This window comes from Anomalospiza imberbis, chromosome 1 (genome assembly GCF_031753505.1).
Source record: "Anomalospiza imberbis isolate Cuckoo-Finch-1a 21T00152 chromosome 1, ASM3175350v1, whole genome shotgun sequence".
In the NCBI taxonomy this organism is placed as follows: Eukaryota; Metazoa; Chordata; class Aves; order Passeriformes; family Viduidae; genus Anomalospiza; species Anomalospiza imberbis.
This window is the reverse complement of record NC_089681.1, coordinates 44,067,652-44,211,830: the sequence shown is the minus strand read 5'-3', so window position 1 is coordinate 44,211,830 and position 144,179 is coordinate 44,067,652. Positions and strand designations below refer to the sequence as shown.

Genomic DNA, 144,179 nt, shown 5'->3' with positions numbered 1-144,179 from the left:
AAGACTTCATGAGAAAGATGTAATGTAAAAAAATAAGGTTTTTATTGAGTAAGACAAAGTGAATTTCTACAATTCTATGTTTGTACATACTACTTTCTTGATATGAATGTTTGTACCAGTGTCAGGTTAATAGTTACAAGTATCAGAGTATGCTGAAGCTCTTTTCTTACAAGGAACCAGCCCTATGGTATGGAAATGAGTTTGTTATCGGTGTTTCTCATGGGCTGCAAGTCCACACACATGAAAGCTTATACACCGTCCATTTCATAATTTATACTTTTTGTATTTTATTCCATGAATATTAATGTAATTTAAATTCAAGCACACTCATGTCCTCTAGCTTTGAAAACATTTCTTCATGTGCTAAACTGAGATTACTAGTAGCTCTTATGCACATAATAAATGTTTTCAAGATTAGGACATTTTTTTGGTCAGGGAATTCAAAAAGATAATTTACATATACTTTAAAAATATCATTATATTGCATAACATCCAAAGCTGCATAAAATGTTGGCAGAACATGTGTACTGGGTGACAGTGAGAATCCATGCTGAAATATCTGCCTTTCTTATCATGACTTGAATCAAAAAATGAGTAGTGATGAAAAAATGTTGTTTGGAACACAAAACCAGAGTACCTAAATGTCACAGAGAGACTAAGAAATTTTGAAAATAATTGTATTTCTCCTTTCTGTGTCTGGTAATAGCAAAGGGAATGAGAAATATTCTGAATCGCCTTGAAATTAAACACCACTCTTGACACTTTCTCTTACTTTGTGTTTCTCTTCTCACTGTTAGAGAAATGTGATCATGTGAAGAGGTGGCTGTGATGCTATGATCACTTGCAGGCAAAAATGGATTTTCAGTTAAAAATAGACAAGTGATTACACTTTTAATAAAATATTGGAAAGAGTATTTGATCAATAGGTCAGCTGCCTTATTGGATAGGCAAGAGCAATAGTGTCACATCATCTAAGTACTGTAAATTAGGCAAACAGTTTTACTGTTAGTGTAAAGCAAGTCATTAGAGATGTTATTCACAGCACAAAACTTAAATCTTCCTTTTACTGAAGGATTAATGGGAAAATTATCTCTGACAATGCTACTAACCAACATTTGCATTGCATTTGTTTGGAAAGTTGCTATTCAGATACCAAAGTCAGATTACAGCTGTATTTTCATCTTGATAACATTTATCTCCTTATCTATTCAGTTGTAATTAAGCAGTTATAAATATACTTAAATTTGTACCTTTTTCCAAAAAGGACATTATTAAACAATGTTAAATGAATCTTAAATGTTCGATATTTAAATGTATGTCATTGTATTGTGTGTTGTCAGCTGTGTTCCAGGGTCTTACTATTGTCCATCTTGGCATGTGTACAGTAACTGTCGAAGCAATAGGACAAGAAGCAATAGGCAGAAACAGTTTTGCAGGAAATTCCATGTCTTCTTGGTGGAGAAGTGGCCTTCTTCCACCAAGTGTGAGGAAGGACTTCTTTAATATGCAAGTGACCATACACTGGAACAGATTGCACAGAGAAGGTGTGGAGTCTCCCTCACTGGAGATATTCTAGAACTGTCTGGATGCAATCTTGTGCCACATGCTCTAGGATGGTCCTGCATGAGCAGAGAGATTGGACCAGGTGAACCATTGTAGTCCCTTCCAGTCTTATCCATTCTGTGATTCTGTAGTTGGCTATGTTTAAAAAAACATCTTTGAGGAACATCTTGTAGTTGAAAATTAAAACCTTGAAGACGACAGAAATCTCCACCTGTGGCTGTCATAACAATAAGTATTTTTATTGCATATTTCCACAAAAACTGTTCGTATTGACAAGTAAATATTGTATCAGTAGGCTATACCAGTGCATTTATGTGAACACTCCATCAACATACCCACATACACTGAACTTACTGGCACATAGGCAACAGAGTGGTCAGAAATTGGTATATGAAGATATGGCTGTTATATTATACATCATCATGGATATGAGGGCATTTCAAAACACAGGTGTAGTTTGTGGCACATCTACCACAATTTCTAAATGTCCATTTTATGCAAAGTGTAAAAATACTTAAGTACAGAATGGTTTTTAATGGTTTTTCTATAGTATCAGAATCATAGAATGGCCTGGGTTGGAGAATACCTTGAATATCTTCTAGTTCCAATTGCCCTGTCATAGATGGGGACAACTTCCACTAAACCAGGTTGCTCAGAGCCCCATCCAACTTGGCTTTGAACACTTCCACAGATGGAGCATCCACAACTTTTCTGAACAACCTGTTCCAGTGCCGCAGCACCTGCACAGTAGTGAATTTTTTCCTACCATCTAATCTAAATCTATTCTTTTCCAGTCTGAAGCCATTGCCCCTAGTCCTGTCACTACATGCCCTTGTAAAAAGTTTCTCTCCATCTTTCTTGCAGGCTCCCTTCAGGTACTGGCAGGCCCCAATTAGGTCACCTTCTCTTTTCCAGGCAGAATAATTCTAATTCTCTCAGTCTTTACTCATATGAGAGGTGCTTCATACCTCTAATCACTTTTGTGGCCTTCCTCTGGACTCACTCCAATTACTGCAGATTGCCAGAAAAACAGTTTTTTTGAATTTTGAATCTTCAAAGGTTAATTAATGCTATTCTAACAAACAATTTATGCCTCTAAATTGGTGGGGAAAGGTTGATTTTCACAGTGCAGAATCTGTGGGTGATCTAGTGCTTTGCCCAGAAGATGCTCTGTGAAGGTCTCTGAGAGGCTAGTAGGGAGCCAGTCCACTATTTTTAAAAGTTTATGGATGTTCACTTTGAAATTTCAAAGAGTTTGGCCATCCTTCCAGGAGGAGTATTCAAGTGCTCCTTCTGTGTAATACCAGGTTTGATTTTGCCTTTCACTGGAAATGTGAGATGTCACTTCTGTAGATGTTCTGTCCCCAGCTACCTTCCCTAGTGCAGGACCAGGGCTGGACATCATCTGGGGGCAATTGTGCCACATTTTTTAGTGAGTCTCATTATAGCTCCATAAGCTATAGGGGGATGTTCTTGTGATATATCAGAATACAATTCTATACCATTCCCCCAAAGGAATTTTATACCAATGGTCTGGTCTAGCTATATCTGAGCTCATTAATCAAATCAGACCACATCGATACTTGTATTTTGTAAAAAGGAAGGCAGCAGCCACACCTTCCCCTGTGTAGCAGTGCTTCTGCTAAAGCCTTTATCCCAGGGAATAGGCAGCCAAGTGAAATCTTAACATGACTCACGTGCTCTTGCAACTGAATTATTCATTGTAGGTGTAGTCACTGTACAGAAGCTTGACTTGCCTCTCACTTCTGCAAGACCATATTTTGAAATGGTAATAGTAGTATGTACATGCCAGAAATATTTTATCAGATATTTCAGATTCATGAGGAAATTTTATCTGTTGTAGTATTTCCTAATTGTGTTTAGTACTTTAAAGCTTTTGATCTCTTTATTTCATATCAAGGGTCAGAAAAATTATTAGCAAGCTTCAATGCTTGCTAATGTATGATTTCAAATATTAGATCTGGAAATACTAATGGATCCGTACTAAAAGGAACAACAGACAAAGCAAGATCAGCCACTCCTGTGTTACTTTATTTCTCTCTCAGGGATCCAACTCTATTCACAGACCAGTAGGGTCTACCTAGACATATTTACAGAGAAACATCATTTTGTTTTTTCCTACTAATTAGGACCAAAAGTTTTGGACAAAATACAAACTTTTTACAAGAAAGATACCTGGTTTGGAAAACTGTCAGGAAATTCCCATTTAAGTAGCATCTTATTCCCCAGTTCCTAACTATGAAGTTGCTACACACTAATCAGTGGAAGTAAAAAACCTGGTGAACAGTCTGTACAAACAACGTCTTTGCCAGAAAACATACCTTCTGGCAACACGGGCTCTTTAAGATAGAAATCCTTTTTGAAAGTCTTGATTATATATTCTATTACTAAAGTAGGAATCTTAAACCATGTCTAAGTCATGCACATTGAAGTACAATGCAGTGTATACAGTTCTAGCCATTTTTCAGGGGAGATAAAGGAGTATTTTATAAATATTTAAATGTTGCTTTGGTTTTAAGATGTTTGGTAGCTTCTGTCTCTCATTGTCCTATTGCTTTCAATGCTGGAGATTACTATCCTAATTCCATATCTATCAGACATGGATTCACGCCTTGGTTCTTTTGCCTTTGGGAAGAAGATTCAGCTAGCTTCAGACAGAGACACAAATTAAATATATATCTCATAGGTACCCTTCAGAAGACATAATAAAACAACTGCCCTGAGAAAGACTTGTGATATATGTCATGCTACTGTCATAAGTTTCCAGGCATAGGTTGTTTTCAAATTTTACATTCACAGATACACACATCTTACTCCTAATCCTAAACCTATCTTTCCTACATTATTACAAAATGTCACAGAGAAAAAACAGTAAGAGAAATCTTGAATTTTCTTCTTGTAATGCTGCCAACAGTCCACTGTCTCTCTATCCCCATCTTCCTCCCATATTGCAGTATTTTGTGTTCACCTGCCACCTCAGCCCCCTGTGCTCCCTGCTAACTCCCCTAGAAATCCTCCTCGAGATCCCCATTTTGACTGGAATCTGTCTCCCTGCTGGTGAGCCAGAAAAGAGATGACAGGAAGTGATGCCATCTGGCTTTCTCCTATGGGATTATCCCTGTTTCCTGGATCACCGTGATGAAAATTGTACACCTCTCTCCCTGCTTATTGGGTGTTTTAAAAAAAAAGGATCATGTGGGAAAAATAAAGATCAAAACATGGACATGTGGAAAAGTCCTGGGAATGTGGGGGCTTACCATAAGCTTGTAGCTTTACTGGAGGGAGCTCAGAATTGCAGGGCTTATCCAGGTCTATAGGGATGGACCTCAGCTATGGAGATCTGGTGCATTTCCACTGTCAAATGACCAGTCCCTCTTCCAGCCCTGGGTCAGGGAGGGAAGGACCCAGAGAGGGTCTTTGCAGGTTCACATGAAGCATATGTTTTATACATAAGTATAAAGTCAGAGTTTAGACTGGGTTAGAAAGTGGCTGAGGGAAACTGAACATGCAGGCAAGTCTTTTGTTTCTGGATGTGGGACCTGAGCTCAGCTTAGAAGGTGGCACTTCCGTTGGTGGGTTTTCTTTTCATTAATTTTATACAGGGGAGGTATGAATGGGCTGGAACCCATTTAAATCTGTTTTTAAACAGTTTGAGTGGTTTAACTAAACATCGATAATGCTTTTATGGCTACTCAATGAGAGAATGACTCATTAGTTCTTTGCTCTTGCTTTTCTACTACAGACTTGCAGAAATAGCTTTGGTTCTTAGGCGACAGAGTCAGTCTGGGTTGGAGTGCAGAAAGGATGTTTAAGGCCACTTCTCAGAGCTGGGGCGTATGCTGCAGCCGTGCTTGCTCCTCCTTAGCCCTGTGTTTGAAGCGCTGTCTCTGCCAGGTCCAGAGCTTCACAAGATTGTGCTCTGGGGCTGTCTTGGCTTGTTTCAGTTTGCCCAGAGGAAGAGACTGTACTTGCTATTTGGCACTGTGGTTATTGTTCATCTTAATTTCCAGTGCCATTAGTTGAATCCTGTATTTTTCCAGCATTTCTTATTCACTTTTCATCTTTTTTTTTTCCGTTGCTTTTGTTAGTTTTGTGTGATCTGATTTGAAAAAAGAACACAATTTTTAAAAAATTTGAGAAAAATTAATAATTTATACTCTACAAGTAATTTTTTCTAAAGTCATGGTATATTGTGAAAAATGCAATAGGTTATATTTCCTTCATTTCATTGGCAGCATTGTGAATTTTACACATTTCATGTGAGTCTTTGTGTATCCTCTGATGTATAGAGACTGAGTGATGTGCTGTTGGTCAGTTTAAATTATTTCTTTGTTGTTTTGTTTTTCATATGAATACCAAACTATAACAAAGAATAAATCTATATTATTATTAGCAGAAATCTCAGCTTTCCAGCTGTGGTCTGGGTAGCACCAGAGAAGCTGGTGACAATTTACAAATGTCTTTGTAGTTTCTACTTTTTTTTTTTTTTTTCTGCTTCCATGTATAATTTTTTTTATCCTTTTAATCTGTGTTCTTTTGAAGACAGCTGTGTTCAAATGCATAATTTAACAGGTCTCTACTTGCATTCATGACACTAACTGCATTTCAGTCATGACAGCTTTCTCTAAGGGTTCAGCTTTATATTGGTGCCCAGTTATGGTTTACAGTTGCGTAATTTCATGTTGTATTTTGCTCAAAGTATCTAGAGACAGCAATAAAACACTGAAAAGCAAAAGCAAAGATTGCAAGTGTATAGTACACTGTACAGCATTGCATACCCTTCCCTTAGCTTGTAAATGTAGCTCATTGAAATGATAGGTATGTGCTTCTGCTTGCATTTGTTCTGTTTCTCATACATATCCAACAAAATATATTTCAGGTGATTGTTTATTATCATTACGTATTTCTCTTAACTGGGGGATTTCCTTCCTTCTCTGTATACCTTTAAAAATAACCTAATTGACTAAATTCATAATGTAAAATTAGTTTGCTAATAAAAAAATAAAAAGTGAAATTATACTTTGAAACTAGCAAGTTATACATTTTCTTTCTGATGTTACACAACACTTTTGGCAGAGTCTCACCTGAGTGCAAGTGCCTTGCATACTAGCTAAAAAAAAATCAAAATCAATTTCTAATGCTGAGAAGAAAGGAGATTGTAACAAGAAAAAAATCACAGGTTTAGATTATTTTTTAATTTGGTTAATCTCCAAAATACTGAAGTCATAAATTTCATGATACAAAAACAAGAAAAGTGGTCAGCATTTTATTTTGAGGTGAAAAAGTGATTTAAAGGTGCTGTCTATGATAGCAATGATTTAAACATTTAGTAACAAATTCTTTCTGCCTGAGCACATAGAGTTTTGCCGAGCCTATGTCCAAGCTGTTCTGTAGATTAGCTCTGACAAAACCCAAATGATGCCCAAATGAGCCATAAGGCCCTTGGACAGAGGCCTTGTATCATTTCCATGGGCCACCAGGAACAACCAACCCCTTCTAAGCAGGGACAGAGAAAAAATTCTCAAAGAGAGCCAAGAAAAAAGCTAGAGAATGTGCAAGCGCCAATGAATGTTTGTCGAGGAAAGAGCTGGTTTAGGACTGCCCTGCAATTCTGGTCTTTTGTTTCTAGAAAAGTGTGGGTTTCCCTGCAATCACTCTAATTTGGCCTGAAGGTTGTAAATAGAAGTGGTTAGATTACAGCAAGTTAAAACTCTAGTCATGCAGTTCTTACTAGTTTGGGGCAAGGCAAAAGCTATAAATTCAGGAACTTATTTGCCAGCCCAGTTTTGTGCAAAAAGGAATTTTTTTTTCCTTTTTGCACAAAATCATAGGATTTCCTCTATGAGGAAATCATAATTCCTAGTTACGAACAGCTTATATACACATCAGTTCTTATCTCCTGTATTTTGTGACAGTCTTCACTGTCCTTCAAAAAACATTTTGAAGAAATTTTGCATGAGAGTATTTCTTCTGGGAACACGTTTGCTCCACCTGTGAATCTAGTGAGTTTCAGATGTCCTATTAAATCCCATCTCCTTCAGGTAACCTTTTTGACCTTCTCTGTCTGTTTACACTTATTCCTTTATGCCTAATTCTTAAATTATTAGCATTGCAGTTGTACAAAATAGGCTCCGCATTTCTCGGGGGAGAAACCTTGTCTAAATTTGTATTTGCAAATCTCCATCCACACAATCTGTATCTGAGGCACTATATGGACAGTAAATGACCATGAACCTTCTTAGTGACTAACAGATATGTCTAAAAATCTCATTCAGCATACTCACTTAAAAAAAAAAGCCACCGCTTTTAAAGTTTACAACATAAGTTGTGGTTGGAACGTAAACATGATTAATACTAAAGATGTTTTAATGTCATTTCTAGATAGCTAGAAACAATTTAATTTCAAATGTAGTAACTGCTAGCAGATTTCAAAGTAATTATCATTTATTTTTCAAAAGTATTTATTTTATACTTTATTTAATAATTTTTTTTGAAAAGTATTTATTTACTACTTATGGTAGTAGTAACACAGTAGTAGTAGTTACTACTACCATAAAGTAAGGAGGTATTTTTCATGAAAATGTCATATTTTTAAACCTAATTTGAAATTCACATCAACAGGAAGATATTAAAATCAAGTGTTTTTCCTGGGTCTACAGGGTAAAAAAAATACACCTATTGTTGTTTGTGTACTTTTTTATAACTCCACAAAATTTCAATGCAATTACTCTTGATTTGCACTCTGCTGTAAGAAACAAGCATGTCACGTTTTTCCTTGGGAAGTCACTGTGCCAAAGATTGCTGTAGGCTGTACAAGCTCATTAGGAACGTGCCACTTTTATACCTACCTTGTTCGTATACTCTCCTCTGGATCCATTATTGGCCATTATCAGAGAGGGAACTGGGCCAGCTACGGTTTAATTTGGTACTGCTGCTTTTACAACCTTAGATGTGTCTGGAGGACTTAAACTCATCCTATAAGATGCAGACCAAACAAGTAACAAATTAAGACAATAGAATTGCTGTTTAACAGTCATTCCTGATACTTTTTGCAAGAATCAACATGATTTAGATGACTTGTTTCCATAGGAAAAAAAGCCTGGAGATACTTTTTCAGTCTTATCTGACCTTCTGCAGCAAACCTCATTGGATTTGATTCTAATCTGACTTTACAAATGAGAAACAAACATCATGGAAATGAATGGAATGCCATAAAACTGGATTTTAAATTAGAATTAGGTCATTAACACTGTTTTAGAGGATTGTAACACAACTGACTTCAAAGACCTCTCTATGACCCAAATGTGAAGATGTGGGGAACTTGCTTTATTGACCTAATCTGAGATTTTAGCTTGAAATTACACAGAATTAAGAATTTTATTCTACTTCTGCTTCAGATTTATTCCAACCTAATTGCAGTCCTATAAAGGTGTGCAAAATACAATGAAAATGCACAAACATGGATTCACCATGCAAATATCAAGGGAAAACCATGTTTCTCAAGCACTGGATTTCATGGAATTTATGAGACTGTAGAGTTTGCAAAGTTTATGTAGCTTTGGTGAACATCACGTATAAATTGTAATCTGGGGACAATGCGGCTGCCAGAGCTCAATTTCCAACTTGTCCTCAGGTCTTTTTATGCTTATGTATGCCCCACCTACAAATGTGCTTAACTAAAAGGCTGGTACATACGAGTGACGTTCAGTCAGCATTTTCACACGATTACCTTGCCAATTAAAAATGGGCTTGGTACTGAGTTTAGAAGTCAACTCAGATACTCCTAGCTTGGGCAGAGAGTTGCTTTCAGGCAGGGTGAGGCCAAGTCTGATTTTGTAGGAGATGTCACGCCTGCTTGGAGAGACGCCGTGACTCGCCAGGGAGCTCGCTCCCTTGGGCCTTTCTCCTGGACCACAGCCAGAGGCAAAAGCACCGCTGTGAGACTGAAGTGTGACTTTGATCAAGCAAGTGGCTGCAGCTTCGCCCAGTGCTTCTTCTTTGTTTACTGTGGTTTCTTTTCACATCCTCAGTATTGCTGCCATACTGCCTATGATGGTTTCAGCAGAAAAAAAAAATCCCATCATCAGTTTAAATTATTTTTAAAAATTTCTCTGAGCATAGCCTAATTGCCTGTTGTTTCCACTGTAAGAGGAAAACTGTATGTGTCTGGGATTTGATGACTGTAGAGTGCAAGAAAGAAGATTTACAGTATTTTAAGTATATTATTTATATATATATTATACTAAAAGAGAAGACAGAAGATACCACAATGATGACTTTCCTCTAGGTGAGAGGACAAAACAACAGCTGTTTGCTTTTAGAAATGCACCTCTGGGTATTATTTGGGGAAAGAAAATGCTTATCTTGGAGATCAAAAACATTAAAGTGTCTGGAAAATAGCATATTTTTCAGATAGGGTGTTGCACATGGAAAATGCACACTTCAATCTGGAAACAAATTGGTTATTGAATGTAACTAATTATGCATATGTATGTGACAGTAATTTGTGCAAATAATTGTGATAACTGTCAATACAAATTAGATGTTTGTCATTTGCACATATTGTGTATGATATTTGGCTTGTGTGTTTGCACATTAACATGAGAGAGGTTGCGACATAAGGAGTTAGCTTTTTCTTGACTTCCTTATGTAATAGACACAAAAATGTTTGGACAATCAGAGAACAAAGCTTGATTATTTCAAATGATTGCAACAATTACATTTGGTCAGTACTAATATTTTGAATTAGTCTGAATAATAATGAAGAAAATTTTATTCCTCTATCACTGTCCAAATCAAATAGCAATACAAGTTCTCCCAGTGGCACTTGTGCAGATATCACTTGTCAACACCTCCTACTCTTTGCAATGAAGGGTAAGAGCCTTATCTTCTGTACAAGATGGAACTTGATTCATTTACATTTTCCCTTTTCAAAGCAACAAGTAGCAAAAGCCAGAAACTCTCTGAGACTTAACTATTTTGCATGTTCCCTGTCACTGTTATTTGTACCCTTTCACTTAAGTTAGACATAATAAGCATATTTTTTCAGGGAAAATAACACTTTGAAGAAACTCTGCATGTTTGTCTCTGACCATTTCACTACTTCAGCTTTGTTTAGCAACATGGTCTAGAGCTCTTCGGTGGAGTTATTTTCCTTTTTATGGTGTTAAAACATTTTTTGTATTATTGGTGTTTCTATAATACAAAAAACCACCAGTAAAGTTAGCAAAAATCAAAGGGCATCAGATATTCTTACAGCTATTCCAACCAGTAATTTTATTACTCTCAACGTCTTATTTATTATTCTCCGAAGATTATGTGTTGATATTCTTAATCAAAGGGTGGAAAAGGTCTGTACCATAGAGGCTTAAATTACCTCTTTGGTTCCTAGGGGAAATGATTTATCTTTTGCTTAAATAGGATTTTCATCTTGCATATCCTGCCTTTTTTTAGATTTTAAAATAATGTAGGTCATCCATAGATACAGACAGCTCATAAGAACCAGTAATATTCCTACCAATTCATACAGATTAATTGGTGTAGGCAGAAAAAAAAAACTGAAAAAGTAAACCTGCCATAGTGAGGCTTTCTGCATACCAGACTGCTCAGCTCTGATGTTCAGATGACGGTGAAAGCAGAAACAAGGTCCTATAGCTTTTTTCTTTGTTGACAATGAAATTTGGGAGCTGATTTCTGTCTAGTTATTCCATTGATTCTGTACACCAGTAAAATACAGAAGGCAGAAGGCATGTACACACCCCATCAAATGTAAGTTCTTCATCTTTCATATATTTTCTGCATGTCTCTGAAGTGAGCGGTGCTGTGCCTTGGGTGTCACTCAATAGAAATGCTCTGTCTGCCTCCATCATCACAGCAGGATTTTTAAATTAATAATAGAAGGCTGCATTAACCACCCCTTCATACAGCACCTTCTTCCTTCCATCACTGATACTATCTTTTTTCAGTGAGTCTCACTCCATGAAACATATTGACTGACCAATGTTAATCACATATGTTTGATTTCCGTATCCAGGGCTTTGCTGGGTTGAATATTTAATTGGCTTGCAACATCACGTAATGATTTCTCAGAGACTCATCTTTATTAGGAATGATTTTTAAATTGCCCAATACTACAATTCTTTTTCATTTTAAAACACTTAAAGTAGGAACTTTAGATTTATAAATCATTCTACTCTACCTACCAACAATTTGCTCATTCCCATTACTAGCACGGCTCAGCAGTTGTACTCCTTCCAGGTGTAATAAATGTGGATTTAAGACCATACAAACTTAACTACTAACTTTTGTTTTGAAAATGTATTAATAGGCCTGGGAATTATCCATAATGGGATCAATGGCTAGATGTGGAGACCAGTGATGAGTGGCATTCCTCAGGGGTTGATGTTGAGACCAGTGCTGCTTAACATCTCCGTCAGTGTCACAGACAGTGGGATCGAGTGCACACTCAGCAAGACTGCTGACATCAAGTTGTGTGGTGCAGTCAACATGCTGAATACAATGGATGCCATCCAGAAGGCCTGAAGAGTGAGCCCATGTGAAACTCATGAAGTTCAAGGCCAGTTGTAAGGTACTGCACCTGGGCTGGGACAGTCACAAGTGAAAATACAGGCAGACCAGAGAATGGGTTAAGAGCAGCCCTGAAGAGAAGGATTTGGATTGTATTGGTGATGAGAAACCCAACACTGGCTCAGAGAAGTTGTGGGTGCCCCTTCCCCAGAAGTGTTCAAGGCCAGGTCAGATGGTCTTTGAGCAATCTGGCCTAGTGAAAAATGTCCCTGCCCATGGCCATGAGGGTTGGAACTAGAAAATCTATAAGATCCCTAACCAGCCAAACCATTCTATGATGAAAAGCAGATAGCAATGAATTTAAGGTAAAACAGGATAACAGTGATATATTTTCAGTGATTAAATTATCCAGCAAAACTAATTCCTTTCATAAGAGCCAAAGAGTGACAGGATTTTAAGCAGGTACCATCTGCTTGATATTCAAAGGGCTGACACATTCAAGCAAATCATTGTCCTTGTTCTGACTAAATGGCAATAAGCTTATTGTCATAAGTTGACATTTGTAATATAGGGCTATAAAGTATGTTTACAGGTTCACTGAGTCCAACTTGTTGTTGTAAGCAAAACATCAGAGAGGTCCTTTCCCCAAAGTTATCAAGTTCCCATCTCCTAATAATTAGATGTGTTATTCACTGTCCTTTAATTATAACCTCAGTGCCACTGCAGAAAACTGATCCCTTCTTTGTTTACAGTACTTTAATTCATGGAAAAATAGTACACCTTTGGGTGGAACATGCACGGGCTCCTCTCCCTCAGTTACTATAATAAACCTCTTCTAATACTTACTGCAACAAGATGTACTTAAAGTGTGCATTACAAGACCGTAGGATTTCTGCTATAATTTGTGGTAAAGGTGTATGCCCAGCAATTAGTATATTTTTGTAATAGGATATTGATTCATTGTAATGCAGCTTTGTAAAGAAATACAAACAAGAAGACAAAATAATGGCTCTTTTAATAATAAATAAATTCATCATAAGTCACTGAAGCTTTTTACAAGACAAAGTCAGAAACATGTCTTTGACCCCTGATATAAAAATAGTGATCTTTAAAGGGAGATTATATTTCCAGGTGAGCGTAAGGTGTTGCTAAGAGAATTTCTGTCACACAGAGGCACAATAGTGCTTGAAGAACTTCAGTTCTCCTGGGCAAACAATTGGGAAAAGCAAGATTTAGGGTATATATGAAATTTTTGTTTGTCTATTTGATTTTTCTCTATAAAAGTGTGGTTTCTGTCTGGGATGGTAAATATAAGTTGGAATTGAGGAAGTCATAAATTCCTAAGTAAATAAATGTGTCTGATTTCAGTGGGGCTGACTTGTTAATTGTTTATACCCTGAGAACTTGATTTGCCTGGAGTAGCAGACCTACAAAATTCACCTATGCTGGAAATTACATAAGGTTTAACAACTCTGAGGTGCATCAAAGTGGCCAGAAGAAGGAAGGGGACAGAGGAAAAGATCTCATCTGGCTTCCATGGTGAGGAGTTATTTCAGGTGTCCTAAAATAGAAATTCAGTGATCTGCCTTATCTTGCAGTCATTACCACTTTGTTTTGAACTTTTTTCTTTCTTTACTCTTTACTCAATGTTACCTGAACCTGAGAAGGAAGGAAAATTTTCATTCTAGTTTAGCTTCTTATACAATCAGCCACATTTTCTTCCTTATTTCAAACTTTCAGAAATATTTAGTTACCTATTTCCCTACATTACAAACATTTTCCTGAATCATTCTTGCTGATTATATTTCTCTCAACATTTTTCTATGATTCCTATTTCCATAATATGTTAAACTCATAAACTAAAGGGTTCTTCAATGTTAACATGACTCACCCATCCATTTGTAGATCTCATTCCCTAGAATCCCATTCCTCCATACACTTCAAAGAATCACAGAATATTCTGAATTGGAAGGCATCGACAAAGATCAAGTCCAAATCCTGGCTCTGCACACCCCAAGAGTCACATCGTGTACCTGAGAGTGTTGTCCAAACTCTTTAACTCTGGTGCTGTGATCACTTCTCTGGGGAGCCTGTTTCAGTGCCCAACCACTCCTAGGGTGAAGAATCTTTTTTCTGATATCTAATCTAAAACTTTCTTGACACAATTTCAGACCATTCCCTCTGGTTCTGTCACTGGTCACCTCAGAGAAAAGATCAGGGTCTGCTCCTCATCTTTTCCTCATGAGAATATTGTAGACTGCAATGAAGTCTCCCCTCCATCTCTTCTTCCCCAGGGGGAAAAGCCAAAGTGACATCAAAATGCCTTCCCCTCAAGGCTCTTCACCTTCTTCATTGGACATTCTCTAATAGCTTCATGTCTTTTTTATATTATGGCACCTAAAACTGCCCCCAGCACTCGAGGTGAGGATACACCAGTGCAGAGCAGAGCAGGACAATCCCCTCCCTTGCCCGGCTGGTGATGCTGAGCCTGATGCACCCCAGGACACATTTGGCCCTCTTGGCTGCCAGGGCACTGCTGACTCATGTTTAACTTGCCAGTGACCAGGACCCCCAGGGCCCTTTCACCATTCTTCTTTCCAGTATCTCATTCCCCAGTCTGTCTGTACATCCCAGGTGCAGAATCTGTCCCTTTCTTTCCCTTTGTAAACTTCTTACATTTAGTGATTGCCCAGCCCTCTGGTTTATCAAAGTCTCTCTTCAGCGCGCCTCTGCCTTCAGCTTGTTCTGTTTCACGTAATCACCTGTCTTCTAAATTATTCATTCATCTCTTCATGCCACCTTTTACTGAAACAAACTCTTAATCTTTTGCACCAAACTTCCCCTGCAGAGAGAAAAGCCCAACTCTACCTTCAGATCATTCTTTTACCTCCACTTTTCCCCCTCTCCCAAAAGGCACTAATTTCTCATAAACTAGTGCTTCCACATGTCACTGCCTAGTGACTTTCTTGAGAATAATGAAACACTCCTCTTGTTTGACAAAGAGTCTTTGTCTTATACCTTTTGGTAGGAGATTTTTTTTTTTGATGATCAATCTACTTAACACAAAGTGAGAGACCACTGTTGCTGGGATTTATTTTGATAGCAACAGTTTTTCCTGCTTGACAGTTTGAGGCAGTGTGCTGTATTATAGCTGGTCCAATGTTTTATTTCCTCCAATTTTGATATGATGAAAGAACACAGAAAATGAGATAATACAGAACAAATAATTTTATTAGACTATGTTGTCAATTTGGGGGTTTATGTTTACACATTCTTTCTGTGCAGAGTGGAATATTCCCATTGAGTAGAACTGTGCTTTTATCTGTCACTCAGTGTCAGTTATAAAATATTTTTTGGTTAATATTAACAAAAGTCATTTTCTGAGCTGCAAATGGCAGTCAGTTTAAGACTAAATTCAGAAAGTAAAATTACTATTGAATACAAAATTAATAGCAGAGCAAACCATCTGTATGTCAAAATTTTTTGGATGCATTTTTATGTTTTACGCAGTAAGGATAGTTATGATAGTTGTGTGCAAGTCTGCATGCAATTTGAGGTATGTTAAAACCTTAAAAAAAAGGCTACTCAGACATTTACTGTTACTTTTTTGATTCTGTTAGTTTTTAAGTCAATTTCTTGTTAATTTATGCTATTCTATTGCAAACAGCCTGGGTCTTAACTTATGCTTTCTTAATACGTGGATAATATCTATTATCCACCTGAGCAAAATATAAGAAAAGGCACATTAGAGGCATGACTGTTAAAAGTACTGTTTCTTTGGGGAGTGAACAGTCCTTCCCCTCCAGCATCTCCCCAAGAGGTTAATACTCCATCTTGTCCCATGTACTGCCCTCTGGAGCAGTCAGAAGCCTTTGATTAGCCTAGTCAGATTTCTTTGACACTTCCTACAGGGTCATGTGGGGATACATGCTATGGGGCCCAATGGCAGGAGAAACCACTAGAAAAGGAGACGCTGTTGATTGAGTAGCAGTGCTAGAAATACCAGTTAGCATCTCATTTCATATATTCTATTACTATTGAACAGATGTACTTGTCTGTTTGCTACTGTTGATTTTTAATCCCTGTTACCAAGGTAAATACTTCCTTCTTCCTCAAAGAAAGTAAGAAGCAAGGGAGGTATAAGTTCTTTGCTTTCACGTCTCCAAAAGTGTCAACTGTCCCAATGACATTCATGTGTTTTGCTGGTTGGATTCACATTTCCTTTACAAACACACCACTGACTCACTTGAATTATCATCCAATCATAGAATAGTTGGAGCTGGAAAATACCTTAAAGATTATCTAGCTCCAGTCCCCCTGTCACTGGCAGAGACACTGTCCGCCGTACCAGTGGCAGGGCAATTGGAACTAGATGATCTTTAAGGTATTAGATGACATCTAAAACCCATCCCACCTGGTCAGCCACTTCCAGGGATGAGGCATCCACAATTTCTCTGGGCAATCTGTTCCAATGTATCCTCACAGTAAAGAATTACTTCCTTGTATCTAAGTCTACTCTCTTTCAGTTTAAAGCCATTCCCTCTTGTCCTATGTCCTTATAAAAAATCATTCTCCAGTTTTTTCATAGGTCCCCTTGAGTAACTGGAAGGCTTTTATAAGATCTCCCTGGAGTACTTTTTTTTCAAGGCTAAACAACCCCAATTCTCTCCACTCTGTTTATAGGAGAGGTGCTCCAGCCCTCTGATCATCTTTGAAGCCTTTCTCTGGACTTGCTACACCATGTCCTCATCCTTCCTATGCTGGGGGCCCCATAGCTGGATTTAATATGCCAAGTGAGGTCTCACAAGAACAGAACAGAGGGAGATAATCACCTCCCTTGACCAGCTGTTAATACAGCTCAGGATATGGTAGCTTTCTGGGCTGCAAGAATACACTGCTGAGATATTCTGAACTTCTTGTCAACCAACATCCCCAAAACTTTCTCCTTCAAACTGCTCTCAATCCATCCCCTGGACAACTTATACGTGCTTGTGATTACCCCAATCCCAGTGCAGGACCTTGCACTTGGCCTTGTTGAACTTCATGAGGTGCACACGGGCCTACCTCTCAAACCTGTTCATGTCCCTCTGGATGGCATCCCTTCCCTGCAGCGTGCTGACTAAACCACACTGCTTGGTGCCAGCAGCTAACTTGCTCAGGGTGCCCTCAGTCCCACTTTCCATGACATTGACAAAGATGTTGATCAGTGGTGGTCCCAGTGATGGTCCCTGAGGAATGGCGTTCATCACTGGTCTCCACTTGGCCATAGAAATGTTCACCACAGGTCTTTCAGTGCCACCATCCAGCCAATTCCACTGAGTGGTCCCATCCATCAAATATGTGACTTTCCAATTTAGAGAGAGGACATGCTCTGGGGCAGGGTTAAGTGTAGTCTGTTCCCTTTTCGATCCCAAATCTCCAAAAAAAACCATGAAATCATCAGACCAGAGAGATGTGCTTAACTATGATTTTAAAACCAGTATCTATTTGCACTCGTTTTCTGCTCTCAACTGCAGAGTGATTTCACCTACCAGATAAATAAAAGATATCAGCCAGAAACAAATACCTTCCCATATAGTGTCTCACTGAGGTCTCTCAATGGCATACTCAAATGTTGAATTTTCTACCATGAAGTTGTCAAGTAAAACACATACTTAATTGTCATATTTCACGACAATTTTCATAAGACCCTGATCAAAATCAGAGTATGTTTCACTAGATTTTCAAGTAGGCAAATAATGTAAGAGGTCCAAATAATAGGTAGCAATACTACCTGCATTACAGGTCAGATTCTTCCACCTATAATTGTCTGCTTTCCCAGTCCTCATTACATACTATTTCCATTTCCAATATAATGAATTTTAAAAATATATTTTGGTACTTAATGTCATTTATGGTGAAAGATAATGCATTTCATAGCAATGTTGAAATCTCTTAAATGTTTTATACCTTAATGGAAGACTTAGTAAAACTATATGTGTATATTTAAGCTACAAACTTTTGGACTAGTGTTTCATGTTTTATTTCATTTTAAAATGCAGATCACACTATATTCATTCATATTTTTTCTATTTTGACACATTTTCCACAATGTTTTTCAGGAAGTAATCTTGAGACACAAACTCATAATTATTGGATAGGTACCCAAAAAAGTGCGTATGTGCTGTATAAATATTCAAGATGATCAATTAATAAACAACGAACATAGTAACTGTGCTGGACCAGACCAAAATGGTTGATAGAACAGGATACCAAGTGAAAAATTAAGAAAACTGGACAACTGAGTAGTCATGCTTCTCTCAAATGTTGCAGCAGACTGATTACTTGCAATGTGGGCGGTTCATGGGCACGGTGTACTCTGTGATCCCATAGATATCTGTTCCATGAACTTTTCCAGTTTGGCCTTCCACCTGTGCAAGTTTTAACTTTCAAAAAACCCTTTCACAAGTAGTCCTTAATGTTAACACATGCTACATGAAAAATCCACCTAATTTTGTCTCTTTTGCCCCAACCACTTATGGATTAATTTGAAGTCTCTACTTCTGCCATGCAGAGACACAATGAACAAGTGATGCCTATTCAACCTCACCATGCCACTCCCAATTTTTTATGAATTTATCATATATCCCCTCAATGGCCTGCTTTCAAGGATAAAGTTTCCTAGCCTGTATAATTGTTCCTCCTCTGGAAGTCATTCATGCCTTTGATCATCTTTATTGGTCATCTCTCTATCTACCACAGCTCTTCCATATAGCTTTTTTTGAGGTGGGAGAATCAGGGCTGCCTGGAACATTCATGATGTAAGGACAAAGCAACACCTTGATAATCACAAGCATTATTTCTCAAACATTTTTAGTGTTTACTTTTATTAAAACATTTATTTCTCTTGATTCCTTATTACAAGCCAGGATTTGAAATTCAAGATTGACTAATGAATACTGCTTTTGGCATAACAAATTCAAGTTTGTTTTTAAGTGATAGAGCTCCAGGATAGAATATGTTTGCAAGCTAGGTTTGGCTATGCTGAAACCAGACAACATAGATCCAGTTCTACCTTTGAATGTTTAGATAATAATGATTCATGCTAATAGAGGTTGTCTAGAGCAGTTCAACTCCAGCTCACTAAAGAATTTATTATAAAATATGTTAAACAGGGTCCTAGACACAAGTGAGTCATAGATGTTAACAGACCCAGGTAGTCCAATGTACGAAGAAGCAATGTGAGTGAGACATGTCCTCTTAAAGGGGTCCAAGCTCTCTTAATAGCCCAGCTGGGACCACTTGCCCTGTGCTATAAAACAGCAAGGTAAAACAACACACCCTGAAAAAGAGTACCAGACCTATCCCTTCCCATATTCTGATGTAATTGCTCAAAAAAAAAAAAAAAAAAATGTAGTGCAATTTCATCCCAGACATCTGACAGGTCATTCATGAATGCAGACAGACTCAGCTCTTTCTGTAAATGATGGAAGAATTTGACTCCATTTTTATTAAACTGCTACAGTTCTATTAGAATTATAACTTAATGGCATGTTTTTCCCCTTTTCTGTGCTAGAAGTATAATTATCTTTCACAGGTTTTTGAATAGATTTAAGAAACAGATGTTTAACTTATAATATTCTTTTAAAATTAAATATGTCATCAGATTATTCTCTACACGGTACATATATAAATTTAATAAATTAATTTCTGATCATAATATTTCATCACTTGTCAAGACAGAGGAGTTTCAACTAACAGGCATGTTTTTCTTGAATAAAATCAATTGCTGTTTCTGTTTTACAAGGATGTTTTTTACTTTAGGCCTTCTTGTATTTCTTGTCTTTTTTACTGGATCATTTTGAAAATTTAAAACGCTGTCAAGGTTTCATTTTTTTACTATCTGCTCTTAATTATGCATAATTTTTATTTCCAGCTTAAAAAAAATCTGCAGGGAGTCCAAAGTGGAAACCTATTTTTATGAACATTCATTTATTTATATGCAGAACTTGAAAAATGAAAGCAATTAGAAAAAATGTCAGTTCAACATGACAACTGAAAATTTTAATAAAAAAATGTAAAGATGATTGAGGGTGACATTTTCCAACATGTGAATAATTTGGAGTATTTGGTGCTTATCACATTGCTATAAGAAAATTGTTTCTCTTAACCTTTGAATTAAACAATAAATAAATCAAATAAACAATAGAACAAGAGCTTGAAATTCTTTAGTTTGGAACTGTGAATTGACCAGACATAATAATCTCAGTATATAAGACCATATCCTGTGCTTAATAAAATGTTATCAAATTAGCATATTTCTTAAAAAAAATATAGTAACATCATCTAACAAGTTTTTTCTAAATAAAGCTTAATAAGTTGCTATTGAAAAACTCTTAGAATCACTCTGAAACTCCAGAATAAATTGTCAGTTACAATTTTAAATGTGTCATGGAGATTGATACATCTTCCAAGCAGTGACTTCTTTCTTGCTGGACGGGTTTGAGTTACCATGAGTACTCCACCCATGCATATATGAAAGATTAGCAAGGAAAAGAATTGCTGAAAAATATAACCTAGGTCTGCATTAGTAAGTGAATGACATGCACTGAGAGTGACATTGCTTCGAGAGGAAACAATTGAAAATTCTCTGCACATAATCAGCAAAAAAAGTACTGAACTTTTCCCATGATCTCTGAGAATGGAGATAGCGTTATACTGAGTTCAGTGCACACACTGACTAGCATTACACTCCTCTCAGGCTTGTCTGTCTTTCCCATTCAAAGACAGACAGAAATTTCTGTAAATTGAGTCAGGACTATGTTTACTTCCCAGTTGACATACAAGTTGCATCTGTTTAGAAGAACATCAAAACACTGCAGTCAGAGGAACTGTTGAATGTGTTGCAATCAGATTTTGCAAGACATGGGAATCATGCTGGAAAAGTCTGTGATAAGACAGGACCTACGCAAAGCGTTGTTCCCAGGAAAGAGCTGATAACAGTGGCCAGCTGCATGTGACACAGGGGGTCAACAAAGGGAGAAGCTGCCTCTACGTGCTACAAAACCTGAGATGTCACTGGGAGGGGACAGGCAAAGGGGGCCAGAAGGGTGAGCAAGCCTTTACTCAGCACGTGTGACTTGACAGGTCTGTACAGGCTTTAGATGAATCCTTCAAAACTATAACTTCCTTGTCAAGGAATGAACAAGTGACAATGAATGTATGGGAGGTGCCATGTTGGAATCATGCATCTTTTCCTTGCAATCAATTAGCTGCAATTTGCCTCAGGAAAGGGCTAACCACAGTCCAGTTTTATCTAGTGAATGACTAGGCACCACCTCTTGAAGTCAGCTAGCTGTGTATAGGGTGAGGACCATGTGGATATTTACAATTAAATCTGTAGCATGGTAGCACAGCAATAGTTAACATTATGTTGCACACAGGACACAATGCCAGTCATGTTTCATGCAGCCCAGCAATCACCCAATAGCAGGAATATGAGTGGTGCCAGCACCATAACAGAAAATATTAAAGATGAGCTGAAGTGAAGCAATAAGAAAACTTCAAACATCTGTAGTCTACAGTGTAGCCCCCACAATTACAAATCCTTGCTCTGCATCATGGCTGAGGTGAATACACTCTGATGTCTCCTGAAAGAAAACCAGAGATAATCAGGCCTTTGAACTGTTCTACCCCATGAAGCTGATGTGTGAGAAACTGACTTTTATTTTATCATGTGTTAATGATGTTTTTTAATTATATTGTATATAATTTAAAATTATATTATAAATTAAAATGTTGCTCCATAAAATATTTACCTTTATTGTTTTCCTCTTATTATTACATTTTAGTGATGGATGAGCACCTGTCTTACTCTATTACTTCCTCAAAAAATGATCATTTTAGGTAACGGCAAAGATTCCTGTAGCCAGCAATCACAGCAATTTATATGACTGACTTGTGGCTGATATGTGCACAATCTGTAATAAAGCTTTTAGTCAAATGAGGCTCAACTAGCCCTCTCATCAGAAAGGAACACTTGATGAGTGAAGTGCATTTACTCTTTCTTTACTTTGTGATCTGTGTTGGCTAAACCCTCAAGACTCCATGGTCCCTGAGCCTTTTGTTTCACTCTTCTATTCATAATCTCCAGGCAAATACCTCACATCTCAGGACATGCTCAATCAGTGGAGATCTCTGGCCAACACAATGCTGAGATTGACTCTGCAGCACTGCCATTAGTGCAGGTTCAGCTGCTGACTTCATCAGAGTTTGGGATGGTCCCTAACCACCAGAAGTGTGTTCAGGTAACACAAGTTGTGTAAAAGCCTTTCATGTTCATTTCATACCATTTCACCAGCAATAGTGCACACAGTCCTTGAATTCAGTCCTCACTCTTCCTGTAGCACATAGAGGTAAAGCTGAAGATCATGTGTGAGGATCCTAAAGGAACAAGGAGCAGCCTAAACTGACAACTTAGAAGTATTCAAGAAGAAAACTTAGCGGTTAATCCATAGCTGTAAAGAGGATTAGGAAGCCATCTATTTGCTGTTTGAATTTCCTCCTCAGGTTGTGTGTTTCAACCAACTCTTTCTCATAAAATGTGGGAAGGCAGGGTATAATCAGTCATCCGTACTACTCAGGCTGTAGTACTTACTCTGTGAGGCATTACTCTCTTATTTAAATTCATTTTCTGCCTCCTTTCTGCACTACCCCTGGGAGTGCCCAAGGTTATTGGTATTAACTCTCTGCAGTGAGAAGGTTTCAGGTGCCAGATGGTTTTTCCATCAGGCTGGAAGTTGGGAGGCTCAGCCTTGAATCCCATTCCAAAGAACACAATATAACATATTTAATGTTTACATGTAAATGGAGACTACCCACTCATCCTTCAAATCTGTGTTTCATGTACCAAGAAATCTCTTATAACAGACCTCAAGTAGCAACACAGAGCTGACTCAGGGTTTCTCAGAGACCTTGTGTTACTAAGCTGCCTTTCCATATCCAGCCTAACGTTCCTCAAACCTCAGTGACAATGGTGAGTATGCAAATTTTCACAGCATATATTGTTCAGATTTGAAATATAGTAGACTGAATGCTTTAAAAATATTGACCTATACATAATCATTTATTTTTACAAAGAGATTTCCAGCACCCTGTGGCTATCAAGGCTCTTGTGCTGTTGCTTCTCTTTACAAACTGCTGACAAAACACAGACCTCAGCTGGAGTATTTAACAGTGTAATCTAGACCTTGATGCAGCCAAGCAATAGCACAGCTACGCTACTGCACAAAGCAATAGCACAGCTACGCTCCTTCTGCTGTTCAAATTACTGTGTTGGGGCTCATGGAAGATGATGAACAGGAGAGGAGAAAGGGAAGGACAATGACAACAATAAAAATGTTCTCCTACTGTCATTTTGATTGATATTGCACAGCTCAGCATGACTCAGTACCCAGTAGATTTGAAATCTCTGAAACTTTCTTTGTTTTCTGCTCCATCATGTCTTTATGGGCATGTAGACCTGTCCCTAGAGGAAAAGCCTGCTCTGATTACAGCCCATGTGTCAAGTGAGACACTGTACAAGACTTCTGAAATTATTATCTAAACCTTAGGTAGCTTCCCTTGGAGAGAAGATTCTTCCAGTGTCTCTCCCCATATCTTCAGGACAACTCAGGCCTGACCTTAGCAATTCATATAAACAGGATGTATGGAAATACATGCCTTCTTAACCTTCTTGTCCTCCAGTGCACAACATAATGAATGCTGTAAGGATTGATTTGTCTACTTTGAAACTTGGAATTGGTCCTGAAGGGCAGGTTTCACTCAGGTCAAAAGACATGAGCTGCCTTTCCCTGTCTCTATCTTATGTAGAAAACAGTCTCATCTCCTCTTCTCTACTTTGCTTCTCAGAGAAAACAGAAGTGGGTGTGGAAGGGAAAGTAGAGAAGCTGTCTGGGAAAGAAAACAATGAATTGCTAAGGCTAAATTTCCTATGTTTTAGGTGTGTTCTTGCAGTAATTGCTATGAGCCCTGCAGGATACAACAGAGCACTGAAGTTTATTAGTGCTTCTAAGCTCAGACTGTATGGTTACTAGAGTGAGAAGGAGGATCTAGAGGCTTTCATTAATAGATAGAGCAAGTCTTCGGCACTTTGGAATTGATCAGAAATATCAATAATTTTTTTTTTCTGATCATATGAAATACTTGATTCCTTAGCAAGAATTTATTTTCTGTCCTCTCCTCTTTCTGTTTCTTGATAAATTTCTTATTGATAAATTTCATGCATCTACAGATATTTAGTACTATTTAATACACTTTTATGGTCAATTTTCACCCAGGTGAATCTGAGATCAGTATGTTTAGCATTTATGCTTTTAGATAAATAAAGTTGCATCCTTAATACGCCGGCAAGTTACTTAAAACTACAGAAAAGGGTGCAGGAAATACTTGACACTGTAGGCATATAAGCAGCATCTCCAAAGCCTGTCACTTGCTGTCTCCACTGGTAGCAGCTGCATTCCTGCACCATTACATTACCACCAGCAAAGACCCATTGGCACCTACAAGTCTGATGTGAGGACTGCCTGTAATGCCACCAGGCTTTTGTCATACCTGGGCCTCCCGTGTTAGTTTGCCAGACTGGGAATGTGGATCTGGTGATGGCTGTAGGCTTAGGCAAAACAGGAAACTGTCTAGGTCACTAGGCTGCCAATTAATCACCGTGCTGTGCGGGTGCCAGGGAAAGGGCATCAGATTTTCCAGCAGTTGGTATAGCTCAAGTGACCAATCCCTGCTTTTGTTTGGAGCATTTCTTACAGTTGTTTCGGCTGACCTGATGGTAGATTAAAAGGAGAGCAATTGCCTGTCTCTTTTCCTATTCCCTTTTCCCAGGAGACATTAAGCTTTAATTCCTGAACTCCGGAATTCTTTGCTAGCTTTTCTGTGAGTAAGAAAGAGACATAAAGACTCCATCAAAATTTATTCATCAGAAATTTTAAAAAATTCAGTCCCTATAGGGAAATACTAGATAGCAATTAAGAACCAGTTGGAAGGTCATGTGAATTTGTGGCAGGCATCAGCAATGAGCAAAAGGCTTGTAATGGAATGCTTAGAAAAACTGCAAAAGAAACTCTAACTCATCATTATGGGAAAGTGTTTTCATGGTGTGGTAGCATGCTTTTCCTTAAGAGTTCCTTTAGCAGTGTTAGACAGGAAGCCAAGAGTCTAGTACCAAGTCACCCTGACTTGGTAGAGAAGATGGAGCAGATTGAAATATTCATTGATATATGAGGCAAGAAACACTACCTTGAGCATGCAACTGAAATGACAGAAGACAAAGCAGCTGAATGATTTTGGTGGTTTTCAAGCTCATTGCCAAATGGAGAGAAGACTGAGCATAATACTGAGATCAAAGGGCTTTTGAATATTACCAGTCTAGCATTGAATAAAATTTTCCTTCACAGAAAGAGGTCAATAGGGAGGTAAGTTGGAAAGCAACTGAAGTCACAAGTTTGTAAAGAAAAGAGCACATTGCCAGAAATAATCTTTGTTTTTAATTTCTCATATTACTCAAGAGTACGAAATTGAGACAATGTGCTTACTGCCAAATGGTTTACATTTTATCATATGGAATATATTGTACATTTTTTATTTAGAATATTTTGCATGTAATGCAAGGAAAGTAAGTTTTTTATATGTTTTAAATATCTGGTGTAAAAAATATATGTCCTATACAATTGTCTTGTTTTTTGTGCTGTAAGTAAATATAACTCTTAAGAAATAACACATGTTCTGGTTTCCAGAATACTATTGATTTTTTCAAAGCTGGGAAAACAGGAACATGCCCTTGAAAATCATAAAAAAAGTGGAAAAGGCAAACAGGACCTTAATAATAATATAAAGACATAAGCATAATAAAAACTCTTTTAATAGAAAATTTCTTAGCATTTTTTTCTTACATAGAAAGATGATAATTTCTTTTACAGTATGATAGTATAAAACAACACTTTAAAAAAAACTCTGAAGAGAAAACTCACTAAGTTTATTAACATAAAATTAAATATTGCAATACATTAAATTAAAATGAATAGTTGAGGTCAATGTGTAAAAGACATTATATCACTGACTCGCAGATAATAGTCTTATTTGCAATTAGTTCCCCTTGGGCCAATCTTTGATAGTCAAAACCACATACACCTGTGAATGTATTTATGTGATAACAATATGACTCCTAATATAATCTTAAAATGGATCAATATAAATTAATGTCATTTCTTTACCATGAGTTGTACCATGAAAACTTTTATTCCTCATAGCTGACTTTTATACTTTTTCTCTTCCATTCATCTTTGCTGCTTTCAATGTGATATCATCTTGGAAGACTGCAGTATGTTCATTGGTGCAATATTTACTTCTTTTGTGTCTTTGGGGAGAGGATGCTCTTTATTATTCTGCTGGTCCCTATGGCTGATAACTGCTGATAAGGCAGCAGCACATTCTCTAGAATTGTCTTTTCTCATTTAATGTTTCGCAGTCTCTCCACAGCTGTGTAACACAGCAAGTTTGCCAACTTTTGCCAGCCACTCTATCTCTTACAAGTCTTTGAAGCATGTTCTAGCTCCTGTTAAGAGTGCACATAAACACTCCAAAAGTCAATGCTTTTTCATGGTCATTGTCCTAAATCCTTATGGGATGACTTTGTTATTTCTGTTCTTTCCATAGCTTATTTGACCTTCCTCATGTTTTTCATAGGGACACCGAAAGACCAGTGCCACATCCCTTGGTCTGAACCCTATCTGTTCAACTTGGGTGATCACAGGGTCGCACTTGCACCACCACTGCCATTGGAGTATCTGCAGGGCCATGGGAGCACACAAAGTTTTCCACCACATCAACATCAAGCATTCGTTGTATGTTTGTATTTTCTTGTTTCGGGAGAATTTAATCAATGTGTTGAATACCAGTGTGTTACTCTTGAACTTGAGCAGTTTACTGTTAAATCTTGTGTAGATCACAGAAAAGTCACTAAGTCATAGTTATTTATATAATAAATGTATACAAAGGAGGGGCAAACAGGCATAGAACAGTATAAATAAATGAAGCCAGGTGCAGGCATGGTGAGATCCATGCATAACACAGCAGGTTTTGTTGGAAAAGAGGCAGAGTCCCCGGTAGTAATGAAGAAATACTGGATGTTTTCTCATTTGTGTGGTCCTGGACCTCAAATGAATCATTGCTAGATCAGGTTGGTTTTTATTTCATTTTTATACCCAAGCAGACAAAATATAGAGGGCAGTTGCTTTGAACAAAGAAAGAATGCTTGAAAATGCCATGTTAGAGCATTGGTCATGGAAGGAGAGTGAAAGCAGTCCTAAAGACAGATATTACTGGATCTTCTGCACACAGTCAGGCTGATAATTGTGATACTGATTGATGGACAGCCATTAAACTCAAGATGAGGTTACTTACTGGTTTGTGGCTGTTTGTTCATAAATAACATCCTTCTCCTGAAACTTCCATGAAACACCTCATAGGGCAGGAATGTCCATAGTCCATTCTACAGGGAGGAAAATTAAGGTATGGAGCCATGAAGTGACTACTACAAGGATGTGGGCTGAAAAAGTCCAGGAAAATATTAGGATCAGCTGGGTCCCAATACAGCCTTTGACCCCCAGCTGATTTTTCTTTTTTAAAATATTAGATCAAGATTAACTCAAGCCAAATTATTTGCATGTGTTTTATATTGAAAGTAATCATTACATCTTATTTCTTGGAGAGTGCCACATGGACAAGCCCACTGCAGAGTTTGTCAGAGAGCTGGGTTACTGAGAAAAGCCTTTTAAAAAACAGCACCAAGGATACAGTGCTGTGGTTTTATAGTCAGCATCCCTTTTTCAGTTTACTTCTCCATCCCTCATGTGCAGTGATGCTTCTTCAGGAAACACTATCCCTCTTCTTAGGTTTGCTGCCTCGGGATGTCCCTTCTCTGGTTTTATTGTAGTTTCATTGCTAAGGCTGCTTCACCAAAAGCCTTATAGGAAAGTGGTGTTGCTGTAGCAGCTGTTCTGTGCCCAAAAGCCCTGCTTAAGGAAAAACAAAATAATTTCTTCTGGGGCAGTGTAGCATCCCATGAACTCTCCCCACCTCAGTCAGTTCCCAAGTCCTCGGCCCTGGCAATGGCAGTAACTACTTACCATAGAGTCAGTCCTCCTGGGGGGCAAAACAGACTCCCAAATAGACTTCTGTATCAACTTCCCTGTGTAACTACCCCTGGGGCTTCTCCTTTCCCTGTCCCCTCACTGGATTGGTATCCCTGGTGGCCACCCCCCTTCCCCTGGAGACCAAACCCCTCTGCCCAGCCCCTAGCTCTGCCCCCCCACCCCTTCCCCTTCTTAAGCTGTCTCCTCCACGTGGTTGTCCTCTTTTACCTGGCAGGGTTCCCTTCAGCCACATGTGATATCCTTCACTGGAATAAAACCCTGCAAAAAGAGCCTTTCTTGCCTCTATCGCTGAGCCAGCTGCAGTGAGTGTTGAGTGAGGGTCTAACTGCGTTGCCTGAAGGTTAACTCAACTTGCTCTTCTACAGGAGAGGTTGGTTGGGGACAAGAAATAGGCAGCAGCACCCACCACTCCAACACCCGCATTTTTAGGGCAGCTTCCCCCGCGGGCCTAGTTGCACACTGAGTGCTGCCTTGTCTGATGGTGGGATGAGACAATTTGTAGAAAGCCACCACAGTCTGTCAGCAGCAAGCCAGAGCACTCTGATTCTTCACTGCTCTCATGTGTGGCCAAAGAACTGTGGACTTGCCACAGTCTGCAAGACTAGGAAAACTGTTTACCAGAGCTTGAGTCCTTGCTGAGTCTTGGGGCCACATCTAGCCAGGGAGCCAAACAGGAGAGAAAAGTTTGACATCCAGAGTCCCACCTCAAGTCACAAGATAGCAGGCTGAGCCTACCCACACTCAAGCCATGATCGATAACAGGGAATTTGTTTTCCTTTATTCATTTAACCTACTAGCCCATCCCTCAAAGAAGGAGGAAGGAGGTGGTACAAAATATTAATTCTCTGGGTTTATGATCTCAGTGCTAAAGCATGTCTGCAAGAAATGTTCCTTAAATTAAGAAACCTAGAATTAACCATTATATTTTGCATGTATTCTAGATGCTTTATACAGTATTCATGTTTTACAATTATTCAGTGTGAATCTGCAGATAAACAAAACTTTATGTACAACCAGGAAACATGAAAAAGCACCTAAAAATTTAAGATGTATAATGTTACAGGGGAGTCTGTACTGTGTAACAGAGCAGAAATCCCTGGTGTATTACTGAGTTAGTACTGTTAACTGAATCAGTGGTATGTTGCATTCAGACTAATTAGCTGGAAAGCAGTTATGCTGTTTCAAAACCTTACCTAGTGTTTCTTCACGGTGATATTATGCACCTGTAAACATGTTAGCTCAAATATCAACCACTGCATAGAATCACATAGATTTGCTTCTAAGTATAGTGGGTTTTATAATTTTTGAAAATACAATGTCCTTGTGCTGAACACTTTGTGTAACATTCCAATACAAATATTATTTGTATTGAATTCTATATGTATTGAACTCTATCAGGAATGATTTATTATCTCATAATCTAGGTACAGAAAACTTTTTACAAATAGTATCAGTAATTATTCCTGAGTATTCAGTAATAATTGGTGACAAATTAGGGGCTTATCACTGTGTAATAATGAGAATGCTAAGAAGCAAGATTTTAACTGTTTGGAAACAAATGTGCAGATTTTTTGTTAGAAAGCTGGGGCAAGAAGGAAGGAGGGAACATTCTGACATTGAAATGTGCTAGATCTGTTTTATTTCTTATTTTATTGATCTTTAGCTATTAATTTGGCAGGCCCCTGTGCTTGCCATAGGCCTTGCTTGTCCAGGTGTGCATTAGTGACCAGTTTTGCTTTCACTCCTTGCTGTAGTGCTTTGCCTGGGAACGTTTTGATAACAGCAGTCATGATGGGCCTGAGCTGGCAGGTGGCCAGGGTGTCACTGCTGGTCCTGTGCTGCTCTCCTGGACAGGCTGGAACTCCAGTGTGAACTTGAGTTGAAGGGACCATCCCAGTGGATGAGACACTCTGTGGCTATGTCTGTGTGGCAGCAGGTTTACCTCTGAAGGGGTTGTGGCCCAAGGATAAGTCCATGCAGGAGAAGGTACACTTGGAAATATCTGTGGTTGTGGATCATCCATGCTGCAGCAGATGCACCTTGTAGCACCAGTGGCTGTGCACAAGGTTGTGCTGGAGCACCTCAAAGAATGTGGCCATGGATAAGCCCACGACAGAGCAGAAACACCCCTAAAAGGCCTGCAGCCAAAGGTGAGGCCATGTTGGAACAGGTCTATTTCTTGAAGGACTGTGGTTCTGGGTAAGGCCATGCTGGAGCAGGTCTCTCTCTGAAGGCATTGGTCCCTGGAGAAGGCCCTGCATGAACAGGCACCTCCAAGGCATAGTGGCTGTGGATAAGTCTATGCCACAAGCAGGTACACCCCTGAAGAGACAGTGTTTCACAGACAAGGCATGGTGCAGGTACCCCCCAAGAGACTGCAGTGTTTCAATAAGTCCATATCCAACTCAGATTATCCAACTACCTCCAACTAGAACTTTTGCTTCAAGTTGGAAAAGTTTTGTTTGTTTTAACACCAAATCTCTGGTTTTTTTAAACAACTAATTGTCCCTGCCCTTCCTGTTCATTGCCACCTTTCCTGAGTTTTTCTTCAAGCCCAAATAAATATTTGACTCACTGCAATTCTTTAATGGCTTCCATTGACTTTTAACCCCAAGGTGACGGACAAAGGAATGGAATCACATCCTCACAATTATTTGGGTGGAAGCAAGTAAGCAGGGATTTCTTGGTCACCTTTCAGGTGAGCTGCACACCCACATCAGCAGTACCCCAAATGAAACAGTGAGAATCTGGGAAGTACAATCACATCTTGACTTCTGCCCATCAGTTACAAAGACATTATTTTATTATGCCTGTCCTGTGATCTTCAGCCCCATGACTGTTTTAAGAATCAGCAGTAGAATCTGTGTTAAACTGCCTAATGGGCAAGTCTGGATCATATTTGTAATAGTACTTTCATGTTAAAATTTTTATCTAGAAAGAATGACAGGCAGTATTCACTGTGAATGTGGAGAGAATGGATGATGCTTTCTTCATAACATCCACCTTTAATGCTCAATTTTATAGGAAGTTAGAATTAGAGACACAAGAGTAAGGGATGCTTTTTTTATAAATTAAAGTAATTTGTGTAAGATTAGGTTCTGAGCAATGTGCTGTAGGTGACTCTCTTTGAGTGTTGTGTGACTAGATAATCTAATTATTAATGAAATTCAAATAATTATTTCATATCTTCCCTGATAAATTATTTGTCTTCTAGAAAAGCCAAGCTGAAATATGTATAGGTATACATGCTGGTTATATGGTATGATTATATGGTCATTCCACAGGTATTCCATTAAAGGAATATTACTGATTAAAGTACTTACTCAATTTTATTTTGGTATCCTTATAGTATTAGCTCAGTAATAGTAGGAACACCAAGGAGTCACCTTCTTCTCATCATGTAGGTCTTATTGTCCTCATGGGATATTAAATTTAAGGTGCAGTCAGTCTGTAATGTAATGTCTGTGGTGTTTCATCATGTGACCTACAAATATAAAAACAGAATCCATAAAATATATAAATGACAGTTACATTTATCTTCTAGCTAATTGGGAATAATTATGTGAATTAGTGTGAATGCATTGTTCTTTTCCTCTGTGGAAATGTGACCTTTGATCTTTGGTAACCACTCCCACGTGAACACCACAGCGCAAACATCACAGAGGATGGTGTAAAGTTTCTCCCTCCTACTGCCCTGATGCCTACAAAGCCCTTTATTTGCCTGTACAAATATTTTTTGAATGTTTGATATATTTGCTCTGGCATGAATTTTGCATATTTTTGCTGGTAATTTGACTCCTTATCAGTATGCTTTAGCAAACATATTCAGACCTTATTTAGGGCAGGTAAACAGGTGGAAAACCACTAATCTTAAACCATGTTATACCAAATTGCTGTGCATGGTTCTAGGGGGTACCCTTGGCTCCTCAGCATCAGCTCATTTGAGTAGACCTCAGGGCTTTACTGTGGTCACCTGCTTAGCACAGACATATCAGCCTACTGCAAATGTATGGGTATGGGACTGCCCAAGCCCACCAGATTAAGCTTGACTCAGTTCCCAAATTCTTGCTTTTCCTCACAGCCTCAATCTCAGTGGCTTTCAAGCTGTATAGATCACCTATTCAAAGACAAGCTTGATTTGAATCACACTGGCATATTTTTGGCAAGGGTTCAGAACCTCATCAATCTTTATCAAGCATGAGAAAGAGCCACTTATCCAGACAAAATGACAGCCAGCCACATGTGCTTTGCTTTGCTGCCTTAGCTGATTGCTGGGCGGTCACTTAGGTCCAAGAGATAAAAAAGCACTTCCCTCACTCTCAGTTAAAAACTTTCTCAAAAACACAGAGCACACTCTCATTCCAGCAGCAGACATTGGGATCTCTCGTGTTCTCAGTTACCAGTGAGACACGATCATTAAGATCACCTTTTTTTCCCTTTGCAGTGATACTCCAGCATCAGTCTCTCAGAACCCTCCTCTGGGTAAATGCATTTAGTTTCTCCCTCTGGTAGGCTTTAAAATAAAGAAATGTGTGTATCCAGTGCAAAAGCCAAATCAGTTTAAGCAGTCTTTGGCTTCTTATGAATAACAACATTAGTAGAATGTAAAGAAAAAACACAGACATTCCCCCTGGGGAGAGATATAGACAAAGGAGCCACACGTGAGTCTGGTACTCATGTTGCCTAACATAACTTTGTAAAACAATTAAACAGGCACAACACCGAAATGTGAGAAAAATGGAATATTTTTTTTTAATTGCCAAATACATGAAGTGTAAAAGATGCTTTAAATTTAATCTAATTAACTTTTCTGGAGGTGCTGTATTGGAAGCACAGATTTATCTTAGTTCCAGTAGAAGAAAAGCATTATGTCAGTTTTACTTAGAAAGGCACTCCCTAGTTTATCATACCATAACCAAATTAAGCTTGAGAACTACTAATCAGTAGGTGTCTATTATACAGCAAAGCATTAGCCTTAGCATGTACAATGCCTTCGGCATTCAACAGGGCATATACTGGAAATAAGAATTCCTTTGTCATTTGGCCAGGGAAGCAATTATCTTCGTAGTTCATGATTTGTGTAATAATCAGTTAAAATAAGGTGTGTCATGAGCAGAAGCTTGTGAAAAAATAAAAGTTCTGGCTCTTATTTAGCACCATTAACTTCTTAAATACTTGCAAATTCCTGAAAACACTGCCTATTTATATACCACAGTTTCTCTTTCTGCAGTGTTTCTGCTCCCTCCTTTCCCCTCCAAAATACACAACTTCAAAAGAAAACTAGAAATCTCCAGTCACAGTTTACAAAATTCTTCACATTCCAGTTTTCTTTTTCCAGTCCCACATATGCACATGTTCACAGGTTTATGCACTACATCAACTCCTTGCTCCTATTTCCATACTAGCATGACAAACATTTCAGGTCAGATCTGTGAGCCAGACATATCCAGTGAGCTCTAGCTCACCTTTGGATACCCTCAGGAGGCAAGGTGTCCCTGAGGGAGCTCTCTGCTCCCTCTTCCTCTCCCTCCTTTCCCTTTTTTTTCCAGAGGAAGAAGTGACACAGGTGCTGTGGTCAACACTATTAGCAAATTGTACCATCTTGTTTTGCTGTTTCATATGCAGCTTATTTAGAGCTATTTACACTAAATAAAGTATAAGCTATTACAAACACTACTTATTTAGTGTTTACTTAATCTCCACCCATTTGAGCGGAGTTACTGGGCATGCAGGCTATGATAGTCCACATGCATTATAGTTCAAGGTCAGGTGACTTATACTTAATTTCCTTACATAGCATTTGCTACAAATTACAACAGCATTTTGCTGTTAGTAGCAAAAAAAAAGCTTCACTAATGGTATGATACCAAGTAACAGAAACTACTCCACACTATTTTCCCATGACATCATTTTACTGAACAGAAAAGTGCTAATAACTGATATTGAATACCCAATAGATCAAATTTCAGATCACCATCTATATGTTTTCTCCACAAGCTATTGCCTTTAACCATTGGGGATTAATCCGTATTAACAGCCTCCACAAAAGCTAGGAGGTCTCATGATTGCTCTGATTAAAACTATCTTAAGCATTTGCAAGTCTCATATAACACACAAGACCCAAAATAGAAATGATCTCACAATTGAGAGTTTAAAGTATTTAAAGTTTTCATTTATTTCAAATAACATCATTTCTCCATCCATTCCAAGGCTGTATTTGTTAGGATGAACCCCTGGTCTAATGAATCAAGACAATCTCATGCACCCCTTCCTGAGATCCCAGGTAACTTCTACTTCCTCTTCCAAGCTGATCTCACTTACTGAAGTTGTTCTGATGACATCATGAAGAATCATTTTGAATGTGCTGTTTTCTGTAGGACTTCAAGAAAACTGTACCCTTGCCAAAAGCCTAGATGTAACACAGTAAGGAGAACATGCATATAAACATGTATGCAAAATGGCAGGAAGAATAATAAGCTATTATCATTTGAATTCTTCTACATCATATTGTTGAACTGGAAAAAAAAATTAAAGATGCATCCTTATGCTCAGAAAGTGATAGAAAGTGCCATTCAAAATATCATAATACAATACTTTTCCAATTACGTAGTTCATACATGAGAACTGAGGAAGATTTAAAGAAAAAGAGGAATTTTTGTAGTCTTCTAATTCTGATAGGAATAGCCAGGATCATGTACAAACTGAACAAAGGGGAGAATCACACCTGGAATCAGAATCATCTTAAAATACTTTAGTTGATTTATTACTTTATTTTTACTCTGCTAAAAAGTCATACAAATCTTTCTCATTGGTATAAAAAATATTCAATGCATTTACATTTCCACACATATTCCATCTTCCTGAATGGCTGAATCCTGCAACACCACAAAACACAGAAACAGTTTCTGTTTACCTGTTTGTGGGAATTATAACCACCCAATAAAGTTAATGGACTAAAATGTTGTTTCTATGGAAGGAAAGAGGATACTTGCCTACTGATCTAAAAGAGGAGGCCAGTCCTTGGTGGCCTCTGGTTATGCCAGAGCATCCTGCCCAGTGACCCAATCAGCCTCTCTCCATGCAGTGATAGCCCTTAATAAGCGGATGCGATATTTTATGACAGGTTAACGCATTGAACTAGACACAACATTATTAGCACAACATTTCTGATCCCAGTAAGAGCTCACATAATCACTCATACATATTTATCTTTCCTCTACTAAAGTATCTGCATCCCAGCTCATGCATAATGACACCTTCCTTACAAACGTATTTAATTTATTTGTTGATGTTTACAATATTAATAGATTACATGTTCTTCAGATTTCCTCTAGTGCAAAATTGTTACTCATTCCTGAGTCAGTTCCTGGAAATTGTGTTGTTTTCCAGGAGATTTTTTACTGAGTTTTAATCTCAGCTTTTATTGCCAAATTCAAATATCTATGCAAATTGACTGCTTAGCTTACCTACCTCTTGAAAACCCTAGATGTGATAGATGTTGATACTTTTCAGTACTATCATGACATTTCCAAAAGGCAGATACAAAAATACCAGAAATATAAGACAATAGAATGAAATCTTATTTCAAATTAAAGCAAAGATAGGCAGGACCAGTGTCCCCACAATCTCAACTGTTCAAAGAAAAAAACTAATTTGTTTGAAATAAATATTGGTAACCATTTTAGCAAATGGGCTGCTAGTACCGAGAAATAAATTTTATGTTCTCTATAGAGTTCTTGCTCAAATAATTGAGTGAGGCTCCTGAATATTTCAGCTGTACCATTAAAAGGAAATTCAGGGGAAAAGATTGAAAAGAGCACTGCAACAAGAAACAGGATTGTCTCTGCTTGTTTAGCTTCAATTCTTCAACTTGGTGCCCAGGACAGGCACCCTATTGTCTCTACAAAAATATCATTGTTTTTCTTTGCTAATCCTCTGTGTAGCTGACAAGGACAGACAGTTGCAATAAATCTTTTGTCTTTTCTTGATTCAAACTAGAGCAGCCTTGATCACAGTTAATGACTCATAAGTAAATAAAGGTAGAGGCCATCCTTAAAAAAAGATCCCTAAAAGTGATATTTTTAAAAAATTATGATATTTGGTCCACTATTAAATGACTTCTTTTATTTTATGTAGCATAACATTTCACACATTTTGGTCATGATCAAAATAAATTTTTTGTTGTAGTTTTGCTCATAATGAACTTAAAACATTGAGCCATCTCTACAGTATTGTGCTTTTGCCTGTTCACTGAAATTGGTTTTAATTAGAGCTCAGCATGAGATCAACGTCTTGGAAACTCCTCTCTGCTTCTGGGTAACAAAATTACATTCACATGTAATCTGCAGTTTGTCAAATATCTCATAAAATCTGTGAAATAGTTTGAGATGCTGTAGTGTGTCATACAAAATAGCTGAGCTTAGGTAGTGTCTTCTCTAAAATGTCTACCAACCAAAAGGTAAACCGGCCTGACAGGTCTCTAGGGTGGGGACTTTTTGTGAATAATTAGCCTTGAGCAATGAAACTCCAGAGCCACACCTGGGCTGAATCTTTGATCTGTCTTTATACAGCTAGAACCAAGTTAGAGAGTTTATGCACTATCTTGATGTTTCAGGTGATAAAATCTTTACTCTTGCATACATACTGCAACAAATATACTTGTGTGTATATGTATACATGTGTCTGTATGTATATGTATACCGTATATGTATGTATCTATATAGTAAAAATGAATATTAAGGATCACCATTCAATTGTGTTTCTTCATTGTTCATTCTGGTGTGGCCTAATCACTTTAAGATTTGTTATTTTTTTCCTTTTTCGTGTAAAAGATGAGACTCAGTGACACATTCTATCTTGATAGCATCAGAACAGTATGTACAACAATCAGTGTGCTGACGGAGCAGAATCTTTACCTGACCTCTTTAATAGGCACAATTGTCAAAGGCTGTAAAATAAAATAAATCAATCGTGCGTAGTTTTGGGTTTTTTACACATAACACCCTTTTTTAATAAACGTTTTATTAAATAACAGAAAGAGTCAAATTGTCTCATGTATCTGACCTAACTGCGTGTGGTCTTTATTGGACAGTCTATAAGAAGTGTGAACACAATGAACCATTTTGTCCTCCATTTTAATCTTTGATGCACTTTCACCTCTACCTGCAGCTTTCGGCAAATCCCTGAATTTCTCTGTCTCTCTTACACATGAAATTAAAACAATAATAATAATAATTACTAATTACTTGGTTATGTTTGCCATTTTAAAGATTGTTAGCTGCAGTCTTCTCTTGTTTATATTAATGTCATATCCCAAGTGAATGACTTTGTGACTGTGTAATTTAGAAAAATTCAAACACAGATTTTACCCCCATGCTTAATGTTGTACATTTCTTATATCATTAGGTTCTGCAAATACACATGGGAACTGCACATGTTTTGAAAACTCTCAAGAATAAAAGACTTTACTTCTTCTGCCCTGTGAAGTTAGGATTGCTTCTGATTGAAAAAAATAATTATGCATTCAGCTAATAAACTGGACTCAGCACATTGTTGTGAGAGTGAAATCTTTGCTATCAATAGTCCATCAATAAAATCAACATATATCTGCACAGCTGGGCTATTGAACCGGCTTTAGTCACACTCCTCACACAAATATTTAGATTTACTGAACTGATATGGTTGATACCACTGAGAAGTAACCATCTGAGTAGTGGACAAATCATTAGGAAAAGTAACTGCGATTTATAGTTCTTTCATATGTTACAGAGTGTTAAAAAGGGCTAACTTACACACTCAAAGAGAAATTCAAGATAAGAGCACTTTATTTTCATCTTGCTTTCAGTATTGGCATATTAAAAGAGTAACATTTGTTACATACTCTGACTTTTTATTGAAATTAATCTATTTTAAAAGAAAATATTTATGTGCTAGATTAATTCAGACTAATAAATAACCATTCCCTTCTAAATTTTACAGGAGTTTAAATAAAGTAAGTGCTTTACAGGAAGGAAGAAACAGACTTTTAGCAATACTGTCTGAGCATTTTGTAATGACCATATTATAATGCCTCTGATGAAAATACACTAATATCCTTCCTTATAGACAAAAACAGAGTGGCATGTACTCCTATTTTCAGGTAAAAATCATGAACATGCATGTATTTCTCTTCAACAAAGCTTTTATGTGGCAGTAGCCGAAACACAGCATGGTTTATTCTCTGATGTCAACTACAGAGAGTTCCATACTAGTCTTAGACTAAATATCTAAAAAGGGATTAAAAGCATCATGTTGCTTTAACACATTAACTTTCACCTTTGTTTAGTAGATAATTTCTAAATGAATTTAATTTTTCTGTCCATTTGCATACTAAAAAAATTAAAAAAGACACAATTCTGATGACAAAAAAACCCTGATTTTCTGATTCCATTGATTCACAGACACTCTAGATTGAAGACTTTCCCTATTTTTAAACTTCAAAAAATGTTGTGAATCCTTCTTCTTGGACCCTTTCCTTAGCAATGATGGCTCCACCACACAGATTCTCAGGTTTGGGACTTGCCAAGGAGAAGTTGAGCTAGAAGGACACCCTGGGTGGGACCCTAGACTTGCATTCTCTCATACCTGGGCTTGTTTTTGTGCTCAGATTCATGGCTGATTCCCTGAGAAAGTCCAACAAATCTCACATCTAAGTGAGGTTTTAGTCAAAACCTCAAATAGCATTGGTTAGCAATGTTTACAGTGCTGTGGTTTCAACTACAGGCTGAGTAAACAAATATTTAATGGGCAATAAAATTTTTAAGATACTTGAAAAGTAGGGGAATGTGGTTTTGCTTGGCGGCATGCTGTGTCTCATGCTGAGATACTAAGCAAAATATTCACTATGTGGTTTCTTTTTAAGACCCATGCAAGATGGTTTTGGTAAGCTGTTACGGAGTTAAAATTCACTTAATTTGGCATTTTAGTTTGGGACTCATATTCAAGCAATCTAAAAGTTTTGCTAACAGCATTGATGGCAACATAACAGGAGGACTGGATGATTTTTCCAGTGTATAGCTCAGAGTTAGAATAGTACTCAGTCTTCTCATTAGCCGTTTTTCTAATCACACTGCACAGCTCTTCTTATAGTCTTCTGTCCTGCTGTGGGTGCATTGTGCTTCCCTGTATCTCAAGGTTGGTTTTAAAAGTTGTGCCTCCAGCATGAACTTATCCCTTGCATACTTAAATAATCACTTTTTCTTTCTGTTGTTCTTTCCCCCTCATTTTCCCTGTTCTGCCTAACCCCAGCCTACAAAACTCTGTGTTAGTAGGACATATGCTACAGCGAGAATCCTGAATAAAACACAATTCCTGCTTTGTTATGGGTTTGAGAATGATGGTGCCCGTCAGCAAAAATTCCTAGTGGTAAAAGATGAGAAATCTCCATAATCTATAAAGAGCAAGATAACAGGTGTAAGAATTTCTTCTCCCCTCAGATTTCTCACAGTCAGCAAGACTGGGCCCGCATTTGGATGCTGTAATTCACAGTAGGGTGCATTAGCCAACATCCATTTTGTTTGACGTTACCACGCTGGGCTGTGAACTGCCATGCCTGAGGAACTGGTTCACATCCACTTCTGTTCACCAAACACAAGCAGAAAGGTGGGGCAGGCATACCCAGTGCTATCCTAAAATGTCTCAACACCTTTTTTTTTTTTTTAACATAAGGTCTTGTAATTCTTGAAATCACCAAAAAATAAAGTCCACAATAGAAGTGAGAAAATACAGGAAAAGAGATTAAGGTTTCAGACTTCAATGTAAACTTTGCCTTTTACTCTAAATAAAACAGAACTAGTTAAACAAGTTAAGCTGTTACTTTGTCCCAGCTAGTTTTCCTGTAAGAGTGAAATAAGATTCGCTTTGGACAGGATAGATTGTACCTGCCCCACTGTGGTTAGCTAGGCCACACTCCATGGCTCCTCTTTGCATATTCCCCTTGGTATTTTGTTGTGATCACCTCTATAAAGAAGCAGGCAGAGCTGATTGCCAGGCTGTAATGATGAGTGCAGATGAAGGCTTCTGAACATTCACAGGAGGCTCAGGTTTCACCTCTGTGGTGGTAAAAGCAATTCAAGCTTGCCAGCTGACATATTTATGATGTTTTATTCCTTAGGTGGTTATCACCTTCAGACAGTAAACACAGCATGTTGGTCACCCAAGTTAGTTAAAACTAGAAATATTTTTATATTTGTTTGAAAATGTGTCTTTTACATATGTCTTTTGTATACTTATGTAGAACATACATGGGATATATAGGAAATACATGTGAATAAAATCACAAATAATATTATAAGTAAAAGATTTCCTGCATTGATAAAAAGAATATGCTTTGATTGGTGAACAAGAATGATTTATTCCAGAAGTATTTAATGCAGTTTCTTCATGATCAGGAAAAATTTCTTCCGGAAATATTTCTATGCAGTCAGGCGAACAAAAGGTCTTTGTTGTTAATACCATTTTATTGGGCTATTTAAGACTGTAAGTTGATTGTATATTAACACTCCTCCCATTCTGTTCCTCAGGGTAAAAGCAACCTCCAAGTTTTCACTAAGAAAGCACACAGATCCACGGTCAGCTTTGTCCTAGCCCACCTGAGGTGCCAGAGCAGGGCTCAAGATGTATTAGCTGCTCTGTCATCTAATTGCTTAGTGTTACTTAATCCTAGGAGGAAAAAAGGTCTGCATTGCATGTGCAGAGAGGGCTAGGATAAATCAGAAAACACTCAGCAAAATGCAGAGCTGCTTCTCTCATCAGTACAATACCAGCTTCTATAAAAGTTAAAGTTCACAGACATAATAAGCAATTTAATTATTTTTGAAAGAATAAGTAATATAGATAGCAGAATTATTGTATCTCTTCAGCCAGCAAATAAAAATTCAATGTTTCTACAAATACAAAAATTATGATACTGTAACTTTTGTATTGTATTTTGGATTGTGCATGTAGTTCACAAGTGTGGATTTTTTTCTCAATATAACTGATGTGGAAGCCCATCAAATTCTCTGTGCTTTTCTTTAAAGCAATTGTAATGTGTCTCAAATTGGCAATAAAAACATATGAAGAAATGCTTTATTCTCTTTCTGTTGCTAAATAGATAATGGATGCAAAAACAAACTTACAGTTGCAGTCCTTTGTGTAGCATTCTCACTATTTCATATACTTTTTTATGGTATAGTCAATACTAATATTAATCATTGAGAGTATATATTTTTTCTTTAGTACATAGAATAATTTTAATTTTTTTTTTTGTTGTATTAAAGATTAGTGGTCAAAGTTTTTTACTTAAACTTGAAAGTAATCAATTAAGCTTGCATTTACTGCAGGAAATTTGACAGTTTCTTTTATGTTTAGTAATTGCTGCTTCCAGGTATTCAAAAGATAAACATGCCTGTCAAAATTTGATTTTAGTGTTTGTCTGGTTACAGTCCAATAGTATTTCAGTCCTTATCTGTTGTTTGATTACTCTTTATTAGCCTTTAAGAACAGTTGTTTCTCAGCTGAGTTTCCTGGGGCAGTTCTGAGGCTCAAGGTGCTGTCTTTTAGTTCCAGTCAGGTTGCTAAACAAAAGATTTTTTTTCTCCAAGTGTGACAGCACATTCACTACAGACTGAAGCCAAAAATTATTGATGGCGCAAGCATGAACAAAGGAGAAGACTCTCAAGGGGTGACTAAGTTTAGAATAGAATAGAATAGAATAGAATAGAATAGAATAGAATAGAATAGAATGAATAGAATAGAATAGTTCAGTTGGAAGGGACCTACAATGAACATCTGGTCCAGCTGTCTGACCACTTCAAGGCTGACCAAAAGATAAAGTGTGCTGTTAGGGTCATTGTCCAAAAGTCTCCAAAGTGCTGTCAGGTTTGGGATGTCAACCACTTCCCCAGAAAGCCTATTCCAGTGTTTGACCACCCTCTCAGTATAGAAATGCTTTCTGACATGCAGTCTGAACCTTCCCTGATGCAGCTTTGAACATTATCTTACAAGATCATAAACACTTGAAGTGTTGTATTATACGTTTAATGTTTCATTTAATTATGGTCAACAAAGATAATTTATTCCCATCCAAGAAATTACTCTTAGGAAATAGTTAATTACATGTACGTTTTTGGTAGCATATTTTATATGAACAATACTGGCTATTTCTGACCTTATTTTTAGTATAATTACTCAAGATAATGCATAACGAACAATTCTGAGCCAACCAGGAGCACTGTTTTGCACACCTACTTTATAATCAAGGTCATGTTGTATGTCATCGGCCATAGTATGTATGTCATTTTTCTTCCAGGCAAGAAATGCTTTAAAGAATAAAAAGGAAGTTGTCTTCAGAAAAATTTAGTTCTGTTTACAGCACTCAAAAATATTTTGATTGACACAAAAAGACCTCTAGAATAAAGAACTGTAGATTAGGTAGTCATTTTTTTCCTGTGGAAACTGCGCAGAAAATAATTGCAGTCATAGACACTTGTAATAGGAAATATATAATTGGTACTTCTCACTTTACAAATGACTCTACAAGGAAAGACAGAGGAGAGAGTAAAGAAGTAGAGCGTAACTACTTAATGGCACATTCAACAACTGTAAGCACAGTGGGCCTTGTTTCCTAACTGTTTGCTCCTTTTTCATCTGCATAATACTGTTGATCTTTTTGAAACAGGTCCTGATAACACTGATAGTAATGATATGAATTGAGAAACAAGCTACTCACTATCCTTTAAAAACATTAATATGCATGATGGAACACAGTGGATTGCATGCCAGTTAAGTAGAAAGTAACTTGTCAAGACTATTTTTTGTGTGTTTTCTTGGACTCTGTTATTCAGTCGAACCTAAGCAACAGGCAGTATCTTGTTCAATATTTAAAGTCTGCATACCACAAGCTTCTGCAAAATCTCTGAAGTTCTCCAAAGCTTGCTGATACATTACTTTGCTATTTACCATATTTACACCATATCAAAGCACAAGAAACCTGAAGAAGACAACTTATCCTTTTCACTGCTTATGTTTTCCTTGTGTGTGTAACACTTTCATATAACCATTCCCCCAAAGATCATACAAAATCCAACTTAGATCTGAAACACTTATTTTTTGTTCAGTTAAATGAAGTCCAGGAGGAATGATTTAGTGATCCAAATCTACCTCCAGGCACTTTGCTGACCCTTATTTTACTTTTTTCTTCAAAAATCCAAATGAAAACAATATTATGTTTAAGCAGTAAATGTATTCCACCTTCAGAAAACTATAAAGACTGAAAACATTTTTTCCTCTTCCTTTTCCTTCCCTTTTTTTTTTAGCAATGTTCAGATGCATTGCACTTCTAAACAAGGTTAATAGGTACTGAAAAATGCAAGAAATTCTCTGATCCCTATGTAGTGGAATGCTATGAAACCCAAGCTGAAACACGCATACTGTTGTACAAACGCTAGCAGCAATTTATTAACATGATTTTTACATACTCAGGTACTCCCACATTCAACTCACATCAACAGATGCAAACACAAAATACACACTGAAGTTTACTACTAGAAAACTTCTGTCTATGGAAACATTTTTTTTTTTTGTGTCACAACAGTAAGTTTGGCTTTAATATTATTCAGCAATACATGTAGTTTTAAAATTTTGATAAAGGTAATAATTTGACTCAAGTTATGTAAAAAAATATTCTGCTTTTGAGTAAAAAAAATACTTAGTTTTACAAATAAGAGATGGACAATGGCTATCTAAGCAACCAAAATACAGAATATGTTCTAATTTTTTGAGGATCACAAGCTAAATTGGATCCAAGGCTTTCAACTACTGAAGAAAACCAGCCTGTAGGAACAACAGAGTTATCATTATCCTGGTATCTCTGATATATATACAGAAGCACTGTTTGTAAGACATAGAACCCAACTTTCTGACTTCCTAATCTCAGATAAGAGTGTGGGACGTTTTTAAGATGCCTACACAAGAGATACAAGATTGATCAAAGGCCTGGGAAACCTGGCCTGTGATAATAGCTTGACAGAACTTGTGTTGCTTAGTCCAAAGAAGAGGAGACCTGGAGGAGGAATCATAACTTGTTCAAAACTTCTGCAGGAAGAGGAGAGTAGAAGAGGAGGAAGGTGATTTCAGGACAAGTGAAACTGTGAGTGGATCCGTGAAAGTGTCTCCATCCAAAGTTCAAAGGCAAAGTGGTCTGAGACAAAACAGAGAAAGATCTTTTTTCATGATATTTGTAAGTATCTCCCAGGCCCTCATAATGGGCAATGCACCTGCCCAGCTTTCTTTCCTGACCTTCACCTTCCTGGACCATCCCTCCTATCCCTCTCTAATTGCCAAAGAGCTAGAACTCTCCAAAGGCACCACTGGCCACACTTGACATGGGAACAAATTCCTACTTCTAGTCACTTTACCTTGCCTGGTGCTTTGCTCAGCCAGGCAACAAAATTATCTCTTGGTTTTGGAGAAGAAAAAATTTGCACAATATATTTCTTCATATTTGACGATACTAGAAATAAAGTGGTTAATTATTCCACAGGTTTTACAGCTGGTTGGATTCCTCTGCCATTTCCATCTTCACTCACACTGCTTTTCTTAAATTCAGTCACTAAAAAGAGTAAAAACAATGCTGTTACACCTGAGGTGCCATACTGCTGCAACAGAAATTGCAGTCAAATGATAAAGGAAAAGGCAATATTTGAAACCTTACATTGTAACACATTTGTTTCAGATTCAGAAGGAGAAATATTTGAAGGTGAGGCTGCATTCTTGTATTTACACCATTAAGGCTCTTCCCTTTCTGTTGAAAGTAGCTGTCCTGTATCTGTCTCAGGTTTCTCTCAAGATGAAGCAGTTGATACCTACTAGCATTCTCCCTTTCCTTTCTGGATCCAGGAAAATTCCAACTGAAGTCACAAGAAAAAATCCCTCTGACTTAAGTATGAATTTAAATTGGGCTTTCTTGGGTTTGTGGTGTAGTCTTGGACAAGACAAAAACCCCGTGTCCCATAATGTATTTAACTCCAGACTGCCTTTCAATATTCTAACAAGCCAAGTCATTAGGCCGTATAGAGCATGCAGTTCTTTTATGCTGCATTTCAAGTAATTCAAAGCAAAGTCTTATTTTAGGTAACTATATATAATTGCAAAGCTGTGATCATCAGATGTTAGAAGCAGATAAGATCTGTAGGGTACACAAGGATATTCCAGAGTTCTTGAGATTTTTTACTATATTATCTGGAAAATGGAGGCTATATGGTAGGGACTGACTTAAAAAAACAGTAATAATAATTTTCATTGTGTTTTCATTTTTTCCTTTACAATAAATTTAAACGTTATCATACATGGATGCCATAATACTGCTTTACATTAAATTTTTAAAAACGGAAAGTAAGGAAGGATTAATTCTACTTTTGATAAAAGAAAAAATACCTTTCATAAGCTAAAAGCCTTTTTTCTCTGACATTCACTAAGTTTCAGATGGGGAAGTTCCAATTTCTAAGAAGATTTATAGAAAAAATAAGTAATTATATATTTATATATGTATATATGTGCAAAATTTTTATTTCAGCTAAAAGACAATTTAAGGTAGAGGGAAATAATTTGGACAATACTTGCTTACAAACCCAAGTTGAAGCTATATCCTGTAAAGATCTTATTAATCAAATAGAATCAGGCTTGATGACCAAAAAGTATCTAATTGTTTTTGCAGTGTGGGTGAGGTCTGTTTGATTAGGAGGATGGGAGAAAATTGGTTAAGGAAATACTTAATCCTTGTTCCCAGGCACCCAAGGTAAGTATCATAACCAATCCCTCAAATGTAGGTAATGTGGGGAATTGTCTGAGACTCATCTGACTAAATTAATGTTTACTATAGCGACACAAACATATGAGCTTGGGCTCTCTTGTAGTCAGCAGAGATCTGGCCAACAGTTGATGAATATGTCTCATTCTAAACTCAGTCCGTACATTTGGTCAGATTAATATATCAGTATGTGATTATATTTATTCTATTTTGACTGACTACAGATGGTGTCTAGGTGACCCTGGGTTACCTGTGTGACTAGCTCAGATGTAGACATCTACACCTCAGACATCAAAAGTTACACAAATTAATATTGGTCTTTTGATACTATGAGCAGGGTTTTTGTAAGGTTCACTCTTATATCAAACAAAACTAATACCAGAGCAATGCACAGTTTAAAATAGCTAACTGATTAGATTATTTATTGAAATAGGAAAGACTTTGAGACAAATCTTTGTTCTTAATAATTCAAAACAAGGAATGAAATCAGCAAAATTTACCTTCTATCAAAGTCTACTAACTATGGGACTACCATAGTTACTATTCTGATGTGCATGACCTTCCAAAAAAAATTCTGAAGGATCCCCTTTTCATTCCAGTGTGGTACTCATTTGAAAAGCTCTAATAGTACAAAGGGATGGAAAAAAAGTTTTTTGCGCATTTCAGTTCTACACCATTTTTTCACTCCAGTGTGTGCCTCCAAGGCATAATTGAACATCTAACCCTTTTGATCCATCTGGTAGAATATATACACAGAGTGGGACAAATTTAAAAGGGGTTTTGATTGACTGTAATTTACACATTCATATAGCTTTTTGCTGTCTGCTTAACATGGCACACCCTTACCCAGTCCCTTGGCACAGTAATTAAACCAGCCTTGGATTACCCTAGAATTTCTTACCCTTAAACAACAAAGAATAAATTCAGAGATGGACTATCAGATGAACAGGGATCTCAATGGGGATATAAGGTGGTTTACATGCTTGGCAAATTATCTAAAGTGAGATTACCACCAGAATTATTTCATTTTACAGCTGCAGTTACCTTAAATTTATACAAAATTTAATTCCTGAAGGTGGCAGCATCCTGGCTAAACCTATAAACAGTCTTCAGTGCATGCAAAACCCTAGAACACAACCATGACATTATAAGTGGTAGTTTAGCAGTAGTACCACATATGACCTTTTAACACATATAAATGGGAGCATGCTCTGTGATAGTAGTTGGTTCAAGTATTTCCCATGTTTTTCTCTTGAGCTGTAAAACTTAAAAAGAACATTTTTTCCCTTGGATGTCTTTCAGCATTTCATGCTATTGGTCTTCATTAACTACTGTAAGCATTGCATACAAGTAATTATGGATTTGGAGTATTTTTGCCTCATTCTTTCTTTTGCAAAGGTTATTTTACATAACACAGGCACTGTAAAAGGAGCCACAACACAGAAGTTTTATGTCCTTTGCACACTTTAAAGCTCTCTTCATAATGTGAAATGAACACTGTAGGGAGTCTCTATTTGTCTGCAAGGGGCTTTGTTTATTTTTTGCTGGGTTTTTTTCCTCCACTTTATTCCTTGTAGTTATTACCTATGCCTGTGTAGACTGACTGATTACAGAAAAGGAGGGACAAGGGTTTCATTCACCCATGTCCCTATACATACAGAGGCATGAATCAACCATTTTTACATAATCATTTTTTTTTAATTTAAGAAAATAAAATTTAAATTTTTTAAAACTGCTTTTAGCAACAAACACTTGAGATCATACTGAAATCAGGGAAAGGTTCCATTAAGCTTAAAGATCATGGGAAATCTTTTATTTGTCTAGACTCATATTAGAAAAAGCAGAGAAGAGTTACAGGTTGCTGTTGCAAAGTCCCTGGGAGACCCAGAGGAATATTCACTCTTTCCACAGAGGAAGACAAGCTCTACTTCATACCCATCTACTCAGAAAAAACAGGCTTTTCAGAGAGGGTGAGTCCAGCCTTTCACACTTGGGTAAGCAGGGCAAACCACCTCATGCAGGATGGCATTGCTATGGCAAGGTAAAGCAATATGTGGGCACATTCCCTTGTGCTTCCTCCTGGAAGAATTTACATCATTCCTTAGTAACAGCTACACCTAAATGTTGCAAACTACCCCTTAGTTCTTCTTGGCCGTTTTCTGGTATGCAAAGCATATTTTCCAGTCTGACAGGACCTTCTCCCTGCGTAGCACAGGCTTTTGGTTGTCAGGTTCCTGAAGCAGAAACCTTCAGACCAGTGTTCTGTATTTGGGTTTCTGCTCCAGGAACCTGACAGCTGAAGAGACTGGCCTGCATTCCCTGTACCTCTCCCAGTGTGTTCCTCTCTCAGAGGCACCCAGCAGCCATCCAGCTCCATACCACCCACACTATTTAGCTAGGAAAAAAAAAAAGCACTTAGGAAAAAATATCTTTAAAAATGTTGAAATAGTATGAATAATACTTAGCTTACCTGCTTGTCACATTTTTTTCCACATCAAAATCCTTCTGAGGGTTTGTCTCTGTCTTGCTCAGTCTTACATCTCTCAGTGATGAGATGGGTAAAATGCCTTTTCTGTCATGTCAGAATAGAGATTCACCACATTTTCAGCTTCTCCATCTTCTTACACTTCCCAAACCTGACCAAACTAGTCTAAGCTAGTCCTACAGGGCAATACTTCAAAAGGGATTTTTACCGCTTAATTTTAGTATTGCAATTTATCCTCATTATTTTTAGTTCCTACCGCAAACATTCCTTGCGTTAACAGATAAGTCAGGAAGACTTTAACCTTCAGCTCTGTAAAAATGTGTATATAACCTCAGTAAAGCTAGGGCAGTTGCTGTTGAATGTGCTCTGCTCCTATAACATCTGCAATACTAGCACAGATGAAATGACACTGGTGCTGATGGCCTGCTATTTGTGCTGGGAACATTCTGATGCAGGATTTCACTCAAAAAAAATTTTTATCCGTTCTCTCTGGCAAAAATGTAGCCGTCAGAGATCCACTGCATTACCCCTGGCCCCAGCCAAGGTAGAATTCTGCCAAGGCAGAATTAGCTCATCCCTCGTGTGGTTGCACGACTGTCAGTATTATACCTGTGGTTTTGTTTTCACATCGGCCACTTTGCCCTCCGATGTGCTTGAAGACTGAGATATGAAGACAACATGTCAGAATGTGTAGCAAAAAAACTGGAGTAGCTGAGAGGCATTACCTCAGCTGATGGCAAGTGTTACTGACCTGCCATTCTCAGTAATTATCCAGATAAAAATAATTATTTCAAGGAGAAAATATTATATACAACAAAGAGCAAAATTAAACTGAGTGGAAATGAGGCCTATGACTTTCTTCTGTTTCTGAAATAGACTTGTAGACTTGTAGAAGAGCCTTGAGTGTATCAGGGAGTGTACTTTCAGAAATCTGTTTTCTCTCTACCATAAGCTTTCACCGAGACTAGAGTAGATAAGCCATAAATACTTTACAGACCATTCAGACCTAGCTCAGTGATACGAAAGTTTGTCTAGTTAGCTGTGTAAAAGCCTTTCCAAAAATTTATTTAAATCCTTATATTTTTGAATTAATTTAAAGTTTTGCCCATTTCACATGCCAGATGAAACTCTGCCACCATACATGATATGGCTGGGGTGGAGTTAGATATTTTCATGGTGGCTGGTGTGGGTCAGTGTTTTGGATTTGTGTTGATCATATTTTGATGAGTGGAAGTTAATCTGATTTTTTGGGAAAAAATCAACACAATTGCACAATGAAGCTTTTCCAGTATTCACAGGTTAAAATATCTCCAAGACTGTTTTAAAAAATGGTAAACAGAAATGTACCTGATCTCTTAGTTACAAATAGAAAGCTTTACCTTTACACCAGGTTACTGCATCTAGAAAAAAATATTCACAATATTTTTCTGACAATGTGAAAGCAGCTGGAATTTACCACAGAGATTTTTTTTCCTGTTAAAATTATAATTGACACCTTATAAGAAAAGAGACTACAAGTACAATGTAACCTTCACGTAAAAAAAAAATTAATGCAGGTGCTTATGTTTGATGATCTAATACAGATAAACAGATACTGTCAATTTGTAAATATTTCCTTTTATTAATTTAGAAGTAACAAAGTGTACTGCATATTTATTTCTGTGTTCATAAGCATGTCTGTTCTTCTACTATTACGGACTTAGTGAAAACCTCCATAGGAAATGCTTCAGTTGTATCTGAAACTCCAGTATTAAACAGATATTAGGCTTTCATGGGAACTGAGAGCTTCAGAAAATGGCTTTTAAATCAGGATGACTTGGCTTGGGAGTTTACACTGGCTGCCATCCAAGCAGAAATATCCAAAAGAGCAAATTACACCTCCACACCCAGTTAGAAAGTCTTCAGGTATTAAGTTGTTTGTTAGGTAGAGTCATTGCGTTAGTAATTTTAGCTGTGTTTGTTCTTTGTGGAAGGCAACAGGCTCTTCCAGATAGTTTCAAAACACAGCAGGGCAAAACTTGATCTTATTAAAACTAAGTTTCTACATGAACTGTTGTTTCTCGCTTCACAGGCTTCCTCTGCTCTTCCCAGCCAAACTTACTGCTAGTGTATCTTCCTCTGTAAAATATTTTTTCACAAACATTTGTTTCAGGAACTGCCTTAAAAGTCTTTGCTTCAGGGAAAACAAACAAAATCACAATTTTCACAGCAGACTCGTTTGTATTTTTAGCCTTGTTATTTTATATTTCTCACAAATTGAAGAAAAACTGTACCTCTCTCTAGAAAAGTCCTGTTACTTTTTTTTTTAATTTAAAATTAAAAGGTCAATAAACCTGATAAGTGCTATTTAGGCTTGCTTAGACTTTTAATAGAATGTATTACTTAAAGCTGTAGCTCAGTTCTTATCAATGAATACCTTATTTTAGAAGTATGCTAAGAATTATTTTCTGAATATGTTTGTCTTCTGAAAGTGAGGGTGACTTAATGATTACACTAATAAAAATTTGTTTCACTTGGCTTTTTGCTGTTGTACTGGGAAATTTCTCTTGGAACTGTCATCTTTCCTCTGCATCAACAATGAAAATTCCCTGCTAGTTCCAGTGAAGGGCAAGACTTATTCTGACAGAGGAGCAACTGTAGGTAGAGTTCATTTCAAAGGCTGATATATATGCAACCTACAAGCCCAGCTTGTTCCTCTGGCTGCATGGAACTCCTCACAGGAGGAGGAAAGGCAGGACTGTGTTTTGCAGAGGGAAACAGTGCTTTAACTCTTACTGTATGAAACCACAACACAACCCAAAGGAAGTCTGCTGTGCAGTGCCTGGTAAAGATAACCTTCCATCAGAGGATTCCAATGCAATGCCATGCCCTCAGTCACCTGCGTTTCTTCAGGGTGTCTGCAGACTACTGACATAACCTTGTAAGAGACAGAGTGGTGGCAACCAGACATGCAGGAATTGCAGGCACAACTCTTTCAAACTTCCTCTGCCTTGCATACCGCTGCAGAATTGCGATGCAGGCTCCTTTCCCCTAACCAAAGAGCTCAGCTGTCCCTCAGGCTCAGTGACTACTGCTGACACCGGCCAGGGTGGTTTGAATTATGCCAGCTCTCAGGGGTGATTCATCCTCCTCTTGTCCATGTCTCAAAGCATGCTCAAAATCAGCATATTTTAACTCACATACAGTTCCTAAGCCAGAAAACTTTCAGCTACCATTGCTCTGGCTCGTATGGTTAATTTCCAAGTTTAAGAGACATTAATGTCTCCTTGTTGGCTGAATTTGTAATCTGCAAATGACAGGATAGGTTTTCTTTTGCCTTCTCAGACCTCTGTGGAATTTCTTGTAAATTCAGCTGCAGCATAGACACCAGAACTTGTTTTGCAAGACATGCAGAAGAGGGCTGGTAGTATAACTAAACACAGCAGAAGCCTTGAGGGTTCTTTCCAGCCAGCTGTCAAAGCTTTGAAACTATTGTGTGTTTAAGGCACTGAAAGGACCATGGAGCATAAGCCTGATGGAATGCATGGCATTCATTTATCTCTGGAAGTTTACATGTCCTGCTTGATGAATTAGAGCTATAAAGTCACGAAGTGAAAGATGAAAGAAGCTGCAAAGGAGTAAGAGTTTCAGCAGTTACAAAAACTGCTTGAAAACTTGTGTTCACCAAGCAAAACTTTTGATTGAAAATATTTTAATGGATGAACAAATGATCTTGTACCTGACCAGATTGCACCCTGATGGTGCTTGATTCCACTATGATTTCTAACAACTCTCTAGAAAAGGACAATATTTTCCATTTAATGGATAGTGTGAGTTCTGAAGCTGAATCATAAGTAGATGTCTGACCCTGTGTCATAGGGGAAGGGTAACAGGAGAGGGAATGAGCCAGAAGTACTCCCTAAGCACAGAATCTTCTGTTTTTTAGGCATCAGCTGTAGCTCTGTGCTAAGTGTCTACAAAGTTTTGCAGATGATGAGGCAACCAATTTGCAGCTAATACTGTATGTAAACAGCCTGTACTGCAAACTTCTTAAGAGTTAAGAGTGACTGATTCATTTGTGTATTTGCCAATTTAATTTAGCCAAAATAGCAATCTGATGTTGCAAGGTGACTGCAAAAGCTGCTGAAGAATTCATTTCAGCACCCAGAAAACAAGGTTTAGAAGTAGATCTGCCATGCAGCTCACTTAAGTCATACAACACTGTTTCTATAGTCACACCATGTGGAATAACTTCCATAAGTGGAGAAATACATGTACAGTGTATTTCTTCAGAGGGATGGAAAGCCAACTCACTGTAGGTCTCCAGCTGATGGATGCTCTGTCTTGCTGAATGTCATCACCTTGTGCTCCCTCTGTAGTCACTGGGAGGAGATAAGTAATTGAGAATTTGGACGCTCTGATTCATCATCTACAGGAGACTTCCTCTCTAGTGGCTGCCCAGGGAGGCAGTGCTCCTATTTGATTTGCCCAAGTTAAGTGTTTGAAGTTAAATAAGCTAAATACTTCTCCAAACTAGCCAGGGAAATCCCAATGTTTTCTTCCATCTTCATTTCCTTTTCTGTCCTGGAAAGCAAGTTACACAGAATTTGTATTTAAAATATGTGCATTCCCTTCTGCAAATGAGAAAAGCATATCTAGACTGCCCCAATATCTTTTTCTCACAGAAGTAATCAGGTTTATTTTACTTATTTTTTATCCCCAACTGCACTAAGACTTTATACAAATGATTTTGGGAATGGTTTGGGTCTACTCAGCTCCTTTCCTCTTTAGAGAAAATTAAATTTTATGCTCCTACAGCTGGATGGATTCAGCTTAGGGAGTAAAAGGACAAAAAAAAAAAAAACCCAAACAACAAATCAAAACAAAATAACCCCCGACTCCTCCTCAGATATGCATATTGCCTTTCTGGTTACCTCCTTCTGGGAGAAGTAGCTTCTTTGAGGGATCACCTTTCCAGTGAAGGGTTGATTGCATGAGGAAAGAAGAAGGGTGAGCAAAGCACACTGTGGCCTTGTGTTCAAGGGATTTATGGTGGATAGAAAGGGAATAGCATAGGAGTGTTTGGATAACAAGTCTAACATCCCCTCATCAATCACTCTTTGTCACTTACATTGATAACCAGTTACAAAGAGTTTTTGAATGACTGTTGACCACCTCTTTTGCTTCTCTCCTCTCAAAGTCTGTTGTTGGTAGCATGTAATCAGCCATCTATGTATTTAAATCTAATTGCATATTTTAGATGCAATGAAGAGGAAAACTGGGAGCGCTTGATTAAAAGATGGAGATGACTTTTGCAAACAGAGACTGAGGAAAATGACTTGCAGCTCATGAGTTCCAGGAGGAACAGCAAGTTGTGCCTGTTGCTGGTGTTACAACTTGTGACTGGGGGCAGAAAGGTCCATAGATATTTTCATGGGCCATAATTATGTACATGAGTAGAAAATTTGGTCATTAGAGGACTCTCTAACTTCAGGAAACTAACCAAGAATCCAAAGCTGAAATCTGTATACTAGAAAAACACAAGCTGTAAATACAGTACCAATTTTCAGATGGAAGTAAAATAAACATTAAACAAATAACCATGGGGAGCAATGGAATATCCAGCATGCAAAAGGCTTGCATCAGGACCAGAATTATGAATTATGTACTTTGTTTCTAATGCATGACAAGTAAAATTATTGTAATGGTCCCCTCTAGCCTTAAAACTATGAACTGCTTCCTCTGGTGCAGCAACCTAACTCAGCAGGTCGACAGGAGAAGGAGTTCATTGCGCCAGCCACTGCTCTTAAAACCGCACCCCAAAGGAAAGGTGCTTGCGAGGAAATTGGTGTGGTAGTTTAATGAAAGGCAACAGTGTCCAGCACAGAGAGAGGATGCATTCATCCTGCTCTCTGAACAACCACACTGCACCAGCTGGGGCAGGACAACCAAGAGAAGCATCTGGAAAATCACAACTGAGAGTGAAAACTGGGATTCAAGAATGTTCTTCCACTGGTGTTGGTGCTCCAGCTCTCTAGTTTTGAATTCTGTGTCTGTGCAGAGACACTATCCAAGTGCCATCTTTTATGAAGGTGGTGCCTTTCTTCCCCAGGAAAAAGTTTCATCTCCCAGCACCCACCACATATTACTTATTTGCAGATTCCTCAAACTTTTTCTTCCTCCTACTCAAAAACTGGTTGAGCATTAACTGTATACTTTTCTGAAGTAAGGAACAAAATCAGATGTGATTTAGAAAAATATGAAGGCTTTAATTACCTTTCTTAAAACCACTTAAACTTTACAGTAAAATGTTAATTTTTTCCATAAAATGACAAACTCCAAGATTGCGCCAAGAGTTATAAATGCATCAGATAAGATTTCCAGCCATTTCAGATGATAAACAGCAAAGAATAGCCAACATAGTGTCCATAGTGGGAGCTGGCAGGTTTTGTCTTTTTGAAGAATTGGCTTTTTATTCATGATACATCATGACTGATGTTTATGAGGATTCTTAGAAACATTGTTCCTCCCTCTAATCTATGGATTTGGTATAAGTGGAAAGACCTGTGTCTATTAAAGAGAATGACAGTCTGCTTTTTGCTTACTTAGCAATTTCCATACCAAACTACCAACTGCATCACTGTCCTTCTCAACTGCTTCCTAAATCCAGTTGGACCAGTACAGTGAGGTTGACTTATTACCCTTCTTTTAGCTTTTTTGACAGCTGATAAGAAGAGGACTATTAACTTATTTTAGATGACCATGTGTTTCACACAGAGGAAACCAATAACATTCATTATATACAAAGTTCTCCTATAAGCCTATTTATAGGCACCTGGTCCCATAATCCAATAGCATTCCTTCATTCTGAGAGGTTTTTTTTTTAATAGATTCTTTACATTTCTGGTTTTGTTTGCTGTTCCTTTCAAGTCTTGGCAATTTCATTCCTTTCAAATATCTGAGCAATTGCTTAGAGGGGGGAAAAAAACCTCAAACATTTCTTTTAAAGAAAGATTCTATTGCACACAACACAAAAATTTTCATGTTGCCAGGGCCAGAAGTTAGACTCAATGATCCTTGTGGAAGCCTTCTAACTCAGATTGTTGTGATTCTATGATTTCCCAGTGTTATTACCATTATTAATTATATTGCTACTATTATAAAACAATTATACAACACTGTGATTTTTATGAACGTGACTAAACCCAAATTCTCTTCCAGAAATAATTAAAAAAAGGATTTAGAGATGTGTATATGCCTTTAGGCTATGATCTTATTGGCATCATGGAGACCAGAGGTGTGGTGGGATGGCTCCTATGACTGGAGTGTTGGAGGGGAAGGGAAACATGAAGGTTCTTTAGAAAGTACAAGTAGGGAAGACAAGGAGGTGGTGTGCACTCTAAGTCAGTGACCAGTTGGAGTACATGGAGCTCTGCTTGGGGATGGATGAAGAGCTAACCAAAAGTTTAATGGTCAGGATTAAAAGGAGGGCAGGGACAGGTGATTTTGTAGCGGGGGTCTGCTACAGACCATGAGACCAGGAAGATTGGAAGATGAAGACCCTCTATGGATAGATAGGAGCAGCCTTACATTCACAAGCCCTGGTTCTCATGGGGGGACCTCAGCTGCCAGGATATCTGTTGGAGGGACAACACAGCAATTCAGAAGGTTCCCGGAATGATGCCAATAGAGAATTCCTTCTCCAAGTGACAGAGGAGCCAACAAAAAGAGGTGTTGTGCTGGACCTTGTCCTACAAACAGGGAAGGGCTTGCAAGGAATGTGAAGCTCTGCGGCAGCCATGAATTTGTGGCATTTGAGATCCTCATAGCAGTGAGGAGGGTGCACAGTAAGTTCCCTACCTTGGTCTTCAGGCAGCTTTTGACCTCTTCAGTCATCTGCTTCATAAAGCACCAGAGAATAAAACGCTGGAGGGAAGAGAGGCTACAGAACAATGGTTAATATTCAAGGATAACCTCCTCCAAGCTCAGGAATGATGCATCCCAATGAAAAGGAAGTCAGGCAAGAACACCAGAAGGCCTATGTGGATGAACAAGGAGCTCCTGGACCAACTCAAATGAAATAAAGGAAGTCTCCAGTGGGTGGACATACGGAGAAGTAGTCTGGGAGGAACATAGAGAAATTGTCCCAGCAGCCAGAGATGAGGTTAGGAAAGCTAAATCCCTGAGAGAATTAAATCTCGCCAGGGACATAAAGGGCAACAAGAAAACCTTCTGAAGGTCAGTCAGTAATAAAAGAAAGATGAGGAAAAATGTGGGTCCTCCCAAGAATAAAATGAGAGATCTGGTTGCCTGAGATATGAAGAAGACAGGTGTACTCAAGGACTTTTGGTTTAAATCTTCATCAGCAAGTGCTCCATCCACACCACCCAAGTCACTGAAAGTAAAGGCAGGAAGAGAAAATTAAGAACTGCCAGCTGTAGGAGAAGATCAGGTTCAAGAACAACTAAGGAGCCTGAAGGTGCAGAAATCCATAGGACCTGATGAGATACATCCCCAAGTCCTGAGGGAATTGGACGAGGAAGTGGCTAAGTCACTATCCATTATATTTGAGAGGTTCTGGCAGTCCAGTGAAGTTGTCACTTATGGGAAAAGGGGAAACATAACACCAGTTTTTAAAAAGGTAAACAAGAAAGGCCTAAGGAACTACAGGTCAGTCTTACTTCAGTGCCCAGCAAGACCATGGACCAGATGCTCCTGGAAATTGTGATGAGGGAAATGAAAAATAAGATGATTGATAACAGTCAATGTGGCATCACTAAGGGTAAACAGTGCCTGACAAATCTAGTGGCCTTCTACGCCAGGGTTATAAGATTGGTGGATAAGGGAAGAGCAACTGATGCGATCCACCTGGACCTGTGCAAAGCATTTGACACTGTCTGGCACAACATCCTTGTCTGTAAACTGGAGAGACATGAATTTGATGTATGGTCAGTTGGTCAATAATTAATTGGCTGAATGGTCAGAAATGAAAAAATTGTGGTCAGCTGTGGCTTGATGTCTACGTGGAGACTGCTGATGAGTGGCATTACTCAGAGTTGATACTGGGAATGGCACTGTTTAACATCTCTGTCCGTGTCATGGGCAGTGGAATCAAGTGCATCCTCAGCAAGTTTGCTGCTGACACCAAGCTGGGTGGTGCAGTCAACAAAGGGAAGGGATGCCATCCAGAGGGGCATGAACAGGCTTGAGAGGTGAACCCATGTGCAACAATGCAAAGTGCAAGGTACTGCAAAGTGCAAGGACCTGGATCAGGGCACTTCCAAGCACAAATGCAGGCTTGGCAGAGAATGGATTAAAAGCAGCCCTGAGGAGAAGGACCTGAGGCTGTTAGTTGAAAAGTTCAACATGAACCAGAAATGTGCATTTGCAGCCCCGAAATCCAACCACAACCTGAACTGGATCAAAAGTAGCATTGCCAGCAGGTTAAAGGAGATGATTCTGCCCCTCTGCCTGCACCACCTGGAGTGCTGCATCCAGCTCTGGGGCCCTCAGCATAAGAAGGGTGTGGACCCATTGGAGAAAGTCCAGAGGAGGGCCATGAATATGATCAGATGGATGGAACACCTCTCCCATTGAGAGAGTGGGAGTTGTTCAGTCTGGAGAGGAGAAGGCTCCAGGAGATGACTTATAGCAGCCTTTCAGTGCCTGAAGGGGGCCTGCAAAAGAGTTAGAGAGGGACTTTTTACAAGGGTATGTAGTAATAGGACTAAAGGGAATGGCTTTAAACCTAAAGAGGGTAAGTTTAGATTGGATATATAAGAAATTATTTTCTATGAGGGTGGTGAGGCACTGGAACAGGTTGCCCAGAGAAGTTGTGGGTGCCCCATCCCTGGAAGTGCTCAGGGCTAGGCTGGATAAGGCTTTTAGCAACCTTGTCTCATAGAAGGTTTCCTATCCATAACAGGGAGGGTGTGACTAGATGATCTTCAAGCTCCCTTCCAAGTCAAACCATTCTGTGACAAGACACTTGTCATTAATTAACAGAAAAGATAGAATACAGTTACAGCCAGGTCATAGTCCAAAGGTGGGAGGGCAAGAAGGGTATGAATGGTTAGCAGTGCATCCTAGCCTTGCAGAATACACAGAACCTGTGTTACTTCCTGGAGTTGCACTCTCCCAGTCAACTTGAAGTCAATGCTTGGTTGAAGTAGACTTAAGTTTTACATACCTTTATAAAACTAGTTTTGCAGACCTACACTTCTCAGGTACACAGCTGAACCACTGGATGAAGTGTTCTGCCTTGCTGGAGATCAGCTTAGCACCTTGGATGTGGGGTACAGAAACTGTTTATCACTGTTTCCCGAGTGACTGATTGTTTTCTTAGGTGTGTGACAGTACTCAGTGCACTATAAAGCCACACCTCTCCATTTTCACCACTCTCATTCCTTGTCTAATTACATGTGCACCGTCATATCTTGTGAAAGCAACTGGATAACTTGCTAATATCATGACAATGCTTCCTTCTTTTTTGTTGTTGTTGTTGTTGAAGCATCAGTTTTATATTTAACCAGTGACTGAGACATTTTTAGTGTTTAATCTTTGCTTCTTCTGACAGCATCATTTATGCATCAGTGTCATAAAGGTATAAACTGCTGGTAATTATTTACTTTTTACAGAACTAAGCACAAGTGTGAAATCAATATTTGAATACTTACTCTTAATACCTGATTTTCTTTCGTTGGCTTCACCTACCCATCATTCGCCTTTGTGTAAAAGAAACCCAAACGGTTTCAAAGTGCCCTGAAAGCTCAAAGATGACCTGTGGGAAGGTTGTGTGTTTTTTCTACATTTACTACAAGAGGCAGCTTTCTCTCAAGGTCAAAGTTTAGAACATCTCTAGCTGAGAATCAGTTGGAGAGGAAAGGCAAGGAGGGGATGACTGTAAATTCAGTGAAATGGCAGACAACTTAATTTTGTCTGAAGTTGCATAGATATCTCAGCATCTTTTGGCAGATGCAAGGTGTTTATACATTCCCACCAAATTGATTAATTTCTGAATGTGTGTTCAAACACACTGTTATATTTCATGCATGGATTAGATATACTAAATGATCAGGGAATGCACCTGTGTATTTTCCATAGCAGCAAGGGAGCTCTCCTCAGACAATAACACCAGAAGAGCGAGCTGGGGGCTGGGAAGGGTGCAAGGCATAGCAAAGGCCTGGAGAATGAAAATCCCCACTGCAGGTACCAGGGGAAGATCTACCACAGTGACAAGGTCTACCCTGAAGGACACCTCTGAGACAACCCCTAAGGTGCCACAGGGCTCAGTATCAGTCCCTGCAAGCACTGCAAATTTGTACTGCACTGGGGGTGTGCATCAGGTACTAGTGGAAAAATAGACACTTTTAGATTTGTATGGCTCAGGTCTGAAATATATTAGCCAAAATGCCATACAAACAAAATTAGACAAAATGCCATGCAAAGAAAATTAGAAAAATCCATATCTGCTGGTGTTAAAGGGCTTTCTAGAGCCCTTTTATTATTTATTCTCATATAAATCACCAGAAGGGGGAAAATAGCAAAAAAACCCCAACCAACCAACCAAATAAACAAAAACTAGATTAGTCAACATGGAGAATACCTATTTCCCTAGATTTTCTCATATACCTAGAATGCTTGTTCAAATTATTTAAACTAAGCATGACTTAAAATTTTTCATGTGTCCTTTAGATATCATACATAGGGTGAGTGAGAACTTGGCATCATCTGCTCCCCCCATGCTCAGAGGCAGCACTGTCATCATCATGTGCATTGGGAGCTGTGGTGTCTGGGAAAACTGTGAGTAAACAACAGAAAGCAGGGAGTTTTCACAGGTGTAGTAAAAGATGTCTTAATTAAACTGGAGAGCAGTAGGATCTGAAACTTTTTAGAGGGACAGTGTCTTTCCTCCATGTGATAGTGACCAAACCAGAAAATTAGTCTCTGAAGATTCAAAAAAAGCCAGATCTGGATAAAATGCAGAAATTTATAAGAAATCTAAATCTCTGCATTGTATGCACAATCAAGGCAAATTAATAGACAAATATTTTTGTAAGAAATATTTTTAAAATGAAGCTTCAATAAATACCAAAGTGGATATTTGCTTGCACAGAATTTTGGTCGTACATGTAATCCCAGTAATTGCTTCCTTTTAATTAGGCTTGTAATTGGTACCCAACCCAGTCTAGATGTTCTTCAACAACTTGTCTGAGATGTCCATGGACCAGATTGCAACAGAAGCTGACAGAGAAAAAATGGAATAACACACCGTGAGCCTGCCCATCATCAAGTGACCAGCACAAGGGTTGGTCATATCTTCAGCTCACAAAGAGTTTGGAACTCAGGCGTAGATAAATCTCACCTGGCTAACTAAGTGCCCGCCCAATAAAGGCATCACAGAGTGTGATGCTAAAAGCACAGTCATTTTAACTTTCTCAAGAGTCAGAAAGAGCCATCTCTGGAGGCTCATCCTTGAGCTGTCTGGAGCAGGTGACACTCTATTGAGAATAGAAGCATTTGTGATTCTTAAGCAGGTGACATGAACCTAGGCCTTGGAGGGAGGTAAGGGAAAGCTGGTCCACACAGCAGGTATGATAAGCATGGGAAATAGTAGACAGACAGTTTATTAAATGCTTCTCCAGCCTCAGGTGATCCCCTTTAGGCCCTGGGGAGATTTATTTCTTGAACTTAGAGATGTGAGAAATCTCCACCATCTGCTCTTCAGCAGAGAGTTTGCAAGGCCTAACAAACTAGACAGGTGATCAAAAGTACCTGTGTCAAGAGAATAAAGGAAAAGCCTGACTCACATAATTTAGGACTACAGCTTCATGGATCTGGATTCAAACCTCCTTTAGAGATGCTTCTTGCTATATATGAGGAAACCCATTTCACCTACAGAAACAGATTTCCTCTCATGGGACCTATTCCAAAGTTCAGGAAACTCAAGGATATCCATTTCCATGAAATCAATAATCTCTGGGTCAGTCACTTCCCAGAGAGTAAAGACAGACTCCAGAACAACTGGAGAGATAAACAAGCTGAGCTTTATTTCCAGCAACACACCACATTAATCCTTAATAGTACATGATGATGATTATTTGCAGGGAAGGCTTACTCTTGATTAAAAGAGAAATATAGTCGTGATTCTTAGAAGGTAAGCTCTTTATTTTATTGTGTAAGGCCCCATCATTCAGTAAGATGCCAGTAAATGACATGGAGAAGGTGACTAATGAAGAGCTCCTTATTGCTCTCATAACAAAATGCATTCAGTGAAATAATCAGTCTTCACATTTAAAACAACAGAAGGAAGAACTTTTTCACATTGTACCTAACTAAAGCTGAGGAACTCACTGCCACAGGGTGTTTTGGTAGTATGAAAGTGTTCAATTAATGAAGAAAGGTGCATCAAATACTAGTAAGTATAGCTGTATGGATGCAATTTCCAGCTCATGAAGTTCCTAACCACCAATGACCCTCTTCTATGAGCTCCTTTCTGAACTTAGCTATTACACCAAGCAGTCGCTGTTGGCCACACTCAGACTCAAGCTGTTAAGTTAAAGGGAACTATGGTCTGATATCTATGGCTAGTGATGTGATACATTTTTATGTAATTAAAATGACACAATATTTTTATCAAGACATCTTCTCACAATTTCAGTATGCAAGTATAGAATATACAAAGATCTTCAGTCAGACATAATACTTTACAGGCTTTGTATGAAACATAAAAAGAGTTCAGATGCTAACATTACTACTGCTCATATAAAACCAGAAAATAACAATGTCACCACACTAAAGAAGTTGATGTGTAATACGTTATGTAAATAAAATGTAAACCAGAAGTATTACATTATGGAAAATATTAAAATACATATTTCAAGGCTTAAGCCTGGCCATTGGCTTTTTCATCCAGAAAATCAATTTAAAAATCTGATATCTTAAAATATTTTAATTTTACTTAGTGATTTTCATGTTTAATTACTAATGTTTAATAAAGCACTGTGTTAGAGAGGTGATTTTAACCTTGCTGGTTTCTTTTGGCAATACTGTAATGATGTACTTTTGGCTGGTTACAATGGCAATACTGTAATGATGATTGCTAGACCCTATGACTTCCATTTTCTCATTGATCCCTAACACCCAGATGCAAGCTACACCACAGAAATATGCCTTGAAAAAAAGACACAGGTGTCCATGCACCAAAAGAATTTGGAGGGGCAGGGCAGCACCTGAAGTCACTATCAATGTCATGACTGAGATGGTAAAAAACATCCAAGCAAATGGCTACCTCTTCAGGGACCTAGTTCATACTTGAATAAGGCTGGATTCAGAATATCTTTTGGTATTAGTCATGCAATTCACACAGCAATCACTGCCTGAGCAGTCAGATTAGACAAGAAACTGCACGCTTTGCTTGTAGCTCACATACCTGCACTATATAGTCAGTTGAAAGAAGTGATCACACTCCCAGCAGTGTCCTGAGAGCTGCTTTGTTAGTGCTGTGGAAGTGCAAATGCTCCCTGAGCCACAGCAAAGGGAGCAGATGGATATTGCTGACCATGCCCTGCAGCAGCATCCACAAATACCTGGTCCTTGCTATATAGAGGCTGCACTGGGACTTCTCCAATCACTGTCAGGCATACCCATCAATTAGAACACAGGCTCCAAAGGCTAGAAGGAAAGGCACTGCTTTCCTTTATCTCATCTTGCCTTCCTTTCTTCCCAGTAAGAAGGGGAGGTTGAGGGATTAACTCTCCTTACACCACGTTTGAAGGCATTGCGAGGAGCATTCAGCCAGCAATACTGCTACCCCTCCTCTGGCTTCACTGCAGTGACAGATGGATTGAGCAGCCCTGTCTGTCCATCTCTCATCTGCTCATCCTGCTTAGCAGTTTTCAGGAGGAAGGAAACATATCAGTGTGTCAGAGATAAAACAGTTGTCCTGCAAAAAGGACTTTGAACCAAAATGGGAATGTGATGTCTCTTGACAAGAATGGCAAAAAGTTGAAAGTAAAAGCAAGATGAGAGCACTATGTTGCAGGAGTTTACTTGCTTTTGGGTACTGAAAGCATTAAGACCAAGTAAAAGTATTGTTCAGGGTTTCAAATCCATGAATGATTTAATACAATACACTTACAGATGGTCCCTAGCTCATTTGGGACCTAAACATGAATTTGGAATTATATATAAAAAAATACATGTGAATATTTATCTAAAAAATCTGAATTATCCTGTCATGAATGTTGAGCTTCTCAAGTTTATAACCAGACTTTAACCTTGCAATTATCTTCTTATCATGAACAAGGAGTTAGCAAATCAGCTGAGGGAAGAGTGAAGCAGGGCTCCAGACACAGTGTTATAGCTTTGCTCTCTTTGCCCACACATGCTTTTGCTGTTCCACTTGTTTATCTCAAGCCAAATCTAATGAAAGTGATACCTAACTTTTCACTGTCTAAATCAAATTCACCTTTAACTACCAGAAGTATAAGGGTTCATGCTTCAGCTTTACAAGCCAAGGTTTTCTAGGTTTTGGTTTGTTGTGGTTGTTTGGGGTTTCTACTGACTGCTAAAATTAGATTGCTTGAATCTTCTTCTTTTGAGGTGATGCTGTGATGCTGTTACCCAACATGGTTTTCTAATTAGCAGGCCTGATTGTAGCAGCACTAATCTGGTGGTGCTTGACAGGTTTCCATGTCATGCCACTTACATGCTTGCATGTGACTTCATAAGTCTGTTAGTTGGTAAGAGTTTTTAGAAATGTTGCTTAAAGTTCAGCCTCTGCTTGTCATAAAATTAGTCCTGGGTAGCTCCATATTGCTCCTATCCTCCTAAATCTTTATTTTCTTGGCACTTTTTCCCTTAAATCTAGGATTACAACTGCTCTTTGTCCCAGCACAGAGGTTCTCTTCACCTGTAAGCAGGACAGCTCATGAGATTTCTACTTTATTTTTAGTTAAACAAGAAATACGGTAAAAGCAAAATTTCCAAATTAATATTATTAATTTTATTCAATAGACACTGAAAATTTTGGTCTAGACAGTAAAATATAGAATATATTTCAAACATTATGCCAGAGTTTTTTTTTACCCACATGCTTTAGCCACCCTACTCTTCCTCAAACTAACCTTAACTTCTCTTGCATGTACTTTACTGTTTCTGATTGCCTGGCATTTTTTTTAAACTTCTGTGGATAAAATGTAATTTTTGGCATTATTTAAATGCCAGAAATGTAATCAGATATCACTATGTTTCACATAATATCGATGATTCAAAAAACTGAAATAAATAATAAAGATATTATAATGTTAAAATATTTGCAATATAAATAGTAGACTGTTTCTGGTTCCAGATGGATGTTTCACTAACATTACAGTGTCTTTAGTTCTGATAATCTTTCATTACTTATCTAGCTGCCAGTATGTCACAGGTACTACAAAGAACAACTTTTCAATAGCTTTAATGAAGTAAGGTGTTTTATTAAATATTTCCAGAAGCAGATGGAGATTTCTTCATATTTTTTTTACAAAACCACTTTTTCATGTGCTTTAAGGGCAGAGACCAATTGCCCTCCAGTGCTTCTGATGTCAACCAAATAGCAGTGTTGCCTTTGCTCCTCAATTGTGAGTGTGCTTCTTTGTCTCCATCCCCACATCCAAATAGAAATTTGCAATGGATTATATTCAGATCTTTAAAATGCTGTCCAGACATTGTCATAACACAGGGAAGTTCACCAATTTCATCCTTACCCAAAGCAAGTCAGGCCAGTTACCAACTGAGATACATTTATAAATTGGCTGCTCTTCATATAAAATTGTTAGATCAATGTCTTTGATTAACAAGAAGGAAGTTAATTATACATTGCCTGTGATGTTTTAAACATTATGTTTAAAAAGCAGTAATATAAACCATTTATTTTGCACTCACATGACCTTTGCTTACTGTCTGACTTAAACAGGTTTCCTCTCTCCTATCAGAAGGTTTTATTTTATTTCTTTTAGAATTTTTTTATTTCAGAAGGTTTTATTTTTATTTCTTTATTTATCAAACTAGGAGAAAGCAGACCAACATAGAGACAACTTTATTCTTACATGCAGCATCACAGACACCAGCAACCTGCAGCAAAGCAGCACACAGGTCCTGCAGCAGTAACCTGTCTAACTTTCTTGTACAAAGACCATTTTCTCCCTCAATTAAGCAACGAGTATGTTTATTGTTTGGTTTCATTTCCTGGCTCCAAGGATGCTTCCCTTCATACTTAAACATCTTCAAAAAAAGCAGCTCTAAAATCACCATCACAGGCCAAAGTCAGTGAAGGTATGGATTCGTGATGACTTCACTAATCCCACCGGGAATACAAAATGTTCACCTTTCATTATATGAACCATAAATTTCTAGGATTATCATTTTCTATGATATCTGAGTAAAAACTGAAGAAGTTTCTGAACATCTCCTTTCTTTTGTTTCTCCAGCACTTCTGCATCCTACTCAGAGCAATGATCCTGGGACACTCTTGCTCTCTGTGGTGAGAGTGAGATAAGATCAAGGCAGAGTCCACTCCCCACAAACCAAAACTCTTTCACCAGAAACAAAAGCAAAATCTAGTCTGGACAAATACCAGAAATCTTTTATACACAACTGCAACAGCTGTTTTTGAGACCCAGGTTGCTACAAAGCCAAGGCCAAGTATCCTTATATTTTGATGGACAGAATGGGAGCAGGTGCATCTGGTTTCTGAAAACCAAACACAGAAGTAATCAATCAGCAATAAAATCTAGAAAAGGAAATTAAGTTGATCATCATCCTCATCTTTAAAGGAATAATTTGTGAAATTGGCCACTACATATTAAAGTCACAACTTGAGGAAAGATCTCTTTGATCTTTACTGCTCCTGGATTGCTGCTGCTTTCTAGAGCTTATTGGATGTCTATTGCCCTGCCTTCAGCTCTTCCTTTCTAGGCACTGAAGATAAACTAAGTAAACTCCATGAGAGAAGAATCTGCTTAGCCTCTTTTCCTCTAGGAGAAAAAGAAAGTGAGGAAGTTTGGGACGATTTCAGTAGTAAGCAAATTTCACCTTCTCGATTAAGTCTTCCTTTTTAGGAGATAAAAATGAATGGCAGAGGACAGCTTTGGGCTTGAAGAGAGATGGGGAGAGCTATATTGTCCAACGACTTTCTTGACTTTCCAAGATGATACTTGAAGACCTCTGAAGAACTTCTCTGGTCAGTACTTCATGTATTCTCAAGTATCACCTCCCAGATGTTGCCATGCCAGTGAATGTTATATTTTACACCAGAAGTCTGTGCTCTGTCACTGCAGAGCCGCAGACTTACGCAGAAAACTTAAGGGAGTAGCATGGTTTGGATATGGGTCTTGGAGAGTTCCTGGGCTGTGCAGTCAGGCCCAGGAGCTGGGAAGTACTCTCATGATTGTAATAGTAGAGAGATAGCAAGACTGTCTTTCAGTGGTGGGACTTATCATTTAGGGGGAGCTGTGGCAGTAACTCATTCAGGCATCCATATCTTGCATGTAAGCCTGGACCCTCCTGCAAACCCCTGTGCCACTGAACTTGGTTTCAGCAGAAGATGACACTCATCAGCTGTTCATTAAAAATAAAAGGAAAATTGTACCCCAGAATGGGAGAATAAGAAGGCAGCCAGGAGATGCTAATTGCTTGAAAAAATAGCAGGTGACGGACTGCCACTCAGGGCTCTTATGAATCCAAATATTTTTCTGTTGCTGTTGAATCCAAAGGTTTGACAGAGATGACAGGACATGACTGCATTTCTCTAGTCATTCTTATTTCTACATACTTTTTCTTATATACATTTTCTAGTTTAGATGCAAGGCTATCTTTCTGATTACATTTCTAGGTCTGCCCCACACATTTTCAGCAACTCAGAAATAACATTTTTGTCCTTGTGATTATTAGTATGAACAGTCTCTAGAAGCAGTAAGCTGAATGAATAGGCTGCAAAAATAATCTATTCTGAGGAAACTGAAAATTGCCTTTGGCATAATCCTGCCAAAATTAAATTTTAACATTCAATTTCATTCCCAGACAGATGGGTTGATAGTATAATGAGAGAAATTCTTTTGGACTGATATGTATGCTTAGCAATCTAAAATAATGTTGACAGGAGAAGCCCATAGTGCATAAAAGTTTTCCCAGCAAAAACTTTGGTCCTGCTGATATTTAAGTGAGATTCCCAAAATATATCAAAACAAATGTATATGATGAAACAGAAACCCATGTATCTTAAGCATTGCAAAGTGTGTCTGTGTGCCTTACCTGTCAAACAAGTCCCAGGAGCTTCAGCTTCATAAATGTAAAATAAGGTATATCACAGGTGAGTGCATGGCCATATGCCACTCATAAGTTATCTTCAAGTGCACCAGGTGAGACAGAGTACTGCCCCTACTTTGCTGAGATATTTCAGACAAGTCACTGCATCTTGCTAGGCCTTGGGTTCCTCATATTAAAACAAGGTAAATCTTACCAAGGTCATCACACTGCTTTGATAGAGCACATGGCGTTTCCCATTTGCCTTCTCTTCCTATTACAGAAATTCTCCTTTGTAGCCTTCCATATAGGTCTGAATATAACACTGATGAAATAATTCAAATCCGTATTCCTGGATGTTTGCCAGAAAACTGATATCTTGGGATTAGGCTGGATTTCTCTTTCAGAATGGAGAGAAACCCTTTCTTTGTTAACTTAAGTATGACAGATTCTCCAGGTAATTGCTGAATAAACCTGCTTCCTTTAATCAAGAGGGTAAAGCTAGAGCAGAAAAGTTTAATTGTTTCTGTTGTTGGGGTTTTTCACTTCCCACACAGGAAGGTTAATTTGAGAGTGCAGTATTAGGGTGTGTGTTTATTATTATCTCATGTAGTTACAAGACCCTTGAGGGGGAAGTTGCTCATTGCTGACCTGGATCAAACACCTCCTCTCCAAACCCTACAACAGGGGCATGAGTCATATTGCGGACTTTGTGCCAGGAGTGGTACAGAACCAAACATTTTCCTGTGAAATGTTCAGAAAGCTGACTGAAATGTGTGTATATGTATATATTTTTCTGAAAGTAGATGGCATCAAATATGGATGAAGCAGGTTTGAAATCAGCTGCAGGCTTGGACTTTTGCAATCTTGGAGACCCATTTTAAAAAACTGACTCAAGAACTCTGTTTTAAAAGTAACAAGACCACTGCCATAAAATAAGGGTGCTTTCAGAAGCAGTCAAATATGTCAAATAATTCCTGAAAATGGGAGTCGCTAGGATATGGACCCTTAGCTGGCTCTGTAATATCAGTAGGTGACTGGTTGAATAGTCAGATACCAAAAAAAAAAATTTGAAAAATCTTTCCATGAAAAATAAAGTTTTAATTAACCACATTATACACCAATTATATTTCCAGTTATGTATCTCTGTTTCCAAAATTATCCGTGGCCCCTTTCCTCTACTTTGTAAGGTGGTAACAGGGATTAGAGAAAAAAATATAAAAACCTTCATCCAGAATACAAAGGAGAGAAAAGCACCCAGAGTACAAAAGGACTGTTAGGTGGATGCCACTAGTACTGTTTTATTAACTCCCATGTTCCAAAAGGGTAGTGGTCAGCAGGTTAGGATTTCTTCTTCAAGCTGCATCAAACTACTGTACATTTTTCAGTCATTTTCATGTAGACAAAACTATTTTTTAAACATTGTAAATGTGCAAATTTTATTTTTAAGCATTTATTTGGAAATCCTATTTGAAATTTAATGACAAGTTTTACCATTGAAGAATTGTTCTTATTTATCTTTTCTCATAAATCCATGTGCACTCTTCATAATGAGATATGGCAAAGAAAGATACAGTAAAAGCTGCTAATTTTGTTTTCACTTCTGCTGGGGCTATTATTGTTGTTTGAGGCCTTTTATCAGATTTTGTAGATCAAACTATCTTCTGTTATAATGAAAAAAAATTACTCAGCAAGGGATATTTTGGTCTGTAAAAGAACATGCCTATTTTGTAGTTGCAAGAAATAACTTCTTCTATCCAGTGGTCAAAATAGAATTTCAGCATTACCAGGAGAGGTTTTGAGTAATACATATTGTCAGACTTTCTTGGCTATCAGTCTGTGAAGTAATAAAAAAATACAAAAATAATGTTTCAAATTCTGCAAACAAAAAAAATCCATACAAATGGAAAAACTGAAAAATCTAAAAGTAAAAATGTTTTTAAAGTGATTAAAATATTTTTTAATATATGCTTAAGCAAAAGTTCTGAAATAAGATACTTGGGTTCATAAAAGAATATGCATATTTTATATTACAACAATTAAATTTTACTTAAGCCAGAAGCCAATTTCAGATTGTTAAGAATTTCCCAGAAAAGGGAAAATGCAGATACAATCCATTTAACATTGCCTGTCCTGGTCTGCCTCATTGACTCACTGATGGGCATGTTGAGCTTGGTACCAAGGGCTGAGTGACAAATGGGGACATGCACGACTGGCTTTGGCAGCCCCAGCCAGTTGCAAGACAGCAAAGTACCCATGCCAAGTGGCATGGAGACGCGATGTGCTGCAAAGCTGCTTACCCAGCAGGAGCATGGGACCTCACCCTGGCACGGGCTGAGCAGCCCCAAAGGTGCTGAGCACTCTTTTCCCAGCTCAATCCAGCCCTGGGAGATGCCAAGCACCATGGAGGGCTCAGCAGCACACTGGTGGTATTGCACTTTTGGGGATGAAGTGTGCACCCCCTCCCAGCTTCAGTCACAGAGCAGAAGGCCACTCTAACTTCTCCTTGCCCATTAAGGGGTGCTTCAGGTGTCCCAAAGACACAAGGAGGCACTTAACAACACCTGTGCTGCAGAACAGAGAGCAAAGTAGGGAACCCTCTGTGATTTCTTTGTCCCCCACACAACTGTGCTCCTGCCATCAAAAACGCGGCCAGAAGTGAGCTGTGCAGCACATCCTCTCTCTCCTCCACTACCTGCTGTTTTGATCAGCTCTCCAGTTTCTCTAACGCTCTCCACTGTGTCAGCGAGAGCACAGCCCTTTGGAAGGGGAAGGTATGGCATGAGGAGGCTTTGCAGTTGGTAAAGGCAGAAAATCTTTCTCCTCTGCTTCAAATATTCTTTCAGCGTCATGAATAAAGCACTATTTTTTCCCCAAAATTAATATGATACCTCTTTAGTGACAGCCTCATTCTGCTCTGAATGCTTCGCTTCCGTGAACAATGTGCATGGAACTCACTGCTTTATGCCTGGAAGTAAACAAATGGACTTCGAATTTAAATGAATACTTTTTTAAATTATGTATTCTTTATCGTAATATTCATTTAGTTTTTCTATTATACAGGGTGCAAAGAGAAAACTGGAAGTTGCATTCAAAGCAATGATAAGTTACCATTTTAATGATTCCTTATGTTGTGAGTAATTTATAAATCACCTGGTATCTTCTCAGCAAAGCTTGCCTCTGTTTTTAAAACGTACCTTTTTGTATCCAACAAAGGGTTTCAGTGCAATAAGAATTAAGGTGTGTCTCTTAGCTCTTACCTGCAAGCAATAATGATGTTGTCAAGCATTTCAGGTGAGACCAGCCCAGGATTTTGGGGTGGGGAAAGACACTCTGTTATACAGCATCTTCAGTTCTTCCCTCAGAGGGAGGCAGAGACACCTTGAAGGGCTGAGTATAAGGACATGTACAGAGTGTCTTTTTAAATAGTCACCAGAGCTGGGGGGGGAGGGGAACAGGAACAGGCTTGTAACCATAACTCAGTTGGACTTGTTTCTGAGAAGTCAGATGCCATGGATTGGCTCCCTCACCGAACGGCTGCTTTTCTGTTCCTTTTGTTGGTAAGTCGGATTTTAAAACAATATTTTTAAACGCTGTGCCTATGCCAGTTTCATCTTCCTCAGCAGACCATTACATTCCACAATGTAAACTATTCCCCAAAAATATCTTGTGAAATTTACCGTAAAAATCAAAGCTCTGCTCATTTTAAACAGTACTCCTGAACATTCTGTAAAATCAAATTAGCTTTTCATTAAATACTGACAAATATTTCTTTTTAGACTTTCGGCGATCTGTTGATGTTCAAGATGTGACTTTCTATGTTGACTGCATGATTTTTCAGGCAAATGTTTTCTGTGGCTGCTATTTAAAGGTCACAGTTATTAATAAAATGCTATCATTATAAAAAATTTAATGGTTGTATATAATTTAGTTCTATGTCCTTTTTATCAGTTGAGAAAATATCTTTTTCTAAAAAATTGAAATCTCTTTTTTCTAAAACAATTAGGAAGATTGTTTCACAGCTGACAAAATCATACAGCTATTTTCAAGAGAGCAAAAATTACAAAATTTAGTGATCTCAGTTACGCAAAAATCAAGACTTGGCCTATTATTTCACATTGCAAAAGATTCCTGTGTTGTTGTGCCCTAGCGTCTGAGCCGCCATGTGCTGAGCAAGTGAATGCATGATGAAAGCGTTGCTCTTTGGGTTTGTTTTTCTCACTGTAAAAGGAAAGTTGTGGCTATGGTCAAGTGGCATAGTTTTCAATGTGTTCATCAAGGCATGGAAATTACCCAGAAGGGACTTAAAAGGGCTATGGGTGCCCTACTCCTCCTGCAATCTGATTTTTGTGTGGATTCATTTTACTCATCTGTGCTGACCTCTTGAAATTCGGTAGAGGTTTAAGGCCCTGAGGATTGAGAAGAGCAGGATTTCTACTATAGTTATGTCCTGTGGTTTTCATGAAATTTTACATTTTACACAGTGTATTAGTATGTGTAAATGTTTGTTAACTTCTCATTACTGACTTCTCTAGAAATGCTGTAGTCTGAGAAAAAGTTTGTGTTATAGGTTAAGAAATCCTAAAACCATTAAGAAAATACAATCCATTAATTTTCACCATTAATTAGGCGACAGCTCTGCAATCAGTAAAGTAGAACTAATTAACACAGAGCAGCTGCCAAGCAAACAAGGGCAAAACTTGACAAAAAGCAAGTTATGGTTCGGATAAGTTTCTACTTGTTCAAGGCAGCAGAGAGGTGTCTGAGACTGGCGTGTTGCACATCACACTAACACTTCTGGATTTTCATGAAGCACTAGTGACTATTCATTTTACTCAGTTACCTGGTGATGCACACTCCCAGTGTGTTGAAGTTCAAAATGCTTGACTGTTTTATGTTTAAGACCTTTCCACTGAAAAGACACTCTACTCAAATGCTTAACTGCTTTATTTCTCTCAGCAACTCTGAAGCAATTTTCATTCTATCAATATATTGTTGTTAAAATTGTGAGTGATGGAGGGTAGGTGCTGGGTCAGGAAAAAAAGAGCAATTCTGGAAAATGCCATTGTGTTTTGATGACTATCAAATATTTGAACTTTTACTACCCACAGGAAACCCTTGTTCTTGTTATGCATTCTTCTGCCCAGCAATGTTCATGATGGCCTGTACGACTTAATAGCATCTTTCAACACTTTAAATAAAGGTGGCAGACAAACTGTCAAGATCTAATTATACATTTATGTACTCAGTTTTAGTGTATTCTAAGAAAAAATTTTGGCTTTCAGCTTAACTAATCTTTCATGAAAATCACCTGTCTGAATGGTGTGTCTGGTTAGTATATTGTTAATAAGTTGCATTAAATAAAATTAACATGGAGTTATACATATTTTAGTACACTACTGCATTTTCAAAAAAAAAAAAAAAGAAACTTACCAGTCCTGAAACAAATAATTTTCTCTGTGGATTTCACCATTGGTGGGACTGATTCTGCAACCCTTACTCATGTGACTTCAAAGACATTATTCTCATGAGTAAGGGAGTTCTGTTTGTGATACTAGCACAGACACGTTTTATGGAAATAACCTGTTTGATCAGTTATGACTATTCTCCTGCCAGCTATCATGTGACAGCCAATAATTTTAAATTCACCACATCTCTTATGTACTTTTGTCTGGATGCATTTTCCCATATGTTATCTTGACTTATTTTTCCCCCCCAGTTGTAAGGCTATGGTTACACATCCTCCTCATAACTTGATTGCACATAAAGTAGTCACGGGCTACATCCTGTTCTTGTATATTCATGTGAAACATCTGCTAGAATTGAATCAGGAACTTGCAAATTCTTCTGCCAAATATTTTGTTGTAGAAATATAAACCAAAGCAATTCCACATCCAGGAACTATCACCTAAGATTAGGTGCTTAAGCCTGCAGTTTTGCATTCCTAAGTAAAATGGCCATTAAGCAAACATGCATTTGCAGCCAGAACACTCTAAGTCATATCAGAATTCAGGTTTTATTGAAGAGATTTATTGAGGGCACTTAGCATGACTAATTTGAAAAACTCGATTTTGAATGACAGTGGCATACAGCCTATATTGAAATTACTTTTCTGTTCATTTTTCTAATGGTTAAGATCAGTTACTCTATGGGAATGTATTGTATCTCCATACAATAGAAGATACAATAGCAGAACAGAAACAATCTCAGTGGAAACTTCTCTAAAGTTGTCAGCTCTTTGAGTAAACTTATTTTAAAATAAATAAAACTTCAAAGTATATTCTTCAGCCTGACATGAGCATTGTCATAATTCCTGAATTATTCCTGTCACAATTGTTGAAAGAGTAATGGATTATCCATCCTGGATGCAATTCAAAGTATTGCTATGCTAACACAGGAAACACCTAGCTTCCTCTGAATTAGAAAACAAAATGCCAGAAAAATAATCCAGAAAATCTTTCCCTTTAAATTGCATGAAGTACATTCATAAGTGACATATCAAAAAGTGAAGTATAGAAAAAGAAAATCATGTTTCAATGTAAAAAGTGATAAAATAGCATATTTTTCAAATATGAGGGTTTGTCTTATATTTGAACTCTGCTTCTCATTATTTCATATGCACTTATGTATCATTTTTTTAAAGAGATGCAGAATGAATAAAGGGGAAGGGTTCATTATTGTAAACCTATTCTAGTCAGGGCTTTGGATGAGTAAGAAAGATGTAAAAGTCCCAAAATGCTGACAGTACCAGAGCTACCACAGCAGCCTGATGACTAACACAATACGTGTTGAGTTCTCAGCACTCCTCCCATCCAGGCCAACAACAATGCCACTGTTGGCTTCAAAGAGAGAGAAGAAGATCCCATATGAATAATGCTGGGAAGATGTTAAAGGCATGTTCAGTCATTTAGATTTGAGTAGGTGGAGGAGGGAGGATTCTGTAATTACGTATGATATTGCTTGGCACTCAATTAATGATTAGTTAATTCTTGTTTGTAAATTGCTTTGAGGATGCAAAGAACAGTAGATATCCTATGGGCCTAATTCTGTCCCCAGTTGCATCAGAATAAATCCAGAATAACTCCAGTGTGACTCTAAGGTGTCATTTTGGACACAGGGTCCAGGTATCATTACAATAAAAGACAAGCTTTCAGACAGAACACTGTGCAAATGACAGAAACCATAAACTTGTTTCCTGCCTGCACATCTCCCAACCCGAAACAGAAACAGCTTGTGCAACCAGCATCTAGATTCTCTGCAGCTTCCTTTTTTTCACAGTCTCTCAGAGACTAACAGACAGCAAATCTTGGCATCATTTTGACCAGCTTGCCTACCCCAAGGTCCTCAGGATGCATCCCACACATTCCAGTGGCTCCTATTGCTTTAATTATTGTTTATCCCCGTGTCTTTGGAAAGTACTGGGAGATTGGTTTAGAAGGGAATTTTTTTAACTACCTAGAAATTTGCTGGGGTTAGCTGCTAGGAGACAGAACTTATCTGCTGGAAATAGCACCAGAGAAAAAATGGTTTTCATCTCAGATAAATATTAGAAATAGACAACGGGGTTAGGGGAAGACTTCAAATTGCTGTTCACAGTGGAGAACCAGAAGGCATTAGTTGCGGAGGTAGAGGAATCTCTATCCCTGAATCAAGTAGGATAAATGTAATTTAAAAATTGTTCAGATTTATCTGATGAACTAGACATTTTTGTCTGATGTCGGCCTGCCCTCCTTCCTATACTACAGCTATAACAGAGACATACCAAACACAACCACTAAGTTCATCAGATCAGCCTTTTCAAATAATAACATGAACTGTACTAAGGACTATGAATTCAAGATCTTCCATTACCAACAAGTAGCAAAATGGGGTTTTCCTTCACTATCACTGTATAAATGTGAAAATACAGGGCCTAAATTTACAATCCCAACATCACCAACAGACAAATTCCTGTTGTTCCCATTACTGCTGCTCAAAAACAAAGGATAAGACTCCAGTAAGAAATATTTATTTTTCACTGCTTGGAAACAGAACTCCCTACAGGCTGGAATCAAGAAATTTATGAATGTTCATGTCCTTAAGTATTAGAATTCTTTACAGGTATAATTCTTATTTCAGAAAGACTCACAATAGTTTTTCAGAATATGAGAGTGATGTGGCTGGGTATGAGGTATTAGTCTCACTGTTAAGTAACAGGATAGGCCACATGATGCAGACAGCAGACAAGATTCACTAACACTGAGAGGTGCATACCCATACTTTGCCGGGTCAAGACAATTGTTTGCATGCCAGAAGGGATTTCAGCATAAGGGTGGAGAGGATTTCATTGTGCTCACCAAATGAGGTGGGATAGACTGATAAGAGACATTCAATTAGTGTTATTTCTGGTGGACCTCATCACTCAGGCTCTCTTGTGAGGGTGTAGTCTGCCCCTTTGACTCTTCCACGTTCCCTGGTTTCCAAGGGGGATTATAAAACAACAGGACTGAGCTCCCACTGGGGCAAACAAACCCTGCCATTCACAGGGAGTCTGATATTGTCCCTTCTCTGAGATGAGGAACAGAACGGCTGCACATGAATTTGAACCCTATTCTGAAGCTGAAGATTTAAACAGTCATAAACTCAACATAAGGTAAAAGATGTATTGGTACTTTTAGCACAACATGAACATATTGTAGTGATTCTCCTGCAGAGTACTTTTCTTAGCCATTTATGTCAATAGCTGGCTCAAAGAAGGAAAAAATCATTACTCTGTGACTAGTCAAAAAATTTCAAGCTACATATGCACATCAAATGGGCAGATCCAGTCTAAACTCCTCCATTGAGAAGCAGATTAAGGCATCCATTATAGGCCAGGGTCTCAAGGAACATTTTGGGTAAAACCAGATAATTGGAAACACTGTTTTGTAAATGGCAGATGGTGAATTCTTGCAGCATAAATGCAAATGGGGCAGAGAAAGAGGGAGAGAGGAAGGAGGGTGAAGCTGATGTTCATTAATCCGTTGCATATAAGAAGTTGTCTTAACATGAAGTAAGTGGAAAAAAAATTGTGTCCCTGTCCCAGTCTTGCCAGTACAATGCAATAAATTTGAAGTGAGTAAAGTCCCATGATGTAAGGATAAAAGATGCCAGATTTTATCCAAGTATAGCTGACATAAAACCCCACAGATATAACATATCAGACAAAAAACAAAGAAAACAAACCAAACCAAACCAAAAAGCTACGGGAAATTATAAGGAAGTGAAATACTCATAACTGCAGCTGTTAACATTTGTTGAGAAAAGAGAAACACTGCAATAATTTTTGAGTCATCTGGATATTTTGTATCTTCCAATGATGAATGAAAAAAGAATCCAGCCCTGAACATCCCACATTCTTCACACTTTATTGTCTGAATAGAGCAAAAGCAGATCCTAAACCTGAAAGAGATGCTCTGAAGAAAGTGAACTTCATTTTCACACCCTATTTAGGAATATAGTTAATTAAATGGTTCCTTCTTTTAAATTGTGCTAATCAAGAAATTGAGGCTCCTCTCATTTAAATTTTAGTTTTAAAGTAATCACATACTGCATCTGATCCTGCTACCTTTAGTTACTCAAGATTAGTTGCAGAGTTGAGTCTCAAATCAAAATTAACTGCACTCCAGGGAAATTTGCCTGAAAACTGCAGGTGGGTTTCCATCTTACATTGAATCTCTTCAATCTCACTGAGAAGTTCCAAAAAAAACCATTTTCATTCTTTTTTGTTAAGTTACATAATTAAGTACTCCAGCAGTATTGTCAACTTTCTAAACTGGAAAAAAGTAATGAAAAAAAGAATAAATTATTTAGGATAAATACCTCTCTGGTTTCCTAGAGTGTTTGGTAAAAACTCGTGCAAAGACTTCTCTCTTCAGCTGAGGTATTAAATATCTGTGTGGAAGCTTTATTTTGATGAAGGTATAGTTTGAAAATTGCTCTGGCATATCCATTCAAGCTCAAAGTTCTGTCTTGAAAGACAGAATTATTTTGAAGGTTTTAACTGTCAAGCAATTTCCATGCTGGATATAGAAAAAATTGAATTTCACAAACTCATTTGTGGAAATCTTGCAGCTAGATAAGCTATTGCAATAGGCCTGCAGTATAGCAATGTCTTGCAGCTGGGTTTTGCTTGCTGCATTTTGCCTTGCATTTTTACATGCCAATTTTTTATTGTTTTTGCAGGTACTCTTGGATTTCAGCACAGGATTTCATGTAAAGGTAATATATATTTATTTAGAACCTGTTTTTCAGATTAAACAAAATGTAACAAATGAAAAAATCATGTGGAAAATACTCAACTAAGACACTTCTGAACCTGAAGATTGAAAATATATTTAAATATTAACCAGCTGCAGGTAATAACCTGCTAACCCTCTCAAGAGAAATTCACCTAAATCTAAATGAATATCTCATACAAATGAGTAATTTTAAAATAAACATGTACAGTCACAGAGTTTGGGGCTCACAGACATGTAAAAAAGCACATAGTCTACAAAAATCTCTTTTCTTCTTATTGTTGGACATTATAATTGTCTGTATTTATTTAAAATGGACTGAGGTCACATGATACTGGAACTCTCTGTCAAAGGTAAAAGAATGGGATGAAAATGGAATGGCAAGATGGAAAACCTTTAGAAGACAAAAACGTGAATGGATCAAATTTGCTGCAGCTTGTAGAGAAGGAGAAGATAATTCCAAGAGGAATCCAATTGCCAGAGTAAGTAGAAAGAAAAACACAATATTCACTGACAAGGAAGTTTTGCCAAAGACAGGCTGATAAAAGCAGAGACATTTAAAAATCCATATGCTTAGCGTACTAAAAGAAAGGAATGTAGAATAAAACAAAGATGATGCAACATTCCCAGCTCTGCTGAGACAGTCTCCTAAGGTGAATCCATGTGGCTGCTGAGGAGTAACCAGAGCCTTCTTAGAACATTGCTATGAGTCTACTGTCACTACAGGACACGAGAAAACACAATGCATGCTGCTGCTGTTGTGAAGGTAAAAAAAGCAAGTTTATTTTTCTGACTCCAGCATTTATAGCTTTCCAAAGGTGACAGTGGATTGGAGGGTGACAGTGCCACCTCTCCAACGACACTGGACAAACTACCAGTCCATCAAATTTCTCTGCTTTTATGAAGGAATGCAAAAACAGTAAGTTATTTACAGAAAGTGTGTGAGAAAGTTTGCTACAAGAATGTAAACTAAGAAGGCTTTAGAAAATCTTAAAAAATCAGGGTGACAGTCTACTTTCCAGGCAGCTCCAACCAGTGACATTTTTTTTCTCTCTTTCTCATCCTGAGAAACCCCTGAGCAGAAATTCAAAGATGGTACATGGCCTGTGGGAAACAGAGAAAAAGAAATACCTTCCTGTTCTTTCACTGTGACCATACCCTTACTGAGTTCCAGGCACAGTGTGATACCCTTGGAGGTTTCTCTCTCCACTTCCCTGACAGATTTAAGAGAAATAGAAGGCCTATCCAACCCTTAAGGGGAGATGGATGTCTAGGTTGACATTTTGTAGACGAGCCTTCCATTGATTCTCTCAATTATTTGAACCTAAATTATTTTAGATAAATACCTCTCTGGTTTCCTAAGTGGTTGAGAAATTGAAGTTATACAGATGTTTGTACAGGAACTAAGAATAGGAGAAAAAACCCTGTAGGTGTCCTCTGTAAACTGGCATAAATTATTATTATCTGTTATTGTAGATCCGATCTGATTGTGAAGAAGACAATCCAATCACATACAGCATCTCTGGAGTTGGAATTGACCGTGCACCCTATGGAATATTTGTTGTTAACCCAAGAACAGGAGAAATTAATATAACATCAATAGTGGATAGGGAAATAACACCAGTATTTGTTGTAAGTATTCCCCTTTTTCTTGACCTTTATAATGATGGATCCAGGGTGGGGCAGACAACAAATTCATTTATTTCAGATTGCTACTTTGCTTACTTAACTTTTGGTTTTAAAATGAGTAAATCTCTTTATTTAGATACGTTGCTTTGCTAAACACTCAGTGACTGGTATAGATTTGGAACCACCTCTTGAACTTCGAGTCAGAGTCCTGGACATAAATGATAACCCTCCTGTATTTGCACAAACTGTGTTTACGGGATCTGTTGAAGAGAGCAGCATGGACAGTGAGTACCTCTGCTATGCCTTTTACTGTACTGCTAGTGAAGCTCACAGAATACAGTTAATATAAACCTGGGATGCTCTTTCTGCTTTTCTTAGGCAATGCCATAAAATGGTCAGGGCCACTGCAGAGGAGAGAGCAGCAGATACTTCTCCAAGTTCTTTTTGAGCCTGGGCCTGGGCTAATTGCTATAAATTAGACAGCAATGCTTCCTTCTCCCTTTCCTCCCACACACGAGTGCTGAATGTTCCAGTTTCTAACCATACCATCATGCAAATTCTTTCAGATGTGAAATGTAAAATAAATAATTGCATTCCTTCTCATTAGAATAAAAATATCATTACACTTATTTCCTTGGAGGGTATGTAAAATACATTTTTGCCCATTTTTCTCTTTCAAATATTTGTACTTGTAGCCTGTCTATTTGCAATTGCAGCAGAATATTACTAAATAATTTCATACTTAAACCATTAAAAGGGTTCTTTTTACCAAAAGTGCAGCAATCAACATTAGACATGCAAATAGCACTGAGGCAATGGTGCCTAACACTCATTTTCTCCTTTCTAGAAATCCTCATTTAAAGCTGTGATTTCTTATAGTAATCTCTACAAGCTCAGTACTTGCTGTATTTGCATATTTCCTATGGTGATTTAAAGAAGCTCAGTGAAAGTCTGCATTATTCTTTCTGACTTTGATTTTTAATTCATTTGAAGTCATTAACATTGTCAGAATCAGTACTACAAAACTAAAGTTTTGGTTTTCTTTGTAAATGTCAAAGAATAGATAGCCTTCTATAATTTTCATACATTGTTTTAGCATTGTCTTGATGAGTTGTTTGCAGGAACTCATGAGATTTTCTGGGGGGTTTTTGGTTTGGTTTTTTTTTGTTTCTTCATTTGTTTTGTGGGGTTTTTTTAATTACTATTATTTTTTAATTCATTTTTAGACACACTGGTGATGAAAATCATTGCAACAGATGCAGATGAACCTAACCACTTGAATTCTAAAATTGCCTTCAAAATAGAGAGTCAGGAACCTTCTGGTCCACCCATGTTCATTATGAATAAATACACAGGAGAACTCCATCTTGCAAATTATCTTGACAGAGAGGTAACATTTCCCCTTCCAAAGCTAATTAAAATTATGCTGTGTATATGTGCTATGAGAGCAAGAAAAATAGACAAGAGAGAGAAAGGTTGTGGTTTTTACAAATATTAATGGAGAAATGTATGGTTTTGATGTGTCACAATAAAATGTCTAAGCTGAATTCCTGCATTAGGAATTCGACATAGTAGGAAGCATGAGTTATTTGTAAGATGCACAGATGGTCTTCTAACATACTCATTTCTCTTTCTGTGACAGCAACATAGTAGCTACACTCTGGTTGTGAAGGCATCAGACCGGGACGGGGCTGCAGATGGAATATCATCCCTTTGTAGCTGTAATGTGAAAGTTATCGATGTTAATGACAACTTTCCAACTCTTGCTCAAAGCTCTGTAAGTTTGCAGGAACAAAAGCAGCAGCACTGATTTAAAACCCCATTTAAAAGCCCCGTGGGTAACAGAGCCCTTACTAACCTGTAGAGAATGTCCACATTAACATGCTCCATGGGATTTAAAGGGTTGTTCCCTTCAAAAGCGCTCAAAATACAATCTGTCGCTTGTGCAACAATTCTGGTAACATACACATAGATCATTTTTGTATTCAGAGATGTAAATCCTGACACTGTCAGGACTGACTCCTTGGTATTCAGAGAAATCCTGTCATACAGGTGCCCAGCTCCCTGCAATATGAGATTATGCAAAATAACCCAATCCTTGGAAGACCATTTCTTATAGAAACTACAAATCCTTAAGATGCCTCTGCAAACCTTGGAGGTGATACAGCTTTTCAAATCTGTAACAATAATCACAATTTGCCCAGAACACATGTCTTTTTTGTTAAATTGGCATGGACTGTGCTCAGTACATCCTTCAAAACAACCTCTGCACACAGCTGTTTTCCCTACATGTTCATATACACATATATACATATATACATATATATATAAATGTTTGCTAATAGGTATTTATCTGTCATTTCAGTTTTCAGCAAGTATTTCAGAAAATTCACTCAGTTCAGAACTGCTACGAATACAAGCTCTGGATGCTGATGAAGAGTTTACAGACAACTGGTTAGCAGAGTTTTTCTTTATATCCGGTAATGAAGATAACTGTTTTGAAATTGTTACAGATCGAGCTACAAATCAAGGAATCCTTAGAGTAATTAAGGTATGGATAAATATTGTGATTCAGCTCTTGACTTCAAATTTTAATTAATTGTTAATAGAATTAAACAGGCAGTAAAAACACTGTCACTCAACCATTTAAAATAAATAATATTTTTTAAATATTAAAGGAGCTTTTATGTGTTATCTAGTTCTCTGTGGTTTACCTTTTAGGAACTGGATTTTGAACATATGCGAACTCACTCACTGATGATTGGCGTCAGGAATGTAGCTGCATTCCATCACTCTGTTGCACATGAGTACCAAATATTTGGGACACCCCTCACAGTAGAAGTAAAAAATTTGATTGAACCACCAAGATTTCATCCATCTTCAGTTGTGTTTTCACTGGCAGAAGGCGCAAGAGTGAATTATGTTGTAGGAACATACACAGCCATGGATGAGGACACTAGAACTATTGCTTCAAATGTTGTGTAAGCTCTGCTCTGCTTAACTTCCTGGATGGAATAATTCTTTTGAGATTTCAGTGGGATGAGGAATAGGTATTTTGAAGGACTTTTTAAAAAACAATGACTAATGATTAGCAATAGAAAAATGGTAATGGAATAGTACTATATAGTATCATAAAATATTATATATTATATAGTATTATATTACATATTATTATAGAATAGTATATAGCCCATTTTTGTGCTATAATTGCTTTTCTTTCCTGACTACTTTCCTTAGCCTTATGCACAAGACAAAGAAAATATCACTTTTCTAACAGGCTGTAACTTAAATAGACTAGAATAGGGTTTGTTTTTTTTACTTAGCCTAAGAATGTTTTTTCTTGAAATATTTGCTACAAGGAGGGAATTTGTTAGCATCACAAGAAAAGCAGGCAGAAAATCCCAATAAAATTCAATATTATCCAATCAGAATAGAAGAGGTCCCTACTAGCTCATTCATAATAAAAAAAATTTACATTTGTTTCTCTTGAAATTAACAATAATAACTGAGACTATAATTTGCTTTTCAGTGCATGTAGAAATAAATACAGCCTATTAACAAATATTTGAAAAAAAAATCCTAAAACACAGAAATGTGGCAGCAAATATAACTGTAGAATGTTTTAGGAAGAGCTGTGGATTTAACCATTGATATCAACAAGGGTTCTAGTAAAGGTTTACAGGATCCAGAAAAGTTTTACTTTTAGACTATGATGACAGTTTCAAAGTAAAATGCTTTTGCTTTATTCCTAATTACTTTTCTGGTCTACATCTTTTGGAGTCTACATGGATTTTGCTTGAACTGGGTGAAATCCAATAGGACCTAGCATAGCCGAAGGAAAAATGCTCCAGAGTGCCAAATTTTATCCGCAAAATAAATATGTAATACATATATTCATCACATAACGCTGAGTATTTTTACTTCACCGAACGCAGATATAGTATAGGACGTGATCCAGCTGCCTGGTTCAGAATCAATCAAAACACTGGTGAAATCACACTGAACAAAGTTATTAACCGGGATTCCATCTACGTAGTCAATGGGCAGTACCAAGCAGAGGTTCTGGCTATCACCAGAGGTAAGAAAAGAGATTAAGTTTTCTGAAATAAACTCTTTGTGTTCCAGTTTCTCTAAATGTTTTCTGCTGTTTCGAGTTTTCCAACCCTAACTACATTGTTTCTAGTATCACTATTCCCTCCTGACCACAAATACCTTCTTTTTACAGGGTCTCCACGATATACTGCTACTGGCACCGTTGTGCTTTCAATAGATGGCATCAATGCCAATTGCCCAACTATTAATACTGAAATGAGGAAAGTATGCATGAATTCCCCATCAGTGATTATCTCAGCAAAGCATAGGGATGGTGACCTCTATGCTACCCCCTTCACATTCAGCATACATGGTGAACCTCAGACTACATGGATTATCAGACGAATAAATGGTAAATTAACCTACATTTTATAACAGAATAAATGATATTAATAAGCTCTTACCTAAAATAACTGATTCAGATGTTACTTTATTAACAAACAAAACACTTACTAGAATCTATTAAAATCTCAGTTAAATATGAATCTAAGAAGTTACTCCAAATTTGAATATATGCATGTGTACACATATATATATATATTAGAATATTTAAATCAGAATTATTACATGTGTTATATTTTAAAGGAAACTGAAATTTTTTTAGCAAAATTGTACTTTGAGGATAACTATGACAAGAGCCTTTATGGGTCTAAACATAATGAAGTAAATCAAAATAAGTAATTTGACACTTTTTTATTTCTGTGTTATCTAAAAAATCCTAAGAATATAAAAAATCTCAAATTTGTTTATTAGACTATAAAGTTTATAGTTAGCAGAGCTTTATGAGAGGCATATGAAAATGGAAAATTAAGATTACAACTTTTTTAATTTATTGTACCAGTCACACCTACTTATATTTTAAAGAAAATTGTTTTAGTCAGTGCCCAGTGAAGCTTTGCCAGTTTCCTTCAATAAGACATGAGAAAATAATGAATTAACCAAATCCCATGCTTTACTAAATGACAAAATTTGCATAACTTACTGTTTACATAGAAGACTACATTAAATGGCACGTATCACAATTGCAAGTATTTTGAGTCTCCTACCTGTACTAAACAGTTGCAAATATGTAATCTTAAATATTTTAAACCTACTGAAAAACTTTTTGAAAAACATGTATGAGTTCCTTGAGAGGAATAGGAAATGCATAAAACTTTCAACTTTTATCTTTACCATTGTGCGAATAAAATTCAGGAAACACAGCAGTGGAAATAAAAGACTTCATTTTCCCCTTTTGTGTTTCTCAAGTTTAAAAGTGATAACTAGAATGATTTGGGTCAGGTTTTGCAAGAAAAAAAACAAGCATAGATGTTTATTTTATGTTTCAGCTTTGAGTAAATACTGTAGATGCATAAGTAATTAAGGTGCTTAGAAAGGGAACAATTTTTTTCATTCTGTTCTATGAATGTAAAACACAAGTAGTATAGATTTGTAGAACACTTATAGTCAATACCTTCATTTTTCTTTCTTTTTTTTTTCCCTCCAAGATTCCTCTGCAGAACTAGTGGGCCAGAACATAGACTTTTACCTTTATAGGATCTATGTCGTTGTAAGAGATAGCCAAGGCCGGCGCTGTGCTCGACCACACATAATTCCTGTGCAAGCTTGCCAGTGTGACAGTCGGAACTACTGCACCAGTGGGGCCACAAGAATAATTATCATCGGTGGTGGTGGTGGTGGTGGCTCTAGTGGTGGCACTGGTGGCGGCACTACAGGTGGTGGTGGCACTGGTGGAGGAAGCTGGGAAGAGGGAGGACAAGAAGGGGGTGGTGATGGTGGCCAGAGTAGACCTGGAGAAGGAGATTTTGAGGACCACACAGACTGGCAGGGTTATACTGATGGCTATGAAGGAGGTGACGAAGAATATACTGCCTCCACTGATGGCGGTTACGCTGGAAATGAAAATTATGGCAGACAATTCGAATCAAATACCACACTTAGTGGTGCTGCCATTGGCCTGATGTTCCTCGGTGGATTAATATTTGTTTGTAAGTATAAAATTAAGAAAACAATTTTTATCATTTTTCTAAATAATGTAAATAGTGCATTTTTAAATTCTTCTAAAATAAGGTTACTTTTTCAGCTGGTTGTTAATCCATTAGCTTCTATTGGCCATTTGACAGAGAAAAAAAATTGCCTTTTAAACAAAAATAATTTCCATAAATTTTATGTTATACATATATTTTTCATTCAAAATTAAGCATTTCCTTTCTAAGACTTGTTATCCAATTCTTAGACAGAGCTGTCCTGTCACTTACATTTTGCAACTTGTACTTCCATTACATTACTAGAAGAAATGGGCAAGTATCAGCTCCAAGTTGGGTATGAAAGAATCTAAGGAACAAGATTCCTTTAAACTCAAAGCCAGATTTCAGTACCAGAACAATAAGTCATAGATTTTGAAATTTTTGGCTACTCCCTCCAAACATTACATCTAATTAAAAACCAGTACCATTTATGATAACAGCTTCAAAACAGGACATTAATTCATTTGTCCTAGTATTCACATAGAATTATGAGCTTCACAAATTCAAGTTAGAATTTATACAAGTAATTCTTTCTCAGACTACCAAAATCATATGTGATCAATCTTCTTTCATGGCCTGGGCATCAAGTAATCAACATCTAAAATTTCCTATTGCAGAAATAGTGACTACAAAACATGAGGAAACTGATTTTTTTTCCCTGAATTTTTGATGAGGGGGGTTTGGTTGAGGTTTTGATCTTCGTTTAGCAGGAATCAACAAACAAAAAATTTTAAAGCTTCAAAAGGCTGTGCAATTTGTAGTGCCCAGATGGTTTATCTTACAGGACAGACTGTCTTTCTGCCGTTGGAATCTCCCCTCATAGTCTGGAGTAAATACATCCTTAGTTGTGCTGTATGAGGCAGCACTTTGTACATAGCATAGTCCTTTCCCCTTTTCATTTCACTTTTATGTTCAAGTAATCAGAGGGCTGGGGCAACTCTCCTATGAAGGCAGGCTGAGAGAGTTGGGACTGTTCAGCCTGAGAAGTCTCCAAAGGAAACCTAAGGGCAGCCTTCCAGTGCCTAAAGGGGGCCTGCAAAAGAGCTGGAGAGGGACTTTTTACAAGGGAATGTAGTGACAGGACAAGGAACAATAGATTTAAACTGAAAGACAGTAGGTTTAGCAATAAATTCTTTACTGTGAGAGTGATGAGACAGAGGCACATGTTGCGCAGAGAAGTTGTGGATGCCCCAATCCTGGTTCAAGGCTGGGCTGGATGAGTCTTTGAGCAATCTGGTAAGTGGAAAATGTCCCTGCCCATGGCAGAGGGGTTGGAACTAAATGGTATTTAAGAGCTCTTCCAACTCAAGCCATTCTTTGATTCTATGAATTAATATTGCATTACCTTTCTAAAATAAGCAGTGTTTTTGATGCTGGCCATTACAAGCACTGAGTTCTTTAAACAACTAAGCATAATACAGCACTCTGGGAAACCTGACTCACTCTACGTAAACATTTGGTTAAACTAGGGCTTGGGGTTTGCCCCTACTGCTTTTTCAAATCAAGCATTATGTATATGTAATGTACAACTGGGGCCTTAGCCAATGATCACTGCAGTCAGGTGGATTCTCCACTGATTCTCATATATCTATTATTACTAATGTGTCTTTCTTTTCTATTACAATACTTGAAGAAAAAAATGTATGCTTATATATCCAGAAAGAATAGCACTGAATGCTATACATAGTAACACTGGTTCTGTTTGTTTAATTTTCATATGTATGCAACATATATTGGTTCAGCTGAGATAGATCAAAGTCTGTTCCCAGGTGTATAAGTATAAATTTCGAGTAACAGCCCCACCCCTGTGTTGCTCTGCTATAACTAAAGGTACAAATTATTCTGAATTCCAAATACAGGTATCTCCATAAGCAGCTAAGTCTGAAAGCCAGACTTACAGGCTGCTTGGTTAGAAATATTTTAAAGGCATATTTTCAAAAGTTCATGAGCACCTGCCCTCTGGGGAGAGCAGCTATTCCTGTAAGGAAGAGATGTCCTAAATCCTTGTTTCCTGTTCCTTTCCTGTTAAGTGATTCCAATTCTGATGTCAATGAGCGACTGCTGTGGCTGTGGACCTGGCGCTGCAGGTGGAGTTGGAACTGGGTTTGAACCTGTACCTGAATGTACAGAAGGGGCAATTCATCCATGGGGAATAGAAGGTGCACAGCCTGAAGACAGGGTCAGTACATCCCTATGTTTCTAAAACCAGAAGTAATTCATATTTAAAGGCTGCATTTTTCTATAGAAAGTGATAGTAACACTGTGTAATCTAAAACCAGTCTGGCATTGTCAACAATTGCCAGGCAGATATGAAAGGTGATTCTTAATTAACATTCACTGATGGGGTTTATGCATTTAAAGCCGTGGTCAGTTAGTTTGGCAAAACAGTTTGGTGCCACTGTTCCTTCAGATGAAGCATAACAACTAGCAAGCTTCTTCAGTGCAAGTTTAGGAAAGGGGAAAAGAAAACATCTTCACTGATCATTGTTCATGTTGACAAGGAAAAAAAAAAAATCTTGTAGTCTCTTTGTTTTGTTTTGGTTTGTTTGTTAATGGAGATGGTGATAATGACTAACTATCGCTAACAGTTTAGACTGGTAAGTCCTTAACATAATTCACAAAGTCTTGGTTTTCATATGGGAATTTCAAGGTAATCATTCAAGGAGTCAAAATGTTGTTTTCCAGGATGTCTCACACATTCTTGCCCCAACAACTGCTGCAGGAGGTGATTTTGGTGAACCTTCTGGTAAGCAGATCCTTAAATTTTCTATGTTATGCTGTCATAAAGCTGTCTTTCAGAACTTCATGCCTTCAGATTCATGAGGTCCTTTGGTTTCCCAGCCATAACCCAACCCTTCCAATCTCACATCTGCAGATAGTCAAATTCATGCTGGTAGGACTTCCAGTATGAATAAAAAGTCTGGGGCTTGAGCTTTTGAACAGATTAATTTCTGCAAACTACACTTATTTTGAAATATCTGCCAAGGCTTTCAAATCCCAGACAATTTTTCTTTATCAGCACAGCTACTGAATGGAGGGCATTTGCAAGACACCAGTTCATGCAGAAATCAATCTTTAGCCAGAATAAGGATATTTGCTTTCATAACTTGGGTAAAATCTTCAGTTTTTCCCAGTTTCCTGCTTCCCACAAGGAAGCATGTCAAGTAGCTAGTTAATTACTGACAATTTGTGTGTTAACCTAGAAATGTATGCTTCTGAAGTAAGGTTCCTCCAGGAATTCAGTGATCATAGAGAATAAGCCCAGCTGTGCAATGCCACTTTCTCCTTCTCCCCCGTTCCTTACTTCAGAAGAGGAAGGAAGGATGCTGGCACAGATCCATTTTCTCTAGCTTCTGACAGGAAGAAATGTTACTCTGCAAGACAACCTCTCTGCTGACTATTTATTATAGAAAAATGTTCTCAGATTTCTCATTTCATAAAAGTGAAAAAATATGTAATTTAGCCTATATTTCCCAGTGTAACCATAGTCAAGACTACTGTATGCAATTATTTTAAGACGTGCTGATCAGTAAGAAAACTCTTTCCTTGTTATCATGTATTTAAAAAATATGGAGAAGATAAAATCCTGTAAGTATTACTTTATAACTTATTTTAAAAACCATTTCCATTATGCATTATAAAATGGTGGTTATTATGATCCATTGCTGTTCCCCTCTAAAAAAATCTCACTACTAGAAAATGTGAAAGTAGTTATGAAACTCTTTTTTTCACGGATTTACAAAACTCTTTTTCTTCTAAGTGTGCAAGGGAAAAATTTTAATGCCAGTATGATCATAAATATGCATTTATGTATTTGCATAGATAAACACTATCTGATTTTCTAACACAAACCCCACAACAGCATATATATGCACTAAACAGAATAATCTGTCCAGCCAATAACAAAATAAATCCCTGATTTTCTAAAACACATGCACACATGCTGCCTAGCTTCAGGAATAAAATCAAGCTCTTAGATGTCTGCTAATACATATATAATTGTTACTGCATTTTCAATATTTGGTACCTGTGCATGTACCTGTGACTGAAATTGGTCTAAAATACCTTTAGAAACTCAGAAGTGTCATTATAGTATTTGTAAAAACAACTGACAAATTGTGTGTAAAATTTCACAGAGCACAGGAGGGATAACTTTTTCTGCTTTCAGACATATATAATAACACATATGGAGGAGGAGGAGTAGTAGCTTCTGGTGTTGAAGAAACTACAGGTGTTGGCTATGGCACTGGTACTGGCTACGGAACAGCTGGAGGAATTTCTGGAACAGGGGAAGCAAAAGGGTCAATTGGAGGAACAATAAAAGAGTATCGAGAAGGAGGAGTGAACATGGCCTTCCTAGACAACTATTTCTCTGAGGTAATTAAATGTTATTCTTTGCGTTACATCTGTGAGCATGCTTTCTGTTAGATTCTCCTTCCCAGGTTACATAATGGAAATCCAAATTAATTCTACTCAAATTGAAATTTTCATGATATAAGACTGCTGTGAGAGCAAGGTTGACTACACTGGTGGGAAAAGTTACAACATTGGTAGTAGTACTGTCTTTGAGCTGCTGCCATAGTAGGTGGATTGTTCAACAGCCTTTTTGTAAAATTGATGGACATACTGCAGGTAGGGGTAGGAAGCAATTAAATGATTTCAACTTCATAAGTACCCACCAAATTTATTTATTTTCTCAGTGTATAAATATTTAATAACTTTTTGGAATTGTTCACTCCTACTTCCTGTACAGTTTGTTTGATTAAGTCATTTTAATCCTTAAAGAACTTTAAACATCAGTCCTTCCTTATTTTTATTGCCATTTCTGCTCCCTAAAAGACTTGTGAACTACCAGTGACACTGATATGCAGTTTTTCAATTGGCAACACCTAAATTAGCCTTTACATATGGGATTAAAAAATGGTATGGAATTTACATGATTAATGGTTTCATGGGCTATATTTTTATTCATATGCATGAACTGTGAGGCATAAATGTTATAACTGCATGTCACTGTCACCAAAATATCAATTAAGGTACAAGGATTGCTATATTTTAAAATCCAAACAGGATTTAGTGGAGGAAAGAACAGAGCAGTCCTGACATCCTGAGCATGGATTTCTCCCAGACTGCAATCTCCTGCCTTGGCCTGAAACACTATTAATTTTCTGCCAGCCACAGGCCTCCACATACTACTGCTATCCTCCTGGACCATCTCAATTCCCAAACTCTCTGACTCTGCCTCCCAGGCCTCCCCTTCCATCATTTTCTGCTTCCTCCAACCCCACTCTGCACTCACTTTAAATTCTCCTCTTTCCTCCCTGATCTCTTTGCAATGACCATGCCAGGATCCCCAACATCATTCCAAGTTGGCGATTGCCACCTTGCTCAAAATGGACTCCCCTCTGGACTCACCAAGTCTCCATCACTGTGGAGAATCCTCCATCCGATTTCCTCTTTCCTGGTCTCTTCATTGCTCCCCTTGCCACCCTGCTTCACTCCTCTTCCTACTACTTTGTTCAGATACTGCTGCCCAAAGAAGGCATGTGTTTGCCTGTCCCTTTTGTCCCATAGATATTTATAACAGACCAAATTTAAGAATGCTACATGTTGGCAGAAACAAGAATAAAACACAGTACTATTTAAATAAACTTATTTCAAGGTTAAAAAATGTTGATGGTATAGTCTGTCCTGTTGATGTCCTATTTTTCCAGTCAGGTGAGCCTTACTGTTATTAGGGAAACTTTACTGTGGTTTGAGTATTCATGGTTAAAAACCTGACAAAATTCACTCTGTAATTCTGTTCTCTTTTTTTTCATTTTTTTGTTTTGCAAACTACAGAAAGCATTTGTGTATGCAGATGAAGATGAAGGTCGGCCGGCAAATGACTGCCTATTAATTTATGATCATGAAGGAGTCGGTACTCCCGTTGGCTCCGTGGGTTGCTGCAGCTTTATTGGAGAAGATACAGATGAAACATACTTGGATACATTAGGACCAAAATTTAAGACCCTAGCAGAGATCTGTCTGGGCAAAGAGATCGAACCTTTCCCTGATGTCAACCCACCCTGGCCAGGTGTCAACATTCCCTTCCCCAGCCCTGAGAGTGATCTAAACCTCCCACCACCGGGCACCACCATCATTGTCAATGGAAGTGCACCTATGCCTCCCCCCGCTGGCACTACAACGGTTGTTACTGAAAACACCTACACATCTGGGGCAACCATACAGACCCCAAGGCCAATGCCGGATCCCTTGCTCCATGGCAACATGACGGTGACCGAGACCTACACCTCCAGCTCGCCCTCTCTTTGCGTTGACCCTCTGCGTGCATCCAACGTCGTTGTGACAGAGAGGGTTGTTGGGCCTGCGTCTGCCTCTGATTTGCGCGGCATGCTAGATATTCCCGATCTCACAGAGGGCTCCAACGTTATTGTCACGGAAAGAGTAATCGCGCCTAACTCCCGACTCCCAGCATCTCTGAGCATTCCTGATTTGGTAGATGGGTCAAATGTGGTAGTGACAGAAAGGGTGTTCAGGCCTGCCTCCGGCATGCCGGGCAGCCTAATAAATATTCCCTCAGAGTTATCCAATGCCCACAACGTGGTGGTCACAGAGAGAGTAGTGTCAGGATCTGGGATGAGCAGCCTGGGAGGAACAAGCCTGGGAGGAGCAAATCTGGGGGGCCTGAGCAGCACGGGCCAGATGCTCAGTGCTGAATGCCATCTTGGCCAGGGAATGGTCACGGCATCTCCAGGCACCTCCCGGAGACGAATGACAAAGTACAGCACCGTGCAGTACTCCAGTCAGTAAGGCCTCTGCTGGCACCCCTCTGCTGAAATCGCCATTTGCACCGACACTCATTAGCTGACACCCATCAAGAATATTGTTATTATTTATAACTAAGAAATAGCGCTAAAATTTATGGGGTTCCTGGTTGTGTGAGGATCTCTGACGGGTGCCCCATTTTGAGGTCAAATGCACTTTGTCAGTGAAGGGAAAATAGAAGTTAGCTTTAAATTTCTTTCTTTCTCTCCACCTAGCACCACAAGTGTATAAAGAGACTAGTATTTTTGGAGAGATATCTGATTACCGAGGAGAGCAGTGAGAGGGGATCCTTGCGTGCACACAGCATGAATTAATGTCATACAAAAGCATGTTAAAATAGTGTACAGCTGAGTGATCTCTCACAATAAGCAGATTTGGGTTAATAGGCCCTCACTGACAAGAGAAGAAAAGAATGTAGTTAATAATTAGTCAACTCAAGACTAAATAAGCACTTTCAAACACATCATTTTACTTTGCAAGTAATTCAAGAAGCGCTACAAAACAGCACTTTCAACCATTTCTCCTATCACTAGCAATAGTTATAAATAATAATTATATAAACATAATACACTTCCATGCTTTCTGAAGTTCTCAGTAAACAAACACCCTAACACAGCCTGCCATGCTGTTCCTGTCATGGTGAGGAGTGATTAGTAACAGCTGGTGCTGCCACATTGACACTGTCACCCAAGAAGATGTTGGCTTCATCCTTTCTCCATTGCCATTACAGCTTTGCTTAAATCTAAAAGGACTTCAGTGACAACCAGGAACTCTTTGTCAGATTTTTGTGCCAAACTATGACTACCATTAAAATTGCCAGTGTCAGGTTATATTAAGAGGGCTATAATATACTGTGCCAATTCTCATCTCACATACTGATAAGAAAAGAAAATCTTGGAAGCTTTGTGATGTGAGGAGGCAATAGCAAGTATTGTATTACTGACACTGGTCGCTGAAGTCTTCCTGAAAAGAAAAAAACACTTGGAAGCAATATAAATTTGCTAATAAGCAATGTGGAGAATTTTTATTTCATATGTCAATGTATTTTGCATTGATATTTTGAAAGTTTATTTGAATGTATTAATTGAAAAAGTCTTTATGAGTTTATAAACTTAATTAAATCTGGCTTTTATTTTCCCACAAAAACAGCTCTGCTGGACTCTGTTATTCTAATAATACCTTAACATGTCTTAGAATATGATCTGAAGGAACAAAATACTGAAATATATCTTTTATCTCATTTTATTTCTGTATCATATGTATAGTAGCCATAGCACACCCAACATTGCTTCAGTGTAAATAAACTAGAGTTATAGGGAAGGACTAGCTTTTTTTGCTAGACCACCAAATCAGTAGTTTTCCTGCAAATTTTGCTTCTTTGGCTTTGACAGATAAGTTAGTGAAAAGTTTAAGAGTTGTTTGTGAACCTCCCACTCTATAAAATAAAAAAGAAACTCAATTGCATATCCAGATTAATTTACCTCAAGAGGAATGGATGACCAGTTTCTGAGTCTGATATCAAGAAAATGTTTTTTAAAAGATGTCTTTGGAAATGCAACTAGATCTGCTGTCAACAACAGCCTGCAGTGCCCCCTGAGTCAATGCTACTGTCAATATCGGTAATCCCTAGGAGTCATGACCGAATCCAAGGCTACCTCCAGGAAAGGTCCCTTCCATAGCTTCAGGTTCTTTTCTACAGCAACTGGGTATGCAAGATACTCTCCCCATAAAATCTGATATATTGCTGGTTTCGCTTCTATCTGTAGCCTTGATTATCTAAAGTATCACTAAAATTGCATTGACTTTGAAGGGATTAGTCTTTCCTATAAATTATGTACCAACTGTAATTATGGTTCCTGGAACCATTCTTTAAAGAAGGAAAATAGGTACTAATATATAAAGTTATATCCTTTTACATCTGGAGATGTAAATTCGTGCAGAAGTTCAATAAAATGCTGGCAAACTCCCTTTCATTTTGCTAACCACCTGTTTATACTAAAAAACAAATATTTAAAATATATATGACTATCTGGTATATAAAAAGCCTATGCAATATAGCCAAACCCCACTAGAAAATATTTTAATGTAAAAAAAAAAATAAGTCTAGTATAAATATTTCCATAATCATCTTAAGTAAATCAGAAATATTTTTCTGAATTGTGTTTAAAATAATGAAACTTCTCTTCAGGATCACATTCTGAATTCCTTGAACAAGAATGCTTTGTGAAGTATGAGTGTCTGAACTATGGTCTCTTGCATGACTAGAAACAGGGGAAGAATTAATAGAAAAAAAATAGAGACATAGAAAACTAATAGAAAAATAGAGAAAAAATGTTGTTCAAAGGACAGATTTTGGTTATGTGGTGGTTGTCTACTTCTAGTGCTATCTTTTACCAACTTTTTAATTATTAATTATTGTGTAATACACTTTCTTGAAATATTTCTAGCATCTTATAATATTGGTTTCTCACAACAAACAGCAATTGCATTATCCAGTGCACTTCTGGATATTAACTCCTATTGCTGTGTAATTTTTACAAACTTCCTAAAAATTGTTTTCTTAGTGAATTGAGGATTATTTTAGGTTACTACAAATTGTGGAAGAAAAAAATGCATGTGAAGATGTGAACAAATGCTCGGTCCATTAAAAATTCCGTTCAAATTCTTTTTCTAGCTTTATTGTTTAAAAAATAGCATATAGTTTAATTCTGGCCAGCAGACATTAGTATGGTTTCTTTTCTTCCAGTTGTAATTTAAAAGCCTGTGTGCTGTCTTACCTTTAGTCATATTTGTTTAATAATGAAGAAGGAATGGTTTTCAGGGAAGAAAGAGAGTGGTGATATCAGTTCTGCTCTAAACCACTCAAGAGAAATGCTCTTACTTATGCATGTATGTTGCTCTTACTATTGCAACATGCAATATCAAGTGTATAGCTTGTTTTTTTTTGTTTTGTTTTGGTTTTTTTTTTTTTAACTCGGGTTTATTTGGGAATAGGATCCTACAGTTTTAAACAGGCTTGGTGAGATCTTGGCATGATGAGAAGTATACTGACATGGAAGAAAACAGAGCCACAAGCTGAGGGTCTCATTAGATTTCTATCTTAAGAACACTGTCTCAATTTGAACTGCAAGTTTCAATACTTTTTACTCTGTCCTAATTCTGTGGTAATAAATAACACTTTTAAACTGTTGTGAGCAGCACTTACTATGCACAATATGAAAAGGCCACACAATTTAAGCAACCATTAGAAAAAATTCTGCCATTTTGCTTGAATTAACATAACTCCATAATTCAAATGCTTCTCACTGTTGAGTCACAAAATGCATCATTTTAATTTTATTTAAAATACAAGTAATATTACTGTGGGTTTATGTTTTCATAAATAAAAATATTAGAGGTTTGTTTGTAATAATTTCTGAATGGCACTTAATAAATGATCATTTGGAACATCATGTTTTACATAGAGTGGCTCAGAATATTTTTTTCCATTTATCAATGGGAAATACAGTTTCCTTAAAACTGATGGGTTTTTTTCAGAAAAAAAGAAATAGAATGTGTTGATTTAGAAAGTCAGTTCCAAAACAAAATTATTTCATGTGTCAAATTGACTACAATACTTTATTTCAGGTTGTCAAGCAGAAATGTGTGTAACGTCTCACAAGAATTACAGTACAGTTTCCTCAACCTATCATTCTCTGCATTGTTCTCTCTCTTTAGACAGCCTTTTCTGTGATACCCTTCTGTCCTGCAACTCTGAAACAGTGCTTCAGAGGAGCTATAAATTAATGCTGGACTACAAGCCACAGAGAGAAGGACAGCAGAAGTCCTAGAAACACGGTATTTGGGCAGCCCAGGCATCACAGGTACATTCACTGCATATTGGTCAGAATGAGTTGAACCAAGGAAAAGCACGTTGGTTCTAAAATCAAATTTCTTTCTAATGTTCCAGATCAGTGTTCATGATAATAATTGTTTTTTTAACAGAGATTTTTTCAAAAAGTTTTATATGAACTCAGTAAATTACTGCTTTTAAAAACAGTATCATGTATTAAGTAAATGTCATCTAATCTATCATTTTATTTTGCCTTAACACTTGGACATCTTATTTCTGCAGTTTCACACAGAATCATTATGGGCACTCATACGTACTTCAGAAAGTGATTAAAGTGTCTTTTCAGGAAGTTAAGTTAGAAGAAAAAATTGTCCATCTTCAAATTTGCTATCAGTCCGATGATGCTGCCAATTCCAGTGCAACAAAGATAATTTATCTTTTTTTTTAGTGCATTTAGAACCTGCCTAAACAGAAATGAACCAAAGCCATGTTACACATTTGTTTTTATGCTCAAACAACTTGAGTTGAAATATATGGGAGCACAGATACAAGTCAAAAATAGGTCAATAGACAATGTTATTTCATATTCCAAGTGCACTTAAATTTTAAAAGAAGGAGAATAATGACAAAATTACAACTGGTGACAGTTTTAGATGCACGTTTGTATAATGAAGAATCTGTCATGTTTTCTTACTGTGACCATAAGTTAAATAGCATCTTGTAATTCAGGATACAGTGAAATAAGTTATGAAATAGAACAGTCACAAAATGACAACTTAGGAAACAAAAGCTGCTTAATTGACACCCATCACGTATCCCGATTTCTGATGTTCATCATGTGCTGTTGGGCCTACTGCAAATTTAGATAGTTACCAGTTTAATTTTTTTATTTTTCCTACTTTTTGGGAAAGCTCTAAAAAGCAACAACAAAAAATATTATTACAGGTTTCCCTCCAGCTCCTTCATTAAAGATTGGTTTCAAGCCAGTCCAAATCTAGGTAAAACAAATGGTAATTTTTTACCTGCAGCCTTTGATTTTACAGTGATCCAGTACCAAAGATCTAGGTGAGGGTCTGGTCTGTTCCTCTGCCGGTCACTGCAGGCTCAGGTTGTCAGGGAGGTGAATTGTGACACCAGAACAGGACTCAAGAGACAAAGGCTCCCCAGGATTGCTTATAGGATCTTGGTAAGTTGTTCAATTTTTCTGAATTTTAAATAAATTTTCATTGGAAAGGGGATTTGCAATTTAATCTCTTCCCCTTAGCAATATGATTAGAAATTCATCAATGATTGCAAGATGCTCAGGTGTTAAGGTGTTTTGGTAATCCCCATAAATACATTGTTAGCTATGTGCCTGAAGCACATATGCAGAGGGACATCTGGAGTCTTTGATGCTGAATGTCTATTATATGAATGCTATTTGACTGTAAAATCCACTCTAGATCAAATGTTTGAATATAAATAGCAAAATAACAGCTATTGGACATGCAAAATTTATAAATACTAGTAGGAAAGTAATGCTTTTCTTGTGTTGTTTCTGGGTATGTACATCTGAATTTTATCTTTGTGACCTTCTTAGTTAATATATTACTGAATAAAAGACACCATGGTAAGCTGTAGGTGCACCAAGAGCCTTAGAAAGGGACTGGAGAAATTCATGTGTAACACATCAACAAATACAAACTAAACTGGGACAAAAGGGGGAGAGAGAGGGGGGAAGACTTTTAATTTTGGAAAGTGCTTTAGACCACAGCACTATCCATTCAAGTAATTACAAGAAAAATCAAGTGCACACAAAGTTATAAGGTCAGAGTTTACAGCAGTCTTTCAGTACCTGAAGAGGGCCTAGAAGAGAGCTGGAGAGGGACTTTTTACAAGGGCATGTAGTGATAGACAATGGAGAATGGCTTTAAACTGAAAAAGAGTTTGGATTAGATATTGGGAAGAAAATCTTTACTGTGAGAGTGCTGGGACACTATGCCCCATCCCTGGAATTGTTCAAGGCCCGGCTGGATGGGGCTTTGAGCAATCTTATCTAGTGGAAGGTGTCCCTGCCTCTTTTTACAGGGCTGCTCTTTGGTCTTTCCCAGTTTATACTTGTGCCCAGTTTTACTCCATCCTAGGTGGCAGAATCCAGCATTTCAACTTGTTAAATTTCATCCCATTAACCACTGCCCAATGCTCCAATCTATCTAGATCACTCTGCAAGTCATCCCATCCAGGGAGGTTGAAACTAGACCTTTAAGGTCTTAAGATTCTTTGATTCTACATCCCCAATCACTAATAAACAGCACCTGACTACATCAGCAGCTCCTCTCATGTCACCAGGAGATACTAAATAGGAATGCCCAGTGCTTTAAAGGACTGGAGTTCACTGTCCCATCTAACTTGTTTATGTTTTATTCAATCAAACTTGCCTAATGCAAATGGGAACAGTAGAGATTCAACAGATTAATTCTAGCAGTATCTTTCCTGACAAATGACCATCTTAACCCTAAGAATTTCCAGTAAGGAGGATTCAGCAGGCTCCCAGTTGTCCTTTTATTCCTACTGTTAAAGTTCAACTGGTAGCTTACTTAAATCTTCCATTTTTGCAATTTGTCATTCTTTGTAAATGCAGAGAGCACCTATGTTTTTTCTAATGTACCATTTAAAAATCATGGAATCATAGAATGGATTGGTTTGGAAGCCTCTTAAAAGATTATCTAGTCCAGCCTCCTAGACTTGTGATTACTGCCTTGCTGAAGTTTCTTGGAGCCTGTAAAGACATGGGAACCAAGATTCCCTTTTATCTTCAGACTGACCACTTTATCTTTTTTAGCGTGAATCATGTGACTCCTCCTGAGTGCACATCTCACTTTATATATCAAAGACTTTGAAAATTAGAGAATATGTATATATATTGCATCTTGAGGATCTTTTTAGTTAATTTGGAATTATTCTTATTAATATATTATATTATTATAGCCTGATCTAGTCAAAGATGTTCCTGTTCATTGCATTGGGCTAAATGACCTTTAAATGTCCCTTTCAACCCAAACCATTCTATGACTCTATAAAAATATGTGAAGTGACTTTCTGTTATCACCACCAGTCCATTGGTAACTGGCAAACACATTATAGAATCCATATTCAAATCCATTGAGCTCTTATTGCTGACTTTACAACCAAGACACTCCAAACTCTACCAAAAAGAGTTCAACATTCCTCCAATTTCCAGCCTAAACTTCAGGTCAGTTGATATCTGGTTTCCTGTCTGCATTGTTCTTCAGTTTTAAAATTAAGCCCTCTTTTTTTGCTAAACCAGCCCCTTCTAAGGTTACCTACTGACATAGCGCAGAGGCACACACATTTTACATTTTACATTTATTAGCTCATATACCTCAGTTGTGACAGAAAAAAAAAAAAAAACAGAATAATACTCTTTTTCTTCTGAGACTGGGAATGCCACATTCCTGAATCTACAGTCCTGAAAACTTACACTGTACCATTGCAGCTAATACTGGTCTTGACAGATTAGAGTGAGTCAGCAGAGATTTTTTCCAAGGTGCAACTATTCAAAATTATCTTTCTGCTGAATACAGTTCAGCTGTTCAGCTCTAGATAAAAATTCACAGGCCAAAAAGAAGCTAACATTTCCACTTACACCAAACACAAGTATAACATGGGAAAGGAGTGGTTGCAGAGCAGCCTGCAGAGGGGGATCTGGGGGTGTTGGCCAACCTGAGGTTCAGCAGGAGTCAGCATTCCTCTGGCAGCCCAGAAGGCAACCTCCAGCCTGGGGTACAGCCAGTCAGTCTTAAAAGGAAATTATTCTGTTGTGTTCGGTGTTGGTGTGGCCTCACTTGAAGCACTGTGTGCAGTGGCCCCACACAAGTCAAGAAGTATGTGAAGGTCCTTTAACGTGTCTGGAGGAGAGCAACAAAGCTGGTGAAAGGGCTGGAAGGAATGTTCTATGAGAAGTGTCTGAGGATTATGGGTTTGTCTAGCTTGGAGAGAAGAAGGCTAAGGGGCCACCTTTGTTGCTTCCTGCAGCCTCTCGAAGAGGATCAGTGGAGAGGGAGGTGTTGATCTAGTCTCCCTGGTATCCAGTGACAGGACATGTGGGAATAGCTCAAAGTTCTACAAGGGGAGTTTCAAACTGGACATCAGGAAGCATTTTTTTTAATGAAAGGCTGTTCAAACACTGGAACAGCCTTCCTAGAGAGATGGTTGATGCCCCAAGCAATCAATAGTTTTTCAACTGTGCCCTTAATGACATGCTGTATAGCTTTTGGTCAGCCCTGAAGTGGTCCGGCAGTTGGACTGACTGATTGTTGTAGGTCTCTTCCAGCTGAACTATTCTATTCCATTTCATTTATTTTATTCTATTCTACTAGCTGCACAGCAGAGCAGTCGTTTATTTGTATCTACCTAAATGCTCTCTGTCATGAGTTTTCCCAGAAAGAGAGCCACACCACCTTGAAAAAAATCTACAGGCAATTTCAGAGCAGTGCCAGTTGCTTCGCAGAGGAAAGCAACAAAAGGGTTACTCTGCCACGCCTTGTTTCACACACACATAAAAGTCAGTATATCACGCTATCAGTAACAAAACGCCTGTGTTCAGGGCAAGGATCTGGCCTGGCTATTTTACAGCTCTGCCAATCCCACAGCTCGCAGCTCAGCAGGCTTACTCATTTCCACAGCTGCACCTGGCATCCAAAAAGTTAAACAACCTAGCCACACCAGAAAGAAAAAAAAAAAAAAAAGAATGCATATAAGGATATAAGGGAAAGAGCAGAACAGAGAAAGATAAAGAGAAAGCAGTTAAGTGAGAGTGAGGAGGTAATGCAAAAGAAAGGGGGAGGGGATTAGTCCTGCTTGAATTTGCTTAAGGCACATGACAGGAGGCATGGAGAATCAAAAATCTATTTAAACCACACAGGAACAACAATGACTCCACTTTTAGAATGCCAAGTGTTTGCTTAAAGTATCAAATCCTGGTGCTAATCTACTCTCCTCAGTTAAAACATTTTTGCTCTCAAAAAAATGCAGGTGCTTGGTCATGCAAGCACTTCGAAGCTGATGACTGTACCTATTGCAATTGCTCTGGTCTCAAGAGCTGTCTGGGGGTTAGAAACCCTCTGTGATGTCTATTTTTTACATATTATGCATTATCCATTACCTATTTTGAATAAATAAACATTATTTTGATATATCCATGCAATGCCCTGATACAGTGCTTCTACTGGGATCTCTTCCCAAAAAATGAGTGGCATCTGCAACCACAGTGCAGTAAAGAATCTTTAAACAATGCAGAAAAATATTAATGACAATCTCAAACAATGCAAAATATTTTTATAATAGCATCATGTGAATATAAATGAATTTCAACATTTCATTACTAAGAATATACACTGGGCTTTCCACCTGAACACCATTTGCTAGGTACGGCACTTGTCTTATTTGGTTGAATCACTTGTCAAAAAGAAGAAACTGTATTGTTCTAGAAAAAACAACAACAAAAACCAAAAAACACTATTGTTGTAAAGTTAACCTTGCTTTTGTAAGAAGCAGAGGTGGACTCTGGTTGTCTGATCAAGCAGGTCCTTGTCCTCCACCCCAGGGAAGCCAGAAGTTTCCTGGCACTGCTGTAAGAAGATTAGTCAGCACGAATAGGGAGCAGCAGGCAGAGCTGGGGGCAAGGCAAGGTTTCAAGGGAGTCACCAAGATCCAGCCACTATGGCAAGGGTGTGATAGTAACTTTCCAGAGCACCTGTGCTTACAACTATTATTCCTGAGAGCAAACACTCTCCCTCCTGACAAATGTTAGGCTGTTTTAGATGATAATTAATTGCTGTTAAAAGTTTAACAAGAGAATTTAGACATTTGTACTTTTTTTAGACGTTTGTACTTTGAGAAAACAGCAACCTGGTGCAGGCCTTCTACCTTGAAAGCCCCTTTCCTCACCAGGCACCAAGAAGGGCTCAGCTGCTTTTATGGTTTGAAAAGCAAAGATTAACTTTCTCTTTGTTCTGCAGTGTCGGCGAACTCTGAATTGCTGCTGTCCCCACCGGGAAAACAAAGATCTAATGCTCAATAGATCATCCTGTGCAAGCTGATTGTAGGGACAGAACTGCAGCCTGGTTGGAGGAGTGTGTAGCTGCTGCCAGGTTAAAGTGAGGGAAAGACAGAAAGAAATTCAGCCTCAGTGGTTGCTGACACACTTACTAGCTGTTTTAAAACAAAATTGATACTGTTTGACATTCTTTTTGTAACAGCAGGCGAATTATTTTCGTAAAATAGGGATAACATAAGTTTTTCATACAAGGCAGCCAACTTAAAGAGAAAAGAAACAACAAACAACCTTTTTATGATAGCTGAGGTTCTTGTAGGATGTCCAAGACATGTAGCTGGCCTACGCTTAAGCTGTAAGCAACTTAAGAACAGACATCTAAGCTCTTTCAAGATAATTTGCACAAGGCTCCTGTGCTATTGAGCTCTGGGAAAAGATTGTTCTATTCATTTCTTCTGTAAGCACATTTGACTTCAAAGGGAAATCAATGCTAAGCATTTTTTTAAAGAAATTAATTTATGTTTTTACTCCACCATTTCAGCATTTAAAGTTAGCAAATAGTTGTATATATATATATATATATATATATATATATATATATACACTATCAGCTCATTAACAGTGTGCTGGATCAGCAATGAAAAACTTTCAAAATTCCACAAAGCAACCTGCAGATTGAGAAGAAAGTTGCAAATCATGGTTCTTCTCTTACAGCCTTTTGATGTAAAGAAATATTCGACCATCAGTCTAGGAAATGTAATATACATTTGAAAGCAGAATCCACTTCTAAATCATCAGATTAAAAGGGTTGCAATATGAATGCTCTCCAAGACATGCTCTGCCTCATTTATCCCAAACAGGAATAGCTAAAAGAAAACTTCACGGTACTTCTATTACCATTAGCTGCAGTAGCTGCAACAGCGGTTAAACCTGGGCCAAAATACACCAAAGTACACCTCGAGACCCTGAAAAAGATCCTCACAGGATCTCAGTGTGTAGTGCTGTGTGAACATGCACAGTTCTATGTGGTTATAAAGTGATCAGGCCAGCACAGTGACTCAGTGACAGAACAAAGAAGGCATACAAAAGCCCTTAATACTGTGCATTTCACATATATTGGCTTGTTTATGCCTTTTGTTTTCTTTAAATTAAGACAACTGTTTTTATGCAGGGGTATCAGCAAACTCCATAAAGTGATATATTCTAAGTAAATAACACAAACATGTATTTGTCACTTCAGAAAAACTTCTGAGGTAAAGTTCTTCCCCTCATGACAGCCATGGAAATTATAATTGCTGTAACTGACATTGAATTATTTATTGTGCATTGTTACAACATGCAATAAAGGTACAAAATGTGATTGGAAAGACTCCTTTAAGGCTGGTTCCCTTCCCCGAGCCCAATAGTATCACAAATAGTATCATAACCAGCAGGTTCTGAAGTTACTTACCACAACTGAGTGTGACCTTGGAAAGATTAACCAGGTAACTGCCTCAGCTGAGAGGATGTACAAGAAAGCACGTTTAATTGCTTCGCCATCATGAAGAATCAGTTATGCCTTTGCAAGCATCAATGAATCAGGTGTATCCAGGAAAGACCTCTGCCAGATAAGAGTAGGCAGGATATGGCTCGGAGCGTATAAAAAATGAGGATTACAGGGAAGGTTGTCCTAAAAACGCCCACAATTTTATTTTCTCGTAAGACTGCGCTTCCCCCTATCAATTACTCCTTAATGTATCAGCTTGTTGTCGCAGCCCTGCGCACCTCCTGCACGCTCCGGCTCGCCTTCCTCGGCGGAAGCGGGGCAAACAAACCACAAACTTTGGGAGCCCTGGGCAAGCCGAGGCCGGGCGCTCCCAGGGCTGCCCAGCGCAGCCTCCTCGGGCGGGGCGCGGACGGGACTCGCCGCCGCGGCCCGGGCGGGGCTCGGGGCCGGGTGGCTCTTGCCCCCTCCCGGCACGGATCCCGCCCGGCACACTCCACCCACCCGCGGTTACTTGTGCCCCCCTCCACGGGCTGCCGGCATTCCCGTGTTGGGCGGCCGGAGGAGCTGAGCCTGTCCCGGCGCGGCACGGCGGTCATGTCGCGGGGCCCCGTGGCGGCGGTGCGGCTGCTGGCGCTGCTGGTGAGTGCGGGGCGCTGCTTTGCCGCAGGGGTCTCTCGGTACCGGGGCGCTGCTTTGCCGCGGGGGTCTCTCGGTACCGGGGCGCTGCTTTGCCGCGGGGGTCTCTCGGTACCGGGGCGCTGCTTTGCCGCGGGACGGAGCCGCGGTGGTACCGCCGCGGGGTCCCGAGTGCTGCTGGTGGAGAGAGGTGTTCCCATCAGGACTTGGCAGCCCTCCCAACGCCTGCTGTGTGTGTCTGAGAACAGGTTTTCTCTCTTTCTTTGAGAATGAGATAAAAGCCATCGCCTGAAAGCAGGTGGAGGTAGGAAATCCCAACAGGAACGGTATCTGGGATGGGTGGGGTTGCAGAGGCGCCGGGAGGAACAGGAAGGCAGTGAGGAGTTCACTTTGTTGCCGTCTTCATGTTCAACGTGCTCTCTATGCTAGTAAATTGCATTTTCCTTCTGTGGGAACAGTGCTGCAGTGCCAGGAGAGGAGATGAATCAATAAGTTTGGAAGTCTTTATCACCTTAGAAAAATTACACCAAATTCTTAACAACCCAGGACTCCTTAGGCTTTCTCCTGCCCTTCCCTCACTACTTTTCAGCCATCAGCCTTTAGATCTTCCATCCTATGAAATACTACCTCAGGCTAAAAGCAATGACTGTCTCATAACAAACTAAGAACTAAATGCTTGGTTTGTTGGATCTGGGCTGATGCTTTCTAATTCTTTCTAGCTGGTTTACAGGAAACTCTTCTTTGTATCTGCGGCATTTTCTTTTACTTTTCACCTTTCCAGGCTGGCAGAACGCCTGCGGAAGTTGGGCTGCCGCCATTCAGACTAAGGTGAGGGTGGAGGCCATGCGCTGGGCTGTGCCGGGAGCTGCCTGGCAGCTGTTGCATGGACAGAATGGCTTGTTGCATGGACAGAATGGAAGGCACTGGGGGTCGGGTTCTTGTTCTCTGAGCTCAGGAACCTGCAAAATCAGATTTGTTATCTGGAGACCTGCTGCCTGGTAACTTTTATGCAGACATATGGTTGTGCATAAGTTGGCAAGCAACAGTTAAACCTGTTTTTACAGTAAGCTGGTAGTTGGGGTTTGGTTGGAAAATGTTTTATCCTCGTTTTGTCCAAATTAACGATGGAAAACATGGAGCACCACTTGTGCAAAAGTTTTGACATATTATTTCTCTAATACCTGAAGCCACACCATGGTCCATTTTGGTGGGCTTGCACTGGCTCAGGATGCTGTTAGTTTTGCCTGAAGAACATTATTTGTCTCCATCCTCATCATCCTCTGTTTCAGCTAAGGCTGGGTCAGGATATGATGTACTGAGAGTCAACTCAGTTTGGTTTAAAAGACTCATTGTTAGAATATTAGAGTGAATAAAGCTGCTTTAGTTGGCTGATGGCAGAAGAGAGAGATGCACTGCTGGGTTTTGAAATTTCGGGGTTTTTTTTCCCTAATCTGGGCATTCATGTAGCAAAAAGTCAAGTTGCTTATTTGAGAGTATTGGATTAGGGTCATTTATTTCTTAGGAATCTTAAGAAACTACTGAAAAACAAAATTAGTCTAAAAGTAGTGTCTTTGCAAAGCGTCTTCTACCTTAGAAGCATCAGGAATGGTAGGTTCTTCCTCTCCCGTTTTTCCTGGAAGTATCTCTCAGTGCTCCCTAGGCTGCATCCCTGTATCACCATCCCTGGGTACCTCACAGAGGTCATGGCAAATCTCCTCAGGCCCCTGCCTCCAGCCCTTTTCCAGGAACGTTTGTGTTGAATGATGGTATACCCTAAGGGTTGGGCTTGACTTGGAGTGTGTCCAGGGCACACACCCAGAGCCATGGGCCTGCCAGGCGGGCACAGATATCGAGGATTATTAGACTGGGAGGTTTCTCAATCATTTCTAAAGGGGGTGGACATCATGTATCCAAGAGAAGAAGTCTTAGAATACTTCCTGCATTTGAGTGAAAGAATAGTTGACAGAGATATATGAATCTTACTATGGGAGTAGCAAAATTAATCTTTTCTCTGAATGGCTTCCTCAGGTTGTACTTTCTTGAGGTTTGGGATGGGTATAGTGAAATTCAGGCCTGAATATATATTAGATCACTACTGTAATGTCAGAGTCAATAGCAGTTAATTTTCAGAAGTCATAGAAACAAATTTAATAAAAACCATCACAAAGTGATGCCTGGTTTTACGAAGAGCAGAGGTGAGCTAATTCAAAGCAATCTAGCTTCTGTTGCTAGTAACATGTTGAAACTGTAGGACTGTCTAGGAGCCCCCTTAGGTTAGTGAGGTTGAGGGACCTCCATCCCTCATGTTTAAGAACAGGATAAACAGTTGTCAGGAACCATTTGGCTGTAGTTTGTTTTCCCCATGGCTAGGAGATGTACTAGTAGATGACCTTGGAGGGTCTCCCCTGCTTACTTTTCTGAGGTCTTCACATGTTGTCTTCAACACCAAACTGACTCACAGGAGGTGCAAGCTTCAAATCTCCTAACACAGCACACAGAAAAGACCTCATTTCTAGGCATTACTGTTTCCTGGTGTAGTAAATACATACACGTAACTTCTTGGTTACTCAGTCTTTATAGTTTTACAGCTTAAATCTGAGCTTTGTGTTGAAAATCTGTCCTTTAGTCACTTCCTGACTATAGATGGGCAGGGATTTGGGCAAGAGCAGCCTTGCAGTCACTATACATGGCAGTCATTCCCTGCTTTCCCACACCCTCTTGCCTATTCCTGCTGCTTTCCTGTAGTGTTTCATTCCAATTTCATTACTTCAAGCCTCAGACTTTTTTTTTTTTTTGTAACCATCCCATTTTCTTCTGACAATATGTTCTCAGCTCTGGTCAACAGGTGTCATCAGTAGATGTCTCGTTTTTTTGAGACAAGGCCGTGATCCACAGCAAATGACAGAGCTTTCCTACTCTGAGCCATTTAACGCAAGGCAGTTGAAAGATACTAAAAAGAAAAAAAATATGGGGGTAGGAGGGGGAAAATTCACATGTTCGACAGGCAGTAAATTCTGACATTTCACTTGTCCTTGAAGGAAATGTCACTAAAAAGTGTTTTTCCCCCAGTTTAAAAGTTTTGGAACTTTAAATTTTTTTCAATAAAAAGGCTGGATCCCTTTATATATTTTTTTTCCCCTTGTATTTATGCATCTTGTGAATAAAATCATCATTCTTAAAAATTTTTCTAGATATCTTCCAAGTCCCTTATGAGGCTACTTGTGGACTTCAGATTGAATAGTACAAGAGCAAAAGTATTTTTTACTGTCTTAGCATTAACCTAGAATGTTTTGAGGGACATTTTCTACTATGCAAACAAATTGATTTTTACTTTTACTTATCGTAATGAAAGATTTTCTTTTTATAAAGACTAGTGGATTTTTTACACATTTTTGACACACATCTCAATGGAAGATCTGCTTATTCTTGGTTTTCAGACACTTTTGTTTATACTGGGTTCTCAAGTTTCCAATACAAGGAAACTTCTCAGCGCATGCCTCTTGTCTCCATTCAGTTTTGAGACAGAAACAGTTTTCCCTCCAGTTTACCAGTTAGAACAACCAAGGATGTTTCTGATGATATCTTGACAATTATTCACCTTCCAGAAGAGTTGCAGTTTCTGTGTAAAACCTGAACTATAAAGCAAAATTCTCCTGACACACTTGCAGGTATAATCTCATTGGTCATGAAAATAAATTTTGAAAAGCCATACTATTAGTAAAATCAAAAAAGATTAAGAACATCCATGAAAACAGCTTGATTTGAGATCCTGTACCATTCCTGATGCATATCCATTAGGAAACTTACTGCTTGATAATTTCTGTCTTCAAAATCTATACATTGGGAAAAATAACATTTGAAAAACAGTTTTGTTGAACAAGTTGAAACAGAAATCTGCTGTATTGCTCAACACAGTCTGCTGGATTGTGTGGGTACAAGATAACATCTTTTTTTTAAAAAAAGAAAAAGCTGTCATCAATTCAGTAATCAAAGCTGAGTCAGAGGGAGAAATAGGGAGAGCCCAGTGAACAGATAGAAACCAGACACTGACTTATTTGAGTAAGAAACCACCTTTTCTGAGCCTGCTTTGCCTTAGGCAGTAGTATACCTAAGAAAATAATCACCTAAGTTGCAAAATATAATTAGTAATAGTTTTCAGAAATTACAGTATTTGCTACCTGTACAAAGTTCAAAATCTGATTTGTAAGTTTCCCATGTTATAATAGCCGACTTTTAATTGTTGCTGCTTTTTGCAGTTTGTGGGGTGTTGTTACTTGCAGAGCTATGGTGCCTGAAAAGCAGACATAAACATGGGGTCTCTGATAAGTTGGCTTCTTCCAACCAGGATTCGTCACCTAACTGAGTTATTCAAAGCCATGCATAGCTGTCCTGGCCTATCCTGGTGTGTGAAGAGGTGGGCAGCCACAAATCCAAGGCTTGCCCAGAAAAGGGAGCTTCTCCAAAGTGCTGCATGTTTTTAATGTCAGTGGTTATGGGTGAATTTTTCAGAAGCTGTTAAGGGTAAATAATAAATATTAATTTATACATGTAAGAAGCCTTCTTCCTTATGGCTTTGCTGCTCTTACGAAACAGGTCACAAAAGTTATGTTTTAGTGCTGCTGAAGAGACATAGAATTAATAATGACTGTCATCGTTTCCATTGCAGATCTGTTTGAACTATGGACATGGGCTCTACTTGAAGGTAGGGTATAATGGAAAGCTTTTTATTTATGCCTGTAGAAGTGTTCTCTGAGCAACATGTCAAAGCCATGCCTTATTTCAGTTGATAAATGTCTTGAATTCTACCATTTTCTGAAATGTGAAAGCTGCATAATGAATAGAGAAATGAAAGCTGAAAAGTAAGTGAATAGATTCCTACATCCATCACCTAGAGTGGCAATGAACTTTAAGAAACTTCCCCTAACACAGTAAAAATGTAGATTGCTTTTTTGACCTCAGTAGATGAAAAACCGCTGTTTTACTGAATATGTTAAACTGGGAGTCAACAGAGACAGTAGAAAATAAAGTGGACAGAAGGATGAGGGGTCTCATGCAGAGTGAGAATGAGATGTCGTTAAACAGGGATGGCAGAGACATTGGATGGATTGAATAGAGGCCTGCTCTTGCATGTATTCTGTTTCAGAGAGAAGGTTAAATATGCAAGGCAGTATTGGTGGGAAGATAAACACGGTGGTAAAGCAGAAATGGTGGTTCAAAGCAGCCTTAGTGCCAAACTTCTTCCCACATCTGATGACAAGCATTTAAATCTTCCAGAGCAGGTGTATTTTCACCAACCGCTGGTCATGGAAACTTGCTCATATTTTTAAAGCCTGTCTTGCCTAATTCTGTCTTGGTGAAAAGACCAGTGCAGTTTTCCTCTTCAACCAGCTTGAGGACTGTGTATCTCTTAGATTCTGACTCAGATTCTGTGACTCAGAAGGCTGATGCTGCTCCATGATTTTGAAGTTACTAGCTATTGAAAGAGCAAAACTTGCTCAGAAGTCTTGGCTACAGCAGCAATAAAGCATTTATCTGAAATGAGTAAATGCAGTGCTGACATTCCATCTTGTCTTTTCACAGGTTTATAATCGAAATGACAGGAGTGGCCTGCTGTCTCATCCCAGCAGCCTAGTCAGACAGAAGCGAGAATGGACGGTACCTCCAGCTTTCATACGGGAGGAGGAAGACAATTCCTATAAGAATCCAATTGCTAGAGTAAGCCCAGAAAGCAGTTAAATATACAGTACACATAAAAATAGAGATGAAAATGCAAAATAAGAGTATGGCTTCCCTAAACACATGCACGAGTATTTCTTTAATTTTAAAATTAAAGAAATACTCATTTCCTTTACTTTTAAAGCCTGGTTTGGCACAGTCTCTCATCTTCTCATAGCCCCATTTTTCATTAAGCTTTGGGAATGCAATGTCTTTGAGTTTTTTCACCCCACTACCCTCTTGAGGCTGAACTTGGCAAGTGGGTCCAAAATGTGCTGGTGCTGATTGGCCAGAAGGATGTACATAGAACATGATTATTTATGCCTAGTCTTTTAGGAAACAGCTAAAAATAACCCAGGTGTTATCCTGTGTGAAAGAGTGATATGCATCTGGTTCAGCACCAGTGTTCAAACCTAAATTCACCACTTCTGCCACTTCAGCATATGAAGTGACTGCAGGTGATGGCAAGCTGTTGCCCTCTGCTTGGGATGCCCCTTGATGGGGATACTGGTACAATGCACACTTTTCCAGATGGTTTGAATATCTGCTGACAGCAGAGAAAGGGTGTAATCTCTAGTCTCTGCAGCCTCTTACATGTGTTCATCTCCAGGTCTGACCTTTTTCCTCCACCCTATCCCTTCTCCAGTCCTGGTATATTTGCTAGCTGAGGTCTGACCTCCCAGGTCAACTCCCTGCTCCAGATGTTTCTCATCTCCCTGCACCAGATTCTCAAATAGAATATGCAGCCCTTCCTGCATTCATCTCTACATCTCCACAGTCAGAGGAGTGCAGGGAAATGTGCTAATTTTTTTTTGTTTGTTTGTTCACTGCAAGATAGAAAAATATTTTCTTGCACTTTAAAATGTGGTTTTATTTACTGAGTGCTATTTAATATGTTATATTCCTACTAGATACATTCAGATCTTGAAGATACAGGAATAGTAGTAACTTACACTATATCTGGTCAAGGAGTAACAGAACCCCCATATGGATTATTTGTTATCAATGGAAAGACTGGTGACCTGAACATAACAGGAAGGGTGGACAGAGAAAAGACTCCAATTCTTCTTGTAAGTTGAAAATTAATTTTTTTCTTTATAGATCCCCTCCTGTCAATTTTTTAATTTATTTTTTTTAAATGTGTCTGCTTGAAATAATATATAGAATGCATTTCTGGATATTTGTGTATACTTGCTTGTATTTATAGGCATATATAATAAGCTTTTATAATATTTAGACTTTGTTGTATATAATGGGTGTATTTCTGTTTTGCATATGTGTTTGTTTATATGACAGTCACTCATTGGATTTGTTTATTGTTTCTGTCTATATTATCAGGTCCGAGGCCACGCACTAGATAAAAATGGGGCAAAACTGGAAGAGCCAATAGACCTCCCAATTAAAGTTGTGGACATAAATGACAATTTTCCAGTGTTTTCACATGAAGTTTTTGTTGGTTCAGTTGAAGAATTAAGTGAAACAGGTAACTTTATTTTAATTTTTTTTTTCTTTTAGTTTTTCCCAGGATATGCACAGGGACAAGTGAATATGCACTTTGGAGCAGTGTATCTGCAGTTAGCAAGGGCACGTTCTCTTGCTGACATGAGCCAGGTGTGAATGACGTATCCATGTGTGAATGACGTATCCATGTGTGAATGAAGGTTTTTATTCAAGGCTAAGCTGTGTTCTGTGATTAAGGGAGGGCATCCCCCTAGGGGCAAGAGAGAACAGTATTTCCTCTTGTGGCACCTTTGGTTTGCTGTCAGAGCCATCATAAATCCAGGAATCAGAGTTCATTTGCAGGAATTGCACAGGAAATGCAATCTGCCTTCTGGCCTGGTAGTCACAGCCTATTTGGGAGGGACTTCACTCTGCCATCCTCATCCAAAGCCCTGCTTCATTTGTGGGCTGGAGAGGTAGTTTGCTTGTAAGCACATATGGCTGTGCCATAACCATTGAAGATCAGGTTAATGGCTATTTACCTATTGACATCAGTAAACATAAGAGCAACAGATTATTTTCAAGAAGATTAGAAAAGCTGGAATAAAACTACCTAATAAATACCTGGCAGTGTGTCTGTTTCAATGCCTCTATAATGTGAAGAAACAAATTATAAGGGGATTGCACCATGGGTACCACCACGTATATTGAATGAAGTTGTTGGAGGGCATCAATGCAGATCAGTGATTTTAATAATGTTCAGGTAAAGGAATAATTAGTGCTGTCTTTTGGAATAATGTGTGAGGGAAATGTAGCTCATTGTTCAAAAGCTTGTACTTTCTGCTCTGTATGGTATCTACATTTTTCTGTCAGAATTACTGAGAGAATTTAACCTGTTGTTTAATTTGTGCATTGAATTTTATGAGTTACAGATGTGTAAATGCAATCTTTTTGTTGGCTAGAAAATATACTTTTAACATGTACCTATTGGGTTTAAGAACACTTTATCAACTTCATGCCTTAAATAAATAAAGTCAAGAGCACCAGAAAATTGTACAGTGCATCTAACAAAATGCTCTTATCTTTGACATTACAGTAAAGATATATACCAGGTGCATGGTGGTGTAAATAAGTGCCCTATTTTGTTTGTATTTTCCAGGTACAATTGTAATGAGGATAAATGCAACAGATGCAGATGAACCAAATAATCTAAATTCCAAAATTGCTTTCAGGATTGTTTCCCAAAGCCCTAGCACTCCATTCATCATGGATAAGAATACTGGCGACGTTCGAGTAGCAAAAATAAACCTTGACAGAGAGGTAAAAAAACCCCTACCGTTTTGATGTTTGTTAGTAGTGGTTTTCTGGTGCTCATTGTGTCACCCTCAGCCCTGCCAGCAGGGTGAAGAGCTGGCCCTCTTACCTTTCTTAACTTCCCTTGTGATTAAAGCATTGTCTGTGTGATGCATGCTTTTCAGGGATTGAAGGAGGAGGCAATGGGATAAAAGCTGTATCCTCCCCATCACCTCCCTAGCACAGCACCAGCCCGATGGTTGTTGCTTTCTGTCCCTCCTGTGCAGTCAGGGCAGCACTTACTCAAAACAAGGCGTCATTTCTTTCTCCTGGGGAGTGTATAGCAAAGATAACCTCAGTCACCACCTGCTAAGTTACTGGCTGCATCTGGATTTTTGTAGCCTGCCATGCAAATCACAGTTCAAAGAGTTAGGACAGGTGCTACTGTGAAACTGCATTGGAAGTCACATATTACCAGGGACATGACCTGTGCTTGCAGAGTTTTCCCTGGCCAGCAGATGGTGATGGGAATGCTGGCTCTGTGGCTTAGGGATGTGGCTCTGCCTGTGTCCTGACATGTAAGTGTCACTGGTCCTGTCCCTGTTCATGGTCACTGGAATTTTTTACTTTGCTATGTAAGTACAGTTTGACTCTGTGGGGAAGATGTGAAAGTCCTGTACCCTTTTCAAAGCCTCAGTTCTACTCCAGCAGAATCTGTCAAGGCACTTGTGTGTGAGATTTGCTTTTAGCTAGAGAGGAGTTATAATTGACCATAAGAGACATTACCAAAATGTAATAGAGTCATATAGCAAAGGAAGAATTTTTAGCCTAGATTAAACACTTTTTTCTTACCATGACAGACACAAAGTAGCTACTCTTTGGTGGTAGAAGCAAAGGACCGTGGTGGTGAAAAAGATGGGAATGCTGCAACATGTTCTTTAGAAATCAAGATTCTGGATGTCAATGACAATCTGCCTGTTGTTGAAAGTCGTACAGTAAGTACAATTATCACAATTTTTAGCATGTTCCTACACCTGCCAGTACCCCATAATAAGACATTGTGCAAAATTCCTTGCACTGATGAAATGAGGTAAACCATGACATCTTTTTAAAGAGTGGATTTTTTTAATTGCAGTTTGAAGGAAGCATTGAAGAAAACAGAGCAAATGTGGAAATTATGCGAATAAAAGTATTTGACAAAGATGAAGAGTTTTCTGATAATTGGCTGGCAAACTTTACATTTGTTTCTGGCAATGAAGGTGGTTTTTTCAAAATTGTAACAGATACCCAAACAAATGAAGGAATTTTGATGGTTGTGAAGGTAAGTATAGATTTTAGAGAGTCTACTTTAAATATTAGAATAATTTATCCATCTAAGCTGACAAATTGTGTTTATTCAATCAATATGTAAAATGTGTGGATACTCCTCCTTTGCCATATTTTTAATGCATTCAGTAATTCCATGCAAAATAATAACTTTGTCAAGTTTTTCCGTTTGCATTCTGTGTGATCTCAAATATAACTAGTAAGGCAGAAGACCCTAGACTTCCCTTGCCCTTTGGGTAACAGTACTAAAATGCTGTAAACTTTCACGTTTCTTCTGTCCTTGGTTTTCAGTATAAATTTCTTTATTTCTCCTGGCCACTGCTAATGTTGCAGGCAACACCTGTTCCATGGTCCACGAGCTACAGACAATTTTATGAATTTCCACAAGTTAAGATGATGATGAAAATATTTTCTATTAATGGAAATGTCTGTTTTATAATTTTCACTTTTCTTTAGTCCACAAATACTGAAAAGGCATAGTGCCCTAAGCAGCTTTTTTTTTCCTGCTCAGATTTCCTTATCTGAAAACTGCTAATTATTTTAAAAAATGAGCATTATTAAGTGAATTATTAGGTTTAAAAAAAAAACAAATGCAAACACATAAATCTGGGGGAGCCAGTTAATTGAGGACTGATTCACTGAAAGCACAGGCAGGATATATGGGTAGGACTCCATTCACATACATTGAGTAAGTTTAATTAAATAATATGAAGCCATACCTATGGTGTCATCCATTAAAAATGAGCAAGAGTAACAGGTTAAGAAATATTCTTGCACTGTAACATACTTACTGCTAAATATTACTTAAATATTTATATCCCTATTACTCAAATAAGTATGCTATAGTGTTATTTAAGTATTAAATATATGTGTGTTGGCTAGATATTGGATTCTGACCAATTCTGAATTTTTTTATTATTTTCTTTATTGCTCTAGGAGCTGGATTATGAAAAAATGCAAAGCCTAAATTTAGGCATTGTTGTTACAAATAAAGCAGAGTTCCACAAGTCGATTAAACACAGTTACAAAGCAGAAACAATTCCAATCAAAATTAAGGTGATCAATGTGAAGGAAGGCCCTGTGTTCCCTGGTGGCACAAAAATTATTGAAGCAAGTGAGAAACTGCAGATAAAACAGGTTATTGGACAGTATCAAGCCTATGATGAAGACACTGGAAAAATAGCAGAGCACATTACGTAAGAATTTTTTCTGACCATCATAACTGAGTATATCAGAAGTCATATCTTATTGTCAAAATTTGCATGTTAAACTGAAATAATTTCAAAGGCAATAATTTTCTGCTAAGGATAGTTCACATCTTAAACATCATAATGATCTTCAATGTTCTATTATGCAGAAAACTGGTGATATGAAAATCCTCCTCCTTTTGTTGTATATGGTGAGACATGAGTGTTCGGTTTGAAGTTGTTTGTGTTTGCATGGTGTGTTTGTCATACCTGTCTACTTTTGTGATTAGATTTACCAATCTGATTCCATTATCTGCAGTAAAATCAGGAAGGAATATGCAGAAACATTTATCAGTCAGACAGGGTGTAACACAGATACCGCATGTGTGCGCTTGGGTTTTGAATCACAGCCTTTTAGCTAGAATGTTATTTAACCACTACCATGGCCTTTACAAATGGTGCACAGCAGAGTTGCAGCTCCAGGGATGGACCTCTTTCCTCCATGCCTGCAATACAGTTTTTCATGGGTGTCTAATGCACAACTTTTGCAGAGAGCACAGATGGGGGGGGAAGAAGACAGTGTCCAGCAGTGCAGCTCTGTCTCCTGTTCCAGTCTCACTCCCTGATTGTACTTTCTGTACTGCACCCATACCTAAATCTTTGATTTAGAGAGAAGAGCAGCTCTCAACATTCAGGGTAGGTTTACAGTTGTAACCAATTACGGCTGCAGGAGCATCAGGCCTCAGACTTGAAGATTTGATCTCAGTTTTAAATTATGAGTAAACGTACTGTGAAGCTGCTTTTTCTACTGATGGTTGCTATCCTCATTATAATTGTGTCCATCTTTGTGTTCTTTTCATCAGATACATGAAAGGAAAAGATGCAGCAAACTGGGTTACTGTAGACTCAGTCACAGGTGAAATCCGACTTGCTAAAAATCTTGATTACGAATCACCTCATGTAGTAAATGGTACCTACACTATCACCATGTTGGGTGTAACTACTGGTAAGTTGAGAGGGTTTTGTTTTCACACAGATAGGTTTGTTTGCCTGTCTACAAGGTTAGCTGGTTTAATCTACCCATCTCTAAAGTTAGGTAGCAAGTGCAGTCTCGGTATTCAAAGGAGAGACACAGGCAACTCATTTTTTGGAATGGGCTCCCAAAGTATCTGTTTCTCCCCTTTGACTAGATGGAGGTGAACTTTTTATAAAAGTTTTCAAAGATAGGTGTAATAGGAAACTCTATTGGCAAGGTGGGAATTGCCACTATCTCAATACATCTGTCATCAGACTTCATAGTCTTAAGTTTTCTCGACTTCAAAGCAAGAAAGACTCTCTGAACTTCTTTTGTATCTAAGGAGAATTCTTCATTTATAATCTATATGTTATTGTGTAACCATACAGGATTTTTTTTCATGTTAAAGTAATAAAACAGCTTGCCTTCAGAAGAACTTTGTCAATATATTTATTAACATTGGGAATGAAGCACTGCTGTCATAAGCTCCAGGGAGATCTCTTTTAATTTACTTCAGCAATGTTGGAGTTTTGGAAGATATTAAGGTTTGTTGGTTTTTTATTTTAAGATAATTTTTTGTGCATAAATCAATTTAATTTTTCATATTTTAAATTCTTAGATTCCCCAAGGAAAACAATCACTGGCACAGTTGTCATTCAAGTTAAAGATGAGAATGATAACTGCCCAGTTATTGTGAACCCTGTGCGGACTGTGTGTTCAGATGCAAAATTAGTTGATGTTACAGCTCATGATTTGGATGGTTACCCAAACAGTTATCCCTTCAGCTTTACTGTCATTGATGAGCCAGAAGGGACAGCAGCGAAATGGATAATTGCATCTGGAAATGGTAAGGAATTTTTTTTTTTATTACTTTCAGTTCTTTGAAGTCCTAAAGTTGTAGTTTATTAATTCCAGTCAAACTGACAGTTTGGCTGAGTGAGACCAATACAGCAACCTTATAAATGGAGTCAGGCATTAAGACCATAATTTGCATTCTGCTCCCTTTTCTCTAAAGGTTATAAAAGTCCAGACATGTCCTCTGGCCTCTGGGGTCTGTTGCCTTCCTTCAGTTTGACCATCTTTGCTTGGCATGATACCCCATGTGTGGTGACCAGGGTTTCATGAATAGCTAGGAACAAGCTATCCCCATCTTCTTATGGACAATATGCAGTGATGCATTATCTGGGCATAGATGACAAGCTGTCCACAAACAGTGTGTCCTTGTGGCCAAAAGATCCATGGTGTCCTGGGGTGCATTAGGAAGAGCATTGCCAGCAGGTCAAGGGAGGTGATCCTGTCTCTCTCCTGTGCCTTGGTGAGGCACATCTGGAGTGCTGTGTCCAGTTCTGTGCTGTGTCCAGTTCTGCCTCCTTGGTACAAGAGACATGGAATTCCTGGAGCATCGAGCGGAGGGCAACAAAGATAATTAAGGGACTGGAGCATCTCTTTTATGAGGTCAGGCTGGGGGAGCTGGGCCTGTTCAGCCTTGAGATGACTGGGAGGAGACCTTATCGACGTCTGTAAGTATCTGATGAAGGGAGAGTGTCAAGAGGATAGAGCCAGGCCCTTCTTGGTGATGCCAAGCAATGGGACAAGAGGCAATGGGCAGAAATCCTCACTGTGTCCAATGAAACGTTCAGGAAGTTTCCACCTGAATATAAAGAGGAACTTCTTTGCTGTGCAGTGACCGAGCACTGGAACAGATTGCTCAAAGAGGGTGTGGAGTCTCCCTTACTGGAGATACTCAAGAACTGTCTGGATGCAATCCTGTGCCATGTGCTTTAGGATGACTCTGCTTGATGCCCCACTGCGATCCCTCCCAACCTTAATCAGTCTGTGATCTTCTGCCTAGTTAGTCCTTGACATGACATAGCCACAGGAGCAGGTGTTTTGTTGGCTCCTGATCTCTGTCTGTGGCCTACAACAGATTAATCTCCTCAAGACTGAGGCTGTTTCTCTGTGAGTTCAACCTTTATCTATCCAGATGACATGGTTGATGCTATACAGGTTGTCTTCCATGCTGTCTCTGGTCATGTGAAATGTCACAATTATCTGAGGCTGCAAGTGAGCATGGCTGCTCACTTACCAGCATGAATTACTTGATAAAAATAAAAGCATATATACTTTAGCAGCAGCTAATTAAACTTAATTCTTTTGCATTGGCTAGGCTTAACTGGAGGGGATTTATTGGAAGACTGTAACAGTTGTATTTTAGTTAGTTTACAGGAGTCAATTTTCTTTCTTTTTTTTTTTCTTTAACCTCCCTCCACTTCTGCCTTAGACACCAGCATACAGCTGGTACCACAAAACCTGAAGCCGGGCAGAACTGAAGTTCCCATACTAATAAAGGATTTCCAAGGGGTCAGCTGTGCTCTGCCACAGTCTCTGCAGCTGACTGTTTGTGAGTGTGCAGATGATGGCGTGTGCCAGGAGAGGTTTGTTGGCACGAAGTCAGTGGGTCTGGGACCAGCAGCGGTTGCACTAATCATCTTGGCATTTTTACTTTTGCTACGTAAGTAATTGTTTCATATTATCTCAGAAGCACTGTAAATGTGGTCTGCAAAGCATCAGGAAAGAAACAGTCCAGCTCCCAGTTTTATCATCTTGATACATTCTGTGTAAACTCCTCGCCTTGTGGAGGTCATGGCAGATCCCCAGCTAATTTTGGTAATATCAGCATTTCACCCTCAAAGGATTTCAAGCTGTGCATTTTAAAATTAATATCAACAACTTTTAATATTTGTTTATGGTGCAGTAAATAGCAAGTGGGGAAGCAGTGAGGAATGCTTTTGGTATTCTGAGATGTCCCCAGGTGAGCCCTAGCTCTTCCTACTCAAACCACAGCACATTCTCCACTGTCTTTTCTATCACTGCAGATTCACTGCCTTGCTCAGAGCAGCATGTGACATTGTCCTTTGGTGAGATAAAATAAAAGAAAAATAAGACTATTTGTAATTCTGCTGTGGCCAGGTGTAGCAGTGCTGCATTTAAACTCCCAATAGTTTATTGCTTGTGCTGGCAGCAATCTAATTGTGATAAAACAAAGTTCATGCCACAGGAATAATATTCTCTGCTTCTGAAACTGGGTTATTTTGAGTCCCCCAGGCAACACTCTAGGCATGTCAAAAGAGTGGTGAGGTGGAATTTACATGACACCATGTTGTTTTCTAATAGTAAAAGAAGAGGAGGAGTTAGAAATGCTGAAGTTGCACAGTGGTAGCCAGGACTTGGAATTGGTGTTTGAGATCTTTGATAGAAGTGTAGCTACATACACGTGTGGCCATCTACAGGATTCAGACCCTGATGTGTTAGTTGTCTGTTTGCTCTCTTGGAAACTGGCCTCGTCATGCTTCTAGGAAATGCCTTGAATATTTGGGAACCTGTCTTCAATGCTTGCCAGCCCTCATACTGGTCACTAGCTCATTAAAAATACTTTTGGGTATGGGATGGCCAAACTTACAGTATGCTAAGGTCCTAATAACCACACAGGTAATGGCAACCTTCTGTTTCCCTGTAGTTGTTCCACTGTTACTGCTGTTGTGTCCGGGTGGTTTGGGAGCAAAGGGATTTGGTGGAGCAAAGACGTTTGCTGACATACCAGACCACAGTGAAGCGATGTTGCGTCAGTGGAACAGTGAAGGAGCAGCTCCTGAGGAGAAGGCATGTATCCCTAATAGCCCTTCTCTTTGATTTCTGTCCCAGTGTTCAGTTTGGCACCTGGGGCCTCTTCCACACTACAGGTGCATATTTCAAAGCTCTACAACAGATTTTAACAGCATATGAACATTAATTAAAATTAGCCCTGTGAGGCTCAGCAAAGGATGTGTGGGAGATGACTTCCACCAGCAGCTGAAGAAAAAGCAACCATAGCACTTAAATCCCAAAATATAGGGAAAGCAATCAAGCAAATGTTGATCATATCTGAGCAGAAGATAGGACTGTGGGAAAAGCATTAAACCAATAGAGAGTGAAACATTTGCATTTGCAAGCCTGGAATGTTCAGCACCCCTTTGGGAGCATGATAAAACTGCAAAATAATGGGTTATAATGCTGAGCTTCCCTTCACTGATTTAAAGTTTCAGAATGTTTTAAATTACTTCTCTGTGTATTTTCTTTTTTTTTAAACAGAGGAAATTCCCTAGTAAAAAAGGAAAAAGGCAGAAAAAGTGCAGATCTGCAGAGGGAACAGTAAATACCAAGAGAAATTTGCTCTTTGTTGCTATGCTGCAAAACAAGGTTTACAAAAAAAGGGCATGACACTGACATGCTTTTGCACAACAACAGAAACAGAAGGTAAAAGACTTTGATTTAGGGCCAGTGTTCACACCAAATTCTTGTTAAAAGGTAATGAACAAGCCAAACTGCTAGGGAAAAAAAAGGGCCAGGCAGTACCACAAAGGTGGAAGGCAGTGCATACTTCCCCACTTAGTGTCTGAGGAAAAATGGCCAGAGTTTTTCTTGGAACAGCTGAGCTCCCTAGAGTTTTGCAAGCCTATTTTTGCTGGGTTTTTTTGTTTTGGTTTTTTTTTTTTTTTTTCATTTTCAATCCTCTGAGTTTCAAGAAAACAATGATCTATAGAAACATTTCCATGAATCTTCTTGGCAATACACCTGGGGAAACTGCACCCTGTTTTAGGAGGCCTTTTACTCTTTGCAGCAACATGTATAAGTGCAAATTCAAACAAGTCGTAAGACAGCACCCTCCCTGTTCCCACCCAGCCCCACTGCTGGTTTGGTGAGTTCCATGTGCTAGACAGCAAAGCTTTCATGTCACATCTTAATTTGTCTTATTTATGTAGCCAGTGCTAAGCTTCATTCCACCCACTGCACTTGGGAACTTGAAAGAAGGAACAACAGCAGCGGCAGCAGGAGCAGCAGCAGGAATGAGCGGAGAAGAAGCTCTAATAGGAGCAGGCAGCTCTGCCTCTCACGTAGGAGAGCATCACAACACTATTACCAGGGAAAGGTGGGAAGAGCAAAGGCGTCTTCTTTCTGCTGCCGACTATGGAGCCATGGCAGCTGGAGCAGCTGAAGGAATGGCAGGTGTAGACAGCAAGACAGTCGTGTCTGGAGGAGGAGCTGCTGTGGGAGCAGCTGGAGCCATGAATGAAGAATTCTTAAGAGACTACTTCAATGATGTAAGCATATGACCCAAAAATAACAGTATTTTGATGTTTACACTTAGCATTGTGAAATATCATTCATGTGATGACAGACAGAGGTGAGTAGATATAAACAGTCTTGACTTTGTGCACATGGAGTTGGGGGCATTAAGGATTTTTGGATTAGCTACACATCTGGGACTTGGAGCGTGACAATGCTCAGTCTTCTAGCACTGAATGCTTGCAAGGTGTCATACAAATAGACCTTTCTCTCAAGGGAGGTATTTGTGGATGGGATCCAGAATATTCAGTAATAGCATAGGAGCGCCTTGCCCGGGAAAAAGCCCTGAGAAAGACTGTGTGATCTAAATCTCGGGGACTTAAGAACATGAAACTGATCTCTAGGGAGGCACCTGTGACTCATCATGAGTCACAGCTTCAAACTTTACCACGGAGCAGGTTTTTGAAAGATAAGCCGAAGATGTCATACACCAGTGGGTGGGGCTGTATTCTCAAAGTAGCTGATGCAGTAAGTGGTGCTGACTTGTCTGTTTGCCCAGCAACCTGGGTAAAGGGCCATTCATCAAAAGTGTCTGAGGGTATATGTTGCAATCCCCTTTCTTTTTTTTTTCCTGACCTAACCATTGGCCAGTAGGTTGTTCCTACTTGTTGAAGCTACTTCTCTTCATGTTACGCACATCATTAGTCCTTTGGCTGGTGAGGTCCTTGTAGTGAAAGTTTGACTTCCATGCACCATCACCTGTACAAACAAAACGTCTTCACACCCTACAACTGGCAGCTGATGTGGTTTTGCAGGGGAGTAGCTGTGCAGATTTGAGTCACCACCTCAGGCCAGGGAAGGATTTGAGCTTGAGGTACTTGTATGTCTCACAGTGCTCTAGCTACTGGGTGAACAGATGCAATAGTAGTAATCTCATTTTCTTCCACTCTTTGTGACATAACTTTAAGCATAACTGCCTGATGAAGTCTGCAGGAGGGAAGTCATACTCAGTATCCATACAACTTCTGGGGGCTAAAATATCTCAGATTAGGGGTGAGGAAACAGACAAGTAACCAAATAGTTTCAGCTGCTGATTTTTGTGGCAGAATCTTCGGTTGTGTGCCTACTTCAGGATCAAACGCAGATAAACATGCAGAGTCAAATGGGGTCTGGATATATAGCACATTACATAGATGCCCGAGCTAATTTGCAGTCCAGAACTTCAAATGTGGTAGAAAGGTGGTTCTGAGAACAAGCCAGGAGCCATATTAGATAAAGCTGGTTCAGCAGGCCCACAAGATTTGGCTGTCCTTACTTTTGGAACTGGATCTGATGCAAACACATATTCAGATATTTGTGCCAGCACCGCAGCAGCTCCATGGCAGACACTGCTTTCAGATTGAGCTGACCCCATAAGCACTGTAGCCAAAACTCATGAGCCCTCCTTGTTGCCAGATGGCCTGCATGGAGCCTAAGAATTTACATGATGGACTATGCATCCATATTTTACCAATCTATTTAACTTTGTGATTTGTTTCCTGTTTGGCATCTTGGATGTGATCCTGTAGTCTGCGCTAGTGAAAAGGGCCATGGTAGGTGATAACATGTCAGCATGTACTCAGTAAATGTTTGTTAAATGTTAGGATACTCTCACAAATGGTCTTGTGTTCTCCCATAAAAACCTAGTTAGAGGTGAAGTGCATTCACTGAACTAAAACTAAAGCAATGTCTTCATGACTATGGAGCAGTATCACAAATGACGCATTTACTGGAAGGAACAGCAGTAGGTGGTGAAGGTATCCAAGGTTTTAAATATAATCTAAGATTTTTCTTCTCATCAAGTGTACTGTCAAGTTCAGACTAATTTCACAAAAGAAACAAAAAACACGTTAGGTACAGCCCTCACTTGGTTGACAGTTTCTGTGGGATCAGTTAAATTTTTTATTTCAACCTTTTTGTCCAAGCATTTCTAATTTTTCAAAGTTACTAAGTCTAGAGCTGGCATTAATGAACTTCTTCTTGCTTTTGTTTTCTGTCTGCAGAAAGCTGTCTCTTTTGCGGATGAAGATGAGGAGCAAGCTGCAAAAGACTGTCTCCTGGTTTATTCCCAGGGAGAATCAGGCTCTCCTCACGGCTCTGTTGGCTGCTGCAGCTTTATTGAGGGGGATTTTGATGACCATTTTCTTGATGATTTAGGAGACAAGTTTAAGACTCTAGCAGAAATATGTATAGGTAGACAGATCAATATGAAAGATGGTGGCTACAAGAATGAATCAGGTTTTGGTCTTAGTGAAGGAAAGTCCCAGTTCTTACATCAGCAAAATGCTTCCACCTCTGAACAAGCCTTTGCCTCAAGCAGTGGTTTCCAGTCCATCCCACCCATGCACGCAGGCAGTGGCACAGGAGAAAGCACCCTGTCCAAGGAGGTGGTCACAGAAACAAGCTTCTCATCGCCCCATTCTGGGCAGCACAATGCCCGGCACCTCCACACAGGCCACACGGAGAGCAACGTCACAATGACGGAAACATCCTATTCTGTGGGGGCTCCTGCCCGTTCGGCCCCTGTCTTTTTAGACCCTCAGTTTAAGGAGAATGTAGTGGTGACAGAGAGAGTGCTGGCACCTGCATCAAGCATTCAGGGGATGGTGAAAATCCCTGATTTGCCACACGGAAGTAACATGGTGGTTACAGAAAGGATGGTGAAGTCAGTGGGTGCAGGGTCAGGAACCCTGGCAGTTCAGGATCTTCCTGACTCGCAGTATGTCGTGGTGAGGGAGCGAGAGAGGGTGCTTGTGCCTGCTGCAGAGCAGGGCTCGCTCAGCTTCCCCGCTTCGACAGAGGAACGCAGCACAGTGCTGAATGAAAGGGTGGTGACAGCCTCGGGGCTGCAGAACAGAGCTGCACAGGCAACGGGTGCCAGCTCAGGAAGGCAAGAGCAAGCTCTGATCACAGACTCCCCACTTAACTTGATGGGCTCTGACTTACAAGGGCCACCTCCTGCCAGTGCCACACTGAGCAAGTCTTCAAGGGTCACCAAATACAGCACAGTGCAGTACACTCACTCATAGCCTGGCTCCATGCAGAGGGTGGCAATGTCCAGCACCCTTCTGTCTGCATGCATCCTGCCTCCGGCTTTTCCATGAGATCCAAATTTGCTAGAGCTTACAGAATGGCATGTACTCATTTGCACTAGTTTGTATAAATACGGATTATATGACCGCAAAGCAAGTAAGGAAATCTGGTGTTATGTTACATTGGCAGGGATGCCTTTGAAATGGAAAGATATGGGAAATACTTTTTTTTCCTGGTTTGCTATTTTTTAAATTGCTTTTTATTATACAGATAGTGTAAGAACACCACATAACCAGAGCTGCATAATTATGGGAAAACAGGAAAAAAGTGTCCAATCTAGTGATGGATAGTAGCCTGCAAAGCACAAGTAAAGTTTTTGAACTATTGCTATTGAGTGTATCTGAAGTCCTCCTGTGAGGGCAATCAGTTTCTCATTGTGTTTTTGCTGTTGTGTTGTTGGCCCTGGTATCTCTTCCTGAACCTTGCTAAGAAATTTTCCTGAGAAGCCCAGGCCACCAAAGCTAGTATGCCTTCAGAGCAGTGGTGTGTTGATCTCCTGAAGGGATGTCACAATTTCAGGTTATCAGAATTTGTAACTTAAGCAATCAATACTTGCATGTTACCACAGCAGTCAAACAAGCAAGTAGCAAACAAGCTGAGAACTGCAATTTTTCATTACCTCAGTCTAAAAGTTCTATTACTTGGTGTGGGTCTACACTGACATGGACAAGTAAGCATTTGCATCGTGCACATTTTTCACGTTATTTAACTTATGAGAAACAGCCAAGGCTTACCTTAGCCTTAGAGCCAGAGATTCAGTCAGTGGCTTTGTCAGCAAAGTTTATGGCCCTTGGATATCTGTAGGATCTGATTTGCAGGTGCACTTCAGTATTTGGAATTGGTTCTGTGAACGCACAGACATAGAAGGCAGCCTTGTGTGTGTGAGGTTCCACTAGTTTCAGTACTAGAGCTCAAGTGGCTGATATAGTGCTGTGTAATGACAGCTTCCCTTGGCTGTGACAAGATAACAGGAAGCTCCCTTTAGCTCTGCAATATTTGAGTTAACTTTGCTTTCCTTGAAGTTTATGTGGTAAAAGCAAGAGACAGTACCGCACTGTTTGGCAGTATGTATATATATATATATGCACATGTAAATATTTGTATGCCATTTGGAACATTCTGAAGTTAATTTTATAAAAGAAAAAATGTCCTACACTCCTTTTGTTTTCTCAGAGTATTTTAGATGAGGCATAAGTAGCATGTTTATCTCATACCAGTGAAATCAGCAAGTTGGTCACAAGGTACTGTAAAGCCTGTAGACCTGCAGAACTTTCAGTTGTCTCCATCTCCTGGAGTTTTCCTGCAGCTGCAGGGTTATGCTTTCCACTGATGTGTTCTGCCTTTGACTAGAAATGCTCTCAGTGTGTTTAGTTTTACTAATAGTAAAAGTTGCTTCAAAAATATAAATACATAAAGTAGGAACCATAACTGTGGTCAACTGTGACAGCTGGGCCATTACGTTAAGTGGAGTAGTATTTCCAAACATATCAGACTCCCTGCTTGCTTGGACCTATTGGCTATTTATCTCTTACACTACATTTTTAAAATACATGTATTTATTTCTCAGCAAGCCTGCAGTTCCAAGTGATCACCACTTTTCTGACTTTATTCTGATAGAATATCTTTGTGGGTTTATGCAATCTTAAAATAAAGAACTCTACTGTATTTTTAAATTTTTCATTCAAACAGCTACCCTAGTGAAAACACTGGCTTTCCTACTGCAAGTAAAGAGTTTAAAGATAGAATGAGGACTGAGATTTCCCAAACAGCCTCAAGGAATATCTGAAAGATGCAGATGTAAAAAAGTTGGTGTCCTGCTGTAACTTAAAAGATTCTGATAAAAATGTGAATTCTGCCTTGTGATTAAGTGCACTAAATTCTGTACTAACTTGATGCAAGAGAGCAGCATCCCCACTGTAGATTTACTGGGCTTTGACATAGACCCTTCAAATCAGTTTATGCTTCCAGACAACATGGCATAAAACAGTCTTGGTTTTATAACATATTAAAACATGCAGTTGTTAACATCCCGAAGAAGAGGTAAGAGTGTAATGTTTGCATATAAACAGCTTTCACAGATCTGCTTTTACAGTCTATTTCAATAGATTCGTTAAGAGCGAGTCTCCATTATTTGACTTAGACTTGTACCAAGGCTGCAGCTGCTATCAGCACAGCATATCAGCATGTGTTAGTGCTGGCAGAACATCCATCAGATTAAGTCACTCACTTCTAATGGAGCTATGTTTTGTAAACTATAGTAACTGGTGGGAGGAATGCACAGACCCAAATTAATGAAAGTTCCTGGTTAGCATCTGACTACTAGATAACCCCGAGAGGGGGACTAGCCCCAGACACTTATCTTTGTGAGAGATGCCTTGTTGTGACTTCAAAAGGAAAGCTAAGTCTGTAATTTTCTTATCTAACAATAACAGAGCACAGTTATGCTGAAATGCCAGCACGACAGGGATTAGATCCATGCTGCTCTTCTGTGATTTATGTTAGCTGTGAATCCTTAGTAAATATGTTTGACTCTGTGAGTATGAGCCAGCCTGCCACAAGAAGGATGCAGCCTGTGTCCTGCATACCCACAAGGAGGTATTTCTGTGTCATCCCTCAGTGTCTAGTTGGAGCTAGGTTAGACTTCACAAGACAGTACAATATTTTCCAGGCTCCATTCTTTCCTGGGAATTTTACCATAGTCCACCATCAAGGGTTTAAAGCTTGTCAGGGTTATCAGCAGTAAATCAGCTTTTAAAAAGTTAAGTAAATCAGCTGCTATCCCTAGGAGAGTGATGTGTTTATGGCCTTGAGGCATCTCAAAAATGCATCACTCCTTCAGTGTGCACTGCAGTGGTGGAGCTGTTGGTGCTCGCTGTCTCCTCTGCTGGCCTCTTCTCCTTCCTGGTGGCCTTTGAGCTTCCAGGGAGCTCAGAGTGCATTGACAGCCATCTGTCCTTCCTATCTTATATGCAGGAAGGTTGGCCTCTGCTTGCTGCTAGTGCAGGCCTTCAAAGCACATAGAGTTTGCACGGTTTCAAGGTAGCTTTTCAAGGCCCATGTGCACAGAGAAGCAAGGCATTGGGGGTTACTGAACCCACAGAAATTACTCCCAGACGTGGGAAAAGCTGAGGACCCTGTTAAGAAAAGCTTCCACAGGCATCTTTGGGTGGCTGCTGCTACAAAGATGGGATACTGGATGACAAGGATTTTTGGCATGATCCAGGAGGGACTTGGTGTCAAGTTGTAACAGGACAGCACTCACCTGAGGCAAAATGATGGATTAAGATGACTGGATGAGGAGAAATTGTGTTCTGCTTTCCCTGCACAGGCAGCAATCACGGAATAAAAAAAAATAATAATAATAATAATGTGGGGCAGGGCCCTGATTGCCCAATAAGCCATGGCTAGTGCCCCAACCCTCTGGTGTGACTAGTGAGAGTCACTGCCAGGAAACAACTGCACAAATGTAGCCACTGTGACTCCTGAACCACACAAAGTGGTTGCAGTCACCAGCTCCCAGTTTCTCCTTGTGGCCTCACCCTAGGAGCCAGCACTGCAGGTGGTCAGATCTCCCCACCATGACATATTGCTCAGCACCTTGGCAGCCAAAAATCAAATGCAGAGCTGGATATCTGTTCCCTATTGTGTGGGGCTGGTATGTGGGGGAAATTATCCTCATTTTTACAGTGACCCATTTGTGGAGCCACAGATGCTATAATGAAAGGGGGCATGTTATAGTAAATGGGGCCCACAGCTGAAATTTGTATTTTTATGTAATTCTAAGCAAATTTTTTTATATGCCAAATGGTAAAACTTTCAACATTAACTTATGTATTATTTAGGAAAGCCCAGGGAGAGAGAGAGTCACACTGTGCAGATGTTCCCTCTTCTTAGTTCATTATTTTCTGTTAGATACTGATGTGTATGGAGTGGTAGCCCTGGTTTTTAAATTGCCCTGAAACTCATTTCCTTGAAATATATAACAGAGTGTCTTGAGCTATATGGTAGGAGTGTATCCAGAAGGTGCTGTGAACATGCTGGGGGAAAACCACATGGCAAAGTTTGTTCTATGGGTGCTGGGGAAGCAGGAGGGTTTATAGCCTTCCCACCTCAACTCCAAGCTGGTTTTTGACCTATGTTTCAAATGTTTCATCAGACTATTTCTCTTAGATCTGTTATCTGTTATTTGCTAGAGCAAATAAAACTCAGAGATACCACCTCACAATGATTACGCAAAACCAGCATTGATTCCCTGGCATTGATTCCCTGGCTAATTCCCTGGCTACTGATTATCCAAGATCTTTGGAGCATGGCTGAAGTTTAAACCCTGGGGGAAAGCAGGAGTTTGAGCAGACAGCGCTTGTACCAGCTGATGGGTCTCCCTCAGGCCTTGAATCCAGCCTCCCAAAAAGCTGTGGGGCATGGGATGGTGGCAGACACTCAGCTGCTGGGAGTAGCTGAGTGGCAGTGACATGGCACTGCACAGCAAGAGGGCACAAACCCTGGGCTGGGTACCAGGGGCAGAGCTGTGACAGCTCAGGATGACCTCCATTCCAGCTGGGTATTTTTGCCGCCTCTCTTGCCACTCACTCAAGGAAGGCTGGTGCCTTCCTTGCTTCCCTAGCTTTCTTTCCCTTATGAAAAGCTCTGTAAGACAGATTTACTTCATTATTGTTATGATTCCGTAAGTATTACCAATTACTTCTTTCTTGAAAATAAGACTAAAAGCAGAGCTTCCAACTAGGAGTTACGTACTTAGAGCATCAGCTTTCTGATGGAACCAAATTGCATCTCCCAGGTGGTGCATCTCACCTGATATATCACCTGTCAGTGGCACAGCTAGTACTGATGGGCAGATTTGCCCTATGTGCCCTGTTTTGCTATTTATCATCCTGCATTACACTTCTGTAACCAGCAAGCTTGATTTTTGCAATGGCAGAAAAGACAGGAATCTTCTCACATCCTTTTTGAATCAGAGCCCCCAGGCAGTTACTGTCAAAATAATAGGTCTGTTAATGAAAAGTTTCCTTGACATCCATTTCTTGGTTTTGTGGGAATGAGGTGAGAGAGATTAAATACAAATCCGTACAAATACTTGATTTTTCATAGTCCTGGTATCTTGGAACTCCCTATACTCTGCCTTACTGGAATAAAATATCTTTCCCTGACACAAACAAACCAAACCATATCAGTCAGGGCTCTGTGTGAGGTTTTTCAGGCATCTCTTTAAGCAAGCAAGCAAATTACACATAGTGTCAGATGAGTAAAAAAATGCCTCAAATACCCTTTTCCAGGTGGTGCTAGTGGAATTGGTTAGTAGATGAGCTTCCTGCATTTTGGATAAATAGCTGTCACCTGGGGCAGATGAAGTCCCTACTACAGCAGGTAAATAAGCTGTAACAGATCTCAAGGACCGTGTCCTGAACACAGGGGTCATTCTCACACACCCCTGTTCTTTGAATTAATGAGCATTTCAATATTTGATACTGAGTGAAGCAAAGTGTAAACAGAGTGACCTTACAGCACCCTTGACGTTGTTTAGGATGCTCTTATCAAAGAAAGGGAAGATAGAATGGTACTGAACAAGGTCTTGTCTCACATGAAAATACCCCTTACAACTTGAATAGAGTCAACCATCATTATAAATTCTGCTAAATTTCCTGGCTCACTCTGCTTGTATTACTTCGAAAGATTAGTTCAAAATACTTGTGAGACACACGGGATTTTTTTTTTGAAAGATAGGGTTAAAATAAGGAAAAAAAAATTAAATTTAGCTGCCTTTTCCATTGTGTTCTTCTCCTTTCAAATTCAAGAAAATTCCTGCAAACCAGTGTCAAATTAAAAGAAGGTACAAGTACAATGACACTGTAACAGCAACTGGGAAAGCAGCCATAATAAAATTTGACTTGTAAATTAATCTAGGTCAGTATAGAAGTGTAGTTGGCTGTTAAGGATTAAGGAAGTATTTTGAAGGAGATATCTAAATGAACATTCTGGTTAAAAAATCATAAACTTTCAGACACCCACTAACACACTTATAAGATGTATTTCAGTATATCATTTTCCAAAGATCTCACCCCTTTAGTGTGATCCCCTTTTGGCAAATCACACAAATAATTTTAGTGCAGTCTGGCATCCCACTGTACTGCTTTTGCCTGGGATAGAATTAATTTTCTTCATAGAGCACCTGTGGTGCTGCTTTTCATTTATGACCAGAACAGTGTTACTAACACAGGGATATGTTAGTTATTGCTGAACAGCACTTACAAAGTGTCAAGGCCTTTTCTGCTGCTCACATTGTCCTGTCAGCAAGCAGGATGGGGGTGGGCAAGGAAAGGACTGAGCCAGGACACTACATTCACAGTGCAAAATCCAAAGGGAAGGGCAGAACATGATGCTGTCCCAGAGTGTCTTCACTTATTTCTCAGATATCTTATTCAGGTTTTTCACTGAGAAGGAGTATTCTGACCTATAACAAAAGAAGAAGAATACTTTGGAAGCACATGAATGGAACAAAAAGGTTTTTTATGTGATGTGGTCTGAGGAGCAATGAAATAATTTGAGGTAGAAAGCCTCCAAACAGTGAGCTTCTGTTTGGAGCTTCTGCTTCTCCTCAAACAAAATTTGAGGCTCTCTTACTGCATCAGCTGAAGTTTGAGATTAGCAGAAAAGGAAAATGTGGCACAATATGTGTCACAATATCATGTGGAAGAAGAAGAGAAGCTGTTACTTTTTAAATTGTTTCTGGAAGAGAATGTGCTGAACATACTGCTTAGTCTGAGTTTACAAAATTATCTGCTGTGTGTTAGGGAGAAATACTCTGTGAGGAATGTTTGCTGCACTGGAAGGAATTTGTACCACAAATAAATGAGCAGCTAGTACCACTAGGGTTCATTTCAGAGAGAGCCTCCTTTTGGAAGGCCCTGCCTTTCAGATAACCCCTCTTTGTTTCTCTCCCACGTCTACCTTTTCCTGCTGTGCTCTACAGCCAGATTAAAGGATCGACGGGAATTGAAGTACTGCACAGTGCCGCCTACTCATCCAGCAGACTGGGTGGGTTTTTTGTTTCGAGGAGTTGGAGTTTGACAATATCTAAGTGCATTAAGTTTGTCTACAGAGCATTATAAAAGAAATCCAGGCTTTCAAAGGGAAGGGAAATGGAAATCTGTCTTCAGCATATATTTTTTTGTTTACTTCGGTAACAAAATTTTTTTTTTTGGGTGGATTTTTTTTATTACGTCTGGCTCTGTCTGACACCACAGATAAGCTTCTTTATCACAGCAACAGAGGAATGGCTGACATTTTTCCTGGAATCAGTGAAAAGAAAATAAAAGAATTTGTTTGTTATCTTTATTACCAACAGATGACCAGCTGCTTCCCAGGAGGCACCAAAGGTGTAACACATTTCACAAAGCAGGACCATTAAATCTTTCCTTCATGGAATTACAGAATTGTTAGGGTTGTAAAGGATCTCTGGAGATCATCTACTCCAACCCCCCTGCCAAAGTGGGGTCACCTAGAGTAGGTTACACAAGAATGTGTCCAAGTGAATTTTGAATATCTCCAGAGAGTGAGACTCCATGACTTTCCTAGGTACCTGTTCCAGTGCTCTGCCTCCCTCAATGGAAAGAGGTTCTTCCTCATGTTGAGGTGAAACGTCTCGAGTTTTAGTTTATGGCCATTACTCCTTGTCCTGTGTCTGGGCACTGCTTTCAGGGTCTGGCACCATCCTCTTGACACCTGTCTTTGAGATATTTATATGGATTAAGGAGATCCCCTCTCAGTCTTCTCTAGACTGAACAGGTCCAGCTCCCACAGCTCTCCTTGTAAGACAGATGCTCCAGACCACAAATCATCTTTGTGACCCTCACTGGACCCTGTCCACTAGCTCCTTGTCTCTCTTGTACTGAGGAGCTCAGAACTGAGCACAACACTCCAGATGTGGCCTCAGTCGGGCTGACTAGAGGGGGAGGATCATCTCCCTCAACCTGCTGGCCACACTCTCCCTAGTGCACCCCAGGATACCTTTGGCTCTCCTTCTGTGCAGGAAAGCTCCTGCCCCACTGCCTCGGAAGCAAAACCAAACCAACAAAAACAACAACAGCAACAAGCATTTTTCCTAGAATTGGAGGAAAATGCCCAGGGGTGTGAGGAGGAGGCGAGCAGCGCCCGAGGCCACCAGGTGGCAGCCCGTGACCGCGTGTCCCCTGCCCGCCGGGCGATGCGGCAGGCGCCGCCGAGCCGGGCTGCGGGAGGGTCACACGGCGACACTCGGAGCGAGGTGCCACGGACACCTCTGCCAGGGACGGGCAGCGGAGCGGCTGCAGAACTGCCCTCACACCACACGCCTCTGTCGGCGAGACCGCTCCAGCCTCGTTGCATCTGAAAGGTTTTTGGTTCGGTTGCGAACACATCGTTAGTGGCGCTAAACTGCCAGCGGCTGCGCTCAGTAAAGCCCATGGGAACAAAGGACTAGGTCCTGGGCTGCAATACAGCCTCTCTCTTCTAGTGCTTCCTTTCGTGTCGCTAACAAATCCCTTCCAAATAAGAAAGATGTTTTTCCAGCTTTGTCATTGATCTCTTAAATAAGATGTTCTCTGGCAACATACCAGCACATTCCTGCTCTCAAAAGATGAATCCCTTAGGACTCTCTTACAGCATTTTTCTTTCAGAAGTTTTGACGCATGCTGTAATGAAAAGAGAAACAATACACGACCTGATTAATTAGAACTACAGCTACCAAACTGTGCCCTGAGGGATCAGCACTCTAATCATCAAGTAATGCCAGAGCAACATCTCTATCCCCATTTCCATCACTTTTTTCTTCTCAGCTTTGCATAGTTTTAACCTGAGATAGCTCTACCTGTGTGCTAGGCTCATACAGGTGATGAGTCAAGCTACAGTAGACAAAAAAGCATTCCAGCACCTCAGTTTACTGTGTGGTGGCTTCTGTATGGCTATCGCTCAAGTCAAACGGAACTTTTATCAGTGGCATCTTTAGAAAGGGACCTATTATGGATGTGTTGGGGTTTTTTTTTCAGCAAAAATTAAGAAGCGGTTGATAAAAAATATTGCACAACACAGCACAGGATGTCCCCTCAGAAAAAGAAAAATCTTGTTATGTGCTTTGCAATAGCGTATGTTTTCCACCCATTTTCTCTGTCCATGCTTTATAGTTTTTTCCACAGAAATCAGTTTTTCTTTTATTAGTGCTTCTTTCTTTTTCCACCTAACTATTCTGGAAGATTTGTAAAAGGAAACGAAACTTGACCTAGAGTCAAGACTAGACCCTTTTTGCCATAAAGGCACCATTGTGTTTGCTTTATCAGGGTTCGCTTGGTAGTCTCCTCAACATCTAGGCAGGGACACCATGAGATGGTCCAGAAATTTCTTTTCCTTGTGAGCAGAGCTCAGCCTGGCATGACAGGCAAGTGTCATTCTAATGGGAGTTTCTATAAATCACATCAGTCATATAGGGGAACATTTGTAATTACAAGGTGAGGGATAAATTAGTCATCCTATCATAACAATACTCTGGCAAACAGCAAAGCTGACATAGTCCTAGTAATTTATTTTTCATGAGTACAAGCAATTTAGTGTTTGATAACTCTGGTTAAAGTTGGAGTTTAGACTGCAGATGACTAACCACAAAAACAGCAGGATGTTTGTAGGAATGAAAAGAGAATGCTCTCTATTTTTGAAAAGTATTTTTCTTCCTTCCAAAATGTCTTCAGAAGAAAGGGCCCTACCAAATATGTCACAATTTTTTTTCCCCCCAAAAGCAGGCTGCTCATGGGGTCAGCAGTCACAATCTATATATCACTGCTCAGAAGTACAAGGTGGTTAATCTGCCTGCTCACTTCTCTGGTTTCCACCTCTCCACATGGCAAGCTCTTCCAGGCCCTTACTTCTGGAGTGGTCCATGGGCTGTGGTCCATGGGCCATGGTCCATGATGAAGTCGATGCTGCCTCTTCAGACTGAAATTCAAAAAGCCATATCTCAGAACCTAATTGATTCAGATGAAGAAAGACAGGAAGTAACATCCTGTCCTCATCCAGGGTGCTGTGCCCAAACCTCAAGGGCAGCAAACACCTCCTGCATTTTGCTAATTCTCTCCTTTGAGTCTGAAGGAGACCCATAATTTACATAGGAAAAATCTGTTCTGGTGTAGGAGCCACAAAGTGAATGTTTACCCTGTGTTTGAACAGCTGATTCATCCCAGCAAGAGGAGTTCCATTTTTGAACCCACTGCTCTAGGCAGTAGCTACCCTGCTCTGGCCACTGAGCTAAAACTGATCTTAGTGAGTGCAGTGTCCTGTTTGGAAACAGCACAGTTACCTCCAAGGAGAAATTGCATACAAAGCCTACAATTGCATACAAATTGCATACAGCAGAGTGGGTTGACAGGAGAATTACACAAGCTCTTCAGAAAAAAAGGACAGTGTGTATTCATTCCTTCTAAAATTTGAGACCAAAAAAAACCAGTGTCTCCTTTGCAAAAGAGCTCTGTAAAACAGGATGTCCAGCAAACCCAGTCTTGAGTAGGCATAGGGGTAGCACATGTTTAATGTCAGCTACAGTTTAAAACATAGAGACTGACTCAGAAAATATTATTTCAGCCTTGTTTGTTCTTGAGTTGCTGCTTCCCTTGGAGACTTGAGCCTAAAACTTTGAAAATACCAGTTCCCTGTAAAGCAGGTATATTGAACTGCCAACAGATTTGCTTTTCCATACATTGCTGCTTTCTGTTTCTGTCTTTTATTTGTATGACAGTCTGGGGCCATCACCACCTGAAAGTGTATCCTCTCCCCCTGCACACAGCCTTCCCTTCTGTTGTTTTTGCAGCTCTTGTTTCTCACCATCCCTCCATGCCATTTCTTCCTTTTACTTGAATTTACACCAGGTGATTCCTCCAACCATCCCCCTTCCCTGCTCCTGTTAAATGCTTAGTTCATGTTCTTTCCTCCTGCTCGGTTACAGAGATGGGTCCCCACAGAGCTCTGCCCTTCTTTCTCCTGTTCCTCGCATGTTTCTCCCTGGTGCAGCTTTTCTACTTAAAATAATCAAATTTTTTTTCCCTACAAAGGAGGCCTTTGCTCCTCACACTTGTACTATGAATGTACCTGCTGTGTATTACCACCTTCTCCTCACAGCTGACAAACTACATCTCCTTCCCACACTTCTCCTTCCCTTTCTGTCTGCATTGCCAACATTAGCTGGATATACTGTTTCCTGATTTTTCTGTGCCCTTTCCACTGTGTTTCCCTCAAAATTCACTCTAAAAAATTTCTGCCAGTGGTTCACCCGTAACATTTAATAATTACCTCAGCCACTCAGGCTTGTGTTTTCCTCCACTTTTTGATGCTGCTTGGCCACTTTTGCCTGAGACAGTGGAATGTATTAGCTTGGAAAAGAGAGAAAAAAGGGAATTTATCAATGGAGGAAGCAAATGGGTAACTCTGAAGGTTCTGAACTCATTAAACCATTTTATATGCTCTTCCTGCTTTCTCCCAAAATAAATAATTCCAAAAGACTAGAGTAGGACTTTAGTTTCTGAGACCTGCCCTGAGAGCAGAGACCCTCCCTCGGGGTACTCTTGCAGGCAGAACCACCCCAGGGTGCAGAGGCTAAGTGTGGAAAAGAAAGGCCAGTTTATCAGAATCCTGATCAGACCCTGAGGATAAAAATCTCTGGAGGGGTGAGGCTGAGGTAGGAGCACAGAAGCTAAAGCTCAGTTCTCAAGTAACTGAAATGTATAATTACACATGAGCACTGAATAGAGGTTTCTGTTAATCTGTGATCCGATAATCTTCTTTCATTGCCACTTAGCAACAGAATTACAAACTGAGGATGGAAAGCCAGGTTGACTTAAAATTCCTCTCTTTGCTGGGCAGAGATGAAAAAAGCTCCCTCTCCAAGCAGGCACAGCAGGTTTCCCAGCTACTGGGAATTGTGCCTTTCAGCACAATATAAGTACAGACACCTGAATTTCAAGTTGCCCAAAGAACAGCTCAGTTGGGCGAATAGCATGGTCAATAAGAATTGTAAATTTTACTCACAGAAACACAAGATTAATCCAGATACACATGTCCACAAACTCCATTAAAATCATACATCTTCAGAAGGGGGAATGTGGAAGAGGGGACTGTTGGGCCAAAACTGCCCCACTGGAAATTATTCTTAACTGGTGGGTCAAACAGCAGTCATATTTTTGGGAGATCCACAGTGTCACAGAGATGCTCAGGAGAGGTGCAGGAGGGTGGTAATCTTTAGCAATGATCCCTACCCAGAGCCACTGGACCTCATTGTCGTTTCTTTGAAAGACATTTTGCACCTCAGCATACCTGAAGCCTCTCTTAGGTTTGGCTATTTTCATAAGCATCAGAAAAGAGGTAAATTTAAGTGCCTGTCACCATGCTCTTTTTATTTCAGCCTTTTCTTTCCATCTCCTTCTTACCTTTTTTTTTCCCTTCTTTTTCTTACCTTTTTTCTTTTCCTGTTCTTCTTGACTATAGAGTTGAGCAGTCAGATAAGGCATCATCTTTCACAGTGCTGCTGTGAGTCTGGGACAGAGAGAGGGTTCAAAGACATGCTAAAAGCTGCTTAACAACGAGGCTCAGCCACATCTTGGAGTGCCTGGTGAGACTGCATGGCCTGCTTGGCATTCAGCAGATTCTTCCCATAGTCCAACTTGGATGCCTTTTCCTTTGCACATGTCATGATCCCCAGAGACAAGACTCCTGTGAGGACAGCTTCCTTCCACCTTGAGCAATTTGTTCCCTGCACTGTGGAGAGGATGGGCTCCCATCCCAGTAGTGCTGCCCAGCAGCAGAGGAGAAGAGGGGAGGTATTCCAGCCAAAGGGCAACAGACCCAAGGGTGCTGTTAAAATTAAAGTTTAAATTAATATTTACATTTTAAAAGGATTGAATTTGCTTTGCTGGGTTTATCTTCAGCCAAGGACATGGCTTTCTTTTGTTTGTTTTCTTTTTACAGTAATGTTTTGCTCTAAAACTGAGCAGCCAAGACCTGCCTTTGCAGACCCATGCAGCCTGTTTAAGAGAGGCTCTTTGTACCACAACATGGCTCTGCTCCCAGATTGCTGTAGTTCTTCATTCCTGACCAAACAAAACAGTGGCAGGGGTCTGTCCAAGGGGTGTGCAGAACTCCATGGCTGCTGGGTACCCTGCCATGGGCCACAGGACTGTGTCCCCTCAGGAAAGTATTGGTCAGCAGGCAAAGAGGAAGAGCAGAATAGGGCACTCTGTTACTTCTTCTCTACTATTTTGGGTGACTGTGTGCAAGGAACAGCCAGAAGAGTTCGGGCTTTCAAAAGAGCCCAGGGGGTGATTTCTCAAGACAATCACACCTGTGCTGGTAGATGTTATGAGAGAGCTTAAGGACCTGTGCAGGAAATAAATCCACCATCCACAAGCCAGCTAGATGTACGCAGCACACAGTTTTCCTTGCACTTCAGGCAGAGGAGGTAAAAAGTCTCATAAGCCATGTATAACTCAGGGCTTTCCTGCACTGAGATCTCCTCAACTTCTGCATGGCAACCCTGGGTGTAAAAAAAAGGCAAATTGCTCAACAGAAAGGATTAGCAATTACACAATTCTGCTATTTGCAGCCTTCCTCACATAATGGCAAAAAGAAAGAGCAAAATTAGTATGTGTTCCTCTTTTCATGTGACTTCCTGTACTTTGTGGAGAAACTTCAATAGACTCATCAAGCTGATACTAATAAAAGATCTACAGTTCTCTCTATAGTCAAATATTCCCCTGATAATAGTCATGAGCTGGAGTTATTTGCTGTTTTTTTCCCACCTCAAATTATGCTGCTCTTCATTTTTCAAAGACTAAACCAACTACTTGCTAAGTATCATCTCTAAAGGAAAAGCAAAAATTTACTTTTTTACTTTTTCCTTGCCACCAGGAGCCCAATAGGTAATGATGTCAAGCTCATTGGAAATCATCAGTACAAAGCAGTAGCCAACAGTGTTGTGAAGGACAGAGGGAATCTTTTAAATTGCAAGAAGGAGAGCAGAATAAAGAAAGTCATTCAGAGTGCATGAGTGTTTTGTCCTGTATTGAGGGAGAATGCTAGTTAGCAAGAGTGGGTGAAGATTTTGACCTGACCTTTCAAAGCCTTTTGAAGCATCCAAGCAAATTCTAAGGACTTGTCTATTTGGCCATACTTGAGAGTTTGTTAAGGCAGAATGAGAACATAAAATGTGGCAAAAGCTCTGCTAGGTGCGAACAAGCTGCTGGCCTCGATGCCTTCTCTGGCCTACATGAGAGGGATTAAAATTCTTTTGACTCATGCTTAGAGGAGAAAAGCAGAGAGATGAAGGGGATTACATGAATTTAGTTTACCAGTACATATTTCCCTAAGCTGGTTTCCAGTGACTCCAATATTATGGGCTGTGATGCACTTTCAGCAAGACATGAGATGCTGTGCACTGCTTCATGTAGTAGTGAAGGGACCATAGTGCTGCCCTACAAACAGGGAGGCACTACCTGGCCCCCAAGATCAGATGTGGCTCCCAGATCAGCTGTGCATGAAGGCTGGGGTATGAGAAGCAGGCGTGGTCTGCTCTAGGAACTGTTAGAAGGGCAACAACTGTTAGAAGGGCAATACAGCAATGACAACTCATACTTGACCTCCACACCTCATGAGAGTGAGGAGTGGGAATAATTCCCCAATAGCTCCATACTCATCCAGCAGAGTGTTTTGTTTTGTTTTGTTTTGTTTTGTTTTGTTTTGTTTTGTTTTGTTTTTTAATGCTTAAAATCACTATGTGGACTCCAGGTTTGTAAAGCAAGCTGTTGGGAGTCAGAAACTCAAACTTCCTCCCTCTTGGACCTGAGTACAGGCAATAATCATTTTTCCTAACTCTAGCAGGGACATAAGTGGCTGCTGTAAGCCAGCTACTGGACCCTCTGGACAATACAAACTGCATGACACATACAGATCTGTTTGATAAGATGGTGGTTGTTCTTCTTGAGTTTGTCTTAAAGACACAACAGCCTCTGCTTTGCTACGATTATTGACAAATGCAGAAAAAGTTGTGAACAGTCCAGAGAATGAACAGTTTCTCAGCAGTGGTATGTGGGGGCCTATATATTATGGAGGCCAAGAAAGAGAAGCTAAAGGCTCCCCAGAAAGAATATACACAAACACAAGGCAGGAATAAAATGCACTTTCACTGCAAAAAGCAGATTCTGTAATAGCTATGACTGTAGATCTAGAACAAGAGTCATAGATACAGCTAAGTTGTAGGCTCAGCTGATATTTATTTTATTTTTTTGGTACAGGAGGTGTTCTGAACCTAGTTCAGAGATAGTGAGAAAAGAAATTACTATTTTTATCTGCAGCAAGTGTTGCATTGACTTATTCACGAGTTTGCACTCTATAAACCTGAACATATATCTGTTACGTGATTGGAATTCAGTCTCCCAGTTGGCAGTAGGTAAAGGGGGATATAACCACAGAGGCTTAATCATGGAAAAGTATACGCATGCTGCCTTTGTCCATCCATTTAAGCAGCAACCTGTGTTTGCCACAGCAGTTCACGCAGAAAGCACACTGGAGAGTTTGTGAATTTACATACACAAGCAGGATTTTTCCTTTACAATATACCAAGGAATAACAGCAAGTTACTCTCCTGTTGACTCACGTACCCCACTGCATTTCAGTGTGTGAATCATTTTTGTCTGCACAGCTCAGTGTATGGGTAACATGCTGAGAAGCACTACCTGAAAGCTACTCCTGTTTTGTTTAGCATGCCTTCACCCAGTATTTCCTAGCTGGATCACAGAGCTAGCTTTCACTTCTGCTACAGGCAGAACTAGCAAGAGCTTTTGGCTCAGAAAGGTAAAAAAACTATGACCTGTGGCTTGTCTAAAATAGCTATTAACACTTTTCCTGTGCTGGTTCCACTTTACAAAGGTGTCTAACCCTTGGGCTTTTCTCACAGAAATGCTGTAGTATATTCTATTCTTGTCTTTAAAATTTGAAGAAGAACAAAAAGAAAAAAATAAATAAGGAAAGACAGATGTTATTAATGCATTGTACATAGGGTCATGATCTGTTCTGTCCCTTACCTTTTGAAATACCTTTTTCTTTTTATCCCTTACAAGATACAAGGTTGTTTCCTCTCACATCCATTTTCATGAGGCACTCATTGGGTTTTGTCACTGTGACACTGGTAAATGTGCTTGGAAGCTGATGCCAAAGTTCAGTGAAGCCCGTGGTGGATACAGGAACTCTGTTTATAAGATAAAATGATTAGTATAGCATTTCCTCAGAGCTTTTGGCAGGAAGCAGGCACCAGTTCAATTAATAAAAAGAAAGGCATAAATGTGTCACTGTCACTGTCACTTGGTAACTTCCCACTCAAGAACATGCCCGGGGGATTTTATTGCAGGGCAGATGGGGATCTTATTACAAGGTGGGACAGATGGACAGGAGGAAGATGTGGTCTGCATGGCCCAGGACACATGACAGAGTGCAAAGACACCCACAGGCACACCAGCCATAGTTCACATGGAAGCTGCATCCATGTGAGTCCATGTGGTGATCTACCTGTATCTACAATGATCTCCACTAAACAGAGACTTGAGTAATTCAAAATACATTAACCAATGGCTAATTTGGCCCTGTGCAAATTTGCAGAAGCTTTTCAAGATCCTGCTCAGGTGGCCCTGCATGATGGAAAAACAGGCATTTCCTCACACCTATTTGTATTTAGGTACCAGAATGAAGTGCCCTAGACTCAGCATTTTTACAATCTTAAACAGCAAGATGATGAACAAAGTACATAGCTGCAATAGCTTAGCAAATATATATAACCTAAGAAAAGATTATAATTTAACCCTACAGAACCTCTTTTGGTTATTATTGCTAGAGGAAAATTTTGATTGTTATGTGTGCTCTAATTAATCATTTGATATCTGCAGTCTTCTGAGAACAAATGGATAATAGATGGAAATTCGCTTAAAAATATAATACACTCCCAAAAGAGCCTAGCCAAGACCCCAGGAAAATAGTGACCTGTGTTATGGTTTCTTTTTGCTATTGAACATTTGCATCATGCTGTAGATTTATTGTGTATGTCTTCCTATAAGAATGGCACAAAAGCTAAATTTAAAATATAAACCACTTAATCATTTTACTAATAAATAGATTGACCTTTAAAAACATTGATCTCATGGCAAGTTCCAGCATCTTTCAAACACAGGAAATATTAAGTCTGGCACAAGGTTATTCAGTTAGCTTTGTGCATTAACTGAATTAGGGTTTTTTTTTTTTAATCACTTGTCTAGACTGATAGATTAGTATGTAGACATGAATACATATTAAAGTTGAATAACAGAAGTTTGTTTTTGAGAGATCACAAGACCTATAGGGGTAGCTAATTAAGAAGTAATGATCAGTGCCCAATGACCTTGGAGTTTAAACACTTCAGAGCCTGCTGAGATGAGCAGGTGCCAGGTGAATTCATACATTACAAATGCCCTAAAGCAAAAATCATCTATTCATATGTTTCTTTTTTTTTTTTTTTTTTTTTTTTGGACTTTGAGCTATGTCCCAGGATGCTCCTCGGACAAAACCTTGGAAATGATAAAAAACTGTGATTTTATACCTCAAGACCAACCCGACCCATCTGTCTTCAAAATTGTTTGCTAACAGTATCCACCTCCTCACTTTTGAAATAACTGGATTTAAGGTACAAAAAAGGATATTTTTCTTATTTTTCTGCATAAGATCAGTTGTGTTTCCTTACTTCCAAATAAATAGGCAGTGTTAGTCCTGTGAAAATCTGATAATGACCATTAAAACTCAAAATACAGACATATCCCTCAGCAAAAATGAAAATGAAAAAGGCTGATAAACATGCAAACACCATGCATACCTGGAATGCCACCACTTTTAATACCATTCTTTACAGATTGAAATTCAAGCTCAAACATGAACCTCCCTGAGCACATTTATTAATTAGAAAAGCATTATCCCTGGCTTTGCAGAGAGGGGGAATGTTATATAATTAGCAAATAGTGAAAGCAACAGAAAATTTCTCACTGGCTTCAAGCAGTTACTGCATTGAACACTCTCCTTAAGTGCCAGAGCTCTGCCACAGCAACTCAGCTGGCAGACACCTGAAGTACAACTCACAGAGTTCTTGACTCTTTTGTCACCTAGAAAATTTAGGTGAACTCCTTTGAAAGGCAAATCTCAGTTTTTTTCCTGTAAGTCCCTATGGAATGTTACTCCAGAGAAGTGAAAAAAGGTGTTACATTTAGGTCTCTACATTATAGAAAGGATTTTTTCAGAGCCCAGGAATTCATTAATTCTTTAAACAGGGAGTTTGGGAATTCTATCCAGATTACTGAATGTCTTACCATCTATCAGACCCTTTCATTCCAATGTCACAGGAGAAGCTTACAGGTTTTTATGGTCGAAGTCAGGTATTCCAGCCTGTCTGAGCATTTTGCTATGTAGAAGCAGTTGGCTTTCTAAATATAGTCAAATAGAAGGGAATGCTGCAGAGAATAAGGAGATTATCTGTGTAAAACAAGCCTAAGTGTGTGAGACTACATAGAAGAGAGAGAAAAATACTGTAGCATAGTGGGAAAAAGCCTTGACATAAACAAGAGTATTAGCCACAGGACATGTTTGCTCTTGACCTGAACACTGTAATGCTTCCAAGCAGGGAACACACTTTCATTAGAAATAGGCATTAATCCTAATTATTCAGAGATGAACTTCAATTGATTTAGAATTCAGATAAGCCTCAAAGTATTCACATATTTGAAGATTATCTAAATTTTTCCATAACTGGGGGTCTCACACTTGTTAGCTTCCATAAAGCTGAGGTTACTGGGTACACTAGGGACTCTTGGCCATTCTCTTCTCCAGCACCCTAATAACCCTGTATACTGGGTGAGCACCCCTTCTTCTGGGCTTCATGAGTCACCTAGATCCCAGATGCTTGCACTATATAGCCTCATACTACCTCTGTTTTGGCTATGTTACCCTACAGCTTCTTCCACACCAGGATTCCTAAATATCTCTCTATATTACCCTACAGCTTCTTCCACACCAGGATTTCTAAATATCTCTTTCTGTTGAGATTTCAGTAACTTAATTTACTCTTTTCTTATAAAAGGGCATTTATGCTACTGCTCTATGCTAAGGCTCTGTGTTGCACCACTTTTCCTGTCACATGTATCCTGCTAG

At 39.0% G+C, this 144,179-nt stretch overlaps 2 protein-coding genes and 2 long non-coding RNA genes across 6 annotated transcripts; 2 read left to right on the top strand and 2 right to left on the bottom strand.

Moving 5' to 3' along the window:
* The first annotated feature begins 71,330 nt into the window (after positions 1 to 71,330).
* On the top strand, positions 71,331 to 95,571 carry LOC137473908 (desmoglein-4-like). 2 transcript variants are annotated; one of them, XM_068190010.1, is made up of 16 exons: positions 71,331 to 71,445; positions 78,089 to 78,124; positions 78,495 to 78,623; positions 79,618 to 79,773; positions 79,907 to 80,054; positions 80,997 to 81,160; positions 81,413 to 81,547; positions 82,136 to 82,321; positions 82,492 to 82,751; positions 83,706 to 83,848; positions 83,996 to 84,214; positions 85,350 to 85,850; positions 87,920 to 88,068; positions 88,575 to 88,635; positions 90,058 to 90,266; positions 91,731 to 95,571. In XM_068190010.1, the coding sequence occupies exons 1-16, from the start codon at positions 71,398 to 71,400 to the stop codon at positions 92,700 to 92,702; spliced, it is 3,516 nt and encodes a 1,171-aa protein (XP_068046111.1). In that variant the 5' UTR covers positions 71,331 to 71,397; the 3' UTR covers positions 92,703 to 95,571. The 2 variants fall into 2 exon arrangements, with proteins under 2 accessions (XP_068046111.1, XP_068046098.1); XM_068189997.1 differs by lacking the exon at positions 71,331 to 71,445 and having other exon boundaries at positions 77,975 to 78,124.
* A 1,619-nt stretch (positions 95,572 to 97,190) lies between these two features.
* On the bottom strand, positions 97,191 to 104,454 carry LOC137473903 (uncharacterized). Its single transcript, XR_010999053.1, has 3 exons — positions 104,331 to 104,454; positions 104,051 to 104,202; positions 97,191 to 97,399 (listed from the first exon to the last, which is right to left on the bottom strand). It is a non-coding gene; the product is annotated as an uncharacterized lncRNA (long non-coding RNA).
* Positions 104,455 to 104,555: 101 nt separating this feature from the next.
* DSG2 (desmoglein 2) lies at positions 104,556 to 126,682 on the top strand. Of its 2 annotated transcripts, none has more exons than XM_068189977.1 (15): positions 104,556 to 104,729; positions 109,393 to 109,428; positions 110,307 to 110,441; positions 111,353 to 111,511; positions 111,780 to 111,924; positions 113,041 to 113,201; positions 114,035 to 114,169; positions 114,310 to 114,495; positions 115,437 to 115,696; positions 116,551 to 116,693; positions 117,322 to 117,549; positions 118,984 to 119,214; positions 120,220 to 120,366; positions 121,506 to 121,840; positions 123,848 to 126,682. In XM_068189977.1, exons 1-15 carry the CDS (start codon positions 104,685 to 104,687, stop codon positions 124,871 to 124,873), a joined length of 3,372 nt encoding a protein of 1,123 aa, XP_068046078.1. In that variant the 5' UTR covers positions 104,556 to 104,684; the 3' UTR covers positions 124,874 to 126,682. The 2 variants fall into 2 exon arrangements, with proteins under 2 accessions (XP_068046078.1, XP_068046069.1); XM_068189968.1 differs by having other exon boundaries at positions 104,559 to 104,729; positions 120,220 to 120,362; positions 121,502 to 121,840.
* A 4,288-nt stretch (positions 126,683 to 130,970) lies between these two features.
* LOC137478100 (uncharacterized) lies at positions 130,971 to 141,354 on the bottom strand. The gene is made up of 3 exons (XR_011001409.1): positions 141,044 to 141,354; positions 137,422 to 138,498; positions 130,971 to 131,406 (listed from the first exon to the last, which is right to left on the bottom strand). It is a non-coding gene; the product is annotated as an uncharacterized lncRNA (long non-coding RNA).
* Between the last annotated feature and the right edge of the window lie 2,825 nt (positions 141,355 to 144,179).

Bases quoted from the DNA above. Each gene is read 5' to 3' on its own strand.
- LOC137473908 (XM_068189997.1), top strand. From the start codon at position 78,014: ATGTCTTGCAGCTGGGTTTTGCTTGCTGCATTTTGCCTTGCATTTTTA. The intron at 78,624-79,617 runs GTAAGTAGAAAG...CTGTTATTGTAG, and splicing joins AGAGGAATCCAATTGCCAGA to ATCCGATCTGATTGTGAAGA. The intron at 80,055-80,996 runs GTGAGTACCTCT...ATTCATTTTTAG, and splicing joins TGAAGAGAGCAGCATGGACA to ACACACTGGTGATGAAAATC.
- DSG2 (XM_068189977.1), top strand. From the start codon at position 104,685: ATGTCGCGGGGCCCCGTGGCGGCGGTGCGGCTGCTGGCGCTGCTG. The intron at 109,429-110,306 runs GTAGGGTATAAT...GTCTTTTCACAG, and splicing joins GACATGGGCTCTACTTGAAG to GTTTATAATCGAAATGACAG. The intron at 119,215-120,219 runs GTAAGTAATTGT...GTTTCCCTGTAG, and splicing joins GGCATTTTTACTTTTGCTAC to TTGTTCCACTGTTACTGCTG.